The sequence below is a fragment of the Capsicum annuum genome, chromosome 1, assembly GCF_002878395.1.
Source record: "Capsicum annuum cultivar UCD-10X-F1 chromosome 1, UCD10Xv1.1, whole genome shotgun sequence".
NCBI classification, from domain to species: Eukaryota; Viridiplantae; Streptophyta; class Magnoliopsida; order Solanales; family Solanaceae; genus Capsicum; species Capsicum annuum.
In genome coordinates, this window is record NC_061111.1 from 132414908 (window position 1) to 132559086 (window position 144179).

The 144179-nt window shown below is 35.2% G+C and overlaps 3 protein-coding genes and 1 pseudogene across 6 annotated transcripts; 2 read left to right on the forward strand and 2 right to left on the reverse strand.

Moving 5' to 3' along the window:
• Positions 1 to 5651: 5651 nt before the first annotated feature.
• Positions 5652 to 6478, reverse strand: LOC107858150. Its single transcript, XM_016702864.1, has 2 exons — positions 6197 to 6478; positions 5652 to 5951 (listed from the first exon to the last, which is right to left on the reverse strand). The coding sequence occupies exons 1-2, from the start codon at positions 6476 to 6478 to the stop codon at positions 5652 to 5654; spliced, it is 582 nt and encodes a 193-aa protein (XP_016558350.1).
• Positions 6479 to 70659: 64181 nt separating this feature from the next.
• LOC107879454 (multiple organellar RNA editing factor 3, mitochondrial) lies at positions 70660 to 77890 on the forward strand. Its single transcript, XM_047407404.1, has 4 exons — positions 70660 to 71176; positions 76537 to 76634; positions 77152 to 77217; positions 77325 to 77890. The coding sequence occupies exons 1-4, from the start codon at positions 70830 to 70832 to the stop codon at positions 77579 to 77581; spliced, it is 768 nt and encodes a 255-aa protein (XP_047263360.1). The 5' UTR covers positions 70660 to 70829; the 3' UTR covers positions 77582 to 77890.
• A 245-nt stretch (positions 77891 to 78135) lies between these two features.
• LOC124898009 lies at positions 78136 to 113782 on the reverse strand (annotated as a pseudogene).
• Positions 113783 to 128726: 14944 nt separating this feature from the next.
• LOC107879465 (anthranilate phosphoribosyltransferase, chloroplastic-like) lies at positions 128727 to 135138 on the forward strand. Of its 4 annotated transcripts, none has more exons than XR_007052534.1 (7): positions 128727 to 128917; positions 129244 to 130615; positions 133293 to 133481; positions 133702 to 133770; positions 133904 to 133975; positions 134211 to 134329; positions 134439 to 135138. XR_007052534.1 is itself a non-coding variant. In XM_047407411.1 (7 exons), the coding sequence occupies exons 4-7, from the start codon at positions 133659 to 133661 to the stop codon at positions 134505 to 134507; spliced, it is 372 nt and encodes a 123-aa protein (XP_047263367.1). In that variant the 5' UTR covers positions 128727 to 128917; positions 129244 to 129282; positions 130567 to 130615; positions 133293 to 133658; the 3' UTR covers positions 134508 to 135138. The 4 variants fall into 4 exon arrangements, 3 of the variants coding, with proteins under 3 accessions (XP_047263367.1, XP_047263369.1, XP_016581986.1); XM_047407411.1 differs by having other exon boundaries at positions 129244 to 129282; positions 130567 to 130615; positions 133293 to 133770; XM_047407413.1 differs by having other exon boundaries at positions 129244 to 129282; positions 130567 to 130611; positions 133293 to 133770.
• The last annotated feature ends 9041 nt before the right edge of the window (positions 135139 to 144179 follow it).

Genomic DNA, 144179 nt, shown 5'->3' on the forward strand with positions numbered 1-144179 from the left:
ACAACTCACCAACCAAGATTTATGGAGAACACTCACTGAATACATATAATTTCATGAACGATTAGTGAACGATTCATGTATATTTGACATTTGCAACATTTGTATTTGAGTGTAACGCCCCGAGTCTGCACCCCAGACGTCACATGGTGCTTACGACCCCAAAGGACCACAAGCTAACCCATGACTGGTACCTGTTGTGAACACTGAATAATAATACTAAAATAATGCAAAAGTTAGGCTAAAACACTATAAGATTCATAATCTGAATACTGATAAATATAGCAACTGATAATAATAACTGAAAACTGAATACTGTCTGAACAAGTCTAGTCTAAAAATCCTCTAGCTGAACTGTCTGAATGTGGAGTTAATGGGATAAGCCCCCAACTAACTTCGACTAGTAAAATATTGAATCTACTAAAATAAATTGTATCCTCGATGGATGAGGACTCACTACTGAATCTGCTGCTGCTAACTGAACCTGAGCATTCGAACCTATGATATGAGACATCATAGCGTAAGAGAAAAGGTATGTGTTAGTAATTTAAATATACTGGTATGCTAAGTGAGTTAAGTTGATATACATGGGTTCGTATGCATGAATAATTACTAAATGATATAAATATAACTGAATGAGAGTATGTGGATAACTGAGACTGCTGTAAATACTGAGTATGCAATACTGTGTATATACCTACTTATATTGTATGTGAGATCATACTGAAACTGAATACTGAGCTTTGATAACTGGGTGTCTCATATCTGAGATTATTGATAACTGTATTACTGATACTGGGTGACTATTTCTGATAGTCCTGATTCCGTAAAACTGAACTGAGTTCTATGCTAAGTCTAAAACTGAAATTGTAACTGTGGGAGTGTTCATATAATCGACATACCCTAATTATGAATTGAGTTGGGGTCCAACCTGTGACCCCTATTGGAAGGGTGTTAGCACATTGCCAAAGGATACTAATAATGCTAGGTCAACCCTAATCTGGCAGGAAAACTCATGAATTATATATATATATATAGTTGCATCAACCCTAGTCTGGCAGAAGGACATCTTACCCTATGCTGGCTACATAGTTCTATAACGTAGGGACTGCTACTAAGGGTCAAACCCTCTGCTGGAAGGAATTCCCCCATCCCTAGGTTCGCTCAGTGCTGAATCCTACTCCCAACTGAATGGACACTGAACTAATCACTAGACTGTAATAGGCTTAACTAAACAGTTACTGATTATATTGACTGATTAAACTGTACTGAGTTCACTGAGTTTTATTACTGACTGAGTACTATTGTTTGTGATGTTATTGAGACTATTTTGCAGCTACTGTAATTCTAGGTAAACAGCTAGATTATCGGGCATTGAATACCCCACGACTCGACAGCATCAATAGTAAAGCATGACATAATCTTGAAAGTATAACAATAATTGTTTGTTAACGATGCATTCACTTAGATATTTTGTTAAACACTTGAGAAACACGAACTTAACATGAATGGGAACACATGCTGACTTGTCATGATATGACTAATCAATTCACATAGGCATTCTATCAAACACTTGGGAAGCATAACTAATGCACATATTAATGGTCACCACATAAGCATCATGAATACAATAATCAACTTGAAATTAGAAGGTTTAACATGAGGATCACATAATTTAACACACATACTAATTTGATTTTCATGAAACTTGTAATTACTCATGGATTGAAACCCCAAACATTAATACAATATGAACACAATTAAATTCTAACATGTAAATCATGAAATCAAAAACATGTAGATTGAAAAGGATTCTTGAACTTCAAGGGTGGAAGAAAACTCAAGGATAAACACCTAACATACCTTAGTAATCAAATTCATGAAGATCATTGGTGTGTTCTTGAAGATTGAACTTGAAATTGAATAACCTAGAGCTTTGTTCTTGAGAGAAATTGAGATTAAAGAATGAATTTTGCCCTTAGGATGGCTTAATCTCATGTTTTAGCACTGAATAAAGGTATAGAAATTGACTTAATTACCCCTATTGATGCAAAATTAAAAGAGCAGAAAGTATGCCTAGTGACACGCAGACCGACGTGCCGCATTAATGTGGTCGACGTGATAGTCGATGCGACGCATCAAAATTGCTTCAACTCACTGGAATTTTCGCTCTTAAGCTGGTGACAACACTGTCGATGTGACGCATTGATATCGCATCGATCCACTATTTTGGATACCCAAACGTGCCTCAAATGACGTTCGAAAAATCCAAAACTCATCCGAGAATACCTATTGATATCCTTGATCATGAATCAATCTAAGAATCGATATTTTAATGTCATAAGGGTCGAAAATAAAGTCATTGAAATATTGAGGCCAAATATGAGACTAAGGGTCAATACTTAGCTAAAATTTTCTAAGTCTGGGACCGCTTTTCTTGCTATATAGGACTGAATTAGACTAAGACTTTTTATGGGGTCTTACATCGACAATATTTTAATAGTGATATAGTCATTACTCAATCAAAGAGTAATATATTTTTCAATTAAGAGTCATTTTAGCAAATAAATAGTATCAGTTGTGACCAATTATTTATTTATTAATGTAATTATAATGATTACTAACATATATATATGATTATTTAAACTCTTTTAACCAAGAAAAAAGATTTTTTTAGCGCACAAATTTAATAGTTATTTATGAAAATATTATATATATATATATATGTTGAAACTAAATTAAAAATATATATATTAATTTAAATTTAAATTATTTTAGAAATAAAAATTGATAATAATCAACTCTACATATTGTTAACAGCTTTAAGGGTATTTCAAATATTTTAACCAAAAAAGTGCTTAACAACACTTGTTTACCAAACAAATCAACTAATTTTTTTTAGTTTCAGCACTTTTATCCAAATACGGAACTACTTATTTTTAAAATAAGTTTTAGCACTTTCAAAATTACTTTTAAAGAACTTTTAAAAGTCACTTTTTTCAGTTTATCCAAACGGGCTCTATGTTAATGTGTTAGATTAGTGACTGCCTTTAAATGTTGATTGCCCTTCATTTACATGTAAAACTGATGGCCATTTTATTTTTGGTTATAATTTTGGTCACTGTCTATTTCAAAGTTATTTTAAATAACCAACCTTTACTAAAGTGTATATCCATGTGATTAAGCGTAGGGAATTTTATGAGAATGGTCTAACTTGTTTGGTTACAGTCAGGTGCAAACATATTTGTCCACTACATCTCGAACATACCTGCATCAGCTTCCCTAGCTAAGAATCTCCTTGGTTCCTCTTTGACATGCCTTCTTTAACATGATTTTTTTCCTCTAAAAATTAGTCTTGATCAGCTGCCTTTTCATGTGTGTTATTTTATTCTCTCATTTGATCATGTTTCATCTTATTTTTGGCATTTGTAACTAGTTTTTCCTACTCTTTGATTTGAGTAGTTGAAAGTTATACTTTTCTTGAATGGGAAATGCTTTTTATTTGTTTTGAATAGACTCATCTTAATGTGATTCTAATTTTTTCTTCTAATTTTTCTTTTGCTCCATGTGAAATCTTTTATTTGTCCAATTGGACTTCTCTTCCTCCTTTTGAATTTTTTATGGGCCAGTGAGGCCTATTTACCTTAGAGTATAACCTCCAAGTCCAAAGGCAACTCTTGTGTATATCCTTGGTATACAAGGTTGTATACATGAAATACATGCACTTGATGAAATAATGTGGCAAAAAATGAAAGAAAGCTAATATTCTATTCTATTTTTAATAAGTGAAACTTGCAGGTACGACAAAGGGTACTTTTGGAGTATTGTAATATCTTATGACCTTTTCTTTTTTTTCATTTGGTTACACGTGTTCTCATTTTTAGACAGTTGGCTTCAATTTGTTTTACTTGCTCAGTTTCTACTTCCTTCAATGCCTCACTTGACCCCAATTTCTACTATTCTTTCTCTTTTTCATTTTGATCATTCTCAAATTATCTTCACTCCTCATTCTCGAATCATTCCTCTGTAAAATACAATGAAATTTGCATGTTCCCGGTGAGTTTTTCCATACTACTTTTATCCCTAATTTGGTATTTCTTCCTTGTGTGTGTTCTTCAGTGGTTGGCATATGTGTGTGTAGTTATTAGATTTTTTTCCTTTCGTGTGTTCAGGGTATTATGTTTCTCCATGTTTACTGCTCTAATTCCTTGATGCATGTTTTTTTTATTTTTAAATCATGTTCTTTTTTATGGGATATTTTTATTTTTATTTTTATTGAAAAAAATTCAAATGTTCTCAATTCATGCTTTCAAATTTGGGTGTTCTGTGAAAATATCTTTTTATTCAGTAGTCTTTTCTTTTAGTCATAATTTTAGATATTTGATTTAAACTAATTTGATTTTCCCTTGTTCTTTATTTTTTAGGTGGTTTTTGTATGTGCATGTGATTATTTTTTCAAGATATTCTATGAAATCATTCTGAATTACCATTAAGAATAAAAATGATAACAAAAGTCAAAGAACTTTATTGCAGCAAAGGTATGTGACAGTATGCCTGAGAATATTTAGTCATTTTTCCACAGGAGTCTGTAATATTGTTGAAGAAAAAGGAAAACTCAGATTAGTTTAAATCAAATTTTAGTAGTTATATGCATTTTATTATCAGCTTTATGTTTCTGTTATATAAACACCCAACCGAGTGCTAATTTTTACTAAAGTGCATGTTTAAATATTTCAAGTATTATCTACATGTAATTCAACAAGCTTTAAAGTCTATTGCGTGTATTGTGGCCAGCCTCATTCGTCATCATTTTCATGATTGTTAAGTCAAAGTAAATTCACATTTGAACTCTTATTTCTTACTTTTCTTAAAATAATTGATACTTGATCTTGCATGGCTAGACTTATATTTGTTAACGAATGGGGAAATGACTTGTCATTTTTATTGGAAAATAGTGTTACAATAGGTATTGCTCCCTCCATTACTTTTTATATATACATTTTATTTTTCAAGAGTTTAAGGATACAAAACTGTGACCAATATTTTAAGGAGTATTTCTTAATCATATTGAGAAAAAGGAAAATTGTGACAACCATTCTACCTTGTTATAAACCTTCATCATATCAAGCTTCATTACTATATTATGAGGCTTTCACCTTTTCCTAATTTCAAATACAATTTCCTAGATCACTAATATGTTTTCACCTATACTTCTTCCTTGTACAAAACCAGCTTGTTCTTCAGACACAATATAAGGAAGAATACCCTTAATTCTTTCATGAATAATTATTGAAAAGATTTTATTCACAAAATTACTAAGGATATTGGTCTAAGATTTGAGAAGGTATTTACCACTAACTTCTTTGGTAGTAGTACCAAATTTTTGTGAGTGGTAAACCTTGGCAAATCATGTCCACAAAAAAGGCTATGATCATCTAATGTAGGTTCTTTCCAATAATACTTCATGCATCCTAATAGAATGCACATGTCATGCCATCTTGACCCCTTGCACTATTCTTATTCAATTCCATTACTACCACATGTACTTTTTCCAAAGTTATTATTTTCTTCAAATCTTCATTCTAAGAATCTGTGACCACCTTTGGTAATTTCTCTAACATTGAAAAATCTGTAGCATCCTTCTCAAATTGATTCTAAAAGAATGATTCTGCTGCCTCAGCTATATCTTCCTGTATTTCCATCCAATTCCCCTTTTTATTTTGAATTCTTAGTCTGGATCTTCTTCTCTTGACCACTATATAAAAAAACTTAGTGTTCCTTTGTCTATCCTTGAACCACTCAAAATCTGTTTTCTGCCTCCAGTAATCTTCCTTTCTTTTCAATTGGATTGTTAACTCTGCCTGTGTTGGTGACAATTTAGCCCTGTTGTTTCCTAATGGTTCTTCTTCAAATTGATTCCTTCTTACTTTAATTACTTCCTCCAATGTTGCAATCTATTGGAAAATATTTCCAAAAGTTTGTTTACTCCACTTGGTTAAGGAGCTTTTGTTTTCTTAAGTTTTTTATGAAACTTGATAAAGGAATTTCCTTCACTTTTTGTAGCCCAATTTTCCCTAATACTCTCCATGCATGATTCTTCTTTCAACCAAAATTTAAGAAATCTAAAAGGTCTAATCAGCTGGTCAGCTGACTTATTAAACTGCAACAACATTGGAGCATAGTCAAACCCATTCCTTACCAGATTTTCCAGTTCCATGATTGGAAACAACTCCTGCATTTTGTCATTAATTGACACTCTATCCAGTCTCTTAAAAATACATTCTTCATCCATTCTTCCATTCCACCAAGTATATTTACTTTCTTTGAAAGCACATTCCTCCAGATTACACATGCTAATACAGTAATTGAAATTATTTGTTTCATTAACAATGACTGGCAATCCTCCTGGTTTTACCTCCTTATTTTTTATTACATTAAAGTCACCAGCCACCAACCATGGATGTTGTATAGAATTTACCATCTCTCCTATTGATTCACATAACCTCAGTCTTTTATTCCGATTGTATTTTGCATACACTAATATGAAAAACTTCTCTACACCAACATACTAATTTTCCAGTTTGAGTGTGAGTTGTTGATCTTCATCCCTAATGATATTGTATTCAATAATAGAATCCATGAAAGCCCATTTTTTTCCTGAATAATTCATCACTGCATTCTGCATTCCCAATCTACTTTTATACTTCTCTATCTATGACCCTCCTAAAATGGCTTCATTAGATCAATGAAACCAAAATGACACCTTCTATGCATTGTGATCAACCTTGTGAATTCTTTCTATGTGTTAACAGATCTGATGTTCCAAATTAAAGCATTTATTTTAATAGTGATTTAAGCATATGACTCCTTGTCTTCATTGTACTTGCACTTGTCTTTCTAATTCTCTTCTGCTTTTTCCTATTCTTTGTATTCAATGACTGAACCTGATCTGGAGATAGATCTCTTTCAGTTGTTGCCTTCACAATATTATCCTGTAAATCCTCAATATCTTAATATTTATTCTTACTATTCACCATCTCTATCAAATTGCCTGCCTTCATTGTTATTGGTAGCACATCTTCTAATACCATGTCTTTTTGTCAGGCTTATTATACTGTACCAGAGTTAAGTCTGCATTCACCTATACCCCCTCTTACTTCTATTGTTGAATCTGTGTCTGTTGTGCTTTAGTGTCTTTATGTTGTACTGCTACTACTACTTCTCCTTGAATATTAACTTCTTTGTTGATGTTATCATTATGATGTCGTTTCTTCTCTGAACCTAGCTGATCTTCTGATGTTATTTCTAATCCTTCGCCAAAGCTCTTAGACACCCAATTTTTTGTACTTTTCTTATCAACCTTGGTGTTGGTTTCTTGTTGATGAGTCTATTGTTCTTGACTCAGTATATCAAAGCATTTGTTTTCTGAATCTCCTCTTCCTTGTCAGCCACCTCTCTAAGTATATACCCATATTTGTCTTTTGTATATTTGTTCCTTCTTTGTAGCCATTGATTCGTCCTGTTATCCTTCACTACATCTTTCTATCCTTGCTCAGTACCTGTTTCCTTCTCTATATTATTTTCTTTGTCTTCTCTTTATCCTTGTATCTTCTCATACATCTCCGAGTGAATGTTCCAACAAGAATCTTCATCATGCCCCTGTAAGCAACATTTCTTATAGTATTTTGGTTTGTGATCATATTGAATTTTTATCCACTTGGACTTGATTTCACCACTTATATTATCTTTTTTATTGATTTTCACTCTGTTTGGTAGCTTAGCCACAAAGTCCACTTCTATCTTCACCCTTGCACAACTTGGCCTGGTGTGATTTTTGGTAGCCATGTCCACCATTAATGGTTTTCTAATTGTAGATGCAATAGAAAATATTTCTTCCTTAGCAAAGAAGTTTGGTGGTAAATCTGGCATTGAAATCCATGCAATGTCTATTGTTATTTCAATATCTGGTTCAAATGATGGATCCCATTTGAGTGTTCGCATTTGCCAATATATATCATTGACCTTAATGTGGTATGCAAGTTTTGATTACAAGTTAACATAATCTTCTAGCTAATTCAATCTTATCAACATATGACATGAATCCATCACCCCTATATTACATTCTCCTTTGGTACCACATTGAATTGGAACAACTTTGCGTAGTGTATTAACATCCGATTTATCATAAGAGAATTTACCAATGACTGCATTCTGTAAATTCTCTTGTATGATTAAGGACTTCACCTCTGATGACTTCCATGTCACAGTTGGTTCCTCATGCATCATAATAACTGGTTTAAGTAGAACCCTAGTGTTTTCATGCACGTAGGTTTTATTCTTCAATAAGTTTGCATACTTCGGTGCCACACACTGTTGTTTCTCTATTGCTACACTCTTTAGTTTTGTAGATTCATCCGGTGGATCCATTCCACCAGAATTAGTAGCCATAGATGCCCAAAAATCGATCAAAGTTTTACTCTATTTGCATGGGCCGTTTCTAGGGTATCTATAAATAGACATATGTTGTATACATTTGATATGAGAAATTCTCACTGATTATTATATTATATTTGTTATTAATTTATTTTTTAGATATAAGGTTATGATTAAATTGTATGAAATACTTGAAACTTATGATGCGATTACCAGCTTAACATATAATCTCCCTAGGTACATACCAATAGTTGTTGCAGATTATGTAAAAATTGCTAATCATGGCATAAAGAATACATCACATTTGGTAAATATTTAAATAGAGTATTATTGTGTCGGTTTGCTCCAGTAAACTTGGACAACCGTGTTTCTTTTTCTGATAAGTAAGGAATTTCAATTACCAAGTGATAATTACAGCACAAAAAAAATGCAGATCTGGATAGTCGTCCCAACCTTGCAAACAAACTATTTCTTCAACCTGTGACGACTATCCTAACAAGCTTAGGAAGAACACTGTAGGATAGCAATCAAGCTCTTGTAGTCGTAAGTGTATTTAAGTTATATGGAGCTCCTTGAATCTCTTCTTCCTCATCTCTGCGAATTCATGTAGTACAAAAATAATTTTAATTGATTAAATCTCTTATTTAAGTGATACAAATCGTTACTAATACTCACAATTATCTGATAAAAAATAAAAGTCAAAATAATAAGTTAGTAATAACTATGCAAAATTTTACAATATTGGGCCCGTAACGCAGGCCACAGGCTATCTAGTACAGGAGGAGAAAGATGAGCAAATCACATAAATATACACTTTAAGAGTCAATATTACAAAAACTACCCATAGTTTATATTTTACAAAATATAAAAATATAAATATAACAAAATCTACCAAATTAGGCAAAAGAAAAAAGAAAAGACAATAAATAAAATAGCATGATTTAAGGGGGCAACTTAATAGTTGATATTTTACCCTACAAATTCTCCTATTTTGTCTTTTTATCAATTTTTTTCAAAAAAATAATAAACAAGGCAAACGAAACTTATTTAAAAAAAACACTACATTTATTTGATATTTGTTTTATGTTTTCAGATTTAATTTATTTAATTCAATTGACCTTAATTTTTAATATTTCTTAGGAGAAAACATCATTAATGGTAGTAAATTCTCCGGTTGATTCAAACCACATCCTATACAAATTTCATACACCATAAAATTATTGACACACCTATTTTTATATAGATTGGACACCATAAAATTATTGATACAGCAATGTTTATACATTTTAAACACCATAAAATTATTAATACACCAATTTTTAGATAAAAATTTCTAATACATCATAAAATTATTGATACACCTATTTTTATATAGATCAGACGCCATAAATTATTGATACACCAATTTCTATATATTTTGGACACTATAAAATTATTGATACACCAATTTTTATATATTTTTGACACCATAAAATTGTTATTATTGATAAATTAATTTCTAGATAATTCAAACACCATAAAATTATTGATACAATATTATTAATACACCAATTTCTATACAATTCAGATACCATAAAGCTGATAATACACCAATTTCTATATAATTCATACACCAATTTCTATACAATTCATACACTATGATACACCAATTTTTATACAATTCATGCACCATAAAATCATTGACAACCTTCATTTGACATTGTCATAAAAAAATTCTCGAAACTCCTCAAAATTATTGACATATTCAATCTAGTTGGCCTTTTTTTTCCTACAGCGTAGAAGTAGAAGAACAGAAGAACAATCAGTAGTAACAAACATTGAGAAAAAAATCACAACATCCATCGAAAATCATATCCATCGTCACCGTCGTCACCATATCGGATTCCTCCACCGTATTCAAAACACAAAACACAAAACATACTGACCGATGAATAAACAGATTGTCACTACCATCATCAAGGGTGATAAATCCAAAAATGTTTTGGAAGCTTTTAGAATTACATGGAGCAAAACCTACAGTATGTGTCGACAACTAGATTGTCAGATCTAATTTTACAATGGTATAAGCATTAACCTTTTAATTATGAGCAACACACTTGTAATTATCATGGAAGAAATTGATGAAAGTGAGAAAGTACATTTATTTGAGAATCCATTAACACCAACCGATATAGGTAAGCTAAATCGATTAGTTATACCTAAACAATATGCAGAGAAGTACTTTCCACTTAACGAATCGAAAAATAATTCAGATGAAAAGTGATACTTATTTAGTTTTGAAGATAAATTAGGTAAATTATGGAAATTTCGTTATTCTTATTGGAATAGTAGTCAGTGTTATGTGTTGTTTTTGTCCGGTGATGGAGTTATGCCTTGTAATTGGGGTTTTCAATCAAAGGAAGAAGAGAGAAATAAAAAGGGAAGAAGAGAATGGGTTTTAAGATTACATTTTTTACAAAAAAAAAAAAAGAAAATGAATAGTTAGTAGATTTTTTAAAGAAAAACTAGATTTTGTAAATAAAAAAAAAAACTAGTGATAGTTTTTGTAATATTTACTCTTAGAGTGTATATCTATGTGATTTTTCCGAGAAAGATATACAAATGTATACAGGTTGTATATAGAGGGTGTACAGGTAGAAATAGGCTAAAATAGGCCCATGTAACCAAGTTTGAGCTGGACAGACTTTGTGGGCCAAAATAGGGGCCCTATTTCTCGAATCTTTCCCTTTAATTCCTTGTAATTATATTTTGGGAAAAGGACACTCTATAACACTTTTTAAAACAAATAGCCAAAGTTTGAAAACTTTCCAAAAAATGACCAGTCAGATATACTATTTCCGCTTTATAACCGTTTCCTAATTTGGGTCATTTTGACCTACGTAGTCCATATACAGTCCATATATAATAGTGATACACTTTATATACAATACTGATACAGTATTCAACTTAGGCAATTTGGTCCTTTTAAAAATATTTTAATTTTTTTTTGCTATAAATTTTTTAACTGATCAAATATTTTGCTTTTTTATATTGTTTAGAAATAATAATTAAATTATATAAAAATGATATAATAGTTAAATAGAATATGTATCTATATAACATATATGTATAGAAATTGTATAGTTCTATCAAATATGTATATCTATAAAACATATATAAAAAATATATAGAAAGTGTGTGAAAATTATATAATTGTTGTATAAAAGGTGTAAAAAAATGTACAGTTATTGTATAAATTGTGTATCAAAAATGTATAATTTTCGTATAGAATATTTATATGTATAAGATTTGTATAGACACTGCATAGAAGGTGTGTAGAAACGATATAGAACAAGTCAGTAAATTGAAATGGCTAGAAAGTGAAATTTAAATTCCATGGTCATTTTCATGGAAATAGTTTAATTTGAAGTGTCGTTTCTGTCTTTTTCCCTATTTTGTTATAATTAACACTAACTCCTTAGACTTTTTTGAATCTAATTGAATTTCGTCAAGTAGAGTTGCTATGTTTTTATAAAACAATCGTCTTTATAAAATCGTGGTTAATTTGGATAATTTCCTATTAAGTTTTTTTTAATGCATGTCTTTGACCAAAAATAAATATTCAAATTTCTTACTTATGTAAAAAAGAAAAACTCCTTTTAGAAAATCAAAAAATGGTTCTTCAAGTATGATCTTTTCAAAAGTTAGTCAATCATAAAAATTGCTTTAAACAGATCGGACAACCGCGAGTTAGCAGATACTCTTGGTGTCTTAAACCTTCAAAGAGTATTAATAGAAATCGCTTATCCACATCTCTTGAACTTTGAGATTTTACTATTTTAAATCTTTAAAGTTCACTTAAGGTTTTCTTGATTTTCCTTTAAAATTAATCAAGTGGCTTTGAAATATTTTCTTGACTTTCAAATTAAAACAAGTCATTTTTTTTTTTTTTGCAAAAGAAACACCACTGCTGCAAACTATAAAATATGGGTGGGTTAGATCTTCTCCTACACTTTCAGCTTCCCCAAAGCATATGCAATCACATTCTTGTTCTTCTTCAAAACAACACCCAAACCAGATCATGAAACACCACAATACATGATAAAATATTTACCTTTGATTGGCAAGATAAGAATAAGAGTTGAAGATAGAAAAGTCTTGAGATTTTGAAAGCTCTCCTTATATTCATCATTCCTTACAAAGGATACTCTTTCTAATTCAAATGGGTCATATTGGAAGCAATGAATGTGAACCCTTTCATAAACTAGCGATAATAGCTGGCTAGCCCCACAAAACTACAAATCTCTATCTCATTGGTTGGTCTAGCGCGATTTATAATATTCTCAATTTCCTATGGTTCTACCATAACTCCTTCTTTAGATAGCACATGCCCCAACAAAGACACTACAGTCAACCGAAACTCACACTTGGAATACTTACCATGAAGTTGTTTCTCATTAATAAACCCCAACAGAATATGCTAGTGAGCTTCATGTTCCTTATTACTCTTAGAGTAGATCAAGATGTCATCAATGAAAACAATAATAAATGAATCCAAACAAGGTTGGAATACTCTATTCATTCAAACCATCAAAGTGGTTGGGGCAATATTCAATCCAAAAGACATAACTAAGAACTCATAATGGCCATAACGAGTTTGCAAGGCGATTATTGGAATGTCCTCTGCCTGAAGCTTAAGTTGATGATAACCCAATCTTAAATCAAATTTAGAAAACATTGCAACACTCTACAACTGTTGAACAAGTAATCAATGCATGGAAAAAGATATTTATAATGAATTCCCACCTTATTCAATTGTTGGTAGTCTATATACATATGCAATCTATAACCTTTCTTCTTATAAAAAGCACAAGAGCCCTTCAAGGAGAAGTACTAGGATAAATGAAACCCTTACCCAACAACACCTACAAATGATATTTCAATTCCCTGAACACTATTGAATCCATTCTATAAAGAAGAATAGAAATATGGTGAGTGCGCCGCTCTAAGTCTATGCAAAATTCAATGTCACAGTCAGGCGGCATTCCTAGAAGGATTATCAAGGAAATACCAAAATTAAAGCAATAGGACAGATTCTAGCATTATCATCCTAAGATGGGCTAGAAACACCCAAAAAACCCTTTAACTAGCTTTTGGGCACGAATAGCATAAATAAATCTCAAGGGAGCAGGCCTACAAACACCCTCCTACTCTATTCTTTCTATTTGGGGCATATTTAATGTGGCAGTCTTAGCCTAACAATCAATAATAACATGGTAAAGAGATAACCAACTCATCCCTAAAATAATATCAAAATCCTCCATGTCTTAAATCACTAAGTCTGCTAAAGTTTTATATCTGTAAAAACTATAAGTCAATCCGAATAAACCTAATCAATACACATAAAAAGCCCAACTAAAGTAGATACATACATAGATGCATTAAGTATTTCACAAGTCAAATCCCAACCCAAAGCAAACCTTGCGGACACATAAGAAAAAGTAAACCCTAGATCAAATAACACAGAATTCATATGAATATAGACAAGAATGGTACCTATAAGCACAACATCAGAAACCTTAGCTTCAGGATAACCCAGAACTGTATACAGATGAGTTTTATCACCATCCGAATCACCGTCTCTACAAAACTGTGCTCTGTTCCAACCAATTTTTTCTCCGCCATGGTTGGCTTAATGGCCAAATCTACAACCACTACAACTATCCTATAGACACCTCTACCATTACCTCTCTCACCATGATAGACTTGAACAAAATTTCTAGAAGTTGGTTTTTGAGTCAATTGACCTACAAAAATACAATTAGGATAATTCCTTCAATATGACCCACTCCTCCATACACAGAACATCTAATATATATAGTAGGCCGTTGAACTAAAAACATTGAAGGTGTATAAATGTTTACCATAAAAGATTAATAACTAACCCCTAATGAGCCCCCAATAGACACATGCATAGCTGAATGAATCAGTTTAGTAAATCAACCTTACAAACATGACCCCGTGAATAAGAACCACTAAAATGGATCAATTTTTGGGCTCTCTTCTCCTTTGCTCTAATACTAACTTCTTGTCTCACCCCTTCCACTTTCTTAACAGACTCCATCACCTCCTAAAAAGTTTTTTTAGAAGAAGCCACTTAAAGACCTATGTTCAAACCCTTTATGAATATCTAATTCTTTCCTCTTGTGTAGTTATCAACTACAAAGAATACAAGGGCAGTACATGCAATTTGGCCTTGTAGACCGCCATAAAAACATCACCTAACTCAATCCTTAAAAACTCATCCTTATTTCTATCATAAAAGGTACAAGGCACATATTTCTAAATAAACACATTCTAAAATTAAAACCAAATTAGTAGAGGTAAAATAGCCCTACACTCATCAAAAGATCTCCCTATTTATTGACCTCCCGTTGTAACTAAAACATACATAAATTATACCCTATATTTCTCCATAATACTCATCTTATGTAGATACTCATGATAGTTAATAAAAAAATTCATACACATCCTCTAACTAAGCACCTTAAAGCACTAAAGGTTTTAATTTTAGAAACTTACAAAATAGATCATGATTATGCCCATCATAATAGTGCCCAATACCTACTGGGAATCACTTTTAACATTCTCATCCATATAAAGTGGTATAGTAGTGGCATGCTACACAACTAGAGTTAGGAAGGCCGAAACTTTCTATATCTCTAGTTCCAGCTAACTACTCAAAAATCCAAACACATATTGTATACCCATTGAGAATAGAGGCACTTAAGTTGCACCACCCTACACAGGCATAGCATTTCCTAGAATTAGAAGCTCTTCTTCAACTATCACTTCCTCATCCAAAACTAAGTCTAAATCAACCTCATGTAGGGAAGGGGATAGTGATCTCTATCGAGCAAGTCTTCTGGTTGCCTAGGCTTCACCACTGATGGGTACTACCCTTTATACTCTTTTTCTACCCTTTTTTTCTCACCATATATCTGCCTAAAATAGTGAACCCAGTTTCTGTTCTAGGTATTACTGCTTCTCCTCTAACTAAATGAGTATTCACCCATCCATGAAACACAAATGAAAGATGTCAAATAGCAATTTGGATCACTAGATACTAATAGGAATAAAGTACTATCATGAACAAAAGAAAGAAGTAAAAGTTTTTCCTAAAGTCTTGTAGCCTCTTAAAGAAAAGTAAAGACATCTCTGTACCATTTCATAGGACTCTATTAGCCCCATTCTTGTATAAAAAATCTAGTGCTTTGATACCATCTTTGTTACAACCTAAAGGTCATAAGTGGTACCCATGTTAACTCTGTTATGAAAGAACCAATCAACCCCACCCTTAAGAAGAAATTTATCCTTGCACCTAATAATTTACTAATAAAAAAAAAGATTATTAACTTTTACCTGACAGGTACTATAATTCAATCTTATAACTACATTTATTCTAACATATCCAAAAAATATGTGAAAGTATCTCACCATACATCTAAAAGTCATTATACAAGAACTACTAAATAAAAACCAATGTCTAAAACATAACCAATAAACTAAAATACATAGGAAGTCATTGACCAAAAATAAAGGACATGAACTAGAAAAAGATCCAATGGTTTCCCCACATGATTCTCACCTTTGAATCAAAGTTGACATTAGGAACTAGAGCCAAGGTCTTATCTCCAATGCAACACTCTCTACCTTAAACAAAAAAAGGGGCACAGGTAATATTAGTATAAAAATAGTGCAGTGGTAGGCATCATCATCTAACTTAACTCAACACTATACAAATAGATAAGTTAAATGAATGTAAGAAACAATCAAGACACAACTCATAATAAACTTAACATTTAAACTCGTGTTCATAAACACCTAAACTTATAACACAAATAGTTATTTTTTTTATATTAATTATTTTCAAGTTATTCATACCAATCACTTACACTTAGACAATTCAGTCAATAATAGTCAATAGACAATCACATGTGTGATGCAAAGACTAAATGTATGAATAGATAATGTACATGTATACTAGGGTCAGAAGGGTCCCTTAGTTATGAACTGCGGGGGATGAGCTCAGTCCATGTACCATACCAGCGTACTTGATCCCAATATAAATTTGTGTTAGCATGACACTCAATCCCAATTTCATCAAAGATGGGTAAAACCAAAAAGACATTCTAAATGTACAATAACAACCAATATTAATGTTTATACTGCCAAAACATTACTTTCAAATTAATTATTTCAACTTAGCTTTAGAATTATCTTAAGCAATAATCACAAACATACCCAAAGATTAATAATAACTATTCAACTCAAATATACGCATAGAGTCAAATCAAGTCTATAACTATATTTAACCATAACCAACCTTGTATCCTTTTCTTGGCCAAAGACTTTTATTTTCTTGCAATTTCCACTCGTCTTAGTATAAAAACAACTAATAAGGATGATTAGATATACAATCCCCCCACTTTTAGGCATTATAAACCCAACCCCATTAATTTTAACATATGAACTTCACCTAGTTCATCATTATAGGGTTTTCTATCCTTGAATCTCTTCAAATTCCCAATATTTCATGATTACAATAAATAATCCTATGCTAGGAAGTGATTTCTAACAACCTAGAGTGAGTAATAATGGAATTTAAGCTATTCTTAACCAATTTCTATTAATTTATAATCCTAGGGTTAAACCTCTATTTTCAACCATGATCATGGTCCTTATAATTCTAAGAATCTAAGGGAATAATCACAAATTTCAATTATAAAGAAACATTACCTTAAAGATGGAAAACCCAAATGGTCAAAATTGACTTCTCTCAAACTTAGATGAAAATAGAAATAAATTGGAATGAAAAATCTACTTTTCTTATTTAGCTGGAAATTTTGCAAGGTTATCATTGCAAGGGTAGATTCACTGTTGCAATGACATATCGATTAATGTGGTAGATGCTCTTAGAAGGCTTTCTATGGGTAGTATTGCTCATGTAAAGGATGAGAAGAAAGAATTTATTTTTGTGATATTCACAGGTGAGCGAATTGGAAGTACGATTGGTTGATTCGGCCAAAGGTAGTGGCATGGTTCAGAATCTTTTTTAGTTGAAAAATTAAAGGCAAATCAAGATAACTATCCTATTTTACTTAAGCTCAAGGAAGAATTTCAAATCTAGAGCGTTGAGGTTTCCTCCTAAGGAAGAGATGGTGTTCTTTATTGTCCGGGAAGATTATGTGTTCTAGATATTGAGGACTTGAGATACTATGTGCTGACAAAAGTTTCTAGTTATCAGTAATCTATTTACCCTGGAGCAACTAAAATATACTATGATCTACATGAGTTTTATTGGTGGAATTGCATGAAAAATAATCTAATCGAATTTGTGGCTAAGTGTCCAAATTACCAACGGGTTAAGGCTGAGCACTAGAGACCAAGTAGTATGACTCAAAATATTAGTATTCCTACTTAGAAGTGGGAAATATAGATATAGACTTCATTATAGGGTTGCCTCATACTCGCTGATGACATGATTTTATTTGGGTTATTATGGACTAGATGATTAAGTCAATACATTTCCTGCTAGTTAACATTATATATTCATCTAAAGACTATGCTAGACGTTATCTTAGAGATTTGGTTAAGTAGATAGGAGTCCTTTGACTATCATCTTTTTATGGGTATACAATATGCTTCATAGTTCTGGAAGTCTTTTTAAGAAGGGTCTTAGTATCCAAGTTTATCTTAGCACAACTTTCATCTTCAGAGTAGACCATTCAGACCTTAAGGATATGTTGATAGCTTTTGTGATTGATTTCAAGGGTAGTTAGGATGATCACTTTCATTTGATTGAGTTTGCCTATAATAACAGTTATCACTCCAGTATTTAGATAGCCCCATTTAAAGATCTTTCTGGTAGGAGGTGTAAATCTCCTATTGGTTGCTTAAAGGTTGTTGACTCTACCTTGATAGGACCTGATTCAATCATGAGGCAATGGACAAAGTGCAGCTAATTAAAGAGAGGCTGAAGATAGCTCAAAGTCATTAGAAATCCTATGCAAATATGAGGAGAAAAAATATTAAGTTTACATATAATAATAGGGTTTACTTAAAAATTTAACCTATGAAAGAAGAGATTAGATATGGCAAGAAAGGAAACTCAGTCCCCAGTATGTTGGTCCTTATAGTATTTTGAGGCGTATTAGCAATGTGGCCCATAAGTTGACTTTTCTGCAGATTTAGCATTGGTGCATCCAGTTTTGCATAATTATTGAAGAAATGCATTGGTGACCCAGCTTTAGTTGCACCTTTAGCGAGTGTGGGTGTGAAAGATACTTTCTTACAAGGAAGTTCCTATTAAAAGTCAGGTTTGTAAATTAAGGAACAAAGAAGCCAGTTGGATGAAAGTTCTTTGGATTTTGAGGCGCATTAGCAATGTGGACCATAAGTTGACTTTTCTGCAGATTTAGCATTGGTGCATCCAGTTTTGTGCGATTATTGAAGAAATGCATTGGTGACCCAGCTTTAGTTGCACCTTTAGAGAGTGTGGGTGTGAAAGATATCCTCTCTTATAGGGAAGTTCCTATTAAGATTCTTGACAGCTAGGTTGGGTAAATTGAGGAACAAAGAAGCCAGTTAGATGAAAGTTCTTTGGAGGAATTAGCTAGTTGAGGGATCAACTTGGGAAGAAGAAGTAGATATGATAACCAAGTACCCTTATCTTTTTCCTTTGAATTCAGTTCTAACTTGAGGTTACAGTTTCCTCCTTATTACTTCTCTCGATCTCATGTCACTTAATTACTAACATTTCTTAGGTTTGATATTCAAGTTATGTCCCAGTTTGATATTTAGTTATCATGTCAGTATTCAACTTTTAGAACTTATTTTAGGTTTGCAACTCCTTCCCTATCTTTTCTGCCTAGTTAGTCTTTATTCGAGAATAAATGATCACACAGAGGAGATATTATAACACCCCAAAATTCTAAACTAAGATCTTAGTCATTCTCTAAGCACATATAAAACTAAACCCAATGATTTCCTAGTGTGACAAGTTCTTTGTATATGAATTAAGGTCATAAGGTACTTCTACCTCAAAGTTAAGTTGAAATCTTCCTTACAAATAGAGTATTCATATTAGATTTTACTTTTAATTTTAAATGAGCATAAATCCTAAAATATATAGAGTTTTATAGCTTAAGCCCTACCAAATTAAAGGACTATGAGTCTTCTCTCCAATGTTACCAACCGCTTATAAATTCAATTTTAGAGTAAGAAGTTATCACCATCTTAGTAAAGTATAGTCAAGCTATCAGATATGATGACCCATGTAATGAACCATTGTTTCTTAGGACAAATCCTCATATATGTTCATTTTTAGAGAAGCCACAAAGTCTTGAAAGTGAGAAAAAACACCTTAGAAGCCACAAGAGAAACCAATGACCTATTAAAGAACCAAAGAAGTATCCCATTAGCTGCTTGATGAAGTCCAAAGAACCCTCATGAACTATCAGTAGCAATGACCAGATCCAACGACCTATTGGTTGATAGGACGGGCCATTGGATGGTCCATCAGTTGCTCACACTAGCTTTTTAGTTACAATTATTAAAGGGTAACCGATATTTTCCTACTATGTAATCCCCCATAATATGTTGTTTTGGATATCCCAAAGGAAATACTTAAGTCTAAACTAATCCTTCATTCCCCAAAAACTCATGTAATCACTTAGAGTACAATCAGAAACAGACAATTAAACTTTCTCCTTAACCAATAAGCTAGGGTTCTTCACTTTCAAGATCAAAGATGCAATTAAACTTTCTTCTCAACTAAGAAGCTAGGGTTCTTCACTTTCAAGATTCAAAGCCAGAGTTAGTCGGTATTTTACTTCTAGGTATGTGGGATTTAAGAAAGGGTTTTCTTTTGGATTTGTGTCCCAACAAGTTTCTATTATAACTTCAAATTCAGATATCATGATTTAGGATTTATGCCCAATTATGCATATTTTCTTGAATGTTAGTTTCTTTATGTTTTTATATGATTTTAATTCTTGTTAAAGTAATTATGTATGAATTTTTACAAGTGATTTCTATTCTCAAGATATGGCAGTGATTTGGCATTATGAGAGATCTTAACTTATTTTAGTATTATTTGGCATGTTATGAACATACGATCCCAGTATACTTGATTTCCATACCAATATACATGAATGATTTCAGCTTACTCCTAAAGTATAATTTTAGTTTAGATAGGTTCTGACCTCAGTCACAAAGCCTCAGTTTTGGTAAGCAACGTCGGTATTTTCAAATAATATAGACCTTTAAAGTTCTTTCAAATAAAATGTTCCAATTTAGTTTCAGAACATTAGTACTTTATGGCTATCTAGGATGGTCATTCACCCATCAGTATAGGTTGATACCTTTGGTTAAAGTCCCTAAGTCCCAAAATTACATTTCCAGCATAGGTTATTAAAGGTCACCCACCAAGTGAGACTGATACCTTAGTCAAATGGACATCGGTTAGTGGATCCACATTAGTCAATGCTTGTACCATTAGAAGTGTTTTTACAATTCATTTATCTTCTTCACCCAGTTATTCAATCTTACTTTAGAAATTATAGCATATACTAAGCCATGGGTTATTTTGGTGTCACCTATGATGCTAAGCATTGTGTTGTGACTGGGGTGTATTCTCAAATCGTGACACCAAAATGAAAAGTTAGGGTTATTTTTGCTTTTCATGCACAAAAGCTATGTAAGAGGGGGTGTTAGGCATTTCAAGCCCATCTTTGGGGTGATAGTACTGTAGTCCCTCTTATTGCTTCAATTTTGGTGTTATGTGAATTTATAAAAGTGCTTCCTGATGATCTTCTTGAGATTCCACCTAACTGTGACTATAACTTTTGCATAGACTTAGAGTCGGGCACTCGCCCTATTTCCATTCCTCTTTATAAGAATGTACTGATAGAGTTAAAGAAACTAAAATCTCAGTTGCAAGATTTGTTGTGGAAAGGTTTTATCCATCCTAGTACTTCTCTGTGGAGTGTTCCCGTGCTTTTTGTTAAGAAGAAAGATAGTAGTATGTAGACGTATATAGACTACTAACATTTGAATAAGGTAATAATTCATAATAATTATCCTTTTCTTAGGATGGATAACTTGTTTGATCAATGGTAGGGTGCCATGGTGTTTTCTAAAATTGAATTTAATGTCAGGTTATCATCATCTTAAGATTCAGGTATGGGATATCTCAAAGACTACCTTCCGAACTTGTTGTGGTCATTATAAGTTTGTGGCTGTATTTTTTTGCTTGACCAATACCTTAGTTGTCTTTATAGGTTTCGTGAATGAAGTATTCAAACATTAATTGAATTCATTCAGAATTATCTTCGTTGATGATATATTGGTCTAATCTATAAGTAACGAAGAGCATAAAGTTCACTTGCATACCATGTTAGGGTGGATTAAGGAGAAGCTACTGACACGACCCAAATCCCGGGCCATATCATATGGGCACCTCAAGCTCACATGAATCGGAGGCCGCCTCAATAACTTAACCCAAGCGTCTCATCATACAATAGGTGTCGAAGGAACTCTTACTCACAAGTTAAGATTTGAGGAAATAATATCATAAGTCAACATTAGATTTATAGTAACTAACTCAAATCCAAGTTCAGAATTGTTCACAATACCTCTATACAATGAACTCAATAAATTTATATGTCAGGATAAGCCCCTGACAATAGCCAAACCGAGTCTTAAAGAGATCAAGTCTAAAGATAAGAGACTAAGAGGTACATGTCTTCCGAAGTAAGGAAGCTCACCACTTCAAGTCAATGCATGAACCGCTTCAATTACCTAATCACTGCGTGGGAAGAGAAAAAGATGCTCTGGCCCCTATTTCGCATGGGAACATAACTCTCGGAGACGGTTAGCGATTGGAATGCTAGCATGTAACTCAAGGATAAGTGATAAAATAACAACATCAATCAATAACAAGTTAATATATCACAATTTATCTCATTCATACACTTATCCATACATATAGGTATATCACATGCCAATCAAAGGAACAAGTCTCATCAATCATGCTTCAAGTACTCAATCATCATTCATGAAATGGAGGACTACGACCTCCCACACTTATAGCCTCAAACATTCTCAATAGGCAAGGGACTCTAACCCTATTCACATTATCAGGGGACTTTAACCATACGCACTCATTCATTAGTCAAGGACTTTAACCATATATACATTCACACAAACAAGGGACTCTAACCCTATACGTAATCATCTAGGCAAGGGAATCCAACCTCGTGCCCGCTTATTAGACAAGGGACTATAACCACATGTCTCATTTGGACTTTAACCATAAGTCGTGTCCTTCAGCGAGTTGCTTTGACTTCAAGAGATCTCTTTAAGAATGGGACTTTAACCTCGAGCAATATAATCAGGCAAGGGACTTCAACCTCAAGCCATTCATAAGGAAAGGGACTTTGACCTCAAGCCATCACAACTATCATTTGTTGGCAATTAGGACTTTAACCCTTTTTCCCATGCATCCATATACATCCAATACAACATTTAAGGACTTTAACCATTTTGGCCAATTCAACACTATACATGACCATATGGTCATTATGGGAGCCTTCATTGCTCAACCATTTCAATAGGACAATGCCTTAACTTAATTCAACATACCATGAAAATTATGGTCATCAAGACCCCTACACAAGTCTATACCACATTCTTACCACACTTGGGTTCAACCCACAATTTAAGGTCATCTTTATATCTAGGCACTTTACCTTTTTACTAGCCATAACAAGGTTATCAATTTCATTACACTTGGTTCATAATTCCTTTAGCATATTATTATTCAATCATCCATGTTCATTGGGCTATTTCCCTAGTTCTATACATCAACAACATATGACTAGACAACTCACTTAGACATTTTCACAAACACCTTGGGTGCATACCTTCAACAAGGCCATTTTCATGGTAGATATTATCAAGATTAGAGTTACTCAAGACCCTCATGTTAATCCACATACAACAAGCACCCATATATGAAGTTCATCATTAATATCACATACAAACTTAAGTCTAAGAAAGATTCAACATCACACGTCATTAGGCAATAAAACCCTTTTCATTTGATTTCAAAACCACCATGTACACTTACTAATCCAACTGTGAAATACATGGGCTTAGAGATATTTAAAGAGGGGAAGATATACATGCCTTAAACAAGATGACACACCAACAATCTTGGCTTCTTCTTGTCACTAGATGAGATCCCTCCAAACCCTAGCCTCCAATCTTGCTTCAAAATGTTTTTTTAGAGTTTTCGAAATGTTTGAGCCTTGTAAATAAAGACTTGGAAGGATACAATGCCTTATATAGTGAGAGGTTTTAGGGTTTTAGGAAAGGAAAATGATCAGAAGGTCCTTAGTTACAAGTTGAAAAGTTCACTCGTGCAGGGGTACGACTCCTCTATATGGTTCCCATAGTGATTGTACTCTAGGGAACGAGTGGTACCCTAAATTGTACCCTAGGCTTCTCCTAGGTCAACCATACTATTTTGGGTATGAGTGAGAACCTTTGAGTAGTAACCAAAGGGTACGACTCACCCCCTAGTCGTATACACAAACCGTATACCAAATAGTCCACTCTAAATAGAGACTATCCTCTATACGATTAAGTTGCATACGAATCGTATGCATGGGCATGATCAAGAAAAAGTCATGTCGTATACAAAATAGTATGATACCCCCATGGACTAATCAAAGTATGAAATGGGGGAAAGGTGGATACGAGTTGATACCAATGGTACGACTCAAGTCTCTAGTCGTATCCAACTCAGAAACACAAAAATGAAGTTGTTTTTTAATGGTTCATGTCTTGGTGTTTCTATTCTCCCCCACTTGGATCATTCGTCTGCGAATGATGGGAAAGCCATGCATAAACATAAGTTAACATATCAATATACATTAAATCGACCCTTACACAATTTGGAAACACGCATACAACAAAGATATAATGCAACACATATCATGATCATCATCAATCAATAATTTGTTTCATTGGACTTGGGACTCAAACACATTACTCATCAAACACTTACTCATTTCATAACTTAGGGACTTCAACCCATTAAATTTTATTGGTATCAAGCAATTCAAAGCATTGCGGACTTTAATCCTTCACCTATCAAAGACATGAATCAACTTAAGGTACTAGGGACTTAAACCCATCACAATAAGGCACACATAGCTTGAAAGCATTAGAGACTTGAACTCATGGTCTAACAAGACATAACCAATTCAAACTTGGGGACTTTAACCCAAGGCATTAAACATTGGGGACTTCAGCCCATTGTCTATAAATGACATAAATCAAGCAAGGAGATCTAACACATACATCCATCACAAGCTTCCGAAATGGGTAATAAATGTGGGTACTTGGATTTTATGTCCTCTTCCGCTCTCAAGTAGCTTTCTCATACTTTTGGTTCCTCCATAGGACCTTCACTGAAGCCACCTCTTTCATTTGTAATCGGCAAATTTATCAATCCAAGATCCTCATCGGGACCTCCTTACAAGACAAAGAGTCTGAGAAACCAACATCTTTTGAGGGACAACTAAAGAAGGATCACCCACACATTTTCGTAATATAGAGACATGGAAAACCTGGTGAATGGAGTCCATACTAGAAAGCAACTCCAACTCATAGGCAACATTACTAACCCTCTTCACAATGAAGTAGGGACCAACATACCGGGGACTAAGCTTCCCCTTTTTGCCAAACCATATCTCTCCTTTCATGGGAGATACTTTCAAGAATACCCAATCGCCCACATTAAACTCTAAGTCCCTACACCTTATATTTGCATAGGACTTTTGGCGACTTTGAACTAGTTTTCAATCTATCACGAATCACTTTCACCTTCTCAAAGGCTTGGTAAACTAAATTAGGGCCAAGCAACTTACCCTGACCAACTTCATACCACCTAATAGGAGATCGACATTTTCTACCATACAATGCCTCAAAAGGCTCAATGCCAATACTAGAGTGGTTATTATTATTATAAGCAAACTCAATCAAAGGCAAGTGGTCATACCAACAACCACCATAATCAATCACACAAGCCGACAATATATCCTCTAATGTTTGGATAGTTCTCTTCACTTATCCATCCTTTTGAGGGTGAAAAGTGGTACTAAGGCAAAACTTAGTCCCCAAACCTCTTTGGAATGACTTCCAAAAGTAGGATGAAAATAGAGGACCACGATTCGAGATAATAAACACCAGAGCACTGTGCAACTTCACAATATCTGCTAGATACAACTTAGCATAATCTTCTGCCGAGAAATTAGTTCTCACAGGCAAGAAATAGGCTAACTTGGTTATTCTATCAACAATGACCTAAATGAAATCAGATTGATTCCGAGATCTAGGAAGACCGGTAATGAAATCCCTATTAATCTCCTCCCATTTCTAATCGAGAAACACAATCTCTTGGCATAGACCACTGAGCTTCATGTAACACCCTAAGAGTACACCTTGGATGTCACACGGTTCTTATGACCCTGAAGGACCATAAGCTAACCCATGACTAGTACTTGCTGTGAATACTTAATAATAATCATAAAACATATGCCAAAGTGAAGCTGAAGATGCCATAAGGTCCATAATACAAGAAATAAATACTAAGTACATCTGTAGAAGAACTGCTAACTGAAAAATATCTGAAAGCCTCTAAACATCTGAAATAAAAGAGTTGATGGGAAGTAATAAATGAATAAATAAGCATCACGTCCTCGATGGATGAGGACTCACTACTGTAGTTACGGCTGATTTACTGATCTGGCTAAGTACGGTCAGGAACCCGAGCGTTCGAACCTATTATATGAGACATCATAGCACAAATAGAGTATGTGCCAGTACATTGAATGTACTTGTATGCTAGGTGAGGTTAGTCTAACATGGATGATTTTATGTGCTTGAGTAATAATTACTAAATATCATAAAGTTACTAGATAAGAGTATATGTAAGACTGGGACTACTGAAAGTACTGAACATACAATACTAAGCATATATCGTCTGTCTAAATTAGACTAAAACTAAAGTACTGAGTTTCTGATAAATTAATAACTAATAACTGTAAGTCATGATCATGTAGAACTAAACTGAGTTCTGTACTGAATACTGAATAGTGAATATAAATACTGAAACTAAGACTGTGGGAGTTATCATCTAACCAACATTCCCCAATTAGACTGATTTGGGGTCTAACTTGTAACCTTAGTTAAAAGGGTGTTAGCACCGTGCTACGGGTTACTAACACTTGCTGGGTCAACCCTCATCTGGGAGGAAGACTCATGAGAAGTATATTGTTACGTCAACCTTAGTCTAGCAGGATGACGATTTACCCTTTGCTGGCTATGTAGTTCTCTAACTCAGGGACCGCTACTAAGGGTCAAACCCTATCCTGGCAGGAATGCCCCCATCCCTGGGTTCACTCGATGCTGAATCCTACTCCTAACTAAATCGACACTAGAACTGATCACTAGACTGTACTAGGCTTGACTGAACTCACACTAACTCTATTAACTAACCGAATGCTACTATTTGGGATACTATGAAATCATTCTATTTTGACTAGAGACTGGATAAACAGCTAATTTTGGGTATTCAATACCCCCAGGACTTAACATAGATAATAGAACTATATCTCAACTTTAAAAGCATCACACTTAGTTTACCATGCATAATTCGTTCACATAGACATTTGTCAATCACCTAGGATGCATAATTCTTATACATGAAAATGAGCAATATATGAATGTCATGACTACCACATTCAACATCACAATTCAAAGATTTAACATGAGGGCTACATAAATCAACACATATTCTAGTTTATTTACATGAAACTAAAATCTTATTAGCTTGAAACCCACACAACAACACATACATGAATACAATTCCATTCAAGAAGGTAAATTATAATCTAAGTTTTGAAAAAGGATTCTTGAACTCCAAGGGTGGAAGGAACCCAAGGATGAACACATAACATACCTTGGTTTTTGAATTTATTAGAATTGTTAGTGAGTCCTTGAGACTTGGACTTGAATTTGATGAACCTAGGGTTTTTTTCTTAAGAGGTTTTTGTGAAAAAGTGAGTGAATTTGCCTTTTGAGTGGCTTAATTTTGTGTTATGTCTGAATAATGCAAGGGAAAATGACCTAATCACCCCCACAAACCCATAATTTAATAATCCAAACTTGCCCAGTGATGTGGCAGGTGACGCATTGCATCGATAGTATCGACGCAATTACTGACGCAAAGCGTCGATAGTGATGATGCAATAGCCGATGCGATGCGTCTTGATCGTGTCGGCTCACTATTTTGGTCATCCAAACATGTCTCAAACGATGTCCAATAATTCTAAAACTCACCCAATATGACCTATAGACAACCTTGATCATGAATCGATTTAAAAATCGACAATCTAAAGTCGGGAAGATTGGAAATAAGATAATTGAAATATCGAGGCCAAAAATAAGACTAAGTTTTAACTTTTAGCTGAAATTTTTGTAAGTCTGGGACCTCTTTTGGCATGCTATATAGGACTGAGATGGACTAGGACTTTATGGGGTTTTACACCATGTGCTCAACTTTCACTTGTTGACACACCATACACTTGGCCACATAGCTAGCAAAATCACGCTTTATTTTATTCCACCAATATAACTCTCTAAGGTCATGATACATCTTGGTGGAACCGAGATGAATATCATAATGGTCTCTATGACCCTTTACCTCAATCCATTAGTGTTGGAAACATATAGCCTACCTTGGTACCTCAATATACCATCACCACCAATCAAAAAGTTTGTGACCTTATGTTGACCCACATTATTCTTGATCTTCATCAAGTCGGGGTCCAATACTCATTTCTCCTTTATCTCAACAATAAGAAACGATTAAGATACCGGATGCACAAATACACCACTATCCCTAGAGTCCGCAAGTCAAACTATAAGATTTTCCAAACAATGAATATCCTTCACCAATTCTCACTTATCCTCATCTATATAGGACAAACTTTCCAAGGACACATGGCTAAGAGCATCGACGACTACATTCGCCTTACCCGAATGGTAATAAACACTCATATCATTGTCCTTTAATAGCTCAAGCCACCTTTTTTGTCGAATATTAAACTCCTTTTGAGTAAACACATATTGGAGGCTCTTATGATCGGAAAAGATATCAACATGAACATCATAGATATAATGCCACTAAATTTTCAAAGCAAAAACCACGGCTAATAACTCTAAGTCATGGGTGGGGTAGTTCTTTTCATGAACTTTTCATTGACTAAAAGCATAGGGAACCACCCTACTATGTTGCATTAACACGCAACCAAGACCGATATGAGAAGCATCACAATACACCACAAAACCATCACTACCCTCATGCAAGGTCAAAACCGGAGTCGAAGTCAATTTATCTTTCAACTTCCTAAAAATACCCTCACACACATTGAACCATAAGAACTTGACCTTCTTTAGGGTCAACTTAGTCAATGGGGCAACTATAGTGGAAAAACTCCCCACGAACCTTTTATAATAATCGGCTAGATCTAAGAAGCTCCGAATATAAGATGGAGTCATGGGTCTAGGCCACTTCTTAACCGCTTAAACCTTTTAGAGATCTACCATAATAAATTACTAGAGATGACATGACAAAGAAAAGCTACGACTTTCAAACAAAACTCACACTTGGAGAACTTGGCATACAAACAATAATCCTTCAAAGTTTGCAACACAGCACAGAGGTGATCTATATGTCTGCCTCACTCTTAGAATACACTAAGATATCAACAATGAAGACAATAACAAACATATCCAAGAATAGAAGAAAGACCCTATTCATCAAACCTATGAATGTCACCGGGGCATTGGTCAACCTAAAGGACATGACAAGAAACTTATAGTGACCATATCGGGTTTTAAAGACAATCTTAAGGATATACGCATCACTAATCTTAAGCTGATGATAACCCGATCTAAGATCAATCTTAGAGAAACTCTTCGCACCCTGCAGTTGATCAAACAAATCATTGATCCTAGGAAAAGGATACTTATTCTTTACGGTCACTTTGTTCAACTGACGATAATAAATATACATACAAAGGGAACAATCATTCTTGAGCATGAACAACATGGGATCACCCCACGAAGATGAACTAGGGCGTATAAAAACCTTATCTAAGAGGTCTTTCATTTGCTCCTTAAGCTCTTTTATCTTTGCCGAAGCCATTCCATAAGGAGGGATAAAAATCGAATGGGTTTCTGAAACAAGATCGATCCTAAAATCAATCTCCCTATTGAAAAGATCATTGGGAAACACCTCGAGAAACTCATTCACCACGAGAATAGATTCTAAGGAATGCTCTTCCGAGTTGGAATCCTCAACTTGGACTAAATGATACAAACACGCCTTCAAAGTCAACTTTTGAGCTTTAAGATAAGAAATGAATCTTCCCTTAGGAACTAGAGAACTACCTTCCTATACAATGGTGGGCTCATTAGGGAATTTGAACATGACCTTATGGGTCTGACAATCTAAGGTAGCATAGCAGGAGTGCAACCAGTCCATCCCTAAAATGACATCAAAATCAACCACGTCTAACTCTATCAAGTCTATAAGGGTATCCCTACCACCAACTAATATCACACACCCCTTATAGACTCTTCTAACAACCACAAGGTCTCCGACTAAGGTAGAAACAAAAAAGGGAACTGACAGACTCTCAGGACCAGAATCAAGATACACAGCCACATACGGGGTCATATAAGAAAGAGAAGACCCTGGATCAAGCAAACAATACACATCACAAGATAAAAGTCTCAACATACCTGTGACAACATTGGGAGATGCCTCAGAATCCTGGCGAGTAGCAAGCGCAAACAAGCGATTTTGACCAACACTGGTGCCAGAAATAGAAGCAAAGAGAGACATAGCACTTTTGGTAAGGGAAGAAGTAGAGTAGCCACAGGAGCCCTATTAGACCAAGAAGTTGTTGGAGAGCATCACTCATGATTCATATGCCCAACCTAACCATAATGGTAACACCGGTTTCTCCCTTTCTCATACTAACAATGATGACTCTGACTACAGAATATGCAAGGAGGGCGGTGTAGAGCCGACTGAGCACCACTAGTCTGGATTTGGGCACTGGGATGACGATCACCTAAAAAATTTAGGTAATAAGAGTGAACACCAGCCGGGGATAACAAACCCAAATTCCCCTACTTCTTTCGTGTCCACTTGTCACCACTTTGCTCGGAAGGCCTAAATTTCCTTCCTTGCTTCTCACTAAGCTCAACTTGCTTCTTTTTCTTATCCTATACTTGTTGCAAATACACAATTAACCTAAAAATAACTATGTTCTCAATCAACAAGGTTCCCTTGCACTCAAGGACTAACTCACGGGAAAATCCTGAGACAAACTTACATATTTTAGCCCTCATGCTAGAAAACATCTCGAGAGTATACCTTGACAATTGATAGAATTTCAAGGCATACTTTTGAACGGATATCCTCCCTTTCTTCAAGTTCCCAAACTCTTTCGCCTTTGCTTTCCTCAACTCTTGAGGAAAGAATAGGTCTAAGAAATCCTCGAATAAATCCACCCATGAAGCCAGACTAGCATCAACACCTCTAGACAACTCCCACCCTTCATACCAGTGGTACGCTACATCTTTCAATTAGTAGGAAGCAAGCTAAACACCCTCAACTTCCAAAGCATACATAATTCAAAAAATCTTTTCCATTTCATCGATGAAGCCTTGAGGATCTTCCTCAACCTTCATACCCATGAATGTAGAAGGGCTTAACCTCATAAATTGGTCAATTCTTTTGGCCTCAGAAGAAATAGTAATTGGAGCGCCATGCTTTAATTAAGAGGTTGCCAATTGAGTCAAGAGGTAGATAGAGCAATGAAACTCTACATTAGTAGCATCCCTCTGAGGTGATAGAATAGGAGGGTCATACTCATAGTCGGGGTTGGTGGGGATAGGTGGAAGCCCATAAAGATGATTAGAAGTTGCAGCCCTATCTCGGGTCCAAACTCTAGAAGTTGTATGAGCTTCATCCTTAGGGCCCTCAAAAGAGTTTGCCTAAGCCCCAGATCTCCTTAAAGGCATGATATGAAAGAAAGAAAATAGAAATCAGATGAATCCAAGACCTTAGACTCTATAGCTTGAGATAGAAACACAAGAAAGGGAAACATTTCCTAAAATGTCTCATAGCTCCTCTTTTATAAGTAGGGCACGCTTTACACCCATAAAAGAGACTCTATTCAAAATGATATTGTGGAAACCCAACTATCCATGAACCTAGGCTCTGATACCAACTTGACACGGCCCAAATCCTAGGCCATGTCATATGGGCACCCCAAGCTCACATAAATCAGAGGCCGCCCCAATAACTTAACCCAAGCATCTCATCATACAATAGGAGTTGAAGGAACTCCAACTCACAAGTTAAGATTTTTGAAAATAATAGAATAAGTTAACATTAGATTAATGATAACTAACTCACACGCAAGTTCATAGTTGTACATAATACCTCTATACAAAATAAAGTCAATAAATGTATATGTCAGGACAAGCCCCCGACAATAACAAAACCGAGTCTCAAAGAGACCAAGTCTAAACATAAGAGACCAATAGGTGCATGTCTTCTGAAGTAATAAAACTCACCACTTCAATTCAATGCACCAATCATTTTAATCGCCTAATCACTACGCGGGAAGAGAAGAAGATTATTCGGCCCCTATATTGTGTGGGAACATAGCGCTCTAAGATGGTTAGCAGTTGGAATGCTAGCATGTAACTCAAGGATAAGTAATAAAATAATATCATAAATCAACAACAAGTCAATATATCATAATTTATCTCATTCATACACTTATCCATACATATAGGTATATCACATGCGAATCAAAGAAATAAGTCTCATCAATCATGCTTTAAGCACTTAATTACCATTCATGAAATGGAGGACTATGACCTCCTACACTTATAGCTTCAAATATTCTCAATAAGCAAAGACTCTAACCCCATTCGGATTATCATGGGACTTTAACCATACATATTTATTCATTAGTCAAGGACTTTAACCACATATATATTCACACAAACAAGGGACTCTAACCGCAGACACAATTATCTAGGAAAGGGATTCCAATCTCATCCCTGCTCATTAGACAAGGGACTCTAACCATATATCTCATTTAGACTTTAACCACGAGCTATTTCCTTTGGCGAGGTGGTTTAACCTCAAGAGATCTATTTAAGCATGGGACTTTAACCTCGAGCAATATCATTAGACTAGTGACTTCAACCTCAATCCATAGATAAAGCAAGAGACTTTAACCTCAAACCATCATAACTATCACTTGTTGGCATTTAGGACTTTAACCCTTTTGCCTATGTATCCATATACATTCAATACAACATTTAAGGACTTTAACCATTTTCGCCAATTCAACACTATACATAACCACGCGGTATTATGGGAGCCTTTATTTCTCAACCATTTCAATAGGACACTTCCTTCACTTAATTCAACATACCATGCAAATTATGGTCATCAAGACCCCTACACAAGTCTATACCATATTCTTACCACACTTGGGTTTAATCCATAATTTAAGGTTATCTTTATATCTAGGGACTTTACCCTTTCATTAGCCATCAACAAGGTTATCAATTTTACTACACGTGATTCATAATTCCTTTAACACATTATTTATCAATTATTCATGTTCATTATGCCATTTCCCTAGTTCAATACATCAACAACATATGTCTAGACAACTCATTTAGATATTTTCACAAACACATTAGGTGTATACTGTAATGAATTGGGAATATACCCTAGTCATCACACGATGCTTACAGTCTTGAAGGACCATAAGCTAACCCATGATACTGGTATCTATTGTGATCACTGGGTAAAATAATAGAGAAGCATGTGCAAAATTTAACTGAAAATACCATAAGGTTTTAAATCATGTTCTGATAAATTTTGTAAAACAATACTGATAAAATAGATGATAATAACTACTGAAAACTGATTGTCTGTCTATACTAGTCTAAAAACCTCTAACTGGATAATTGGGGAGTTGATGGGATAAGCCCCGAACTAACTCTGATTGTTCGTTAAAATTAATAAACTAAAATAAACATAATTGGTCCTCAGAACATGAGGACTCACCACTGCAGTTGCTACTAGTGTGCTAGGATAACTAGGTACGGTCAGGAGCCTGAGCGTCTGAACCTATGATATAAAACATCATAGTGAAAAAAAAAGTATGCGATCAGTACTTTAAATATAATGGTATGCTAAATAAGGTTCGGCATAAATGCATGGGTTTATATGCATGAGTAATAACTGACTGAATGTATTACATGGGATAACTGAACGTACATTAATAACTAGCTGAATAATATGAGATAACTAAGTAAATATATGTAACACCCCGATTTTGTACCCCGGATGCTACATGATGCTCATAATACCGAAGGACCACAAGCTAACCCATGATTGTTACTTGCTGAGTATGGTATATCCATACTAAAACTGAACATCTGTCTATAAATACTCTAGTCTGAAAAGCCTCTACTATCTGAATAAGGAGTTTATGGGACAAGTCCCCAACTAAATCCGACTACTAAATTAAATTAAGTAATAAAATACTATAGTAATAAACCTATACTTGAACAATGAGGACTCACCACTAGTCTGCTGCTGATGGATCGGGCTGCTAAGTATGATCGGGAGCCCATGCATCAAAACCTATGATATAAGACATCATAGCACAAAAGAAAGGTGCGTGTTAGTACTTTAAATGTAATGGTATGCTAAGTGAGGTAGGCCGAGATGCATGGATTCATATGCATGAATAATACTAACTGAATAACATGAGTATAACTAAATGAGAGTACATGCATAAGATACATAAACTGTAACTGAGGTCATGGTAACACTGGGTACTATATTCTGATCACTGATTTACTGATATTTGAGTTTACTGATACTATATAACTGATAGCTGAATTACTATAGCTAGCAGTCTTGATTCTGTGGAACTATGCTTAGTTCTGTATTAAACTGAGTGACTGTGTCTGGCAATCCTAATTTGCGTAGAACTGACTGAGTTCTATCCTAAAGAATAAAACTGCAACTATGGGAGGTAATCATCTAACTAATATGCCCCTTTTTTTATTTTTGGGGTCCAACCTATAACCCTAGTTGGAAGGGTATCAATATCATGCCATGGGTAAAGACAACTATGAGTTAACCCTCTCTGATAGGAAGCTCTTTCGTCAACCCTCGCTGGCAAGAAAACTTGTATAAGATGTATAAACCCTAACCTGGTAGGAAGATATCTCAACCTATGCTGGCTACATAGTTCTGTCATGTAGGGACTTCTACTAAAGGTCAAACCCTCTACTGGCAGGAATGCCCTCATCCCTAGGTTTGCTCGGTGATGAATCCTACTCCCAACTTAATAGACACTGGACTAATTTCTAAAACTATACTAGGATAAATTGAACTATTACTAATTAAACTTTCTAACTGAACTGAACTGAGTTCACTGAGTTCTGTTAACTGACGAAGTACTACTAAATTCTATTAACTGATGATATACTACAGAGTTCTATTGACTAGCTGGAATTATTGAGGTCTGAACTGAATACTGAACTGTAATTGTGACTAATTACTGAGGCTACTATTCGTGACACTACTAAAACTGTCCTATATCTACCACAGCTCTAGGTAAACAGATTAGTTTTCAGGTATTGGATATCCACGGGACTCGATAGCATGAAAAATAAATCATAGCATAAATATTGAAAGGCATAACCATATGCACTTGATCATAACTCATCCATAGAGACATTCCATCAAACGTTTGTAGGATATAACTTCCACATAAGCTAACATGACATGATCATTTTCCCTTTTTCTTTGTTTACATAAGTAATTTATCAAACACTTGGAGGACATAATCCATGCACATGACACTAACCACATATGGGCACCATAATTCAAATCCCCATTTACAATTTCAAGAGTTTAGCATGGATTTACATGATTCTATACATATATCAAATAACTCCACATGAAACTTGTAACAAAAAATGAATTCGAAACCCGATTAATCATTATAATCATGAATATAATCAAACGCAACATGAAATTCATGAAATCAATATTCTTAAAGTTTTAAAAGTAGTTTTTTGAACTCCATGGGTGGAAGGGACCCTTGGATGAACACTTGACATACCTTAGCAATCAAATTCTGAAAGATTGATGGTAAGTTCTTGAGCCTTGAATTGAATTTAAAATCTCCTAGGGTTTGTTCTTGAGAGCAACTTGTGAATAATAAATAGTTTTTTCTCTTAGAAGGGTTTAATTTTGTGTTTTGGGGCTGATAGACATGGGAGAAAAACCCAATTACCCCTGAGGATGTGACTTTTTAATGACTAAAAACTGACCTACCGATGCATCGCGTTGTTGGTATCGATGCAATGTCCAACGCGGTGTGTCGAGTCCACATCGGTACACTTGAATTTGCATTGGGAGTTTGAGAAAAAATATTCATCGACATGATGGGCGATGCGGCGCACTGAGATCGCATCGATCCACTGGTCTGAGTTTTCAAATATGTTTCAAAGAAAGTCCAAAAAATTTAAAACTTGTCTGAGAACACCTACTGACATTCTTGATTATGATTCAACCTAAAATCATCACTTTAAGGTCATAAGGGTCATGACATAGAGTCGCCAACCAACGAAGGATAAAATAACACTAAGTCTGAATACTTAGCTAGAGTTTTCTATGTCTGGGACCCCTTAACAAGCTTTAAAGGTTTGAGTTAAGATTATGATCTTGCGGGGTCTTACAATATATCCCTCTTGGGAACATTTATCCTCGAATGAGGCTAACTGAGCTGAGAATACTAATAGACTAGATTTAGATATAGGACATGCAAAACTGTACTATGATTTTATGACTGACACTACTGATATGCTGAAATTTTGTAGTGAATATGCGTATCTGATGCATGAGTACATTGCTGAGCGTAATTTGTGAATGCATGATTGGAATTGCTGATAAGATGAGTTTCTTATGCTAAACATGCATATCTGATGCACGAGTACATAACTGAAAAATATAATGGAAACTGATACCAAGTCTAAATGGGAAATCTGAGCATGGAATTTAGTAAGTTCAAAGGAAAATTGTTACCTTGGATTGAATCTGAGTTTGCAGAGAAGAGGTGAAGATACTTGGTCTACATATCTGCTTCTACTTCCCATGTAGCTCCCTTAACTGAATGGTTTGATAAAGAACTTTGACCAGAGGGATTTCTTTGTTCCTAAGTCTGCGAATCTAATAGTTAAGGATTTCGACTGGAATCTCTTCATAAGAGAAGATGTTTGGAATGTATATACCCCCTACAGGGACTACAACTTTTGGGTCACCTATGTATTTCTTTAGCAAGGAGACATGGAACACAGGATGGACTGAAGCTAAATTTAAAGTAAACTCAAGTTCATAAGCTACCTTTCCAAAACGACTGAGAATTCGGTAAGGACTAACATATCGGGGACTGAACTTTCCCTTCTTGTCAAACCTCTTCACTCTTTTCATAGGAGATATTTTCAAATACATATAATTACCAATCTCGATCTTAAGATCCTTTCACTGCACATCTGCATACCATTTCTATCATCTCTGAGTTGTCTTAAGCCTTTTCTTAATCAATCAAACCTTCTCTAAGGTGCCAAACACCAAGTCAGACCCTACTACTATGGCCTCTCCCACTTCAAACCAACTAATGGGAGACCTTCATGTCCTCCCATATAGCGCCTCAAATGAAGCCATCTGAATGCTGGAATGATAGCTGTTGTTATATGCAAACTCAATCAAAGTTAAGTGGTCATCCCAACTACCTTTAAAGTCCATCGCACATGCTCGCCTCATATACTCTAAAGTCTGAATGGTCCTTTTTACGTGACCATCTGTCTGAGGGTGAAAGGTTGTACTGAGGTGGACTTGGGTACCAAGACCCATTTAGAAGGCTTTCCAGAAATGAGAGGTGAACTACGTACCTCTATCTGAGATAATAGAGCAATAGAACTCCGTGTTATCTGACCAACTTTCTGACATAAAGCTTGGCATAGACCTCGGCTAAATAAGAGGTATAGACTGTTAGAAAATAAGATAATTTGGTCATCCTATCTATAATGACACAAACTAAATTGTGATGATGATGAGTACGAGGCAAACCCATCATAAAATCTATGTTCGCTTCTTCCTACTTCCAAGTGGGAATACTGAACTCATGCATAGCCCCATTAGGCTTCTGATGCTTGATCATAACCTGCTGACATATCGAGCACTTAGCTATAAACTCTGTAATATTTCTCTTCATCCCACTCTACAAATAAATATCTCGCAAATTATGGTACATCTTAGTGGCCCCTGGATGAATAGTATAACGCGTACCATGTACTTCTGCGAGAATCCACTATCTTAGGTCATCTACACCTAGCACACATAACCGACCCTGACAATATAATAGACCATCTCTCCCTTGGGAGAAAACCTCTATCTTCTGATCTTTGACTGATTCTTTCAATTTAACTAGGTTGGGATCCCTATCCTGCTTTTCCTTCACCTCAGAAACCAGAGATGATTCTGAACTACTATGCACCCATACACTACCTTCTGCTGAATCGACTAAGCAAACTCCTAGTCGGTCAAGATGATGAACTTCCTAAGATAACTTTTTCCAACCATCATCCACGTAAGTAATACTACCCATAGAATCCTACTAAGAGCATCAACCACTACATTGGCTTTTTCTGGATGATACAGAATACTTATGTCATAGTCTTTCAACAACTCCAACCGCCTCTCTGACAGAGGTTTAGGTCTTTCTAAGAGAATACATACCATAGGCTCTTATGGTCAGTAAACACATCAACGTGCACTCCATACAAATAGTGCCTCCAAATCTTTAAGGAAAATACTACTGCTGCTAACTTAAGATCATGAGTTGGATAGTTCTTTTAATGGGGCTTAAGCTATCTGAGGTATAGGCTATGACCTTACCTCTCTGCATCAAAACACACCCCAAACCAACTCTGGAACTATCATAATATACCACAAATCCATCTGAACCATCTGGTAGAATCAAAATTAGGTTTGTAGTGAGTCGAGTCTTCAACTCCTGAAAACTCTTCTCATAAGAATCTGACCACTAAAATTTGAACTTTTTCAGGGTCAATCTGGACATAAGAGATACAATAAATGAAAATCCCTCAATAAACCATTGGTAATAGCAGCCAAACCTAAGAAACTCTGGATATCTGATGGAGAGATGGGTTTGGGCTAGTTTCTCATTACTTCAGTCGTTTGGAGATCAACTCTAATGACATCATAAAAAATGATATGGCTGAGAAAAGCTACTTACCCTAGCCAAAATTCATACTTACTAAATTTGGCGAATAGCTGATAGTTTCTGAGAGTATGCAATCCTATTCTAAGATGGTCTACATGATCATGCTCATTGCGGGAGTAGACAAGGATGTCATCTATAAAGACTATGATGAACATGTCCAAGTACTTCTTGAACACACAATTTATCAAGTCCATGAAAGCTATTGGGGCATTAGTAAGAACAAATAACATGACTAAGAATTCAAAGTGACCATATCGAGTTCTAAAAGCTATTTTGGAATGTCACATGGTATTGATACTGACTCAAGAGTAGGGGTTTATGATCTAGAGTCCTGGACTCAGATGAGATGGTAGACACATCCCTTAGATATCATTTTCCTTGCCCTAAGGTAGGAAACAAGATGACCCCTAAGTGCTGAAGTACTACCCCTTCACTTTAGGACGGGCTCATTCGGGAACTAAAACTGGAAAATTCTATTTCAGCAGTCGACTGAGGCATAGCACGAATGAAGCCAATCCATGCCGAGAATAACATCAAAATAGGTTATCTCTAATTCGACTAAGTCTGCTGAAGTGACTTTCTGAGACACCATATTCGAACAATTCCTGTATACCCGTCGGTGTATAATAGATTTACCCACTGGGGTAGAGACTGAGAAAGGCTCTGCTAGAATTACAGGACTAACTCTGAATTCAACATCTAGATAAGGAGTTACAAAAGACAAAGATGTTCCTGGATCTTCCAAAGCATAAATATGTAAATAATAAACATGTAACGTACCAGTGACCATATCAGGAGAAATTTTTTAAACCCGTCCAGACTGAAGTGCATAGAGTCTATTAGGGCATTGCCTACTGGTGGCACAAAAAGTGGCACCCTACTGATTCGAGCTACTAGATTGAGCTGAGGGACGATTATACTAACTCTGTGGCCTGGATTTTCATATCCAAAACATATGTCACTGCCATCTCTGCAGACAGCCAGATGATTTCTACCATACTTGTAAAAGAGAGGATTTGTTCGGGCACTGCTAACACTACCTGGGTTTTAGGGCCTGATGCCCTATCTCTATTATCATCTCTGAATTTTGGCATGAGAGAACTGGCTGAGGACAAAGCTGGAACTGAATATTTTAGGAAAAACTGAGAATGATTACCACCCTCTAACTTAAGTTGGGTGAAGTTGAGGCTACCTATTCTAGCTCTCATGTTCTCCCTCTCTTTCTCCTTATTCTTAGCCTCCTCTATCTGTTAAAAATGAACCATGAGCCTAGATATATCCATCTCTTTAATCAACATTATGGTCCTATACTCCTTGACCACACTACTAGACATACCAGATACAAACTTACTTATCTTAGATCTACTATCTACTACCACATGAGAAGTGTATCTAGATAATTGAGTAAACTTGAGAGAATACTCTTGTACCATCATGTTGCCCTGCTTCAGATTTATAAATTCTAGAACCTTCACTTCCTTCAAGTCTAGCGAGAAGAACCTATCTAGAAAACCAATAGCAAACTCTTTCTATTCTATGGGCCCTGCATCTACGGCCCTCTCTACTTTCCACTGTTTGAACCATAAGTGAGCCATATCCTACAACTAATATGCAGCTAACACGGTACTCTCACTAGCTTTCACCCTCATAATATCTGTAACCTTCTACTCCTGATCAAGAAATTCTTGTGGGTCTTCATCTGACTTTAACCTGGTAAAAGATGGAGGGTTCATTTGGGTGAAGTCCCGAATCCTGGCTGCAGTAGTATTGTCCACTGCGTTGGCCAGAATGGCAGCTAGGCATTCATTCTGGGCTACCATAGAATGATATAGGGTGGTGAAAGTTGCTCTAAATTTAGTATGGGAGACATGTTTATCCAGAGGATCTGGCTAGATGGGCTGAGGTGCTGGCTGGTCTCTCGCCCCTCTTCTCTTAGTCCTTTTGGGAGGCATATTCTGTAAATGGAAGAGAAACTTAGATTAGACTCGGAGTTTAACTTGAGCTTGTGCTCACCCACAGACATGATTGCTGAAAGAAGGGAAACTTTTCCTAAAACATCTAATAGCCTCTTGTCCATAAGTGTGGCGCGTTGTACTCCCATATACAAGACTTTACTAGATGCAGCTTTCAGACTTCCTAGGACTCTGTTGAACCTTAGGCTCTGATACCAAGTTTGTAATGCCCTGAGTCTATACCTCGGATGCTACACAGTGCTCATAATGCTGAAGGACCACAAGATAACCCATGACTGGTACCTGCTGTAATAAATGAATAGTAATAATATAATTAGGTGGAAATTAGGTGGAAATATTCCATAAGATTCAAAACTATAAGTAAATTCTGAGTACGGTTCATTCATACCAAAACTGAACATCTGTCTATAAATAATCTAGTCTGAAAAGACTCTACTGTCTGAACAAGGAATTGATGGTACAAGTCCCTAACTAACTCTGACTACTAAAATAAACTTAGTATTGAAATACTATAAAAATATATCTGTCCTCGAACAATAAGGACTACCACTAGTCTGTTGCTAATGGATCGAGCTGCTAAGTATGATCGGGAGCCCATAAATTGGATCGTATGATATACGACATCATAGTGCAAAAAAAGGTATGCGTCAGTGCTTTGAATGTATTGGTATGCTAAGTGAGGTAGGCTGAGATGCATAGGTTCATATGCATGAATGATACTGACTGAATAAGATAAGTATAACTGAATGAGAGTACAAGCATAAGATACATAAATTGTAACTGAGGTCATAATAACACTGGGTACTGCATTCCAAATCACTAATTTACTGATATCAGAGTTTATTGATACTGTATAACTGATAGTTGAATGACTATAGATAACAGTCATAATTCTGTGGAACTATGCTGAGTTTTGTACTAAACTGAGTGATTGTGTGTGACAGTCCTAATTTCTGTAGAACTGAACTGAGTTTTATTCTGAAGAATGAAATTAAGACTGTAGGAGTAATCATCTAACCAACATGCCCTTTTCTAAATAGATTGGGGTCCAACCTGTAACCCCAATTAAAGGGTATCAGTACCGTACCACGGGTAAAGGTAACTGTGAGTTAACCCTCTTTGATAGAAAGCTCTTTCATCAACCCTTACTGGTAGGAAAACTCATATGAGATGTATAAACTCTGACCTGGTAGGAAGATATCTCAACCTATGCTAGCTAAGTAGTTCTTTAACGCAGGGACTACTACTAAGGGGCAAACCCTCTAGTGGCAAGAATGCCCTCATCCCTGGGTTCACTTGGTGCTGAATCCTACTCCCAACTGAATAGACACTGAATAGATTTCTAAAACTATACTAAGCTAGATTGAACTGTTACTGATAAAACTTTCCAACGGAACTGAACTGAGTTCACCGAGTTCCATTATCTGATAGAGTACTACTGAATTCTATTAACTGATACAATACTACAGAGTTCTATTTACTAGTTGGATTTACGTTGGTCTGAACTAATTACTGAATTGTAACTGTGACTGATTACTGAGGCTAATATTTATGACACTACAAAAACTGTCCTATATCTAACACAGCTCTAGGTAAACAACTAAGTTTTTAGGTATTGGATACCCACAGGACTTGATAGCATGAAAAATAAATCATAGCATAAACATTGAAAGGCTTAACTATATGCACTTGATCGTAACTCATTCTTAGAGACATTTCATCAAACACTTGTAGGATATAACTTCCACATAAGCTAACATGACATGATTGTTTTCCCTTTTTCTTTGTTTACATAAGAAATTTATCAAACACTTGGAGGACATAATCCAAGCACATGAAACTAACCACATATGGGCACCATAATTCAAATCCCCATTTACAATTTCAAGAGTTTAGCATGGATTTACATAATTCTATACATATATCAAATAACTCCACAAGAAACTTGTAACAAAACATGGATTAAAAACCTGATTAATTATTATAATCATGAATATAATCAAACATAATATGAAATTCATGAAATTAATAAACTTGAAGTTTTAAAAGTAGTTTCTTGAACTCCATGGGTGGAAGGTACCCTTGGATTAACACTTGACATACCTTAACAATCAAATTCTGAAAGATTAATGGTAAGTTCTCTAGCCTTGAATTGAATTTGAAATATCCTATGGTTTGTTCTTTAGAGAAACTTGTGAAGAATGAATAGTTTTTTCTCTTAGAAGGGTTTAATTTTGTGTTTTGGGGCTGATAGACTTGGGAGAAAAACCTAATTATCCCTGTGGACGCAGAATTTTAATGACTGATAACTGACCTACTGATATGCCACATTATTGGTATCAATGCAATGGCCAACACACCGCGTTGAGTCTGCATCGGTTCATTGGAATTTTCATTGGGAGTTAGAGAAAAAATTTTCATCGATGCGATAGGCGACGCGGCGCATCGAGATCGCGTTGATCCACTAGTTTGAACTTTCAAATGTTTTTCAAACGATGTCAAAAAATTCTCCAAAAATCTGAAACTTGTTTGAGAACACCTACTGACATTCTTGATCATGATTCAACCTAAAATCATCACTTTAAGGTCATGAGGGTCGTGAAATAGAGTCGCCAACCTACGAAGGATAAAATAACACTAAATCTGAATACTTAGCTAAAGTTTTCTAAGTTTATGACCCCCTAAGAAGCTTTAAAGGTCTGAGTTAATCTTAGGATTTTGTAGGGTATTACAATATCTCCCCCTTGGGAACATTTATCCTTGAATGAGGCTGACTGAGCTGAGAATACTGACAAACTAGATTTAGATACAGGACATGCAGAACTATAACATGATTTCATAACTACACTACTGATATGCTGAAATTTCGTACTGAACATGCATATCTGATGCATAAGTACATGGCCAAGCGTAATTCATGAATGCATGACTAGAATTACTGATAAGCTGAGTTTCTCATGCTGAACATGCATATCTGATGCATGAGTAGATAACTGAAAAATGCAGCGGTAACTGATACCAAGTCTATAAGGGAAATCTGAGCATGGAATTTAGTAAGTTCAAAGGAAAACTATTACCTTGGGTTGAATCTGAGTTTGGAGAGAAGAGGTGATTATACTTGGTCTGCATATCTGCTTCTACTTCCCAAGTAGCTCTCTCAACTGACTGGTTCCGCCAAAGAACTTTGAGTATAGGGATTTATTTGTTCCTCAGCCTGCGAATTTGATAGTCAAGGATTTTGACTGAATCTCTTCATAAGAGAGGTTGTTCTTAATGTCTATACCCCCTACAGGGACTACAACTATTAGGGAACCTATGCATTTCCTTAGCAAGGAGACATAGAACACTGGATGGATTGAAGTTAAATCTGAAGGCAACTCAAGCTCGTAAGCTACCTTTTCGAAACGGCTGAGAATTCAGTAAGGACAAATATATCGGGGACTGAGCTTCCCCTTCTTGCCAAAACTCTTCACTCCTTTCATAGGAGAGATTTTCAAATACACATAATCATAAATCTAGAACTCGAGATCCTTCTGCGTACGTCTGTCAGCTCTGAGCGGTCTTAAGCCTTTTCCTGATCAACCAAACCTTCTCTAAGGTGCCAAACACCAAGTCAGGCCCTACCACTGCGGCCTATCCCACTTCAAAACAACTAATGAGAGACCTATATCTCCTCTCATAGAGATCCTCAAATAGAGCTATCTGAATGCTGGAATGATAGCCGTTATTATATGCAAACTCAATCAAAGGTAAGTGGTTATCCCAACTACCTTTAAAGTCTATATCACACGCTCACAGGATATCCTCTAAAGTTTGAATGGTCCTTTCTGTTTGACCATCTGTCTGAGGGTGAAAGGTTGTACTGAGGTAGACTGGGGTACCAAGACCCTTTTGGAAGGCCTTCTAGAAATTAGAGGTGAATTGTGTACCTCTATCAGAGATAATGGACAATGGAACTCCATGTAATCTGACCAACTCTCTGACATAGAGTTTGGCATAGTCCTTGGCTGAATAAGAGGTATGGACTAGTAGGAAATGAGCTGATTCAGTCATCCTATCTATAATGACCCAAACTAAATTATGATGATGACGAGTACAAGGAAAACCCATCACAAAATCCATTTTCACTTCTTCCCACTTCCAAGTGAGAATACTAAACTCATGCATAGCCCCAATAGGCTACTGATGCTTGATCTTAACCTGCTGACATATCAAGCACTTATCTACAAACTCTGTAATACCTCTTTTTATCCCACTCCACCAATAGATCTCCTGCAAATCATAGTACATCTTAGTGTCCCCTGGATGAATAGAGTAACATGCACCATGTGTTTCTATGAGAATCCACTATCTTAGGTCATCTACACCTAGCATACATAGCCGATCCTGACAACGTAATACACCATCTCCCCCTTGGGAGAAAACCTTTATCTTCTGATCTCTGACTGATTCTTTCAACTTAACTAGGCTGGGATCCCTATCCTGCTTTTTCTTCACCTCAGAAACCAGAAATTATTCTGAACTACTCTGCACCTATACTCTACTTTCGTTTGAATCGATTAAGCAAACACCTAGTCGGGCAAGCTGATGAACTTTCTGAGCTAACTTCTTCCTACCATCATCCACGTGAGCAATACTACCCATAGACATCCTACTATTGGCTCTCCCCGGATGATACAAAACACTCATGTCATTGTCTTTCAACAACTTCAACCACTTTCTCTTACAGAGGTTTAGGAATTTCTGAGAGAATACATACTGTAAGATCTTATGGTCGGTGAACACATCAACGTACACTCCATACAAATAGTGCCTCCAAATATTTAAGGCAAATACTACTGCTGCTAACTCAAGATCATGAGTTAGATAGTTTTTTTCATGGGGCTTAAGCTGTCTAGAGGTATAGGCTATGACCTTACCTCTCTGCATCAAAACACACCCTAAAACAACTTTGGAAGCATCACAATATACCTCAAATGCGTCTAAACCATCAGGTAGAGTCAAAACTAGGGCTATAGTGAGTCGAGTCCTCAACTGTTAAAAACTCTTCCCACAAGAATCTGACCACTAAAATTTGACCTTCTTCTGAGTCAATCTGTACATAGGGGATGCAATAGATGAAAAACCCTCAACAAATAGTCGATAATAGTCAGACAAACATAAGAAACTCTGGATATCTAATGAGGAGATGGGTCTGGGCCAGTTTCTCACTACTTTAGTCTTTTAGGGATCAACTCTAATGTCGTTACCAAAAATGATATGGCCGAGAAAAGCTATTGACCTTAGCCAAAATTCGCATTTACTGAATTTGGTGAATAGCTGATGGTTTCTGAGAGTCTGCAATACTATTCTGAGATGGTCTACATGATCATGCTCACTGCGTGAGTAGACAAGAATGCCATCTATGAAAACTATGATGAACATGACTAAGTAATGCTTGAACACATGGTTCATCAAGTCTATGAAAGTTGTTGAGGCATTAGTAAGACCAAATGACATGACTAATAATTCAAAGTGACCATACCGAGTTGTGAAAGCTATTTTTGGAATGTCACATACTACTGATACTGACTCAAGAGTAAGGGTTTCCTATCTAGAGTCCTGGAATTGAATGAGATAGTAGACACATCCCTTAAATATCATTTGTCTTGCCCTAAGGTAGGAAATAAACTGACCCCTAAGTGTTGAAGTACTACCCCTCTACTCTAGGACGGGCTCATTCGAGAACTGAAACTGGAAAATTCTATTTCAGCAATTGACTGAGGCATAGCAGGAATAAAGCCAATCCATGCTGAGAATAACATCAAAATTGGTCATATCTAATTTGACTAAGTCTGCTGAAGTGACTTTCTGAGACACCATACTCGGACATTTCCTATATACCCACCGGGCTATGATAGATTTACCCACTGGGGTAAAGACAAAGAAAGGCTCTGCTAGAATTTCAGGACTGACTCCGAAGTCAACAGCTATATAAGGAGTTATAAAAGACAAAGAAGCTCCTGGATCTAGCAAAGCATAAACATGGAAATGATAAAATTGTAACATACCAGTGACCACATAGGAGAATTTTCTTAATCCTGTCAGGACTGAAGTGCATAGAGTCTGTTTGGGTGTTACCCACTGGTGGCATAGGAAGTGGCACCCTACTGATTCGGACGATTAGACTGAGCTGAGGGACGATTATGCTGACTCTGCGAACCCACCTGAGGACACTGTCTAACTTTATGGCCTGGCTTTCCACATCCAAAACATACATCACTACCATCTCTACAGATACCCTAATAGTTTCTGCCATATATCTGGCACAGAGGATTTATTTGAGCACTGCTAACACTACCATAGGGATTAGGGCCCAATGCCCTATCTCTATTGCCGTCTCTCAATTTTGGCATGAGAAAACTGGCTGAGGACGGAGCTGGAACTGAAGATTTTGGGCAAAACTAAGAATGATTACCACCTTCTGACTTAGGCTGGGTAAAGTTGAGGCTACCTGATCTAGCTCTCTTGTTCTTCTTCTCCTTCCCCTTATTTTTAGCCTCGTCTATCTGTTAACCATGAACCATAAGCCTGGATATGTCTATCACCTTAATCATCATTTCAGTCCTACACTCCTTGACCACTACTAGACACACCAGACACAAACTTACTCATCTTAGATCTTCTATCTGTTACCATATAAAGAGCGTATTTGTCTAATTGGGTAAACTTGAGAGTATACTCTTGTACCGTCATGTTGCCATACTTTAGATTTCTAAATTCTAGAACCTTCGCTTCTTTCAACTCTATCAGGAAGAATCTATCAAGAAAAGCAATAGCAAACTCCTCCCATTCTATGGGCCCTGCATCTGCGGCCCTCTCTACTTTCCACTGTTTAAACCATGAGTGAGCCACATCCTGCAACTGATATCCAGCTAACTTGGCACTCTCACTAGCTGTCACCCTCATAATATCTGTAACCTTCTACACCTAATCAAGAAATTCTTATGTTCCTTCATCTGACTTTGACCTGGTAAAAGATGAAGGGTTCATTCGGGTGAAGTCTCAAATCCTGGCTGTAGTAGTATTGGCTACTGGGTTACCCCAAATGACAGCTGGTCATTTTTCTGGGCTGCACAGAATGAGCTAGGGTGGTAAAAGCTGTTCTAAATTTAGCATGGGAGACATATTAGTCCAGAGGATCTGGCTAGACGGGCTGAGGTGCTGGGTGGCCTCTTGTCCCTCTTCTCTTAGTCCTCTTGGGAGGCACATTTAGTAAATAGAAGAGAAACTTGGATTAGATAGGGAGTTTAACTTGATCTTGTGCTTACTCGCACGACATAATTACTAAAAGAAGGAAAACTTTTCCTAAAACATCTAACAACTTCTTATTCATAAGTGTGGCGCACTACACTCCCATACATAAAACTCTACACAACGCGACTTTCAAACTTTCTAGGACTCTGATGAACCTTAGGCTTTGATACCAAGTTTGTAACGCCCCGAGTCTATACCTCGGACTCTACACGGAGCTCATAATCCCAAAGGACCACAAGCTAACCCTTGATTGGTACCTGCTGCAATAACTGAATAGAAATACTATAATTATGTAGAAATTAGGCAAAAATCTGCCATAAGGTTCAAAACTATAAGCAAATACTGAGTATGTTATATCCATACCAAAACTGAACATCTGTCTATAAATACTCTAGTCTAAAAAGCCTCTACTATCTGAACAAAGAGTTGTGGGACAAGTCCTCAACTAACTTTGACTATTAAAATAAACTGAGTACTGAAATATTGTAACAATAAATCTATCCTCGAACAATGAGGACTCACCACTAGTCTGCTACTGATGGATCGGGCTGTTAAGTATGATCGGGAGCCCGTGAGTCAGAACCTATGATATACGACATCATAGCACAAAAGAAAGTTATGCATCAGTACTTTGAATGTACTGGTTTGCAAAGTGAGTTAGGATGAGATGCATGGGTTCATATGCATAAACTATACTGAGTGAATAACATCAGTATAACTGAATGAGAGTACTTGCATAAGATATGTAAACTGCAATAGAGGTCATGGTAACACTGGATACTGTATTTTGAATCACTAATTTACTAATATCTGAGTTTACTAATACTATATAACTATAGCTGAAGGACTCTACCTTATAGTCCTGATTCTGTAGAACTATGCTAAGTTTTATATTGAACCGAGTGACTGTGTCTGACAGTCTTGATTTCTGTAGAACTGAACTGAGTTCTATTTTGAGGACTGAAACTGAAACTATGGGAGGTAATCATCTAATCGACATGCCCTTTTTTGAAAAGATTGGGGTTCAACCTGTAACCCCAGTTGGAAGGGTATCAGTACCGTGCCATGGGTAAAGACAATTGTGAGTTAACCCTCTCTAATAGAAAGCACTTTTATCAACCCTCACTGACAGGAAAACTCATATGAGATGTATCAACCCTAACCTGGCAGGAAGATATCTCAACTTATGTTGGTTACGTAGTTCTGTAATGCAGGGACTTCTTCTAAGGGTCAAACCCTCTACTGGCAGGAATGCCCTCATCCCTGGGTTCGCTCGGCGCTGAATCCTACTCCCAACTTAATAAACACTGGACTGATTTCTCAAACTATACTAGGTTAGACTGAACTATTACTAATTAAACTTTCTAATTGAACTGAACTGAGTTCACTGAATCTTGTTAACTGATGGAGTACTACTAAATTCTATTAACTGATGATATACTACAGAGTTCTATTGACTAGATGGATTTACTGAGGTCTGAACTGAATACTGAACTATAACTGTGACTGATTACTGAGGCTACTATTCATGACACTACTGAAACTATCCTGTATCTACCACAGCTCTAGGTAAACAGATAAGTTTTTGGGTATTGGATACCCCCCAGGACTCGATAGTATGAAAAATAAATCATAGCATAAACATTGAAAGGCATAACCATATGCACTTGATCATAACTCATCCATAGATATATTCCATCAAACACTTGCAGGATATAACTTTCACATAAGCTAACATGACGTGATCATTTTCCCTTTTTCTTTGTTTACATAAGTAATTTATCAAACACTTGGAGGACATAATCCATGCACATGACACTAACCACATATTGGCACCATAATTCAGATCCCCATTTACAATTTCAAGAATTTAGCATGGATTTACATCATTCTATACATATATCAAATAACTCCACATGAAACTTGTAACAAAACATAGATTAAAAACCTGATTAATTATTATAATCATGAATATAATCAAACATAATATGAAATTCATGAAATCAATACACTTGAAGTTTTAAAAGTAGTTTCTTGAACTCCAAGGGTAGAAGGAACCCTTTGAAGAACACTTGACATACCTTAACAATCAAATTTTGAAAGATTGATTGTAAGTTCTTAAGCCTTGAATTGAATTTGAAATCTCCTAGGGTTTTTTCTTGAGAGCACCTTGTGAAGAATGAATAATTTTTCTCTTAAAAGGGTTTAATTTCATGTTTTGGGGCACATAGATGTAGGAAAAAGACCCAATTACCCCTGAGGATGCGGCTTTTTAATAACTAAAAACTAACCTAGAAACACACAAACCAATATGCCACATCATTGGCATCGATGCAATGGCCAACGCACCGCGTCGAGTCCACATCGGTTCACTAGAATTTATACTGAGAGATGGAGAAAAAATATTCATCTATGTGATAGGAAACGCAGCGCATTGAGATCACATCGATCCACTGGTTTGAGCTTTCAAATGTGTTTCAAAGGAAGTTTGAAAAATCCGAAACTTGTCCGAGAACACCTACTGACATTCTTGATCATGATTCAACCTAAAATCATCACTTTAAGGTCATAAGGGTCATGAAATAGAGTCGCCAACCTACGAAGGATAAAATAACACTAAGTCTGAATACTTAGATAAAGTTTTCTAAGTCTGGGACCCTATAAAAGGATTTAAAAGTCTGAGTTAAGCTTAGGATTTTAAGGGGTCTTACAATATGCATGAACTAAAGACTGACTGGCTAGTATGATATTACTGAATATAAATGCGTGAAAGATGTAAGATCTGAGAATGCATGACTAAGCAAATAACATAATTTTGAAATAGTTTGTAAACTGAAATACTGATAACTGAATAACTGATATTGTATACTATGGTCAAGTAAAGAAAACTAAACTAAGATTTGAACTGAATACTGATTAATGAGTACTGAATACTGAAACTACAACTGTGGGTGGAATCATCTAACCGACATGCCCCAATTATAAACTGATTTGGGGTCCAACTGGTGACCCCAGTTGAAAGGGTGCTAGTATCGTGCCATGGGTACTAACACAGGCTATGGAGTTAATCCTAACTAACGGGTGACCCCTGAGATCATTCCTAAATAGCAGGTGATCCCTGAGAGTGTCAGTCCTAACTAATGGGTGATATCTCATAACCTACGTTGGCTATGTAGTTCTAGAATTTAGGGATTGATTCTAAGGACCCAGTCCGAACTAATAGGTGAGCCCTCATCCCTAGGCTCGCTTGGTGATGAATCATACTCCCAACTGAACTAACACTGGTTACGGGTCTTAGATAAGCTTAACTGAAGATGGAATTGACTCATTTTACTGAACTGATCTATGTTTTACTGATATAATAATGGACTGAACTGATTGTGCTTATACGTGTCTGAAACTATTTTGAAACTACCGATACTAAGTAAGCAGCTAGATTTCAGGTATTCATAACCCCCAGTACTTGATAACAATGACAACAGGGTCACGTGAAAGCTTTGAAACCATGGAAGGAAATTATTGTTCACAATTATTCACTTAAGCATTTCATCAAATACATGGGTACAAAGACTTTTAACGTGAGGATACTTCTAGACATAATGAGATAGCACGATCATATGACAAAATCATAAACAAAGAATTTATTCTAAATTCTCATGAACATTATATGGAAACCATAATATTTAAAACATACTATAATGCATTCCACTTGAAAACAAATTCCAAAATTTTAACTTGTAAAATATAATAAGTAGTCATTGTTCAAAACCAAATTATTTAGGTATTTCATCAAACACTTGTAGTTCATGGTTTAACTAAGCATGAGAATTGTTTAAAACTTGTAGTAATAGCTTGATTTTATTTCTAAGATCACCAATTAGGGTTTAAATTCAACAAACAACACCATTCAAACATGTAAGATTTTATATCACCAACAATTTCATGAAAACATGATAAAGATTCAAAATTCATGTAAGTTAATGGACATAATTAATGAAATATATAATAAGGGCTGCTTTTGATAAAAATAGATTGTAAACATCATGTATAATCAAGATTCATAAAAACTTCATGGGAATAAATTATTATAAACATGTAATTTCATGATTTAAACCATAAAAGATGAATTCTTGGACTCCATGGGTGAAAAGGGCCCTTGGATAAACATCTAACATACCTTAGATCTTTAATATTAAAAGAGTATTGACTTTTCTTGAACTTTATTGGATTGGGACTTACAATTACTTGAGTTTCTTGAAGAAGGGCTTGAATCTTGTTTCTGGGAGATGACCTTGAGAGGAAACCCTAATTTTCTTGTTCTTAAGAGTAGAGAGGATTATAAGTGATGAGAAACTGGTATTTTATCACTTTATAAGGTTTTATGCATGATTTAATTCATGGGAGATGAGGGGAAAATACCAAAATACCCCTCCAAATCTAAATTGATATTGCTGAATTTTTAAGGGTGATGACCTTTGTTGATAAGTCATCAACCAAGTGATGGTCTGTCACATCAATTCATTGCTCAGAAACTGATTTTTATGAGTTGTTGGTCTTGGGTGATGACTTTTACTAATAGGTCATGTAATACCCCACAAAATTCTCTCCTAGTCTGAGCCTTAAAGCGTGTTCAGTGAAGCGTGAATTCGGTCCTAAAAAGTTTGAGAAGTTCCTTCCCAAGTGTGAAATATTTTTAACTATGTGTAATTTCCCTAATATCAACTTTTTATCATGTAGATCATTGAATATTCTTTCCATCGATACCAATTTTGTCAAAATCCAACATCGGATGAGAAAGTTAAGGTCGTTTTACTGAAAACAGTTTGATTCAGAAATTTTCAGGTGCACTGGAGTAGTCCGACGGACTGTCGAGCATGCGATGGACCATCGCCCTCCACCGTTGCAATGTTCAACGGTGCCATCGCAATGTTATAGTGATCCCACTCTCTAGTTGAGTGTGACGGAGTGGTTCGACGGACAGTCGACCATGCGACAGACCATCGACCATGCGACGGACCATCGCCCTCCACCGTTGTACCAAGGAAGTGAGTGCTAGTTCTAGTTCTGTGTGATGAAGTGGTTCGATAGACTTTCGGACATTCAACGCACCGTCGTACCCCACCGTCGTATGTCCCGATCGATAATTTTAAGATAATTTTCAAAGGATTTTTGGTCTTTTCCCACTCTTTTTCAGCCCCTATTTATACCCAATAAAGGCTCACATCTTTATTTCTCCTCTTCAACATCAAAAGCTAGGATTTCTACAAATCAAAACCCTTATTTATTCTTTAATAAAAATCAAGAGAGATCAAGAGAAATCAATAGAATCCAAGAATCTCTCCAAGAGCCTTCAAAAAAGAAGTTTCCCAAGGTATGCAGATATTGATTCTTGGATCCCTTTCATCTAAGAAGCTCAGGTACCCTTTCCTAAATCTCAAAGATTTTATGTTTATGAGTTGTTCATGATTCATGTGAGTTAAAATTAATGTTCAAGCTACTATTGAGTTTTGATTCATGTTTGTTTACAAGGTTTTCCAAGCTTTGACCCTAGTATGTGAAATTAATGTGATGTTCATGATAAACCTCTTCAATTTTCTTGTGAGATAATGTGTTCATGTCAATTAAGTGTAGAAATGGTTGAATAATCAAATCATTCTCCCCATCTATTTGATAAAATGCTTTTGTGAAGGAATTAGAGTCATTATAGCATGTTCACTAGAAGACCCCCACTTGTATGCAAGCCCATGAATGCCAAGTGTTTGTTGAAAAGCCTTAGTGAATGAATTGAGACATGATATTATGAAATTCCCCAATTTTGTACTCTTTGATACATGCTAAGACTTTAATACATTCTAAGTGTTTGTTGAACGAATTGTGACATGATAGCATGAAATCCCCAATTATGTGTAAACCCATGCATGCTAAGTGTTTATTGAAAAGCCTTAGTGAATGAATTGAGACATGATAGTATGAAATTCCCCAATTTACTTTAATACATGCTAAGTGATTGATGCAAGACCTTGTTGAATGGAATATGAGCCAATAGCATGTCTCCCTATATTATTGCATGTTTATGATTCCTAAATGCTTGAAGAGATGCTTTAGTGATTATGATGGTAAATGAATGTCCATGGTCTTGATTATTTGAGAATTGTTATGTTTTACTTTTATGTTATTGAGTCCTGGGGGTATTTATACCCGACAATTTAGCTGCAGTCTAAAGCCTATGTCAGTTTTCACGATAATCCCAGTCGAGCCATGATTCTCAGAAATCAGTGAGTTATAGAACTTTGTATTCTTAGACAGATACAAAACTTAAGAAATCTCAGCAATCTCAATAATCTCCATAATCTCAATATCGCTAGTTATCTAGCCTCGGTTCTGTACCCAGCTCAGATCTAGTAGTATTCAAGTGTTCAATTCTGACCTCTGTAGTAATCAAGTACTCTATTCAAGACTTGTATCATTCAGTCAGATAACGTGATTCAGGAGTATTCCATCAGATACGAAACTAAGTGAATTCAGCTTAACTCAGTCAGATCATTTGAGAAACATGATCAGTATCAGATTCAACTCAATTTATGTTCAGTTAAGAATCAATTCAAAGTCTTTCAGTTAGGAGTAAGAGCTAGCACCAAGCGTTGTCAAGGATGGCGGCTCCCCGTCAGAGAGGCAGAGTCGTTAAGAGCAATCCCTGAACTCCAGAACTACATAGCCAGCACAGGATACAGGAGTCACCCATCAGGAAAGGTTGTCACCCGTAGAGAGAAACTTGACTATTATATTGCCTTAGGCTTGACTTCCTGCGAGGGTGACCCTTCAGAGAGGCTTAACTAGAGAGGTCCTTACCCGTGACATGGTATTGACACCCTTCCAGCTGGGGTTACAGGTTGGACTCCACCAATTGAGATTTGAGGCATGTCGATTAAGTGACTACTTCCCACAGTTACAGTTTTAGTATCAATCTTCAGAAATTAGGACTTTCAGATACACTTATCTATCTCAGTGAGAAACTCAGATAGTTCCATTGATTTATGGACCACCTATCAGATAGGTTTTATCTCATATAAAGTTATTCAATATCAGATCTAGAGATCATCCGTCAGATAGGCTTGATCTCAGTCTCAAATTCAGTTGAGTATTCTTGTTATTATATTTAGAGATCACCCACCAGATAGGCTTGATCTCAGTCTTGGATTCAGTTGAGTATTCTTGTTATTATATCCAGAGATCACCCATTAGATAGGATTGATCTAAGTATCAGATTTAGTTGAGTATTTTTGTTATCAGATCCAGAGATCACTCGTTAGATAGGCTTGATCTCAGTCTTAGATTCAATTGGGTAATCTCATTATCAGATCCCGAGATCACCCATCAGATAGGCTTAATCTCAGTCTCTTACTCTATTAAGTAATCTTGTTATCAGATTCGAACATGATCATTTCTTATCATTGGTAGTTGATTCCGAGATCATCTATCAAAAAGGTTTAATCTTCGATTTAGTCAGTTGATAGTAGCAAAGCTCGAGATTCAGTCATTGATGTGAGTAGATTCGGTTAGTCATCTTTAGTATCCTCAGATTCTGAGATTACTCACGAGATAAGACTGATTTCAACTCTAGTAGTCATTTATCAGTATCAGATGATTCAATTATTCAGTATCTCAGTGTTAGTAGTAAGTTTAGATGGTAGTAAAGTAGTAGCCAAGTTTTAGTATTCAGAGTCGTGATGATTGTAGTTATGGTTTGTGCATTTATGCATGTTTTATCATTCGGTACTCTCATGACTATTCAGTTAAGTAATTGTGTATGCATAAGCCCTTGCATTTAGCCTTACCTCATCTGCATACTTAGTACATTCCCATGTACTAACGCATTTGTGCTATGGTGTTTTATTTGACACCATAGGTTCAAAGGCACAAGATCCAGAGTACCCTTAGCAGCTCAGTCCCAATCAGCAGCAGTAGACGTAGCAGTGAGTCCTCTTCATTCAAGGATAATCTTTATTTTATTATTGCATCAGATTTAGTCTATTTTCAGTAGATGGAGTTAGTTAGGGACATGTCCCATCAACTCCACAGTTCAGACAGTTTAAAGGCTTTTCGGACAGATGTATCATTATTCAGTTTTAAATTTTGAGTATTTTTAGATGTTTTGAACCTTATGGCTAGTTTATGCATTTATTTCAGATATTATACAGTGTTCAGGTACAGATATCAGTAGAGGGTTAGCTTGTGGTCCTTCGGGGTCATAAGCACCATGTGACGTTTTGGTTCCAGAAAATTGGGTTGTTACAGGTCATCACTTAGGTAATGGCCTATTAACTCAAGTTGTCACATGGAAATTGATTTTTATGAGTTGCTGGTCTTGGGTGATGACTTGGGCTGATAGGTCAGCACTTAGGTAATGGCCTATCAACTCAGGTCGTCACATAGAATCTTAAAATAATGGTTCACTGGTCTTAGGTGATGACTTGGCTTATAGGTCATCACTTAGGTGATGGCCTATCAACTCAGGTCGTTACTTTGTTGACTGACAAACATGCTGAATTAAAATGAGTATAACATTTTGCTCCGCTATCGGATTAAGGTAAAACAAAATATGTTGGAAAGAAGATTCAAAGACCTTTCATTTGATATATAGTATGATATGTAATTCATTATGCACAAGGATTAATGGTCATCTAAAGTTTACCAAAACTGAAATGTTCACTAAAACTTAATCGATAGGAGCGTTCTCAACTCGTCTTAGAGTTAGGAGATTTTTGTGACCTCGACTGATATACAAGGACTTTTTAACACTATAGAGCTGATCATCACACATATATAGACATAGAATTATTGGGTTAGGTTCTGTATACTTAAGAACAATGATTTGAATTCTAGCTCAAAAACGTGGGGTGTCACATTATCTCCCCCTTAGGAACATTCGTCCTCGAATGAGGCTGGTTAAGCTGAGAGTACTAAAGAATCTGAGATCATATACTAAACATGCATGCATGGGAACATGAGAATGTAACTGGGTCTGAAACATGATACATAAACTAAATATAATAAACTAAATTGATTTTCTTGAATGCATGCAATGATATGAGAATTGTTATAAGGCAGAGATAGAAACGAGATAGTAAACTTATGAGTAACCATTACCTCTTGATGGATCTAGTTTGATGATGAAAAGTTGAGAGGTTTAGGATATAAAAACTCAGGGTATTACAACATCTTCCCCTTGGGATAGTTTGTTCCTTGAATGATACTGACTTTGCTGAATTACTAAGGAAAGAATGAGATAATGCACGGGACACTAATGAATTGAATCATGACTGAATATCTAAAATCTAAAACTAATGCTTGATACATGAACTAAACTGAGGTAATGACTTACATGGTCATGAAGGAATTTTCTCTTGAATAGGAGAGATAAAAACCATAGAAACTTATCTGCCTAACTGCTAAACCGAATTACTGGTTATACAAACTAAATCATACTGAAATCTTATACTTAACTAGAGTATTTCTTTGACGCTCTTTCTATGAAGTTCTAATGACTTTAGGGAGTAAAGAATCTTGGGCATGGTCTGAATAAGACATCTGGACAAGAAATCATAACATGGATAAAATTCTATAATATGGGACACCGACCTACGAAACATCAGCTAGGATAGAGCTATTAGGCCTTATACACTACAACTACTAACTTTCAAGCTTAGACCTATTCTATGAATACTCTCTCAACTATACCTTCCACTTTAATATTGTGTTTCACTTGAGGCTACTGAAAATATTCACATGGGCACTTATAACTCTACCTACTGAAGTTTGAGGTGGACTGAATTTTCCCACTATGTACAAGCCTACTCAAATCTACAAAATGCAGCCATAACACTATAATACTAGTCTGAGTCATGAATTCAATACACTTTGCATTTTAATAGCTTTCCATCTCCTAAATAATCCTGATTACCCCTTCAACAACTAAATACAACTTTTACTAGCCATTCACTAATGCGTAATGCATTTATCCACTTACACAACAACACGACATTCAAGCCTATCTTCATAGCTACAGCCTCGAATAAAATAAACAATTAACAATCTTTCCTTAATATGAAATATTTACTCTCTCCCATATGACCAATTGCTCATCACTACATCATTTCATAAGAAGAGGTTACTAAAAGGATAAAACATGAGGAACTGAAGCATAAATCAACACTATACAGAACTTGACACTTAAAAGAGACCTGAGGAATAGAATAACAACATCATGGATTCATCAAGAGACCTAAACTGAGGATATACATTACATAATTTGAATTTTTCTGATCATTAGGAGTGTAGTATGAGTACTAGAACTGAACACATAGTAAAGAAGGAATACTTGAGTCATGAGCTACATGACTTGAATTTGGAGTTCATAACTTTATGGAATATGATTTGTACTGCTGGGTGAACTAAAACACCTTATACTAGGAATTAGAAGCGTACATGATTTCCTATAAAGTGCATAACTATGAATTATGATCATAGGGATGACATGTAAGGCATGAGTAGATATCATGATAAATGAAATACAAAACTTTGCACTAAGGTAAGGACGGGTTGGGCATCATCCTCTCCTACTACTTTACTACACATACTGATATTACTACTAAAATTTTAAAGCCTGACTTGGTTACTTGTTCTATCATCTCCCCCTTATCTTAAAGTCATTATTCTAAGTTTGGGAATCTCTAAACTGAACTGACACCACTTTACTCTAGAATCTAGGATATAATAATACACATAATCACTAAACTCACCATGAAGAACTGTACCTAAAAGTGTAAAACCATACTGTTGATACAACCTTCTGAGATAGAACTCTTAACTTTCTATATCCCCAAATACACTATGTTACAACCTAAGAACTGACTAACTTAGAATTTTCCACTCCTCTTTCTATTAGCTCAACCTTCAAAGATTCAAACTTAGATTGAACACATAATAGGAATATCCGCAAATATTTAATAACCATACTACTTTCATCATAGCCATTAAATGTCACATCTCTAAACTTATATTTTTCCCACACCATGAGAATTACCACTACACCAACATCAATAATCCATATAACTTCAAATTACCAAACTTAAATTCTTGCATACACAGTTTCAAGCCTATTGATTCACCTTTTATATAACTAGCCTCATAGAATACATACTCTACTCAATCTGGATAACACCATCCCAAATCTACTACTGTTGTTGAACTCTTGGGTTCATGCTTCTAATTCTAGGTTATATGCTATCATAGGATTCTGAGAAGGGATCTGAGGACACATTTGACTTTGGATTAGTGAACGAGTTTTTATGATTATGAATGAAATCTTTCATACTTTGGAACATGAAGGTACTAATAGGATACTTTCAATCCCACATAGAATCCCATAATTATCTGTGAGAACTATCTGAGAAAATCTGTATTTGTAAGGATTTAAGATTGATTGTTTCTATTACCTTGAAAACAAGGCAAGGCTGGCATGAATAGAGCAAGATAAAAATTTGTATAAATTTCTTAGAGGACCTTTCTATTGCACGGTCTGAGACATGAAAGAAGGAAAATATTTCCTAAAACATCTTGTAGACTTTTGTCCATAAGTGTGGCGCGCTCCACACCCATGCACAAGACTCTACTCAATGCGGCTTTCAGATTCCCTTGCACACTGTAGAACATTAGGCTCTGATAATAAGTTTGTAATGCCCTGAGAATATGCCCTGGTCGTCACACGGTGCTTACAGTCCCAAAGGAACACAAGCTAACCCATGATACTTATACGTGCTATGAGCACTTGGTAAAATAATAGAGAAGCATGTGCAAAATTTAACTGAAAAAGCCATAAGGTTTTAAATCATAGTTCTGATAATGTCTGTAAAACAATACTGATAAAATGGATGATAATAACTACTGAAAACTGACTGTCTGTCTGTACTAATCTAAAAGGCTCTAACTGAATAACTGGGGAGTTGATGGGACAAAGCCCCAACTAACTCCGACTGTCTGCAAAAACTGAGAAACTAAAATAAACATAACTAGTCCTCAAAGAATGAAGACTCACCATTGTTGCTGCTACTAGTGTGCTGGGATAACTAGGTACGGTCAGGAAACGAAGCATCCAAACCTATGATATGAAACATCGTAGCGCAAGAAATGAGTATACGATCAGTACTTTAAATATATTGGTATGCTAAATGAGGTTAGACTGATATGCATGGGTTTATGTGCATGAGTAATAACTGACTGAATGTATAGCATAGAATAACTGAATGCACATCAATAACTAGTTGAATAATATGAGATAACTGAGTAAACATGCATGAAGTAAAGACTGACTGGCTAGCATGAGATTACTGAATATAAATGTGTGAAAGCTGTAAGATCTGAGAATACATGACAAAGCAAATAACATAATTATGAAATAGTTTTGTAAACTTAAATACTGAAATACTGATAACTGAATAACTGATATTGTATACTATGGTTAAGCAAAAAAAAACTGAACTGAGTTCTGAACTGAATACTAATTACTGAGTACTAAATACTGAAACTACAATTGTGAGAGGTATCATCTAATCGACATGCCCTAATTATAAGCCGAGTTGGGGTCCAACTTGTGACCCTAGTTAGAAGGGTGCTAGTACCATTCCACGGTTACTAACACTGGCTTTGAAGTCATTCCTAACTAACGGGTGACCCCTGAGATCAGTCCTAACTAGCGGGTGATCCCTGAGAGTGTCACCTAACTAATGAGTGACATCTTATAACCTACACTAGCTACGTAGTTCAGTAACTTAAGGATTGCTTCTAAGGATCCAGTCCTAACTAACGAGTGAGCCCTCATCCCTAGGCTCACTCGGTGATGAATCCTACTCCCAACTGAACTGACACTAGTTATAGGTCTAAGCTAAGCTTAACTAAAAAGGAAATTAACTCGGATTACTGAAGTGATCTAAGTTTGACTGATATGATAACGGACTGAATTGATAATGCTCATACTTGTCTGAAACTACTGAGACTAAATAAGCAGCTAGATTTTGGGTATTCATAACCCCCATGACTCTATAACAATGACAACAGGGTCATATGAAAGCTTTGAAACCATGGAAGGAAATTATTATTCACAATAATTTACTTAAACATTTCATCAAATACATGGGTACCAAGACTTTAACATGAGGAAATACTTCTAGACATAATGGGATGCCACGATCACATGAAAAAATTATAAACTAATAATTTATTCTAAATTCTCATGAACATAATATGGAAACCATAATATTTAAAACATACTATAATGCATTTCACTTGAAAAAAAATTCCAAAATCTTAACTTGTAAATATGTAATAAGTAGTCATTGTTCAAAACCAAATCATTTGGGCATTTCATCAAATACTTGTAGTTCATGGTTTAAACTAAGAATGGGAATTGCATAAAACTTGTAGTAATAGCTTGATTTCACTTCTAAGATCACCAATTAGGTTTTAAATTCAACAAACAACACCATTCAAACATATAAGGTTTTATATCACTAATAATTTCATGAAAACATGATAAAGATTCGAAATTCATATAAGTTCATGGACATAATTAATAAAATCTATTATAAGGGTTGCTTTCGATGAAAAAAAATTGTAAACATCATGTATAATAAAGATTCATAAAAACTTCACGGGGATAAATCATTATAAACATGTAATTTTATGATTTAAACTATAAAAGATGGATTCTTGGACTCCATGGGTGAAAAGGGCCCATGGATGAACATATAACATACCTTAGAGCTTTAATATTGAAAGAGAACTGACTTTTCTTGAACATTCTTGGATTAGGACTTACAATTCCTTGAGTTTCTTGAAGAAGGGCTTGAATCTTGTTCTTGGAAGATGACTTTGAGAGGAAACCCTAATTTTCTTATTCTTAAGAGTAGAGAGGATTATGAGTGTTGAGCAACTGATATTTTATCCCTTAATAGGGTTTTATGTATGGCCTATCACACCAAGTCGTCACTCAAAAACTAATTTTTATAAGTTGCTGGTCTTGGGTGATGACTTGGGCTGATAGGTCATTACTTAGGTGATGGCCTATCAACTCAAGTCGTCACATAGAAACTAATTTTCATGAGTTGCTGGTCTTGGGTAATAACTTGGCTGATAGGTCATCACTTAGGTGATATTCTATCAACTTAGGTCATCACATGGAAATTGAAAATAATGGTTCGCTGGTCTGGGGTGACGACTTGGATGATAGGTCATCACTTAGGTGATGGCCTATCAACTCAGGTCGTCACTTTATTGACAGACAAACATGCTGAAGTAAAATGAGTATAACTTTTTGTTCTGATATCGGATTAAGGTAAAACAAAATGCGTTGGAAAGAAGATTCAAAGACCTTTCATTTGATATATATTATGATACGTAATTCATTATGTATAATGATTAATGGTCTTCTAAAGTTGACCAAAGCTGAAATATTCACTAAAACTTAATCGATAAGAGCGTTCTCAAATCATCTTTGTGTTAAGAGATTTTTATGACCTCGACTAATATATAAGGATGTTTTAACACTATAGAACTGATCATCACACATATATAGACATAAAAATAATTGGGTTAGGGTCTTTATACTTAAGAACAATGATTTAAATTCTAGCCCAAAAATGTGGGGTGTTATACATACCTTCTACAAGGCTATTTCTATGGTAAATATTATCAAGATTAGGGCTACTCAAGACCCTCATGTTAATCCATATACAACAATCACCCACACAAGAAATTCATCATTAATATCACATATAAACATAAGTCTAAGCAAGATTCAACATCATACATCATTAGGCAACAAAACCTATTTCTTTTGACTTCAAAACCACCATGTACACTTACTAATCCAAGTATCAAATACATGGTTTTAGATATATTTAAATAGGGTAAGAGATACATGCCTTAAACAAGATGAAACGCCAATAATCTTGGCTTGTTCTTGCCACTAGATAAGCTTCTTCTAAACTTTATCCAATTTAGAAACACAAAATTGAAGTTCTTTTTCAATGGTTCAAGTCTAGGTATTTTAGTAACTTTATGCTAAGTATTCCAAATGTTAATATTGGTTGCCTTTGGTGTCTTTCTTAGGGCATGCAGTATCTTTAAAAGGCATTATGGAATACCTATAAAAATTTTAGGCTATTAAAAATTGGGCCAAATCAGCAAATGTGATAGAGATTCATATTTTTGTGGGGTTGGACAACAATTATCTTAGGTTTGTGAAGGGATTCACCTTCATTACTTTGCATATGACCCGATTGACTCAGAAGAAGGTACCTTTTGTATGGAATGATGAATATGAGTAGAATTTCCAAAAGATCAAGACCTTGCTAACCTCAACTCCCATTCTTACCATGTCAGTTGAAGGTAAAGATTTTATTGTGTATTGTGATGCTTCATGTTCTAGTTTGGGTGTTTTTTTATGCAGGGAAAGAATGTGATTGGATATACTATGAGCCAGCTAAAAGTGTATGAGATAAACTACCCCACCCATAATTTAGAATTGGCAACAATAGTATTTACTTTCAAAATTTAGATGCATTATCTTTATAGGGTTAAGTGTGAGGTGTTCAAAACCACTGCAACTTGCAACATATTTTTAGTAAAAAGATTTGAATTTGAGGTATCATAGGTGTATGGAATTACTCAAAGACTATGACATTTTGATCTTTATCATCCAAGCAAGTCTAATGCGGTAACAGATGCTTTAAGCTAGAAGACTATAAGTATAAAGAGTTTAGAGTAGTTGGAGGTGCCAAGACGTTCATAGATATAGAGGTGCAAACCTTATCTAACAATTTGATCAAATTATAGGTGGCTAATAATTTGATTAAATTATAAGTGGCTAATAATGTAGGGTTTTTAGCCAATGTTGAGGCTAGAACCATATTCCTTTACAAGATTAAAAAAAGGCAATTTGAGGATAAGAAATTAAATAAAATTTGGGTTAAGGTGGTACAAGGTGAGGGAAAGATGCCATTCTTGATTAGAAAAGTGTGTTGAAAATTAGTGGATGTATGTGTGCCTCGTATGGACAACCTAATTTCTGTTATCCTTATCGAGGCTTACAGTTCTAAGTACCCTACACATCCGGGTGAAACCAATATTTATAGAAACTTAAGGTAACATTATTGGTGGTGGTATATGAGAAGGACATTATTGATTCCATGACTAAGTGTCAAACTATCAATGGGTTAAGTATAAACATAGATGACTTGGTGGCAAATTTTAGAGGATGCCTACTTTGATAATTAAGTGAGAGAGAATAACTATAGATTTTGTTGTTAGTCTTCCTAAGACCTTGAAAAGATGTGATTCCATTTGGGTAATTATTGATCAATTAACCAAGTTTGCATATTTTATTCTAGTGTGAGTGAATTATAATATAGTCAAGTTGGTTGTAATGTATGTTAAGAAAATTGTTAGACTTGCCTAACTCTATCGTATCAGATAGAGGTATATAATTTACCTCTAACCTTTTAGAGAAGTTTTAAGAAGAGTTGGATACTAGTTTAGACTTAAGTACAACCTTTCAACTGTAAATTAATGGATAATCCGAGCAGATGATTCAAGTTCTAGAAGACATTCTTTGAGCATATGTAATGGAATTTAGGGGTCAATAGAACTAGCTTGCCTTTGTATTGATATGGCTTATTTTGAAGCCATGTATAACAGAATGTGTAGGTCACCAATTAGGTGGTTTAATGCCTTATAGGTGAGACCTTGGAGCACGGATGTGTTAAAAGAGTCAATAGAGAAAGTGAGATTCATCTAAGAAAAGTTGCTAGAAGCTCAACATAAATAAAAGGAGTATATGGGCAACAAGGTCAAAGATGTTCATTTTGAGAAGGACGATAAAGTTTTGCTTAAAATATCACCCATGAAGGATGTAATATATTATAGAAAAAAGACTAAGTTAAGTTCGGTGTATATCAGATCTTTTGAGATCTTGAAGGAAGTAGAATCTGTGGCTTATAGGTTGGCTCAACCTCCTAGTTTGTAGGGAGTTCACCCAATATTTCATGTCTCAATGCTCAAAAAGTATCATGGATATAGAAATTACATCATCCATTGAGATTCGGATCTGATTGACAATAAACTCTCTTATGAAAATGAGCATATACTAGATAAAGGTTTGAGGTAATTTGAGAACCATGGTTATTTCATCTATGAAAGTTCAATCGATAAACTATCCTATTAAGGAGGCCACTTAGGATACTGAGGTGGACATGCACAAGCAATATCCCCATTCATTCGTTGATTCAAGTTACCTTGGTTGTTTTTCATTTTTTGTTACTAGATGTCATTCTGAAACTAATGAGTATTTAAGTGGTATCTAATATAATGATTCCAAACATTGTTACAGTGATTGGTGGGTAAATTTACAGCTTAGAATTCCTTAGATAAAATTTGTAAAATTAAGGGCTAGCGTCGTTTGGGGTAAATTTTGGGTGTTGTGCGTTCTAGGAAAATCTAGTAATTTTTGGTGGTTTAGTTGTGGGATTTAATTTGATTTGAGTTTATTGTTAGATGATTAGTTTAGAAAGTCATAGGAACTTTTGATGCATAAAATATGTTAGTAGAACTCAAGTTACAGCACGTTCCATAAAAGGGATAGATATGATGCCAAAATTAGAGAAATGAGTTATGAAATGAACATAGCTTGGAACTAAGACCAACCTATATTTTAAGTACCGATCAACGTTAGAAGTTTTTTTGAATAGTTTCATTGTAGCAAAGAAGAGGATCGCAACGACGATGGGGTGTTTTGTCCTAGGTACCATTATTGCAGTAGAAGTGTCGTTGAGCAGCATCATCGTAGTGAGGGAAAGGGTCACCACTGCAATAGGGTGTTTTGTCCTAGGAACCGCTACAGTAGTATAAGTAATTGCAGCAATGATTAGTTAGCCTTATACTAGAAATTTGAGACTTAGTGTTTTTTATCCTAAAACATTCAATTTTCGATCGAAAGACATAGATAAGGTGATTTCCTCCATTGTTAGGGGTTTTTCATCATTAAAGTATGGTTTTTCTGCATTTTAACTTGTAATTACTTTTGAGTAATCTTTAGAACTGTACGAATCATGATCATGGTTGCAATTGGGATTTTAGCCCTATGTTTAATGATCTATTGGAAATTGGTGGTAAATAACTTTAATTGGCTTATTATTAACTCTAGATTGTTAGAATTCACTTTCTAGAATAAAATTATTCCTTGTAATCATGAGATATGAAGAAGTCAAATATATTAAAGGGTAAAAATCACTAAAATGATGAACTAGATTAAGTTCATGCGTTCAAGTTACTGGGTTTGGGTTTATAATGCCTAGAAGTCGGGAATTTTGTGTTAAATCATTCTCATTTATTGTTTATAGACCAAGAATGAGTAGAACTTGTGATAAAGGGCAAAGCTTTGGCTAATTAGTGTATTTGGAAGAGGAAACGAGGTAGATATGATTTGAAGGTAGTTATTGAGTTGATTTGATTATATGTTTATATTTGAGTTAGATTATTATGATTAGCCTTTGAGCATGCTTGTGATTGTTGATTGAGATGATGTTAAAGTTTAAGATGAAATGATTAACTTGAAGATTTAAGTGTTGATGAATAAAATACAAATTTACATATTGATATTATTGTGCTTTGAGCATTATTGTTGAGTTTTATTTATTTGATGATATTAGGATCAGTTCAGCACAGATTGATATTGGGATTAGGTACCATGCCGATATAGTATATGGACTGCGCTCATTCTATGCAGATCAGGATTAAGGGTCTTTGCTGACCCAAATATGTATGTACACTAGTTTTGGCATACATTCATTGGTTGCACTACACATGTGGTTGTTTACTTAATTACAGTTGTCTAAATTCCCTAAATATAAGTGATTGATACGAATAATTTGAAAAGGGTTGATAGAAAAAAAATACCCGTTGAGTTTGTAAGTTGAGGAGTTTTATGAATATGAATTGAAATGTTGGTTGGTCATGAGTTGTGTCTAGATCGCTTCTTGATTTTTTTTTAACGTATCTAGTTGTATGGTGTTGAGTTAAGCTTGTCGACGATGACTACCAATACATAATTTTTGTACTGATCCTACATGTGTTCTTCATTTTGTTGAGTGCAGAGTATGTTTTAATATTTGAGACAAGACCTCGACTTTAGTTTTTTATCATCAACTTCGATTCAAGGTGAGCATCATGTCAGGACAATCATTAGATCTTCCTCTTGCTCATGTCCTTATTTCCGAGCAATGACTTTCTTCATTGATTTCAGTATTTGGGGACTATGATTTTAGACTTATTTTGAATTAGTAGTTCTTGTATGGTAACTTTCGGATCCCAGAGATGTAATAGTTTAGACATACTTCTGCAGTTTTTGTTATTGATTTAGTTTTTTGGAGAAGTTAGCATTGATATTGTGCTTGACATGTTTTACGTTAGTAAATGGTATTTTGGTTTAGTAAATATTTAAGTGTAAGATTTAATTATTCGACTAAGGATTGAGTTGATTGGTTCTTCTACTATAGAGTTAAGGTGGGTGACACTCACGATCAATTGGGTCATGACATTTTGTTTCTCACTTGCATCAAAAAATAATTTTAAAATACTAAACAACGAAATTCAAAAAATTGAACCAAAACGAATTAGTTTGATTCAGTATTTGATGCACATAGTTTCAAAATAAAAAATCAAAGAGCCAAATCTAACTTTGACAATCTAACAAATAATGTAACGTCCACCCCTAAATTGTGGACAATTATGTTACTTGGACAAATTAATTAAGGGTGACAAAAAAGTTTCAAAACTAAAAAAGAGTAACACAAGTCTTAAATATTGAGTAGAGGTGACAATTTTAAGATTAGTGTAAATGACACTAATTTTAAAACCCTCAAGTTTTTATTATTTACATAAAAATCTCTACACCATATTTACATAACGCAAAATAGTTCAGTGGACTCTTGTACTGTGTCCGTTTGGTAATGTAGATACTCTTACTTAGATGTTTGTCATTTGTACCCTTGAACCCATTAAAAAGCAACATTTTGAATTCTTTGCCCGTTGACCAGTCCTATGTAGCATTAAAATGACTAACTAGGACGAGGTGCGTGTATGCACACGCCTAGGGTGTGAGTGGGGTCAATTTTTGGGCAACTTTATATTAAAATAATTTTAAAAAATAAAAATAATATTTAGATTAAAAAAATTAGAAAGGGGTCTTTTTTTCCTCCATCTTTTTTAATTTAAAAATTTTAAATAATAAATTTAAAAAATAAAATAAAAAAGCCCCCCTTCCCTACGCCACCCCACCCAGCCTCGTCCAGGTCCTACCCAACCCACCCCAAGACTCTTCCAGCCCCCCACTCCGCCCCGACACTCGTCCAGGCCCTCCCCACCCCACCCCAATCCGTCCCCATCCCCTACACCTCACCCAGCCCCTCCCCACCCCATCCCCAGCCCCCCACCCCACCCTAATACTCGTCCAACCCCCCTTCACCCCACCCCAACACCTGTCCAGCCCCTCTCCACCTCACCCCAGCCCGTCCCCACCCCCTACCCATCCCTATCTAGCCCCTTCCCACCTCACCCCAGCCTCCACACCCCACCTAGCCCCATTCAGCCCCTCCCCACCCCACCCCAGTACTCGTCCAGCCCCCCTTCCCCAACCCAGCCCCCTCCCCAAAACCACCATCACTTTTTATTTTTTATTTTAATTTTTCATCTCAATTCAAATCTTTTAATATTTTTTTTTTAAATTAAAATTTAAATTTGAAATATTTTTATTTTATGGGGGGTTAAAATTTAAATTTGAATTGAAAGTGAGTGATAGTGGATATTGAAAATAATTAGTGAATTTTGCTTGAAAAAAAATAAACTTTTTGTGAATTTGTTAAAGATATTCAAATTTAATATTTGGAAATTCATTATGTTTGTATATATGAATTTATAGTTAAAAATTTAAATTGGTTAGAGAAGAATTTTAATTATTTGGAATGAATTTGATGTTTAATTTGTGAGCAAAAATAAAAACATGACTATTCAAGTTTTTCTACAATTTATAAATTTTTTTATTTAATTAAATTAATTTTAATATTTAATTTGTTATGTAGCATTTTAAAAATGGCTTGAAATTTAATGTAATACTTGAAAATGACGTAGCAGATGACGTGGCAGATGATGTGGCAGACATGACAGCTGACATGGGGAGAGTGTGTTACACTCACCAAAAAAGTGTTTAAAATGTTGCTTTTTAATGAGTTCAAGGGTCCAGATGACAAACATGTAAGTAGAAGTGTTCAACTTACAAAACCGACATAGTACAAAAGTCCACCGAACCATTTTGCCTTTACACAAAGATCCCTATACCATCACCATCACTCCTCCTCCACACCCTTTTTGTTGCCACCGCCGTCATCTCCTCTTCCTCCACTATCACTATCATTACCATTGCCACCTTTTCCAAATTCACCATTATTTCCTCTCTCTACATAACTATCGCCTATTTTTTCTTTTTCTCCCCACCACCATTGCTATCAACATCGCAACAAATGTCATCTTCTCATTCAACATCACCACCAGCACCATCACCTTTCTTTTTATCATAAATATCACTTTTTCGTAGGCTCTTCCTCCAACCACATTTTTTTAGAAATTAAGTAAGTATCGAAATTGCTGCAGCAACAGTCGAAGTTGCTGCAGCAACTTTGATAGTTTTGATAGTTGCTACAATAACTTCGATAATTACTGTAACACAACAACTAATAGTAGTTGTTGCAATAATTACCGTAACTGTTGTAGCAACTATGATAGTTGCTGAATCAACTCTTGCAGTTGCTGAATTAGATGAATTATTTCTCCATTTATTTTTAAAAGAGATCAAAACTTTCTTTGCAAACTTCTCAACTTTATTTTAAAAAAATAGTTCATGAAGATTAAAAAAGGAAGAAGAACGAAACGAAAAAAAAAAGATTGAAGAAGAGGAAAAAATAAGAAAGAAGATGAGGAGAAAGAAATTTGGAGAGAAAGAAAAAATAAAGAAAAAAGATTGAAAGATAAGAGAAAAGGGAAAAATTTTAAAATTTTAAAATTTAGAGTTGGAGGACTTTTTAAAAAATTATTTTTTTTTAAAATTACATTTTATACCTAATTAACTTAATCAGAATTTAAATAAATCTTTGACCTTAGCTAATTAAAATTGTCACCATATTTAATTTAAAAACTTTTTTATTCTAATTAATTTGACCAGAATTTAAATAAAACTTTAACCTTAATTGGTCAAAATTATCAACATTTTTAATTTAAAAACTTTTTTTGTCACCTCCACATAATCTTCTCATGTTACTTTCCCTTTGTTTTTCCTTTTCCGCCTCAATGCTTGCTTCAATAAAATATTTTCCTCATAACAAGTTGAAACCCTCGATAAACCTTATCGCTTCAGCTCCTACAACTCAAAGCCACATTTATCCAATTTGAGTTTTCCTCTCATTTTCCAAAACTCCTAATGGGGTTGTTCGCCACCAGGCGCACGTTAGCTTCCAGCATATACCGTGCACTCGCTTCATCATCATCATTGTCTCGATTTCGTTTTGCTGTTCCCCTTTTCTTGAATCCCCAGTACTACCCATCAGAGCAATTCGTTTCGACCCGTCCCAAGACATCCGGGTCGGGTTACTCTCCCCTCAATGATCCTTCTCCCAACTGGAGTAATCGGCCGCCGAAGGAGACGATTCTTTTAGATGGATGTGATTATGAGCATTGGCTGATTGTCATGGAGTTTCCTGACCCTAAACCCTCCGAGGAAGATATGATTAATGCATATGTCAAAACCATGGCTGCCGTTCTCGGAAGGTACTCCGAAAAATACCCCTTTTCTTGCTGCTTATATTGGCATATTATACCTAGGTCTTTTGTTTTTTATTACTTATACATGAGAAGGTTCTTTGTGTAAACTTGTTTTTCTAGACATATATATATACACCCCCACTTTTTTGGCTACTTATTGGCATATTATACCTAGGTCTTTTGATTTTTATTACTAATACATGAGAAGGTTCTTTGTGTAAACTTGTTTTTCTCTCTATCTCTCTGTATATATATGTGTCTGTGTGTATATATATATGTCTGTGTGTGTATATATGTGTGTGTGTGTGTGTGTGTATATATATATATATATATATAAATGATACCTTCTCGTGTGGATGATAAATTATTGAATTGTTGAAATGATACCTTCTCGTGTGGATGATAAATTATTGAACTGTTGAAATCCTCATGGCGTGTTGTGACTCTGGATTACGAGTTGATAAGGATGGGTAGAGGCTAGTAGGGCTTTTACACTGTTTGGATGGTTGTTATACATTGTTCATAATGTATTGTATTATATTGTCTTGTATTGTATTGTAACGTGCTATATTATATTGTTTTGATGAATGCAACATTCAGATAGGTTGTATTGTTTTCCATCGTGCATAATATCACACGCAGTGTTGTAATAGGCGCTCGCCACGTCGCCAATGGCGAATGGCGAGGCGAGGCATAGTCGCCTTTTGTGAGAAAGGAGACAAGGCGACAATGCAAATTAAAAAGGTGACGCCTTTGCGAGAAAGGCGAAAATGGTGTCGCCTTTTTAATTTTTTTTTTAAAATTAGGGCTTTAGGGATAAAAGCTAATTTTAGGGCTTATTTTCCTATTTTGGCTCCACCAACTTACTCGATTGGCAACTGCGACTGCTACCATTATCATCTCACAAGTTCGACTTCGACTCCGACAACCGGCGACGGCTACTCCGGTAAGGATTGATTTCTATTATTTTTTTCTTCTTTCTTCTTCTTCTTAATCCGGCGACTGAACTCCAACTACTGTTTTTTTTGCTTCCTCTTTTTCTCTTCTTCTATTTTTCTTCCTCTGAAACAGTAATACAGTGTTACACTGTCACTGTAACAATAAGCATAAATGTATTATGTAAAAAAATCTTTTTTTTAATAACTTATATAACATAGTATGATAGTAATATACTAATTAAATGGCTTGATCATTTACAACTATTTCAATTTCAATGGCGTTTTAGTATTGCTTGTTTTATGGATATGGAATTGTTGAGTCGTTCAAGTTCTAGACTTTTAGTATCTATCTACTATCTATTTTTAATTCTTTTTTTCTTTTGACTTGCACCGGGTGTCCGAGACTCTTTGAGTCCCGACTAATCCCGGGGGTGCACAGGCCCTCGGCAAGGAGTTTTCCCGCAAGTGCACCACGGGTAATTCAGGGTTTCACCCAGTTCGATGGCCCTCAAAAATTGTTTGCACCCAATGGGAATCGAACTTGAGACCTTGAAAGGGAGCACCCCAAAGCTCAAGCCAATTACCACCAGGTCAACCTCTGAGGGTTTTCTCTATTTATTTTTAATTCTTGACTTGAAATATTTTCTAATGTATTAGTGCTCTATTGAAATTTTGATCATTTATATATTATTTTAATTTTTTTGTATTAATTGTCGCGCACTTTCAAAAGGCAATAGCCTCGCCGCGTGGTGTGACGGAGCCCTGTCGCCTCTTGTCGCCTTTCACCGTCCAAGACATTGATCACACGTCAACAATTTGAAGGATAAACTAAAAAAGGAAAGTAGGGTATGGAGTAGAGCTGCTATAAAAAGGTAAGGTAAGGGATAAAAATATGATTATTAAATACTCAGTAAAAAATGATGATAAGGTAACGATGTGATTGTACCAAATCGGTGGTTACACAAAATGGGACTTTTTGTCGTTATATATTGATGGATTTAATGATATGACAATAAAATTTAAGTAACAATCAAAACAAACATTATATTTAAACTAAAAATACAATACAATACAAGACAATACAATACAATAGGTAAAAACCATCCAAACAAGTTGTTAGGTTGGTAGACTTCCGCGAAAGAGTACATGTAACATTTCTAGAGAATCTCATATAGGATAGGGGCTATAAAATCTTACTATTTATATGAAAAGGAAAAGTTCACTTGATGAGCACACTTTTGGGCTCGATGTGACGTAACCCAATGTCAAAGTCGTTTAGCATATTGGGCCAAAGTGGCCATTATGTGTCATGGGCTTTAGAATGTGTCTAATATGGTACCGGTGCTCGTCTCCCTTAATACAATGGTAAGAGTGAAACAAACCTCATTAAGAATGCTAAAAGTTCCCATAAGTAGGTGTTTATGTTGCCAATTGGAGTGAGTTGTTATAGAGTACTTTGAGTGAATCTCCTTTGGAGTGATCATTGTTGGAGTATTCTCTTGGGATATTTTTGGATAATTGATATTTTTACTCTCCAATGCATTTTTGTTATTGTTGATTTGCTCCTAGAAGTGTGCTCGTGGCGTACAATAGGTCAATTCAAGACATGTATAATGGAGCGAAGACGCATGTGATTTGATAGGGTTGCACCGCGGGTCAATGCTTAGTCCATTTATATTTACCTTGGTAATGGATGATTTGACGCGGTGCATTCAAAGGGAGGTGCCTTGGTGTATATTATTTGCTGATTATGTAGTGCTACTTGATGAGACACGGGGAGAAGTTATGATAAGTTGGAGGTTTGGAGACAAACCCTTGAGTCTAAAGGATTTAGGTTAAGCAGGATCAAGACTGAGTACTTGAAATGTAAGTTTAGTGATTTGACGCATGAGGCAGACGTGGTAGTGAAGCTGGATTCTCAGACCCTTTGGAAGAGAGATAGTTTACTGGATTCTCAAACCCTTTGGAAGAGAGACAGTTTCAAGAATCTTGCGTCTATTATTCAGGGGAATGGGGAGATTGACGAGGATTTCACTCGCCATATTGGTGTACGATGGCTGAAATGGAGGCTTACTTCGGGAGTCTTGTGTAATAAGGTGTCTCTTGAGCTTAAAGGTAAGTTCTACAAAGTGGCAGTCCGATCAGTTATGTTGTATGGAGCAGAGTGTTGGCCAGTTGAAGATGGGGAAGATGGGGATGTTGCAATGGATGAGTGAACTTATTAGGAGAGATAGGGTTAGAAATGAGATTATTCGAGAGATGATGGGAGTGGCTTTGGTGAAGACAACATGCGAGAAGTGAGGTTGAGATGGTTCGGGCATGTGATAAGGATGTCACGCACCGTATTGGTGCAGGATGGCTGAAATGGAGGCTCACTTCGGGAGTCTTGTGTGATAAGAAGGTGTCTTCTGAGATTAAAGGTAAGTTCTGCAGAGTGACAGTCCGACCGGCTATGTTGTATGGAGCAGAGTGTTGGCCGGTTAAAAACTCTCACATCCAAAAGTTAAAGGTGGTGAAAATGGGGATGTTGCGATGGATTTGTGGATTACTAAGAGATATAAGGTTAGAACTGAGATTATTTGATAGTAGATGGGAGTGGCTTTGGTGGAAGACAAGTTGCGAGAAGTGAGGTTGACATGGTTCTGGCATGTGATGAAGAGGTGTCCGGATGCCCCAGTATGATGGTGTGAGTGGTTGGCTATGGATGGTTTCATGCGGGGTAGAAGTAGGCCGAAGAAATATTGAAAGGAGGAGATTAGGCATGACATGAAGCAGTTACAGCTTACGGAGGACATGACCCTTGATAGGAATGTGTGGAGGACACAGATTAGGGTGAAGGGTTAGTGGGTAGGAGTGCTTCCTTACTAATAGGGAGGAGTGCTTTATGTAGTTGTGCCTGTAGTTATAGTGTTATGCATGTGTCTTGTAGTTTCTGTGATGTTCTGGTGTTGTTGGTGATTTCGAATAGATAGTTTATAATATTAATCTGTGGGTATCTTATTTCTTGTATCATTTTGTTGTGTTTGTTTATGTTTTTTTGTATGTTATATTGGTGTTTGTCCTGAGCCGAGAGTCTATCGAAAACAACCTCTCTAATTCATTTGAGGTAGTGGTATGGACTGCGTACACTTTACCCTCCCAGACCCCACTATGTGGGATTACACTGGGTATGTTGTTGTTGTTGTTAATTTGCTCCTCTGTTCATAGACGTAGTCCGTAGGTCAAATTGGTCGAACTATGTAAATTTGTTTTTTTCCTTAATGTCCTTTTTATTGTTAGTAAACAAGTATTTTGGTAACTTCCTCATTTTCCTTGCTACTGATGCTTAGAGGAATCATCTTTTTAAACCTTCATTTGGATTTAGAAATAAAATTTATTAAAATGTGGTACAAGAGAAGAGTAACAATCTTTTTTTTTTCAATTTGAACATTCCATTATCGTACTGTATTGTTTCTGGAATGACATGGCGCAGTTCACTAGGGATTGGAGAACCCAATAACATTGTGTTTGCTGCTTTCTAAGAAAAAAATATTTGAATCACATTTTGTTTAAGTTTAATTTGATTTAGTGACGGAAAATGCCATTAAACAGTTGTACAAGAGAAGGATTACAATTTTGTTTTGCAAATGTTTACATTCCAAATCACTACCATGTGCTAGTACAACATGATATGTTTCACTAGGGATTGGAGAATTGGGGTAATATTGTTGTACTTTCATGTACATGAAGTAACATTTTGTTTTCTAGACTTGAGTGTACTTTCTTTTCTAAGAGAAGATTATTCGCATCACATTTTATTAAAGTCCAATTGGATTTAGAGACGAATTGGTATTAAACTGATGTAAAACAGAAGGAAAACAATTTGTTTTGCAAAGGTTTAACATTCTAAATTGCTACCATGTTGTTCCTCTTTGTATAAGGACATGATGCAGTTCATTTTGGATTGGAAAAACAGGGTAACATTGTGGTGCATTTTTTATGTATGATTGTGTTACTTGTTCGCTAATATATTTGCTCGGTTTCCTTGATTCTATCTCTTCTAGTCTTTTCTGTTGAATTCTCTACTGTTCATAGCTTTATTTACTTATTAATTCTTTCAGCAAATTTTCATAGCTTTATTAACAAAAGTAGTTCTATTAACTTCTGCAAACTTGTCTACCAAGTTATGAATTGTGCCCACAGAGTAACCATATTGGTGCATATATGACCCACTATATGCTTGACTACTGATGTATGTAGAATTTGCAGGCTTAGCTTTCTACATCAAGAACTTTATTCCTAGAGTTGAATATACCATAGAGATTTTAAAATGAACAGTGTTATTTCACTGCCTCAACTAGTAAACCTTTTTGTGTACTTTTGGGCGTGGGCTGTTTTTTCAGTGTAATGGACTAGTGATATTTCGATGGCTTTTTGTTTGGTATACAGTGAGGAAGAAGCAAAGAAGAAGATTTACTCTGTTTGTACAACCACATACACTGGGTTTGGTGTTTTGATTTCTGAAGAACTTTCCTACAAGGTTAAAGGTATAAAGTTTTCTTTGCTGGTCACTTAATGTGTCTTGTTCTTTCATTTGTTTTCCTTGAAATACTTGTTAACTGAAGTTCTGTTCTCTCCATTCTCAAATTGTCTCGTCATTATAAAAGGTTGAGAATTAGTAATTTTCTAATATGAGATTAAGTAGGGACAAATACTTAGTTATTTCTGGATAGAAACTGAAATGGGGATAATCTACAAGTTTTAAAGTGAACATGCAAATTTGTTCAGTGATTCAAAGAAGGAATGAGCATTCACATTCCTCTCTTCCACACTTTCCCTAGAGTGGGAACAGAAGCGCCTTGGTTGTAGAGTTGCAACGCAAGTGCTTACTTGGAGCCCTCTTTGATTTGTGAGCATTGGATATGCAAGATCTAGGTTTAAGGCATCAGCTTCGGTTTGATTATCTAGGTTTGATCTCCCTGTTACTAGTTAGCAGATTTGTGGTTATTCTCAGAATTCTGTAATTTAATTTCATCACGATTGATTTCTTAATGTCATGTGTAGGTCTACCTGGTGTTTTGTGGGTCTTGCCAGATTCATATCTAGATGTCCCCAGCAAGGATTATGGAGGTTGGTGTGCTGAAAACTTGTGTTTTTATGCCTTTGGGATTCTTCTCACTAGTAGCATGTCTGCAAAGTTCATTGCCTGTTTAATGTTTCCATTCACTGATGTTTAGGGGATCTGTTCATAGATGGAAAAGTCATCCATAGGCCACAATATAGATTTAATCAAAACCAAGGTACTAGACCCAGGCCTCGGCCTCGTTATGATAGACGCCGGGAGACCATGCAGGTTGAAAGAAGAGAACCAACACAAAGAGGAGCAGGGGTACCGAATCAGCTACCTCCTGCACAACCCGTGTCAATCGAAGGCCATAATTTCTCCCATGGAACTGGAGGAGGTCCAGCAGGATCTCAGGGCAACAGTAGTTGAAGTTCCTATGCCAATTGTCATACAGTAAAATCTGTAGTAATGGGATTAGGTTTGATCTGATACTATTTGCCTCTTAAATTGTTCGTTTCATGAGTTCTCAACTGAGCCGACATATTTTCTGGATGAAATGTGAATATCTTTTCATACCTGTTCACGTAAAGAGCATTGTGTCATATACTAGTAGATGCATCTTTTGCCCGAGTTGTCTTCTGGAAAAACTTTGCATATTTCAGTGTTGTAGAACAGTTAGTCAAAACAGTGTCAATGTGGAGATGCTAATTTTAATGATGTTTGCTGTTAGTTTTGTTCTATTAATCTAGTTAAATCCCTTTAGATGAGAAAGCATCTATAATGGGGGCGTAAAAGCCTGTTTGTTTTTCACTCTATTATGTTACTGCTACTGCCGCTCCTTTCTTTGAACTCATAATTTCAAGCAAGATAACACTTCTACATGTGGAAGTTTTGACACACGAATTTCTTCAATTAGCAGGACTTCTAAGATTAGATTTCTGCGATTAATTTTATTTTGCGGGGTTTATTTACTTTTACTGAGATGTAAGTTTTGGATGACAATTTTTCTGTTTTCTTTATCCTTTGCTAGAGTTTGTCTGTGAATGTTATATGAATTAAGTTGTATTGCGAAGTACTGATGGAGTAGTTTTGATCATGTTGGTAAGAAGAAAATAGTTCTTAGTTTTTTTGATGTGTAGAAATTGATTGGAAATGATCTTTATGTTGGTCATCTCATACTCCCTAATATTCAAAAACTATATAGTGATGGCCTGTGCGAGCATTGAAAGATTTTTGTGAGCTAAACACAACTATTTACACATATATTGTGTGGTTGGCAAATGGCAATCATTGTTTACGGTTATGATTACATCATTTACACAGCATATCTCCATGCTATACTATTTATATAGTGCTGCATTTTGTCTTCTTCTCCATGCTATACTATTTATATAGTGCTGCATTTTGTCTTCTTCGTACATAGTGTCTCGACAAAATCTGAAAAAAGAAAAGAAATGAATTAGGTTCGATCCAACATTTGATTTAGGAAGTGATAGAGCAAAAGAGTCTACAACACTACCGAAATCGATAACCTCTCAGTTAAACAAGTTTATGGAGAACTACTTATACAAATGATATCTTAGATTTAATATTTTCAACTTCCAATTTTAAAGCAAGTCTAAATAAGTTGCCCTACCCTGTTTCCTTTGACCAAGCGACAAAGCAGTACTCGAGAAATGGGCCCTCAATTGTTCTATTTTTGCCAGAAAAAAGGTGGGTACAACTGCACTATAGACACTATACAAAAGCAGTTTTTCGTTTCTTTTAATACAGTACAACGGCAAAAGTGAAGAAAGGATATTTCAACAGCAGATTTTGTGGTCATTGATGGTTATTTTATGGTAAACTTGAAGTTTTCACTGTCCATGGTTATTTTATGGTAAACTTGAAGTTTTCACTTTCCAAAAGGAGATCATAAGGGAGAATTAGATAAATTTTGAGTCTGAATACAAGTACTCTATATTTTGTTTTCCTACCCTTTAGAAAGCTAGAGATACAAAAATATAAGAAATTGGGACTCACAATAAATAGGGGTATGTAAAGGAAAGGACACCTGGTCATGTTTGTGTAAAGAAAAAATGGAACCTTAAGATATATATCAACAGGATAGGAAGTACCTTAGCAGTTCCAGATGTCCTGGAAGCATCATAAGCTATGTTCTCAACAGTGCGAATAAAACGAATACCATCATTATTTGCCAAAATCTATGTCCCACCTTCAGCATGTGTTCTGGTGCCTCCATGTGAGTTAACCAGCAGCTTAGCGCAACCTAGTAGCTGAGACTCTGAGAAACCAGTATGCAGTTTCAGCGTCTCGTTCCAAAAAGGACTGCAATGTAGCGTGTGTCGAGCAACATACACCGTTGAGGCAGCAATCATCGACGAGCAGTAGCTATTTGTAGCATAATTCATCACCCCTAGCTCGCCAGGAAGTCAACCATGTTTTCCATTGAGGTCACACTGCAAGAATTCAAGACAGCAACGTTCGCTTGTACATTAGAAACAACAGCTTTGATGAATCGAACGAGGAATACATAAGCGTTGGTACCATTAAGTACCACTCCAGTTGTCCAAGAATCCTTTTTTCCATTGACAGAACCTGCTCATAACTGTACTCTGTCAGAGATGCACACAAAGTCATTCACCTAAAAATGTACATTATCAAAATTGGTTTGTTTGTTAGTTTGCAACTCGAATAAAGGGGAAGTAACTTGCATAATAGGACTTATTAATGTGCCTCAGGTGCCCAAATTTCTTCATATTTGCAGGCAATGAGCATGGCACTAATGCCAACTAACTGTAATTCCCTTCTTGATGTAGTTGCCGCAGCAAGGTAACGATCAATGATATTGGTGGTTAGGTAAAGTCTCTTGATTTAGCTCAAATTTGTGATACACTTCAATCAACCAGTCAATCAAAATAGCTCACATCTTTTCACTTATCTCAGGCTGTGAATCCATATAGTCATGAATTCTGCTCTCACACTATGAAAAAACAAAATAGCAGCCATAGCTAGTATTACCAGGATATGTGAACAAGAAAAAGCAAATTGTACATGAAAAAGATCAAGTACCTCAGCTATCTTGTAAAAAGTGTAGATATCCTCAACATATTCCAGCACCGCCAACTCATTATTCACACATCTGTAGCATCAATGCTGCATTTGTATATAGACCATCTTTGCTGAGAAAAGATGAGGGTACTTGGTTCGCATATCTGCTTCTGCTTCCTAAGTAGCTCCCTCAACAGAATGATTCTGCCAAAGGACCTTAACCAAGGGAACGACTTTATTTCTTAGCCTACGAATTTGAAGATCAAGGATCTCAAGTGGGACCTCCTCGTAGGAAAGGCTATCCTAAACGTCCATATCTTCCAAAGGAACAACTACAATTGAATCACTAATACATTTCTTTAATAACGAGACATGGAACACCGAATGCACTAATGCCAAATTTGTAGGCATATCAAGCTCATAAGCTACCTTCCCAAATTGGTTTAAGATGTTATAAGGGACAATATCGAAGACTGAGTTTCCCCTTCTTGCCAAATCTTTTTACTCCCTTCATAGGCAAAATTTTCAAATAAACTAAATCACCAACTTCAAATTCAAGATCTCTTCTCCTCACATCTGCATAAGATTTCTGATGACTTTGGGTTGTTTTCAGCCTCTCTCGAATCAACTGAACTTTGTCCACTACCTCAAACACTGAATCTGTACATATCAATGTAGCCTCACCTACTTTAAACCAACCACTAGGAGATCTACATCTCCTTTCATAGAGAAACTCAAACGGAGCCATCTAAATACAGGAGTGATAACTTTTGTTGTAAGCAAACTCGATCAAAGGTAAGTGGTCCTCCAAACTACCTTTAAATTCAATAACAACCCTTAAAAACATCAGGAGAACTTTTCTAATCATGCTAAGTCTGGAGAGCATACAACCTGTTCTAGCGCTGCCTACTAGTGGTACTTTAAGTAGCACCCTGCTGAGTCAGGCGACCTACTAGAGCTAAAGGACGATTAGAAAGACCCTGTTGACCAGCCCTTGGGCAATCCCTAACTATGTGGCTTGGCTTTCCATAACTAAAACACACATCACTACCAACCTTACTCTCACTCTAATAATTTCTACCGTATTTTCTGTAGAGAGGATTAGTACGAGCATTGTTCACACTATCCAGGGACTTACATCCTAGCGCCCTCTCCAAATTGTATTGCCTAAACTTAGGCACTGGTGCACTAGCTAAAGATGGATCTGCAGCTGAAAACTTCTGATGGAATTGAGAATGGTTACTGCCTTTTGATTTTGGCAGAGAAAAGTTAAAACTGCCCGTTCTGAATTCTCTCTCTCCTCTCCTTATGCTTTTTCTTCTCAATCTACTAAGCATGAACCATAATCCTAGATAAGTCCATCTCCTTAATCAATATAGCAGTTCTACACTCCTTAACCATACTATTAGATACACTAGACATAAACTTACTCATAATAGGCCTGTTATCCACCACCATAGAAGGCACATACCTCGCTAACTGAGTGAACTTAAGTGAGTCATTTACGCTTATATTACCCTACTTCAAATTGATAAACTCCTGAACCTTAGCTTTCCTCAACTCTAAGGGGAAGTACCTATCTAAGAAAGTTGTTTCAAAACTTCTCCAACTCTACCGACCCTGCATCAACATCATGGTCTTCCTTTCACTACTTAAACTAGGTGTAAGCTACATCCTGCAACTGATATTTATCCAAGTCTACACTCTCTCTCAAATTAACACCCATGATATCTGTCACTTTCTGCACCATATCCAGAAACTTCTACGGATCCTCCTCAGACTTTGATCCCAAAAATAAAGGGGGATTCATTCGAATAAAATCTCAAATCCTCACTGCAGTTGTATTTGCCACTAATTGGCTAGAGTAACAGCCTGTTGGTTGTTCTAGGAAGCTACAAAGTAGGATAAGGTAGTAAAAGTAGCCCTGAATTTGGCGTTGGAGATCTGTTCATTTATGGGATATTCCTGAATAGGTGAGGGTACAGGATGATCCCCGTTCCTTATTTGGTTGTTTCTTCTAGGAGGCATTGTCTGTAAATAGAATGAAGGATGAGTTAGAAAAAGATTTTAAATAGAGCTTATACTCTTTCACATGACATGAACACTAAAAGAAGGGAAACTTTCCTAAAAATGGCACATATCCTCTTGTCCATAAGTGTGGCATGCTTTACACCCATGCACAAGACTCTACTCAACAGGGCTTTCAGACTCCTTAGGACACTTTAAAACCTTTGCTCTGATATCAAGTTTGGTCACGACCCAAGGTGACCCCTAGTCGCGACAACGGTGCTTATAATTATATGTGACCACAAGCTAACCCCTGAATTGGTACTTACTGTGAGCACTAAGTAATACTGTAATGTAACACATGAGTGAAAGATCCACTGATAAGGTACTATTCAACTGAATACTAGAATGCGAAGAAAATTATATCTGAAATATCTGATGAAATACTAGAAATATTTATATAAAATAACTATTAATACTGAAATAACTAACGGATTGTCTAACTGATTATCTAAAAGCCTTTAAACATCATGAGGAGTTGATGGGACAAACCTCTAAATAACTCTGACTGACTGAACATAAAGTACTTAAATAATAAAGATAAACATATAATGTCCTCGATGGATAAGGACTCACCACTACTGCTGCTTAGTAACGTTGAGCTATTTAGAATGGTCGAGAAGTTGTGCATCGGAACCTAGTTTTAAGACAAACTAGCGCAAAGAAAAGTATGCGATCAGTACTTTAAATGTATTGATATATGAGATGAGGAATGGTTGAAATGCATGAGGTATCTGAGCATAAACGCATGAACATGTAATATCTTAGAAGACATCTCGCAGTCTCTTTGTTTCAATGAAAGAGTGCATATTACGTATAATTTATGCTGAATGTCTCTCAATGTTGAGAGCCTTTCCATTAGTATTCAAAGATTACATCCCTAAGAATCTGCCTTTCCAACCCCTAAAAATTAGTTATTCTATCCCTCTGAATCCGCTATTATATCTCTCCTAATATGCTATTCTATCTCTTAGATTACTACATCTTATCTCTATAATTACACATATACAACAATATAAATTACATTAATGTATACAATATTCACTATTAATTCATAATCTTTGTGTTGTCCATTATGCTAACATCCTCCCTCAAACTGATGTTAGTGGATCAAGAAGCATAAATTTGCCTACTTGAAACTGATGACATTGTCATGACATGGATTTTGTAAGAATATCAGCTACTTGTAGATCACTAGACATGTGTGGAAGAGTAATGAGTCCTTTATCTATAGGTTCTCGTACATAATGATAGTCTACTTTGATTTGTTTGGTCCTCTCATGATAAACCGGATTAGTAGCAATCTGAATAGCACTTGTATTATAAGCAAGAAGAGGGGTCAGAATAGATAAGGAAATCCAATCTCAGCAAGTAGTCCATAAAGTCATACAACCTCTAAGTAAGCAGTAGACATAGGTCGATATTCAGCCTCTATTAAAGATTTTGAGACATGAACTTCTTTCTTACTCTTCCAAGACATGGAATCTCCTAGAAACATGTACCAACCAGTAACTGAATGACAGGTATTAGGACATCTCGCCCAGTAAGAATCGCTAAAACCATTAAGAAGAATAGGAGACCACTAGGAAAGAATAATCCACGATTAGATATCCTAGGAAATATCGAATGATGCAACGTACAACCACCAAATGGATATGATATGGAGCTTGAATAAATTGACTAACTTATTGAACTACAAAAGAGAAGTTAGGTCGGTCAATAGTAAGGTAATTTAATCTCCCAACTAATTGCCGAAACATAGTTGGATCGAGAAGAAGATCACATTCCTCACGATGATTCTTTACATTTAATTCTAATGAAGTATCTTCAGAGGAGGAACCTTCCATCCAAAGAAATTAGATCCTGAGCATATTTGTATTAGTTTAGAAACACACTTGGAGAATCATTATGTAATGCCCCAAGAACCCATCCCGAGATGTCACACGGTGCTTAAGGTCACACGTGGCCCCAAGCTAACCATCTAAGCCTGTCATTACTTTTAGAACTCACTATAACGCAAATCATGCTAAGATAAACAGGAATAACCATGTCATGAACATACTGCGATTACGAAGTAATAGTGCTCTGTACAATCAAAATACTGAAGTTCTGTACATACTGGTACTCTAGCCTGACAAAACCTCTACTATACAAGTCTGATGAGCCATAGGGATAGACCCCCAACTGACTCGTACTGAACTGAAAATAAATAACCATCTATTGACAAGACAAAACCAAAAATACAGGTCCTCGAACCATGAGGACTCACCAACTGCAGAAGTATAGAGGAAGGTACTCAAAGATCACTGTTGCTGCTGAGACTGAGCACCTGAACCTATATCACGAGGAAATATAGAATACAAAAGAGTATGGGGGTCAGTACTTGGGAATGTACTGAGTATGTGGGGGTGCATGCAGCATTTTAAATAATATCATAAATGTATGAGAAATCATGCATGCTGACAATAATAACTATCTTCGCTTGAATTATCTGAAACATTATTTCCATAAATCATCAGTAATAACACGTGTTTCATAAATATCATAAATCATTTAACTCGTGACTCAGAGTGACTCGGTACCTCAAGAGACTTATATTATTATGGACGTGGGAGTTTCTTATAACCGACATAACTACACCATGTGAGCCTCATGGAGTCCAACCTTTTGCCCTCCTAAGGAGGGATCCCAACATTGGCAGGGGTGTTGTACTCTTGCCAGGGAGTACAATCTCAATCTCAACATCACAATCTCATACTCGGCTTTTGGCCCATAATCATCAACATCAATCCTACGGTGACACGTAGTTTCAGGGAAATACCAAATTTCCCGCTCGATGCTAAATACTCCTCCCAGACTCAGCTCAGAATGCGTTAGGAAATCCACCTTAATCAATATCAACTCATGGGCCTATCATAAAAGACCACAACATAAATATATATCTCATCTGTAAATCATAAAAATCTTGTGGATTCCTAACTCGACTCAACTCAACACAATCATTCTCAACATCAAGTACATTTGCTTATCAAATCATTTCAAATATCAAAAACATCAAGGAAACATCATAGGACTCGTTTCTTGACTTTCAATCTCAATATCTATATAAATTCAATAGTCAAATTTCTCATGGAAAGGCATAACTCATGGCACTTGACTTAAATCGCTCAAAAATCATCAATACATAATGACAATATACAACTCATAGAATAAATTCTCAATTTAAGAAACATGATTTTGAAATAATCATAAATATCAAACTTATTCAACTCAAATCTCATAAATCATAACTAAAGAAATTTGGGTGTAACCCTACTTGCAAAGATCATGTAGATCAATAGTAGAAATTAAATATTTAGGCATAAGAATGAAAGGAGTGTTCTTGTTCAAACCCCACATACCTTAGATTTTGATTTTGAAGATATAGAAACTTGCTTGAAACTTCTTTCTCACACTTTTAGACCAAGACCTTGTTGCCTTTGACTTGAGGAACTTAGTTCTTGAACAACTTGAAGAAATTTATGGGAGATTTCTTGAATTTCTTGGAGATGATTTAATTTTTGGGTTTGGAAGAAACCCTAGGTTTCTAGAGAATTCTTGAAAAAATTTGGAGAGAAATGATCTTCTCTTCTCTACATATATATATATATATATAAATATAAGGCCCCAAGGAGCAAAAATGACCAAGATACCCTTTTGAAAAAAAGCTGAAAATTACAGATCGGGGCCTGTGACGGTCGATCTGACGGTCCGTCAAATTAGCTGACGGTCCACCAGATCGTCCGTCACTTGAGTGTCAAAACTGGAATGTTCTACCTCGGAGTGACGGTCAAAGTGACGGTCCGTCATAGGGACTGACGGTCCACCATATCGTCCATCACTTGGGGCTCAGGAATGCGATATTCTGCCTCGGTTTGACGGACACCTTGACGGTCCATCAAATTTATAACGGTCCACCACTTTGACTATCATACGAAATCCCAAAAAGAGAGCTACTGCCTTGGCTTGATGGGACACTTGACGGTCCACCAGGTCGACCGTCAAACCTAAGCGATCCGATAACATTCAGTAAAACGGCCATAACTCACTCATTCGATGTCGGATTTCGATGAAATTGGTATCGATGGAAAGCTTATTCAACACTCTACATGACAAAAAGTGGAAATTAGAGAAATACAACATGGTTTAAACATCAATCACTTTGGAAGTCACACATATCCATTTAAAAAAACATATTTAGGCTTAAGGAATGATCGGGGTACTACGCATTATTAACTTCAAATCCCAAGAAATATATAAGAGTACCAAGATCTTTAATATGAATAGAATCCTTAAGATGTTGTTGCAGGCTAGTGATTAGTGAAGAATCAATTCCTATAATAATAATATCATCTACATATACTAAAAGAAGAATACAACATGTTGTTCTTTTTCATAGAAACAAAGATGAGTCATAGTCGCTCTGATCCAAAGAGAATTGTAGAAAAGTAGATCAAAATTTGGCAATGCAAGCTCTGGGGGCTTGTTTAAATCCATACCAAGACCTCTTAAACTTGCATACTCTAATGTAGGCGATAAGAACAAACCTAGTGGAGGTTTCATATAAATATCTTCTTTAAGATCAACATGAAAGTAAGCATTTTTGACATCCATTTGATAAAGAGTCCAGTTTTGTGAAGCAACAATGGCAATAGTAGTTTGCACCATATTTTTTTTTGCTACTAGTGCAAAAGTTTCCTAATAATTCACACAATGTTCTTATTTGTTACCAAGAATAGCCAACTGAGCTTTATATCAATCAAGAGTTCTATCAAAATAATATTTAATTGAAAAACCCATTTATATCCAATAAGGGTATTTGAAGGACACGAAAGAATATGCCATGTGTCATTTTCTTTAAGAGCTAATAGTTCTTCCTCCATTACTTTCTACCAAAATTCATGCTTGGAAGCTTGTAAGTAACAAGCTGGAACATAAATGGTGGATGAAGTAGAAGAAAAGCCGTACCAATTAGGGGTATGAGATACTATGGTAGATCGCCATGGCACCACTCTACCCCGAGTCTAGTCGTGATGCGTATCTCAAGTCCATCGAGGATCGAAGACCAGCCCCATAGTCTGTCCAATCCAAACATAATCTTAATAATAACAAACAGAAGACGACCAGATAATAAATATAAAACAGTTAATGTAACTCAGAAATAAGCTCTGAGGATCAACAAAACACCATCCAACCTATATATATGTCCACAAAAGCCTCTAAACCAATCCAAATATAAAATTAGATCAGGACATGCCCCCGACCATGGCCAAAAAGGAATCCAAAATATGAAAAAAAAAATTGATGGGATTTTGATACTCATAAAGAAAGCAATGAAATGTCTGTCCTTTCGAAAGATAGAGGATCACCACTTCAACGTAGCCCAATCGATGAACCAGAATCTACTTTACACTGCCAGGGGTAAAAGAGATGTCCTAGGACCTAATATTATAAAACAATGTAGTGTAATAGGATGGTTAGTGGGGCGAGTGCTAGCATGTAACTCAGGATAGGGATAAAATAATTTCATTTCAAAATCAAGTCCAAACTCAGTGTACATGTTCACATACATGCATACATATAAATATGTAAGATGTTGGGATAAGGAACAAGGTTTACCATGAAATTTAAAATCATTAACTTGGATTATGTATATCTTACCATCCTAAAAACACTTATGGGCTATATAGGTCCAACTCCCCCACCGTAAGGGACCTAGTGCGTGTTTGTCGCACAAATTAGAAGTCCAAGGAAAGGCTAGAGGATCTATGACCCTATGCCAATCCAAGGAGTATATATACATAAATATCAAATGTGAACTATGCACACGATCATGAAGACCCCCACACTAGAAAATATGGTTTTCAGTATTGGTCCCCTCGGGACCTCCACCTTCCATGGAGAGCTACACAACCCCCATTAAGCCCCATTAAAACCTTTACACATAAACCTATCCATTTAACCAAGGAATCATCCATTAAGGCATTATCAATGGTATCATCATACCACTTAAAAGTTTATAAGCCAAATTTTTCATGCCATTCCAATTATCCATCAACTTGGGGGAATCCACAACCCCCAAGATCCAATTTAAAACCAAATTATGGCTACTGAGGCCTTCTAAAACCATTTATATTCCATTAACCTTTTTATGGTATGTAATAGTTTCAAAAGTGGTTAAATTATGCATATAGTGTTGTTTCAAATCCAATTTCATAAAGGTAGTTTGAGGTTATTACCGATTCCATTGCCAAAATCCATAAGTTTGGGGAAATCCATGACCCCCGTTCCAATGTCCATACCCATGCACCCAATGAGTTCTAAAATCTATCAATAAAAAATAAACAAGTGCATTTAAATCATGGGAATACCATTTAAACAATAATCATCCAAAACCCACAAACCTAATACCAAAATCAAACATTAAAATCATATGATCATAAACCATTGCATGTTATGACAAAGTACAACTTTAGTGAAGAGATACATGCCTGAGACATCAAGAATTTTAAGAATTTTTTAGAAGAAACCGCACTTGAGCTCTAGGTGACCAATCCTTAGAACACCCTAATTGTTCTTGACTTGAGGATTTGAGAGAAAAGAGAAGTGTTTATTTGGTCAAATGATGAAAATAAGGACCCTTAAATGTTTTATGGTCATGGGTTATAATTAGGGATGAGAGGAAATAACCAAAGTGCCTCTAATTAAAATATGGGAAAACTATCGCCAGTCATTACAGATCACATCATGACTCATGACGATTAGATATAAGTTGTTGCCTGGACTCGCAGTCTGGGCACTGACTCAGGGTTACCCTACGGCTAGGGTCACGAGTCCCAACCTATGACTCGTGACCAAACCTTACAACTCATGAGGTATAAGTTGTGACCTCAGTAGAAACCATGGACAAACTTACTGGACAGGCTATGATTAGCACCTTATGACTCGTGAGAAGTGTTCACGACTCATCAACTAAGTCGTACCCAAAGCAGTAAGCGTGATTACTGAGAAAAATTTCAAAGTTCAAAACCTAGGGTATTACATTACCCCTTCCCCCAGGATTATTCGTCCTTGAATGAGAAGTTAAGGCACCCCTTGGCACGAATACAAGATAAAATTCAACAACAAACCATAAACAAACAGCAAAAAAGTGACAAGATAAAAAAGGGAACGCATACCTCAAACACTTCTATCTAATGCAGGGAACAAGAATGGATATTTGGACTTCATGTCCTGTTTGGCTTCCTACGTAGATTCTTCCACCTTTTGATTCCTCCAAAGAACTTTTACCGAAGCCATATTCTTAGTCCTCAACCGATGAACTTGCCTTTCCAAAATCTCAACTAGACTTCCTCATAGGACAAGGAATCCGAAACACCAACACCTTCCAAAAGGACAATCTTAGAAAGATCACCCACGCACTTTTCAACATCAACATACGGAAAACTAGATAAATAGAACCCAAGCCCACAGGCAAGTCTAATTCATAGGCAACATCCTCACTTTTCTCAAAATCAAATATGGACCAATATAACAAGGCTTAATATTCCCTGTCTTCCCAAACCTTATCACTCCCTTCATAGGAGAGACTTTCAAAAACATGGAATCACCTACATCAAACTCCAACTTTCTTTGCCTCACATCCGTATAGGAATTTTGGAAACTTTGGGAAGTCTTAAGCTTATCCCTAATCACCTTCACCTTCTATATGGCTTGGTGAACCAAGTCAAGATGAAATATCTTAGTCTCACCAACCTCAAACCACCTAGTGGGAGACCTACACCTCCTACTATAAAGAGCCTCAAAATGAGTTATTCCAATAGTAGAGTGATAACTATCAGTATATGCAAACTCAATGAAAGGTAGGTGATCAACCCAACTTCACTTAAAGTCAATCACATAAGACCTTAGCCTATCCTTCAAGGTTTGAATAGTCCATTCGACTTGTCCATCCATTTAGGGTGAAAGCGGTGCTAAGGTTCACCTTAGTCCCTAAATATTTTTAAAACGAGCACCAAAAATGAGAAGAGAATTGTGTACCTCGATATGAAATGATGGAAACAAAAGCACCATTCAATCTAACTATCTCCTTACTAAAAAACTTAGCATAGGCCTCACCAAAGTAGGTAGTCCTTACAGGCAAGAAGGAAGTTGACTTAGTCATCCTATCCAATACGACCCAAATTAAATCTTACTGAATGTAAGACCACAGAAGACCCATAACAAAATTCATATTGATCATCTCCCACTTTTACATCGATAACTCAATCTCTTAAAACATACCACCAGGCCTTAAGTGCTCAACCTTCACTTGCTGACACACTATACACTTAGCCACGAAGTTAGCCACATCCTTCTTTAAGTTGTTCCACCAATAAATCTCTTTCAAATCATGATACAGCTTTATCAAACCTGGATGAATCGTATACCTTGACTCATGAGCCTTATTCAATTTCCTCTCCTGCAATCCATCAATATCACAAACACACAATCTATGTTGATACCTTATTATACCATCACCTTCTGTTGTCCCACATCATACTTAATCTGTATAAGAATGGGGTCTAAAGTTTTCTTATATTTCACCTTAGCACCACAGATGATTTAACATTTTCTTGGACAATATCGCTCTATCCTCAGAATCCAAGAGATGAGATCCCAAATTAGATAGCCGATGACTATTCTTCACTAGTTATTATTTATCCTAACCATACGAGATAAACTCCCCATTGACAACCTACTAAGAGAATTCAGCAACGACATTAGCTTTACCTAGATGGTAATGAATACTCTTGTCATAGTTCTTTAGCAACTCAAGCCATCGTCTCTACCAAAGATTCAGCTCCTTTTGAGTAAGCACATACTGTAGGCTTTTATGATCTGAATAGATATCTACATACACCATGTACAAATAATGGCACCAAATCTTCAAAGAAAATACCACATCCACCAACTCTAAATCATGAGTTGGATGATTCCTTTCATAAACCTTAAAATGACTAGAAGCATAGGCCACAACCTTACCATGATGTATCAAAACACAACTCAATCCCACATGAAATCCATCATAATAAAAAACGAACCCATTATTACTCTTGGGCAAGGTCATAATTTCTGTGAAAGTCAACTTATTAAAGATGCCCTCACACGTATCAGACCATAAAAACTTAACCTTTTCTGAGTCAACTTCATCAACAAAGTAATAATAGAAGAAAAACTCTTCATAAATCTCCTATAATACCCAACCAAACCTAAAAGCTCTGAATATCAGGTGGGGTCATGGGTCTAGGACCCTTCTTAACCACCTCAACTTTCAGCGAATCCACTTTAATCCCCTCACTAGAAACAACATGCCCAAGGAAAGTCAAAGTATTCAACCAAAACTCATACTTAGAGAATTTATCATACAAGTTTTGACCCTTATGAGTCTGCAACACAATTCGAAGGTGTTTGGCATAATCCTCCTCATTCTTAGAATACACCAAAATATCATCAATGAAAACAATAACAAAAAAGTCCAAGAACTATCTAAACACCTGAGTCATAAGATCCATAAATGTAGTTGGAGCATTAGTCAATCTAAATGACATCACCAAAAATTCAAAGTGACTATATCGGGTTCAAATAGCAATCTTAGAAATGTCAACCTCCAAATCAATAACTGATGATACCCCAAATGAAGATTAATCTTAGAAAAACATCTAGCACCCTAAATTTGGTTGAAGAGGTTATCAATCCTAGGAAGTGGGTATTTATTCTTCATTTTGTAACCTTATTCAACTCCCGATAATCTATACATATCCAAAGAGACCCATTTTTCTTATGCATAAAAAGAATGGGAGCACCCCACAAAGAAACACTAGGTCGAATGAAGGCCTTATCAAGAAGATTTTTTAACTGCTCTTTGCAATACCCTATACAGCAACCTAGCTTAAAATCATTCCAAGAATGTTAGAAACTTACTTTGAAAGATAAATCCACTTTTATATATGTGGAATTTTTAAGATTTTCACTTTTTGTCAAGTGGGAAATTGAATAAGCTTTCCATTAATACCCATTTCATCAAAATCTGGTATTGGGGTAGAAAGTTATGGTCAAAATATAGAAAGTAGTCAAAACTATCTAGGTATGACGATGAGGGTCGACGGACGGTTGAGATAGTGATGGACCGTCGCCTAAACTATCGCAGCAGAGGCAGTGAGACCACCTTCTGTCTAAGGGTGACGGCTCAGGCCGACATACTGTCGAGCTAGTGATGAACCATTGAGCTAGCAACGGACCATCACCCAAGCCATAACAGCAGAGGCAGTAAGCCCCTATTCTGCCCAGGTGAGATGGACAAAACCGATGGACCATCGACCCAGCGATGGATTGTCGTACCCACCATCGCATAGTCTACTCAGTTGTTTTAAGTCAGTTTTTAAAAGGTTATTTTGGTTTTTTTCCACCCATTTTAACCCCTAATAATATTAGGCATAGACCCATTGATGAGGTGGATAAACACTGTCGGATAAGGGTCTCACCATTCTCTTTTGGGGACACTGTCAGATGAGGGTCACCCACAGTTTGTCTTTACCAGTGGTGCGGTATTGACACCCTTCTAATTGGGGTTATAGATTGGACCCCAACTCAGCTAAAATAGTGTATTAGGGGTATATCAGTTAGATGACTACTTCCCATAGTTTTAGCTACAGATCAGGACTGTCATATACAGTCATTCAGTCTCAGTAATAGAATTCAGATAGTTCTACAAAATTTAGGACTGTAAGATACAGTCAACTTAGAACAGTACGGAACTCAGCTAGTTAAATTAGAAACTAGACTGTCAGATACAGTCGCTCAGTATTAGTTATTTCAGTTATACAGTTATCTGTATCTCATGTTATCAGAACTCAGACTCAGTAATCATGTTATCATGACCCCAGTTACAGTCATTATGTATTTATGCATATATTCTCACATTCATGTTATCCAGTCAGTTTAGTATAGTACATGTATGTGAACCTTTTGCATTCAGCCTATCTCACATGCATACCAGTAAATTCAATCATACTGATGCATTTGTGCTATGGTGTTTTATACCATAGGTTTAGAAGCACGAGCTCAGTAGCATTCCAATCTCAGCAGTCAGAGTTAGAACTGATTCCTTATCCTTCAAGTACATGACCATTACTTTATTATCTCATTAATTAATTTATTTTAGTAGTTGGAGTTAGTTGAGGACATGTCCCATCAACTCCTTATTCAGACAGTTTAGAGGCTTTCAGACTAGCATGTTTAGATAGTTATTTTAGTTGTTTTGGTATTGATATACCATATCTTTAGATGTTATGTTTTATCAGTTGTATTATATTTTTTGAACCTTATGGCCTTTCAACCTTTATTTCTGCATTTATATAGTATATAATGCAGTATACATGTACAGATATCAGTCATGGGTAGCTTGTGGTCATTCGTAGTCATGAACATTGTGTAGCATTTCGGGTACCAGATTTGGGGCGTTACAAACTTAGTATCAGAGCTTAAGGTTCAATAGAGTCCTAGGAAGTCTAAAAGTTGCATCTAGTAGAGTTTTGTGCATGGGTGTGTTGCACGCCATTTTTATGTGCAGGAGGCTATAAGATGTTTTAGGAACAGTTTTATTTTTTCCAGTATTCATGTTGTGCCAATGAACATAATCTCAAGTCAATCTCTCAGTCTAATCCATTTCTCCCTTTCTTCTATAGAACATGCCTTCTAAAAAAAGAAACAGGAATCAGTTAGCCTCTCAGCCCGAAGAATCTTTAGGCAAACATGTTTCTCATGTAGAGTTAAGAGCTGCATTTACTACTCTTGCTCAGTCAGTTGTTGCTTAAAATGAATGACCAGCTGTCTTTCCGGCTAACCCAGTGGCCAATTCAGCTACATCCAGGATTCAAGACTTCACCCAAATAAATCCTCCATCCTTTCTCAGGTATAGTCAGATGAGGATCCTAAGGAATTCATCGATCAAGTTCAGAAGGTTACAGACATCATGAGGGTTACTTCTAGTAAGAGCATTGAGCTAGTTATATATCAGTTGCAAGATATAACTCACACTTGGTTTAAACAGTGGAAGTCAGAAAGGACAAATGATTCAGGGCCTATTGAGTGGGAGGAGTTTGTCACCGCATTTTTAGATAGATTTTTTCCCCAAAAGTTGAGAGAAGATAGTGTATTAGAATTTATCAACCTCAGGCAGGGAAATATGATGGTGAAAGAGTATTCTCTTAAGTTTACTTAATTAGCAAGTGATAACGCTCAATCTACAGCTCTCGTGGGAGTGTAAAGCGGTCGTTAGCAAATATAGAACCCAACCTGGGTTGGGTATCGATCCCACAGAGAATAGCTTGGCCAACAAGCAAGAGAAATTACTAGACTTTTAGTGCAAGTCTCGTAGGAAAGGGGGGATTGTAGTATGTAACCAAAACAAGAATGTAAGAACTGAAAATAGCAAAATAAAGAGAGATTGTCACGTGTGTTGTAAACAATGAGAATTGAGGCGTTGGGGTTATGTCCACCTTCTGAGGTATACGTCTCTATTGGCTATGAGTGTGTAGAGTCTTGACATGTAATTGCTTATAGAGAATTGTAGTCGATGGTAAATCCAAGCGTCTCTCGACCTAAACAAGGACTATTTCACTTTAACTCTCTCGAGCTTAAAGCGTGACTAACGGTACGAATTCTCCAAGAAGTTAGTCCAGGTACGGCACTAGCTTTTTAATAGGAAAGGGTGTCCTACTACCTTGACATTATCTCTTTTCCAGACAAATAACTTTTCTCTCGAACAAGTCAGATGTTAGACTGGCGTTGGTCTATGCGTCTTCTTTTCTAGACAAATAACCTTTCTCTCGAACAGGTTAGATGTTAGAATGGCGTGTTCTTGTGTTTGAACCGCAAAGAATGTAGATTTAAGATGAAGAGAATAATGATATAAGCAATATACTTGTCTTGAACTCACAAACTCATAGCTATAGATAGTAACTCATTCGGCTTCCATAACCCCAACTAAGAGATTTAGTTACCCATGAATGCGAAGGATATCACGTTTTGCATGGTGGATGGCGTGAATAGTAGGTGTTTGGCGTGTGGTTTTAGTGATTCCGTAGCAAGTAACGATTCTCTTGTTGTGGAATTTAAGAGTAGAAGAATGAAGAATTGAGAATGGGTTGTAGGAAGATGTCTTAATTGTAAGGAGATGAATGAATTGTCAGAATGTCTCCTCCCCCTCTCCAAAATCTCTAACATGATAGGGTATTTATAATACTCCTATCCTACTCCTACTAAACTAATAAAATAAATAACCAAATCCTAATATACTAATGAAATCCTTGACCCAATTGTACTAGGGTAAGGTTACAAAATTATAATCCAAATAGAATGATGAAACACATAACCTAATTGCACTAGGTTAATGTATTATGGCAAAAATCCAGCTTTGTGTCTGTAAGTCCCAAAGTCTTCAGAAATGCTGTTTTAGCCCGGGACAGATTTTCCATGCAGCAGATTTAGTCCTTTATGCGTCCAGCTCCTTTCCATCTCGTTTGTGAGCTTTCTTTTGCGTCAAGTAAGCCATAAATTGCTGTATTTTGCATCATTTATACCTGAAACTTTCCTAATCACATTTGTTAGCTCATTTACAGGAAAAAGGACTAAAAGTGTACGAAATAGATAATTAGTTCTCGAAACTAGGCTAAAATATGGGCAAAATATATTGATATAGGCGCGTAATTTCGCCTATCATCAGCAAGATATGCCCCTCATGTGGTTGTAGATAGCAGGGCCAAGATGAGTAAGTTTGTTTTTGGGGTAAATGAGAGTGTGGTCAACGAGTGTAGGTCTGCGATGTTAAATAGTGACATAAATTTAGGCAGGCTTATGACTCATGCTCAATAGATAGAAGAGCAGAAGATTAAGATGAGGGAAAAGCATAATAATAGAGCAAGGGCAGGTAGTTTCAACTTTGCTCAACCTAAATCAGAAGGAGAAAACCGTTCTTAGTTTTATCCTAAGTCATCCGTTCCAGCTCCTTTTTATTTAGTGCTCTGGCTCCTAGATTCAGGGATGGTAACAGAGATAGAGATCCAGGATATAAATCTCAGGGTAGATTTAGCAATGCTCGAACTAATCCTCTTTGTCAAACTTTTGGTAAGAACCACAAGGGTACTTACAGATCTGGTAGCGATGTCTGTTTTGGATGTGGCAAGCCAAGCCACAGAGTTAAATATTATCCCCAGTCAGGTTATCAGGATCATCACAACCGTTCCTTAGCTCAGTCTAGTCGCCCAAATCAGTAGGGTGCCACCTTCAGTGCTACTAGTGGGCAACGCCCAAACAGACTCTATGGTCTTCAATCCCGGCAAGATCAAGAAAATTCTCTTGATGTGGTTACTGGTATGTTACAGATCTTTCATGTGCATGTCTATGCTTTTCTAGATCCAGGAGTTTCTGTGTCTTATGTTACTCCGTATATAGCAGGCAATTTTGGAGTCAGTCCCAAAATTCTAGCAGAGCCCTTTTTAGTCTCTACCCCATTGGGTAAAACCATCATATCCCGGTGGGTATACAGGAACTGCCCCGTTATAATATTTTAGAAAGTCACTTCAACAAACTTAGTCAAACTAGAGATGACTGATTTTGATGTCATTCTCGACATGGATTGGCTTCATTCCTGCTATGCCACAGTCGACCATAGAAATAGAATAGTCCAGTTCTAGTTTTCAAATAAACATATCCTAGAGTGGAGGGGTATTACTTCAGTGTTCAGAGGTCAAATTGTATCCTACCTTCGAGCATGGAAAATGATATCTAAAAGATGTGTCTATCATCTTGTTCAAGCTAAAGGCACTAGTTTTGAAACTCGCAGTCTTGAATCAGTCTCAATAGTGAGTGAATATTCAGATGTCTTTCTCAAAGTTCTTTCAGGAATTCTTCCCAAAAGGGAAATAGACTTCGGCATTGATCTTCTACTAGATACTCAGCCAATATCTATTCCTCCATATAGAATAGCACCATCAGAACTGAGAGAATTGAAAGAGTAGTTGAAGGATCTCTTAGATAAGGGATTCATCAGGCCTAGTATTTCATCGTAGGGTGCACCAGTCTTATTCGTGTGCAAGAAAGACGATTTTCTTAGCATGTGCATTGATTACCATCAGCTCAATAAAGTTATGGTCAAGAACAAGTATCCTCTTCCCAGAATTGATGACTTGTTTGACCAACTTTTAGGTGCCAGTTATTTCTTTAAGATAGACCTCAGATCCGGCTATCATCAGCTCAGAGTCAGAGAAGGTGACATTCCAAAGACAGCCTTTCATACTCGGTATGGTCACTACAAATTCTTAGTCATGTCCTTTGGTCTTAACAATGCTCCAGCAGCTTTCATGGACTTGATGAACCATGTGTTCAAGCAGTACTTGGACATGTTCATCATAGTCTTCATAGATGATATTATGGTCTATTCTCGCAGTGAGCATTATCATGCAGACCATCTCAAAATTATACTTCATACTCTTAGAGATCATTAGTTGTTTACAAAATTTAGTAAATGCAAGTTTTGACTAAGGTTAGTAGCATTCCTTGGTCATATCATTTTCGGTGACGGCATTAAAGCAGATCTTTAAAAGACTGAAGTAGTAAGAAACTGGACCAAACCTGTCTCTCCATCAGACATCAAGAGTTTCTTGGGTTTTGCTGGCTATTATAGATGGTTTGTTGAAGGATTTTATTCTATTTCAACCCCTATATCCAGATTAACTCAGAAGAAAGTCAAGTGCCAGTGGTCAGATCCTTGCGAGAAGAGTTTTCAGGAGTTGAAGACTCGACTCACCTCAGCTTCAGTTCTAGCATTACCAGATGATTTAGATGGGTTCGTGGTATATTATGGTACATCCAGAGTAGGTTTGGGTTGTGTCCTCATGCAGCATGGTAAGGTCATATCCTACACCTCCTTACAACTTAAACCCCATGAGAAGAATTACCCTACTCATGATCTTGAGTTAGCAGCCATAGTTTTTGCCTTACAGATTTGGAGGCATTATCTATATGATGTTTATGAAGATGTGTTCACAGACCATAAGATCCTTCAGTATGTATTTTCTCAGAAACATCTCAATCTTCGTCAGAGAAGGTGGTTAGAGCTCTTGAAAGATTATGATATGAGTATCCTATATCATTCGAGCAAGGACAATGTTGTGGTCGACGCTTTCAGTAAACTATTTATAAGTAGTGTTTCTCATGTTGAGGACAGTAAGAAGAAATTAGCTCTGGAAATCCATCAGCTTTCCAGACTAGGTAATAAAAGGAGGGTGACATATGGGTTCAGAGTAGTTCAGAACCATCTCTAGTTTTCAAGGTAACAGAAAAGCAAGATAAAGATCCCAGTCTAGTCAAGTTGAAAGTATCAGTCACGGATCAGAAAGTAGAGGTTTTCTTCCAAGGGGGAAATGGTGTTCTGCGTTGTCAAGGTCCTCTCTGTGTTCCAGGTGTAGATGACTTAAGATAGAAAATTCTTGCAAAAGCGCATGGTACATGCTACTCTATTCATCCAGGGGCCACAAAGATGTAGCGCGACTTGCGAGAGATCTATTGGTGGAGTGGGATGAAGAAAGATATTGTAGAGTTTGTGGCTAAGTGCTCTAAATATCAGCAAGTTAAGATAGAGCATTATAAGCCTAGTAGGTCCATACGAGAGTTAAATATTCCTACTTGGAAGTGGGAAGAAGTGAACATAGACTTCGTAACGGGTTTGCCTCGTACTCGTCATCAGCATGATTCAGTCTGGGTCATTGTAGATAGAATGAACAAGTCAGTTCATTTTCTTCCAGTCTATACCTCTTATTTAGTTAAGGATTACGCCAAACTCTACATCAGAGAGTTGGTCAGATTGTACTGCGTTACGTTATCTATTATCTCACAAAGGGGTACCCAGTTCACCTCTCTTTTCTGGAAAGCATTCCAAAAGGGTCTTGGTACCCAAGTTTATCTCAATACAGCTTTTCATCTTCAGAAAGATGGTCAAGAAGAAAGGACAATTTAGACCTTGGAGGATATGCTAAGGGCGTATGTAATTGATTTCAAGGGAAGTTGGGATGACCACTTGCCTTTGATTGAATTTGCATGCAACAACAGCTATTATTCCAATATTCGGATGGCTCTATTCAAAGCTCTCTACGATAGGAGATCTAGATCTCCAGTTGGTTGGTTCAAAGTTAGTTATGCCTCAGTTATAGGGCCTGACTTAGTATTAGATGCCTTGGAAAAAGTTCAGTTGATCAGAGAAAGACTCTAGGCTACTCAGAGCCGACATAAGTCTTATTTAGATGTTCGTAGAAAGGATCTTGAATTTGAGATTGGTGACTATATCTATCTAAAGATCTCTCCCATAAAGAGAGTGAAGCGGTTCGACGAGAAGGGAAAGCTCAGTCCCGGATATATCGGTCCCTTTAAAACTCTCAGTCGTCTTGGCAAGGTAGCCTATAAGCTCAAATTGTCTTCCGATATAGCCTCAGTTCATCCAGTCTTCCATGTTTCTTTGCTCAATAAGTGCATAGGTGACCCAGCAGTTGTAGTCCCTATTCAGAGCGTAGATGTTCAGAACAACCTCTCTTATGAAGAGATTCCAGTCAAAATCCTAGACTATCAGACTCGCAGACTGAGGAACAAAGAAGTCCCTCCAGTCAAAGTTCTTTGGCAGAATTAGTCGTTCGAGGAAGCTACTTGGGAAGTAGAAGCAGACATGCGTACCAAGTATCCTCACCTCTTCTCCGACAACTCAGATCAAGCTCAAGGTAACAGTTCTCCTTAAGTGTTTTAGTTTCATGTTCAGATTTTAGTTACAAGCTTGGTATACATTTCATGTTCAGAATTCCATTATAAACTTGGTATTAAATACCATTGCATATTCAGTTATGCATTCATATGTCAGTTCAGTTATATAATCATGCATCAGACATGCATTCTCATTGTAAGAACCTTAGTTCATCAGAACGCTCAGTCATGCATTCATGAATCAGTTACACATGCATCAGATATGCATGTTCGATATGATATATTCAGTTATCAGTCATGTCATTCATTAGATCATGTTTAGTATGTAAGTTAGTTTATCTTCCCCCCTCTCACTTAGTCTCATTCGAGGATGAATGTTCTCAAGGGGGGATATTATAATACCTCATACTTCTACCTAGCTTAAAATTGTCCCAAGAATGTTAGAAACTTACTTTGAAAGATAAATCTACTTTTATATACGTAGAATTTTTAAGATTTTCACTTTTTGTCATATGAAAAATTGAATAAGCTTTCCATCGATACCCATTTTGTCAAAATTCAGTATCAGGGTATAAAGTTATGGCCAAGTTATGGACAAAATACAGAAAGCAGTCAAAACTGCCCAGGTGCAATGATGAGGGCCGACGGACCATCGAGCTAGCGACGGACCATCTTCCAAAGCGTCGCAGTGGAGGCACTGAGACCACCTTCTGCCTAAGGGCGATGGCCCAGGCCGATGGACCATCGAACTAGAAACAGACAGTCGTCCAAGCCGTCGCAGTAGAGGCAAGAAGCCCCTATTCTGCCCAGGTGCAATGGTCAAAATCGATGGACCGTCGACCCAGCGATGGACCGACGCACCCACCATTGCATAGTCCGCTCAGTTATTTTAAGTTATTTTTAAAAAGGGTATTTTGGTCTTTTTTCACCCGTTTTAACTTTTAATAATATTAGACATAGACTCATAAGTTCATTATTCATTCACAACAACAAATTAGGGTTTTCTCTCATAGATAATCCCTAAGAAACTAGATCCAAATCCTTCTTCAAGAAACTAAGAGATTCAAGTTCTTTAAGTCCAGGAACTTCAAGAAAACTCTTAACGCAGGTATACCATGTGTTGATTCATGGGTCTCTTTCACCCATAAAGCTCAATAATCTCTTTTCAAAGTCTAAGATTTGGACATTTGTGAATGTTCATGATTCTAATTGAATTGAAATTCATGTTCATGACGTTGTATGATTTTGATTCATTTTTAAATTACATATTCCAATGGTTGACCCTAGTATATGAAGATTTTCATAATAACCATGATAAACCTCTTCAATTTACAAGTTGATTGATGTATCCATGATTATTAGATGTGTTGATGATTGTATAACCAAAGCATGCTCCCCATGTGTTTGATTAAATGCCTATGTAAAGGAAAAGTGCCATTCTAGTATAATAATATGAAATCCCCATTCATGTACAAGTTCATGCATGTCAAGTGTTTGATGAAATATATTAGTCAATGAATTATGGATATATGTGTGACCATTGTGGTGCTTTAGAACATGTACTTCATGAAATCTCTAACTTATTGTATTATGGATTGTGATGTTGGTCATGTATTCAAGAGAGTCATGCTTTGTCAGTTTCTTTCCATCGAGTCCTGGGGGTACTTGTACCCAACAATTTAGATGTATGCCTAGAGCCAGTGTCATATTTTCATGATATCCTCAGTCAAGCCATGATTCATAGAACTCAGTCAGTCATGTGACTCAGGAAAGCTCAGTAATCAAGTAATCTAAGTAGTATTCCGTTAGTCAACAAAATTCTGGTAATTCAGTCCTGTTCAGTTCAATAATCCATGTTCAGTGTCTATTCAGATGGGAGTAGGAATTAGCACCGAGTGAACCCAAGGATGGGAACACACACTGCAAATGAGGGTGTGATTCTTAGAAGTCATCCTTGTGTTCTTGAACTATGTAGCCAGCATAGGTTGATACATCAACACTATCAGGTGAGGGTTCATGAGGTGGATAAACATTGTCAGATAAGGGTCCCACCATTCTCTTTTGGGGACACTGTGAAATGAGGGTCACCCACGGCTTGTCTTTACCAGTGGGGCGGTATTGACACCCTCTTTATTGGGGTTACAGATTGGACCCCAACTCAGCCAAAATAGCATATTAGGGGCATTTCGGTTAGATGACTACTTCCCACAGTTTTAGTTACAGATCAGGACTATCAGATATAGTCATTTAGTCTCGGTAATAGAACTCAGATAGTTCTTTAGAGTTTAGGACTATTAGATACAGTCAACTCAAAATAGTACGGAACTCAGCTAGTTCTATCAGAAACTAGACTATCAGATACAGTCGCTCAGTATCAATTATTTCAGTTATACAGTTATCAGTATCTCATGTTATCAGTACTCAGAATCAGTAATCATGTTATCATGACCCCAGTTACAGTCATTATGTATTCATGCATGTATTCTCATGTTCATGTTATCCAGCCAGTTAGTATAGTAAATGCATGTAAACCCTTTGCATTCTACCTAACTCACATGTATACCAGTAAATTCAATCATACTAACGCATTTGCGCTATGGTGTTTTATACCATTGGTTCAGAAGCACGAGCTCTAGAGCATCAGTAGTATTCCAGTCTCAACAGTCAGAGTTAGCAGTGAGTCCTCATCCTTCGAGGACATGACCATTACTTTATTATCTCATTAATTAATTTATTTTAGTAGTTGGAGGTAGTTGGGGACATGTTCCATCAACTCCTTATTCAGATAGTTTAGAGGCTTTCAGACTAGCATGTTCAGACAGTTGTTTCAGCTATTTTTGTATTAATATACCATTTCTTCAGATGTTATGTTTTATCAGTTATATAACAGTTTTTGAACCTTATGGCCTTTCAGCTTTTATTTTTGCATTTATATAGTATATCATGCAGTATACAGGTACAGATATTAGTCATGAGTTAGATTGTGGTCCTTCGAGGTCATGAGCACCGTGTAGCATTTCGGGTACCAGATTTGGGGCATTACACGCCTTTAGCTTCATTAACTCAATCGGAGTCATTCTATCGAGAGGAATAAAGATAGGAAGGCTATCTGGCAGAAGATCAATCCCAAAGTCTATTTTCCTATCAGGAGGAATGCCAGGAAGATCCTCAAAAAGCACTTCAGGAAACTCATTCAAGTAGATAGAGCATAAAGACAATTTTGGTAAGCCCCGATACTCGAAGTAGCCCCTTTTGTTCAGGAGCTGAAGAAGTAGCTATCAGGCCCTTATTAGCTCCCATGGAAACTTCAGTTGTCGAATAATATCACTGCATATGATCAGGCTAACCACAATTATAGAACTAATTCTTTTTCTCATCATACTGAACATGGTGAAGCTATCCACAAAATTGACAAGGAGGATATGATGGGGCTGACTGAGCTCCTCTAGCTTGAGATTGGGCTCCCTGTGCCTAAAACTGTTGTCAGCCTAAAAGAGCCAATCAAAATATAGTTCAGGACAAGGAGCAGTACTGAAAAATATGAACAACAACTTCACCAATTCTTTTTCTTGCTCCACTGTCTTCTATTTTTTTCATTGTTCTGCTGATTTACACCCTACTCTAAATACCTAAACATATTACGCTGTCTCTCCCTCATCTTCACCTGCATCTTCTACTTATCCTCCTCCTACTACATATAAACCATAAGTTTGTACATATCAATATCATTGTTCAACATTGCAGCCTTACACTCTAATATCAAGTCACGAGACAAACCTAAAGCAAACTTTCTCATTCTAGACCTCATATTAGACACTAACTCCGAATATAATGAGACAACTGATGGAACTCCAAAGCATATTCGTTCATACTCATCCTACCTTGCTTCAGATTTACAGACTCCTCTGTCTTAGCTTTCCTCAATTCCTGAGGAAAGAAATAATTAAGAAAGGCACTAGAGAACTTATCCCATATAGCTGGCTCAATATCAACATCTTTCAACTTCTTCTACTTTTCATACCATTTATATACCACATCCTTCAACTGATATACAACAAACTTTACACCTTCAAAATCGGAAGCATGCATCACCCTAAAGATTTTCTCTATGTCATTGATAAATCCTTGAATATCCTTCTCAATCATAGAGCCAATGAAAGTTGGGGGATTCAACCTCATGAACTGACACAACTTGAGTAACCTCTGAAGAAGGAACAACAAAACCACCCTAAAATAACTAGCAAGACTGGGAAGTCACCAATTGAGTCAACAAGTGAAATAGAACGATGGAACTCTGCATTAGAGATTTTACCTTGAGGTGACTAAGCATGAGTATCACCAACTGAAGCAGGACTAGTGGGGACCGATGGAACTCCATATGGCCAGAATAATCAGAAGTAGTGACCCTAGACTTTCCATAAGTAAGTCGAGTTCCATCTACATTATCCTCAAGTAGGATAGAGGGCCCGACAGAGTTCTTACGAACATCAGATCTTTAGGGAGACATGATCTTAAATAAAAGTAAGGCAAAGATTAAAGGAATTTCAAGACACCAGACTCTATAGCTCAAAATAGAATACAAGAAAGAGAACATTCCTAAATACCACGTAGCCTCTCCCTGATAAGTGTGGTACGCTACACACCCATAAAAGAGACTCTACTTGACATGGCTTTATGGACACCCAATGAACCTGATCCTAGCTCTAATACCAAGCTTTCCATGACCCAACCCCAATCCTAGTCGTGACGGGTATCTCAAGTCCCTATCCAATTAAAATAAAATACAAATAATAACAAGCGAAAGATGACCAGAGAATAAAGATAAAATAGTTAATGTAACTCAACAATAAGCTCTAAGGATTAACAACACCATCCAACCCACACATATGTCCACAAAAGCCTCTGAACTAATCCAAATATCATACTAGGTTGGGACATTCCCCCGACCATGGCCAAAACGGAATCCAAAATATGAAAAAAAATTGATAGGATTTTTATACTCATAAGGAAATCAATCAAATGTCTAGAATTAAAGAAGATGGAGGCTAACCACTTCAATGCAGCCCAATCGATAAACCAAAATCCACCTAACATTGCACAAGGGTAAAAGAGGTATCCTCGGACCCTACATTATGAAACAATATAGTATCCTAGGACAGTTAGTGGGGCAAGTGCTAGCATATAACTTAGGATAAGGATAAAATAATTTCATTCCAAAATCAAGTCCAAACTCAATGTATATGTTCACATACATGCGTACATTCATATATATAAGATGATAGGACAGGGAACAAGGTTTAGCATGAGATTTAAAATCATTAACCGAGACTGTGTAGCTCTAACAGTCCTAAAAACTCCCATGGTCTATATGGGTTCGGCTCTCCCCACTAGAAGGGCCCCAGTACGTGTTAGCCGCACGAACCAGAGAAGTCCAAGGAAAGGCCACAAAATCTATGACCCCACACCAATCTAAGTTATATATATATATATATATCAAGTGTGAACTATACACATGGTCATGAAGACCCCCATGCCGGCAAACATGGTTTTCAGTATCGGTCCCCCAGGACCTCCACTATCCATGGCAAGCTACACAACCCCCGTTAAAACTCATTAAAACCTTTACATACAAACCCATCCATTTAACTAAGGAATCATCCATTAAGGCATTATCAATGGTATCATCATACCAATTAAAAGCTTGCAATCTAAATTCATTATGCCATTCTAATTATCCATCAACTTAAGGGAATCCACAACCCCCAAGCTCCAATTTAAAATCAAATCATGGTTACTGAGGACTTTCAAAACCACTTATATTCAATTAACCTTTTTATAAAATGCAATAGTTTCAAAACTGGTTAAATTATACATATAGTCATGTGACAAAGCCAATTTCATAAAAGTGGATTGAGGTTATTACCAATTCCATTACAAAATCCATAAGTTTGGAGAAATCCACAACCCTTATTCCATTATTCATAAATTTAAGGGAATCCACGACCACCATTCTATTATCCATACCCATACACCAAATGAGTTCAAAAATCCATTAATAATGCATAAACAAATGCATGTAAATCATGGAAATACTATTTAAACAATAATTATCCAAAACCTTCAACCCAAATTCCAAAATCAAACATTAAAACTACGTGATTATAAAACCATTGTATGCCATGATAAAATACAACTTTAGGGAAGAGATACATGTCTGAGACACCAAGAATTTTTTAGAAGAAACCACACTTGAGATGTAGGTGACCAAGCATTAGAAAACCCTAATTGTTCTTGACTTGGGGATTTGAGATAAAAGAAAAGTGTTTATGTTGGTTAAATAATGAAAATAGGGACCCTCAAGTTTCTTATAGTCGTGGGTTATAATTGGGGATGAGAATAAATGACCAACATGCCCCCAATTAAAACATAGGAAAATTATCGCCAGTCACTATGGGTCATGTTACGACTCTTGACAACTGGATATGAGTTGTTGCTTGGACTCGTAGTCTAGGTAGTGACTTAAGGCTACCCTAATACTAGGATCACGAGTCCCACCCTATGACTTATGGTCAAATCTTGCAACTTGTGAGGCCCAAGTTGTGACCTCAGAAGAAACCATGTATGAACTTATTGGTCAAGCTATGATTAGCACCTTACGACTCATGAGGAACCTTCATGACTTGTCACCTGAGTTGTACCTTGAGCGGTAAGCACAATTACTGAGAAAAATTTTAGAGTTCAAAACCTGAGCTGTTACAGTCGAGTTGTCTTAAGAGGAGCAGGCCTTGAAGAATTCAAAAATTCTACTTGTAGAGAAATTTTAGGTGGTGGATCAACATCAAGAGGGAGTAAAGTTGGTTGTTGTTGTTCATACATAAATCCAGCTTTGATCTTCTTAGAGAAAGATGAAAATCCTCTAAAGTAGGAAAAATAGAGAAATAGGAGATGACTCAACATGAGTAGGAAAGAAACTAATTCTCAAAGAAAACAACATTTCTAAAAACATGAAATTTATCAAGATAAAACCTTTCTGTGAAAAACTACAACCCATAAAATCACATTTAGAAGAATGAACAGAAAGTTTATTGCACTAAGAAAGAGCTAGACGCACAAAAAAAATATAACCAAATGGATAAAAATTATCGTAGCTAGGATTTTTGTGATAAAGATGAAAATATAGAGATTCAAGATTTAATACTTTAGATGGTGGTCTATTAATTAAGTAAATAGCAGTAGACAAAGCTTTCACCCAATATTTAGATGGAACAAAGGACTCAATAAATAAAGTATGAGTGACAACTAAAAGATGGCAATGTTTATGTTCAGTAATCCTATTTTGTTGTGTTGTACATAGGCAGGAGCATTGTGAAATAATTCCTTTTTCAAGAAAAAAGATTTTAAATTCATAAGACATGTATTCTCTATCAGAATCAGATCTTGCTAATTTGATTCAAGTAGAAAACTGAGTCTCTATATTGGCCAAAAATGTCTTAAATATGGAAAATACCTCAGATTTAGAATGAAGAAAATACACCCACGTAAATCGACTATAATCATCTATAAATGTCACAAAGTACATTAAATTAGCATGAGAAATAATTGGTGAAATGCCCTAAACATCACTATGAATGACATCAAAACACTTTGTAGCACGAATATGAAATTTAAAAAAAAATGTTACTTTTGCCCAATTTATTTTAGAACAATCAAAGGAAGCAGTGGAAAATTATTTTTTATTCTCTAATAAATCAGAATTTGATAAATGAGACAACACAATGGAATTTGGATGTCCTGAGCGCTTATGTCATACCTCAGTTTTACTAGGTGTAGAAGTACAAGCAAAGGATAAAACACGAGGAATGGAAAAATTTATTGAAAATAATCGTCCAACTTTAGGCCCCTTCGCAATTATCATCCCCGACAACTGATCTTGCACAAGGAAATAATTATGAGAATAATTCATATTACAATTATTATCAACCAAGTTTCCGAATGAAATAAGACTAGTCGAGATCTTTGGTGATACAAAAACACTATTGGAAGTTTTAGTAATATTTCCAACCTTGGTAATGGTTAAATTACTGTCATTGGCAACTTGAATTTATGATAGACCATGATACTTACGAATATTTTTTAGCATACTAGCAGAGTTGGTCATATGATCATTAGAAACGCTAAAATCAACGAGCCAAAATTAGATGTAAGATCATTACCTTATAGCCCCAAAGCTGAAAAGGCTGACATGATCATTTTTCTTACCATTTTAGGAGTAAGAACTTGTCCTGAAGATGAGTTCTCAGTAGTGAAACAATTTATCCCAGCTTGAAAAGCATTGACCTTATGGTTTAGAGGGTGTGTGGGACATTGTTTTACAATGTGTCCTTATTGTTTACAATAATTACAAAACTTCCTGCCACAATTGTTAGTAATATGACCATATTCTTTGCAACTGTAGCATTGAGTTCTTGTCATATCCCTACTATTTCCTTTACCTTGGATAGAAAATGCAACAGCAACATCATTAACTTGCTTAAAAGCATTTTGTGTGACAAAATGCTATTCTTCACAGAGTAATTCCTTAAAACAAACATCCAAGGAGGAAAGCAAGTCATGATTCTGTAACACCCCAAGATCCCATCCCGAGAAATCATACGGTGCTTATGACCCTGAAGGACCACAAGCTAACCCTTTACTAATATCTATACCTGAAATAAATGCAGAAACAAGCCATAAGGTTCAACACATCTATGAATAGTCAAAACTGAAAACTGAATACCAATACATTTATCTGAAAAGCCTCTAAACTGTCTGAACTGTGGAGTTGATGAGAAAGATCCCCAACTAACTCCATCTACTGAACATATAAACAAAGTTTGATAAAATAATAGTAAACTGAGATTCTTCCTCAAAAGAAGAGCATTCACCGCTACGACTACTGCTGCTGACTGGGACTGAATTGCTGAGAAAACTCTGGGTCTCTTGCCTCTGAACCTATGGTGCCAAATAAAACACCACAGTGCAATTACATCAGTACAGGGATGTACTGAGTATGTAGACGAGGCAGGTTAAATGTAAGGGCTTATGCATGTATAGTATCTAAACTAAATAATCATGAAAATGCCACACGAGAACACATACACATATATGAATGCATAGACCATAGTCATAATCATCACAACTCTAGAGACTGAAACTCGGATACTGCCTCACTACAGACTAAACTCATTACTGATACTGAGATACTGAGATACTGAGATACTGACTTATCTGATATTAATGATTGAGAAATAATGAACTTACATTGATGACTGAATTCTGAGCTTACTGCTCTCAACTAATAAGATTAAAGATCAACCTCTTTAATGGATGATTAAGGAAGCTATTATCAATGGTAAGGAAATGATCATATCTGAATTTGATAACAAGAATACTCACTAGAATTTGAGACTGTGATCAAGCCTGTCTGGCGGCATATCTCTGAATATGATATCAAATAACTATATATGAGACCAAGCCTATCTGATGGATGGTCCATGAATCAATGGAACTATCTGAGTTCCTTATAGAGATAGATGACTATATCTGACAGTCCTGATTTCTGAAGATTGATACTGACACTAAGACTGAAACTGAAACTGAAACTAAAATTGTAGAAAGTAGTTACTTAATCGACAATGACCCAACCTACCATAGGTGGGGCCTAACCTATAACCTCAGCTGGAAGGGTGTCAATACCATGCCACAGGTAAAGACCTCTCTCTGGTCAATCCTCTCTAGTGGATGACCCTTACCAGGAAGTCAACCTAAGGTAATATAATAGTCAAATACTCTCTCTCTAGAGGTGATAGCCTTTTCCTGATGGTGACTCCTGTATTTTATGCTGGCTACACAGTTTTGGAGGTCAGGGATTGTTACTAACAACTCCGACCTCTCTCTCGCTAACGAAAGGAGCCTCCATCCCTTCCCTTGCTTGGTGATAGTTTCTACTTCCAACTGAAAGAATCTGACTGAATTCTTAACTGAATACAACTGAACTAAATCTGATACTGATCATGTTTATTAAAAGATCTGACTGAGCTACGCTGAGATCACTTAGTTCCGTATCTGACAAAAATAGTATTAAATTATGGCATTTGACTGACAATACAGAGCTCGAATAGATTATTCGGTCACTACCGATATTAGAATTGAACACTTGCATACTCTTAGATCTGAGTTGAGTACAGAGCTGAGGCTAGATTACTAGTGATACGGAGATTACAGAGATTATTGAGATTACTGAGATTTCTGAGCTTTCTTACGTTATGCAATTGTTTGAGGATACAGAGTTCTATAGCTCACTGAGTTCTGGGAATCATGGCTTAACTGGAATTATAATAAAACTGACACGGGCTCTAGACAGCAGCTAAATTATCAAGTATAACCCCTAGGACTCGATAACATAAAATAAAGCATAATCATTCCTCCATCATCACAACCATTCATTCATCATCATCATCACAATCATTCATTCATCATCACAGTCATTCATTCATCATCATTATCATTAAAGCATCTCTTTGAGTATTTAGGAAACATAACATACCTTCACCTTTAAAATCAATAAGGCATCGCGTTAAGCATTTAGGAAACATCAACATATACTAGCGTAGGGAAACATACTACTAGATTATACTTCCTTCAACAAGGTCTTACCTCAAGTACTTCACACCTAAATCAGTCTTGACATGTATTTGGACATCACATGATTTGGGGAAAACTCCATACTATCATGTCTCAACTTACTTGCTAACCACTTGGCATGTATTAAAATCTTAACATATGTCAGAGAGCACATAATTGAGGAATTTACAACTATCATATCTTGACTTATTCACTAAGGTCTTTCAACAACACTAAGCAAGTAAGGTTTTACACCTTCTTGGGGATTTCATACTATCAAGGCACATTTCACTGACTAAGGCATTTTATCAAACACTAGGCATGCATGGACTAGCTCCCAATTTAGAGAGATTTTCCTGTTCAAGTTACTATAATGGCCCTTATGCTTCACCTAAGCTCTTTATCAAACTTATGGGGGATATGCTTCACTTATTCAACCATTTCTACACCCAAATGACATGGACACATCATATAGGAAACCACTTTAAGAGGGCTCATCACAAACATCATATAAATTCCACATACTAGGGTCAAAGATCATAAATCTTGTAAACAAACATGAATCAAAACTCAAGAACAGTTGAAACATCAATGTCAAATCACACGAATCATGAACAACTCATAAACATAAAATCTTTGAGTTTTAAAAAAGTGTACTTGAGCTTATTAGTTGAAAAGGACCCAAGAATCAACATCTATATACCTGGGGAAACTTTTTTTTGAAAGTTCTTGGAGAGATTCTTAATTCCTCTTTATTCTCCCTTGATCTCTCTTGATTTTGTATTAAAGGAGAAGAGAGGATTTGATTTTGGAAACCCTAGTTTTTGGGTAGAAGAAGAGAAAATGAGGCTGAAGGCCCTTAATCGGGTATTTATAGAGGCTGGGGAAAAGGGGAAAAGACCAAAAAGCCTTTGGAATTAAACTAAAAAATTCTCGATTTTACATGCTGGCGCGACGCGCCATAATTTTGCCAGTTCACTGGAAATTGGACAATTTGGAAACTACACGACAACGTAACGTGGTGGAAAATGCATTGACCCCTTGGTTGTGCACTGAAACTATACCGCGATGTAGTGGAATCATGGATATTCACTGGAATTTGACAATTGCCATTTTGGATGGCTCCGCGATGCTCTAAAGTGCCAGGTGGCACACTGTCACACTAAAATGGCTCTAACTCTTCACCTGAGTGTCCGATTTGGGCGAATTTTATATCGATGGAAAACTTATTCAATGCTCTACATGGCAAAAAGTAGAAATTAGGGAAATTCTACATGATTCAAAGTATTCATACTTAGGAAGGTATTTCTGAAACTTTTAGACTCAGATTTTTACTTTACTGAATACGCTTTAAGGCTCAGACTAGAAGAGGACTTTGCATGGTATTACATTATCTCTCCCTTAGGAACATTCATCCTCGGATATTGCTTGATAGACTGAGAATACAGATCAACTGAACTTACTCAAGGACCGGAATATCTCAGAACATGACTACACAACTGGAACAACTGACATACAGAGTTCTCATACTGGGCATGCATATCTGATGCATAGAATACTCGACTGACTCTACTCATAGATGAATTCTCATAACACACATGCATATCTGATGCATGGATGTCTGGCAGAGCTGACTTTCAAAAGCATGACTGACAATGCAATAACAACTGATGCTAACTTCATAAAAAAAATCTGTACATGCATCTGGATGAATCTAATGACATGCAAACATCGTAATACTATAGGGTATCTCCCTCTTGAGAATTTATGTCCCTCTAAACATACTTTGCTGAAATACTAGGACGGTGCCCGGGGCACCTACAGACTAGGTCATAATTGACCGACTGAGATCTGAAACTCATGCATGACTCATGCTAGCATATAAGCTCGAAATGAAATCAAAGGATCTAATAAATCATATCATAAATATGAAGGGCTCATAACATACTTGGGTCTATTTTAGGGAATCATGCCCGATCAAGGTGAGCCTAAAGCGCATGGATTCTACCCCTTTCAGTCAGCACTCTACATTCTTGTATTCTATGTCCTGGCTCACCACAACCAAAGCACACATATCTACCATCTCTACACACACCTTTGTGGTGCTTTCCATACTCTCCACAATGCGGATAGGTACAAACACCACTAGCGCTACTATAGGCTTTAGAGCCTGACGCTCCTTCAGATCTGACACCCTCGAACACAGGTGGAGGCATGCTAGATAAAGATGGAGCTAGGACTATAAATATCCAACCATACCAAGAATTACTACCACTTTAGGACCCTATCCGAGAGAAACCACAACTACATGTCTTGGCTCTCTTGCTCACTTTCTCTCTCTTTCATCTTATCTGCCTCAAACTGTTGCGCATGTATCATTATCCTAAAAAGATCCATATATCTATTGAGCATAGCAGCTCTACACTCTTTCAACACATAACTCGATACCCCAAACAAAAACTTACTCATACTCGCTCTAGGGTCAGCTACTAAGACAATACTATTTCAAAGTCATGGAACCTTGCCTTAGGTTCATGAACTCTTCCACCTTAGCCTCTCTCATCTCTATCAGAAAGAATCTATCTAGAAAGGCACTCTAAAACTCTAGCTAAGTCACGGGAGCTTCATTCTCCCCCTACTCTTCTCCCACATCACTATCTAATCATTAGCATCATCCTTTAACCTATAAGATTCTAACAAAAATCTTTCCTCCTCAAAAATATGTATAATCTAGATAATCTTCTTCACCTTCTCTAGATACAGCTATAGGTACTTACCTACCACTGACCCAAAGAATTTTGGCGGGTTCATTTTCATAAAATTTCTAACCCTGCCTGCAGGAGAATTTCTATCTTGCTGAGGTAGGACTGCAGCCTGACGGTTACCCTGAACATTAGTCACAGCTTGGGCTAGCGCCTGGAAAGCTACCCAAAACTCTACATGGGACACACTCTCATTCTCAAGATCTACTAGCTGTGGGGGCTGGTCATCAACCCCATGACCAAAATCTCTGTGATGAGTCATACTATGTAAATGGAAGGGAGAAGTGGATTAGAATGAGAATCAACTTGAGCTCATGCTCACTCGTATAATCTGAATACTAAAAGAAGGGAAATTGCTCCTAAAAAATCTTGTAGCCTCTTGAACATAAATGTGGCGTGAAATACACCCATGCACAAGACTCTACTAGATGCGACTTTTTAGACTCCCTAGGACACTCTTGAACCTTAAACTCTGATACCAAGTTTGTAACGCCCTGAGATCCCATCTCGAGACATCACACGATGCTTATGACCCCAAAGGACACAAGTTAACCCTTTACTGATATCTGTACCTATGCACTGCATAATATTTGAAATAAATCCAGAAACTAGCCATAAGGTTCAACACATCTATGAATACTCAAAACTGAAAACTGAATAATAATACATCCATTTGATAAGCCTCTAATATTTTTGAATTGTGGAGTTGATGGGATAGGTCCCCAACTAACTCTGTCTACTGAACATATAAATAAAGTCTGATGTAATAATAGTAAATTGAGATTCATCCTCAAAAGAAGAGGACTCACTGTTATGACTACTGCTGCTGACTGGGACTGAACTACTAAGGAAACTCTGGGTATCTTACCTCTGAACCTATGGTGCAAAATAAAACACCATAGCGCAGATGCGTCAGTATAGGGATGTACTGAGTATGTAGATGAGGCAGGTTAAATGCAAGGGCTCATGCATGCATAATATCTAAACTGAATAATCATAAAAATGTAGCACGAGAACACATACACATACACATACATGAATTCATAGAGCATAGTAACAATCATCACAACTCTAGAGACTGAAACTCGGATACTGCCTCACTGCAGACTGAACTCACTACTGACACTGAGATACTGAGACACTGACTCATCTGATACTAATGATTGAGAAACTGGATGTACTTACATCAATGACTGAATTCTGAGCTTACTGCTCTCGACTGATAAGATTAAATATCAACCTCTCTAATGGATAATTAAGGAAGCTATTATCAATGGTAAGGAAATAATCATATCTAAATCTGACAACAAGAATACTCACTAGAATCTGAAACTGTGATCAAGCCTGTCTGGCGGTATATATCTGAATATGATATCAAATAACTGTATATGATACCAAGCCTATTTGATGGATGGTCCATGAATCAATGAAACTATCTGAGTTCCTCACAGAGATAGATGATTGTATCTAACAGTCCTAATTTCTAAAGATTAATACTGAGACTGAGACTAAATCTAAAACTGAAATTGAAACTGTGGGAAGTAGTTACTTAATCAGCATGCCCAAACCTACCACTGGTAGGGTCCAATATGTAACCCCAACTGGAAGGGTGTCAATACATTGCCACAGGTAAAGACCTCTCTCTGGTCAATCCTCTCTAGTGGATGACCCTTACTAGAATGTCGACCTAAGGTAATATAATAGTCAAATACTTTCTCTCTAGAGGTGATAGCCTTTTCCTGATGGTGACTTCTATATCCTACGCTGGCCATGTAGTTTTGGAGGTCAGGGATTGCTACTAACGACTTCAACCTCTCTCTCACTGACGGGAGGAGCCGTCATCCCTTCCCTCACTCGGTGCTAGTTTTTACTCCCAACTAAAAGACTCTGACTGAATTCTTAATTGAACATAACTGAACTAAATCTGATACTGATCATGTTTATTAAAAGATCTGACTGAGCTACGCGAGATCACTTAGTTCCGTATCAGATAGAAATAGTATTGACTCATGGTATCTGACTGATAATACAGAGCTTGAATAGATTATTCGGTCACTATCGAGATTAAAATTGAACACTTGCATATTGTTAGATCTGAGCTGAGTACAGAGCTGAGGCTAGATTACTAGCGATACGGAGATTATAGAGATTACTGAGATTACTGAGATTTTTTAGCTTTCTTACGTTCTGCAATTTTCTGAGGATACAGAGTTCTATAGCTCACTGAGTTCTGAGAATCATAGCTCAATTGGAATTATCATGAAACTGACATGGGATCTAGACAACAGCTAAATTGTCAAGTATAAATACCCCCAGGACTAGATAACATAAAATAAAGTATAATCATTCCTTCATCATCACAACCATTCATTCATCATCATCATCACAATCATTCATTCATCATCACAGTCATTTATTTATCATCATTTATTAAAGCATCTATTTGAGTATTTAGGAAACATAACATACCTTCACCTTTAAAATCATTAAGGCATCGCATCAAGCATTTAGCAAACATCAACATATACTAGCATAGGGAAACATGCTACTAGATTATACTTCTTTCAACAAAGTCTTACCTCAAGTAATTCAAACCTAAATCAATCTTGATATGTATTTGGACATCACATGATTTGGGAAAAACTTCATACTATCATGTCTCAACTTACTTGCTAACCACTTGGCATGTATTAAAATCTTAGCATATATCAGAGAGCACATAATTAGGGAATTTACAACCATCATATCTCGACTTGTTCACTAAGGTTTTCAAAAACATTAAGCAAGTATAGGTTTTCATACTATCAAGGCACATTTAACTTACTAAGGCATTTTATCAAACACTAGGCATGCATGGACTAGCTCCCAATTTGGGGGGTTTCCTGTTCAACATACTATAATGGCCCTTATGCTTTACCTAAGATCTTTATCAAACTTATGGGGGACATGCTTTGCTTATTCAACCATTTCTACACCCAAATGACATGGACATATCACATAGGAAACCATTTTAAGAGGGCTCACCACAAACATCATATAAATTCCACATACTAGGGTCAAAGCTCATAAATCTTGTAAAAAAACATGAATCAAAGCTCAACAATAGATGGAACATCAATTTCAACTCACATGAATCATTAACAACTCATAAACATAAAATCTTTGAGTTTTAAAAAAGGGTACTTGAGCTTCTTGGATGAAAGGGACCCAAGAATCAACATCTACATACCTGGGGAAACTCTTTTTTGAAAGTTCTTGGAGAGATTCTTGATTCCTCTTGATTTCCCTTGATCTCTCCTGATTTTTTATTAAAGGAGAAGAGAGGATTTGATTTTGGAAACCCTAGTTTTTGGTTGAAAAAAGAGAAAATGAGGCTGAGGCCCTCAACCGGGTATTTATAAAGGCTGGGGAAAAAGGGAAAAGACCAAAAAGCCCTTGGAATTAAACTAAAAAATCCCTGATTTTACATCCTGGCGCGATGCGCCATAATCGTGCCGGTTCACTAGAAATTGAACAATTGGGAAACTGCACGACGACACAACGCGGAGGAAATCGCATTGACCCCTTGGTTGTGAACTGAAACTATACCGTGATGCGGTGGAATTATGGAGTTTCACTGGAATTAGACAATTGCCATTTTGGCTAGCTCCGCGATGCGCTAAAGGTCCAGGTGGGACACTGTCACACTAAAATGGCTCTAACTCTTCACTCGAGTATTCGATTTGGGCAAATTTTATATCGATGGAAATCTTATTCAATGCTCTACATGGAAAAAATTAGAAATTAGGGAAATTCCACATGATTCAAAGTATTTCATACTTAGGAAGATATTTTTAAAACTTTTAGACTCAGATTTATGCTTTACTGAATACGCTCTAAGGCTCAGACTGGAAGAGGACTTTGCAGGGTATTACAGATTCATCAAGTAAGAGTGAACTCTCAAACCCAAAACGTAACTTCATCAAAAATTGGTATTGCTTGTTTTGCTCATAAACTGCCTGAATTACAGAAAGAGATTCACATGTATTTTTTCATAAACAAAATCTATAAATTCAGTACATAAATTTTATAATTCAGAAAAATAATCCTGAACTGATTAATCTCCTTGAAAGTAATTAGCAATTTTATTCTCTAACTGAAAGTGTCTTGAGTTGTTGTCTTGGTTGTAAGCCTTTTGTAAATAATACCATGTGTCCTTAGCAGTCTTGTAAGGCTTGACACTATGAACAATAAGAGGGTCAATTGACCCCAAAAGCCATGTCATCACTCAAACATCCTTAATCATCTATTAACATAACTTTGTAGGATCCATGGGAGCAGGGTTGCTTCAATCATATGCCCCCATAGTTCTTTTTTGGTGACAAATAATTAAAATTGAAATTTCTAGAAAGAATAATTTTTCCCAGCGAAGCAAACACTAAGGGATTCAAATTGATGTGAAGCCATGTTCTTGAATATCTATAAAAACTAAAAGCACTAAGACTAAAAAAACAAAATTATAAGATCAAAAGTCCAATATATTGACGAACCGTGAACATAACCAAAATTTTTAAAAAGAATTAAATGAACCAAGATGGACTCTATGAAACTAGACAGCCAAGAAAAGGCTCTAATACCAATTGTAAAATTTGTGTTGAACGTCTCTCATTGTTGAGAGTCTTTCCATCAAATAGAAAGTATTTAAAGATTACATCCCCAAATATTTGCCTTTCCTATCCCTAAAGATTAATTATTCTATCTTTTTGAATCTGCTATTACATTTCTATTAATATGCTATTCTATCTCTTTGATTACTATTTCATATCTCTATAATTACACATATACAACAATATATAATTACATTAATGTATACAATATTCACTAATAATTCATGATCTTTGAGTTGTCCATTATGCTAATGTATTCAAGCCAACATCACATTATACCCGTGTTAATTTTATTTGTCTATTCTATAATGCACGACAAGGTAGGCCTCTTGCATATAAATTCAGTTCCTACAAGGATCCTAGTATCAATTGTTTTTTGATGTTTTGATGATGAAAACATGATGCTCAAAGGACCAGGTTTGTTTCATGGCTTGCTGAAAGACATCTGTCTTACTCTATATAATTGTCTTGTAGCACAAATACTATGTCGGTGCATAGTGTACTGTATTGGACACCTAATCCAATCAAATTTCAAATAGTTTTCCCATACCCTATACATACAAAAAGAAGCAACATTGTTCAATAGTTTTTGCAAATTTGATATTTGAGTGTGGCAGCAAAAACCCTTAAAGCTTAAGACAGAAATTTATATCTCTCTTATTTTTATTGTTCTTGAGTCTTTCACTGAAATCAATTTACTTCGATGTTGTGAGTAAGGTTTTATATTTAGTTATGAGTTGTTCTTAGGTAGTGTTACCTATGCTATGTTGGTTAGAGTTAGTCGATTAGGATAGAGGTATTGACAGAGTTCTCTTGTGAAGGTTTGTAGTAGAGTTATTGCAATCCTTGGGACTTAGAGTTAAGTCCATTTTGAGTTTGCAATCAGAGTTGATTTTGATTATAGTGGAGCTTGAGAAATTCTATGAAGACAGGCCATAGTTTTCCTCCCTTGAGAAAGGAGGTTTTCACGTAAAAATCATGTTGTAGATTTACTTTAAGATGTTACTTTGCTTTCCTGTCTTATTATTATTTATTATTTCTTAAGGACCTAGTCCCTTAGTGGTGGTAAACCCCTACGATTCATCAATTTGTATTTGAGTGAGGTTCACTTTAAACAGTTAACACCAAAAGTGGATCCTTGATCATGGTCGCACTACCAAATTTAGAGGAAGGACAGTCAACCACTAGACCACCTCGATTCAATGGTCAATACTATGGTTGGTGAAAAATAAAAATGTATGATTTTATCATGGCTGAGGATAATGAGATAATAGATGTGATACTTGATGGACCTCATTTTCCTGTGAATAAAGTAAAGTAAGGTGAAATAAATAGGCTGGTTGCTAAAACTCAGAGATATTATAATGATAAAGGTCGTAAAAAGATTGAAAAAGAATTTCAAGGCTAAGAACTTATTGGTGTGTGGGATAGGACCAGATTAATACAATTGTACTTCTACTTGTGAGAGTGCAAAGTGGATTTGGGATTGTTTAAAGACTGCACATAAGGGTATGATTTAAGTTAAGAAATCTAAGGTAGACATGCTAACCACTTAATATGAAACCTTCTCTATGAGGAAGAGTGAAATAATCCAGGTGATGCACACCATATTTACCTTAATCACAAACATACTGCATTGTCTAGGTGAGGTGATTCCACTTAATAAACAAGTAAGAAAAAAACTGGGAGTTTTACCTAAGCCATGGAAGAGTAAAGAGAATGCAATTTCTTAAGCTAGACATCTGAAAACACTCACCATGGATGAATTAATTGGAAATTAGAAAACTTACGAACTAAACAAATAACAGAAAAATCAGAAAAAAAAGGGGAAAATCCCTTGCTTTAAAAGCTTTAAAATCTAAGTTAAGTAAGGAAAATAAAGATATTGCTTACCTATCCAGAAAGTTTGCCAGGGATATAAAGAAACGTGGAAAGTTTTATAAGAAGGGTCGCAGCAAAAGATTAGCAGGTGCAATTGAGGTTTACCATAAATGTGGAAAACTAAAACATTTTATCAAGTATAGTCCCCTGCACAATATAGACTATCAAGAGTATCTGAAGTTAAGTGGAGTTAAAGAAAAGAAGAAGGATCGGATCCCTGATAAGTCTAGAAGAAAAGTTGCAGTTATATGGCGAAGCAAGCATTAGCTATCTGGGGAGACTCATCTAGTGAGTTAGTTAAATGTTAAAAGCCTGAGCATGACTCTATGTTGGTTGTGGAAGATGGTGAAACTTACTACAACTTTCTTTTTGCTCTTATGTCTAAATCGGATGATGAAGAAGAAGATGAGGTAACTCCTTTAACATTAATCAAAAATTGAGCAACTATACTCATAAGAATTTAAAGAAACTTGCAAGTGTCTTGATTGACTCTGTATGTGAGCTTACTACTTATAAGGATCTACTTGAAGATAAAGTAGAAGATCTAGAATATGAAAATTAGCCCTAACTATTCAACTGTCTGAACTAGGAGAACATTCTCTAAAATCAAATTTTAAGAACAAGGAGTTATTCGAAAAATTAGAAAGTTAGCTGAATCTGAAGGTAAAAGAAAAGGGGGGATAGAAGCCTGCAACTTAAACCTGAGGAGAAGTTAAAGAATTCTCAAAAGTTGTTCGTGGTTGCTCTTGAGGAGAATGATAAGTTAGAAAGGGACCTGGTCCGCATAAGAGAAGATATCTCTGAAATGGACTACCTCATCATGAATCCTTACTAATCTGACTAGTCAAGGAATGAATAATAGTAGAGGTCTTGGCAGTAAACACAATAATCCCATTCACAAGTCTCAATACAAGTATGTTCCTTTAGCCAACAATCTTCTATGTACCTATTATAGAAGAGATGGTTACAAAAAGGATGAGTTTTAATTAAGGTTTAGATCTCTGATGAAACTTGATAAGTGTGCTCAGCAGGTGTAGCCACTTAAATAGGAACCTGATCCCCAGGCAAAATCAAGAGGGATAAACTGTCTGACTGGACCAAGAAAGTTATGATTACTTCTTTATCCCCTTATTGCAAACTCAAATAGGTTCCCAAACCTAACAAATAATCTCTGAATACAGGTGGGAGTAAGAGAAAACAGTCCGAGTTGGTTTATGGATAGTGAAAGCTCTAAGCACATGACTGGTAGAACTGATTGTTTTCTATCACTCAAGGAACTTCAAGGTTGAGGTATCTTTTTTGAAAATAAAAATAAAGGTTATATTCTTAGTATTGGAAGGATTGGAAAATCCTTAAATCATGCTATTGAAGATGTGTACTATGTGAGTGGCTTAAAGTATAATCTACTGAGTGTGTCCCAAATTTGTGACGAAGGAAATGAAGTAAAGTTCTTGTCTGATTGGTGTACTGTAACTAACTTGAAAACTGGAAATGTTACTCTAAGGGCTAAAAGATATAGTAACGTGTATGTGGCTAATTTGAATTCAGTATCTAGATGTGAACTGACCTGCCAAAGTGCTCAAAGTGATAATGTTGATCTGTGGCACAGAAGATTGGGACATAAAAGCTTCTCTCTTTTGAACAAATTGGTCTCAAAGTACCTGGTCCTCGGTGTTCCAAAGCGATAGTTCTCAGACACAAAGATTTGTGATGTTTGTGTCAAAAGTAAAAATAATCATATCATCTTTCAAGTAGAAGAAGCAGGTAAGTATCACAAGACCCCTTGAATTGTTTCAGATAAACCTATGTGGACAAGTCAAAGTCCAAGTAGAGAAACGAAGAGATATAATTTTGTTATTGTGGATGATACTCTAGATTCACTTGGACTATATTCCCGAGAAACAAGGATCAAATTTATGAAGTGCTGGTGATCTTTGCCAAGCAAATTCAAGCAAAACTAGACAACAAAATAGCATGGTTCAGATCTGATCATGGAATAGAGTTTGAGAACTCTTTTTATTTATGATTTCTTAAAGAATGTGAAAAAAAATAAAAATATACATGAAAGAGTAAAATTCAGCTACACTTGTCCTTTTCGAAGAAATTTCATAGTTTAAAATAATTACTATCAAATACTCTCCAACATGAAAACATAATTGAAAAAACATTACCAATTAATACCTTTTCCATTAGCGACACCAGTGGCTGACCCAGAATTTTACGCAAATGGATTCAATCAGTAAATAAGAGTGATCTTGATAGCTGATAATGTAAGTAACGTTGAGTACAAACAAATATTTTCTCTCTATTCTTTTATTTGTTTCTTTTGTTAATAATATAATATCAAAATAAATTATCTCTTTTGAAAAATAAACAAAAAAACTCAACATTGTTTTAATTTAACGAGTTGAGAAAAAATTTTAAAAAATACAAACCAATCAACATTTTCTTAAATTAAAATTAAAGTAAATTAAGAGAGCATTCAACAAAAATAGTTGCATGTTTTAGCCAAAAACAATTAAAGTGAGTGCTAAAATTTAACTCCCTAAAATTTAATTATAAAAAGTTAAATGTTTTTGAAGTAAACTAGATTCTAGATTTTAATGAAATTGAATAAGAAAATATATATCTATAATATATTAAAAGTAGGAAGACCCTTAGAAAAATGATTTGAACTTTTTGCCCTTCATTAAAAAATTCTCAATAGACAAAAACGTCTTTTTACTATTTAAAAAAAAATTAAAGCTAAAAAATTCATTAAAATTTAGATCTTAAACTTTTCCTTATTTAAATTATGTACCAAAAATTTAGAAATTTTAAATCAATTAAAAATTTGTATCATTCATTAAAATTTAGTTCTTAAACCTTTCCTTATTTAAATTATGTACCTAAAATTTAGGAATTTTAAATCAATTAACACTTGTATCTTAACTAAAACTTTAATAAATTGGTAACAATATTTTGGCATTTTTTTGTTCACACTTTTGTATCCTCAGTCCTGTTTTTAACCAAAAAAAAAAGAGTTTTGTTTACAATTAAATTACCTTATATGTAAAAAAAAAATGGACTTATATAGATTCTATTAGAAGTTGACGAGCCATAGAATTTAGGGTTTGAAATTAACGTTGAAAGTAGAGTTGCAAGGCCTCCGGGATGAATATGGCTCCACATAGCATGACATTGATTAATTTCTACTTTATTTCTGGTACTTCGTTACTGAAAACTGTTTTGCTTGTGATTTTCTTGTTGATCGATAGATGTCACTCAATCTTGAATTCTATCATACAAGAGCATCAACCCATGTTTCTGCAGTTTCATAAAAAAGCTGCACAACTCATCTATAATATTATATTTTCTCTTCTATTTCTTTGAAACAAAATACGTACATGGTTGTAGCTCTAGCATATTTGATAATTATTCTCTCCATAAAGCTGAAATTATCATGATTGGATTGTTTAATTTTAGTCGAAAGATTAATTTCTTTGAACATTCTAATAGCGCATTAGATACATTGGAGTATTAAATCCCTTAATTGAAGATAGCCCTACTAATTTGAATTTATATTAATTTATTGTTGCTATTCTTAAGCAATATATATTTATGTACTAAATATGTTTGCATATTTTATATTGTAGGATGTAGTGGTGGCACACACAATGCATCCATGGGAGAGAGAAGCTAGACTATTCAAAGAGGCATTGATGAAAGATGCTCACTTACCTCAACTTCGTATTATTATTGAGACTTCTGCCAACTGCCTCTAGAACTTCTGAACAACCTTTGGGAGCAAGAATAACTACATTCCCTCTTTGAACACTATATTGAGGAAGACATTATCTTCCGATCCACAATACTCATGAAAGAAAGGTACAAATATACACGTTGGTTTAACTTATATACACCCACAATAAAAAGTAGAACGAGTCTTTATTTTTTACAAATTTTATCTAGTAGTAGCGTATATAATCAATATATAATCAATGTTTTGATATTATTATTGAGTATACACCAACAAAAACTACAAACTCTTACGACTAGGCAAGAGAAATTCTTTCAGATTACTGGCTAAAAAAGTTAAGAATCCCTTTTTCCTCTATTTTGGATCATCAAACTTGGTAAAATATAGGCTATTGTTTAAATTTTGTTCATATAAAAATTTTTATTATTGAAAATTAGGATATATTTTTTTGATTATTACTTTTTCAATAGTTTTGTGAATGAAGTTGTCAAGCTTTGAGTTGAGGGTCTATCGAAAATAATCTTTGTATCTTACAAAGATAGTGATGAAGTATGTACTCTATCCTCCACAAATTTCATATATGAGAGTATAATGAAAGTTATCTTGAGATTGAAGGCATAAGTATTATCGAATCATAATTTTTATAAGTTAGTCGAGAGTATATCAAAAACAATCTCTTTACCCTACAAAGATAGTGATAACATATGTATTCTCTGCTCCACAAACTCCAAATAAGAGATTATATTAAAAATTATCTTGAGATTGAAGGCATAACTATCAAAACATAATTTTGATAAGTTAGTCAAGTCTATCGAAAACAATCTCTCTATCCTACAATGATAATGACAAGGTATTATACTCTACAAACTATATATATAATACTATATTTAAAATTATCTTTAGGTTGAAGGCATAACTATTGAATCATAATTTTTGTAAGTTAATCGAGGGTCTACCGTGAATAATATTTATATCTACAAAGGTAGTGATAGGGTATTATCCTCAACAGGCTACATTTATGATATTATATTAAAAATTATCTTTAGATTAAAGGCATAATTATTGAATCATTATTTTTATAAGTTTGTCACATATTTTTATTTTTCTTCACTGACATCAGATGTTAAAAGATCGCAGTGTTACCAAGCTTTGAGTTAATGATCTATCGAGAACAATCTCACTATCCTACAAAGATAGTGACAGGGTATATAATCGATCCTTCACAAACTCTACATATGAGATTATATTGAAAATTATCTTGAGATTGAAGGCATAACTTTTGATTCATAATTTTTGTAAGTTAGCTGAGTGTCTATCGAAAATTGTCTCTCTACCCTATAAAGGTAGTGATAAGGTATGCATTCTATCCTCCACAGATTTTATATGTGAGATTATATTGAAAATTATCTTGATACTGAAGAATAACTATTGAATTATAATTTTTGTAAGTTTGTCAATTATTTTTATTTTTCTTGAATGACTTTTCAAACAGTAGTTGTAGTACTATGTACAATATCAATATCAACAACAAGAGATTGATTATGATAGTGCAACCAAAGCTAGAAAAGGTGCCTACACTAACAAATTTATATATGAAGAGATATTATGTGAGATATTTTGATAATGATAGAGCAATCAAAGTGACAAAGATACGCACGTCAAGAATTTCGTTTATGAAGAAATATGTTGTAGCATTTATCGCATTGTGTAGTAACATTTATTTTTACCATTTAAATGAATTTTATATTTATTTTAATGTCACTTGCTATTTAATTTCATATAGTTTGTTTTCTTTATACAATATTTATTCGTATCTATTAAATAGATATAAAATTTATGTTAATGCTAATATGTATTTTTTAAATAATTTTATTTTCTTAAATATAATTTTATTGATATATATATATATGTATATATATATATATATATATATATATATATATATTCAAGGTGAAATAGAAAAAAGAAAAAAGAAAAGAAAAATGATAAATTTACTAACATATAACTATGATTGGTCACTTCTTTTAATTTTTTGGAAAACACTGTAAGCCAATGGGCCCTGCCATAAAAAAGACTGAAATCAATGAACCAAAAGCAAAATAATGTACGTGCAAAACATAGAGCTATGGGGAATTGAACTCGGGTGCTGAGGACGAATTTGAACTCTCTTGGTCATCACTCCACAACAGACTTTTATTTTAAGTTGGTTCAAATTAGGTCCTTAGTTAAATTTTACAATACTTTTCTTGTATAAATAATAAATTTTTCGATGAACTGGGTTCAATTGAACCCACTTGACACCACGTAGGTCTGCCTCTGAGCGATACTATAGAACAAATAAACAGTTCTTGTGGAGAAAGAAAATTAGTAAGAACAACTATTTTTAATTATGTAAATAACTAAAATTTGATTTTAAAAAATAATAATTAAAATATAAAAAGTAGGATTAATTAGGTGAGAAAAATTGAATTTCACACTATCCATGAATAAAATAATAATTAAAATATAAAAAGTAGGATTAATTAGGGAAGAAAAATTGAATTTCACACTATCCATGAATAAAATTGTAAAGAAAGAGAAGCAAAATGTGGAATAATTGACAGAGAAAAAGATGAAAAAACTTGAACCAGAGTGAAAAAGTTATAAAGGGAGAGAGAATACCTTTTTTTGCCCACTTTTCTTACGTTGGACCATCAATACATGTGGCAAATATGTATGGAACCTCTTAAAACTCTTGCTCGTCACATATCATAGTTCTCCCTCATGCATGATAAAAAAATTTGGTGGGTGCCGGAGAATCCAAAAATTATGCATAGGTCCGCCCCTGGTTTTTGGGATTTTTCTTTCATTTTTATACAAAATTCAATCTAGTAAATGGAATTGAAATCAGTTGTCTACATTTTCCTGTTAAAATGGTCTTCTAGTTCACTGAAATTTTACTTTTTTGCATGGAAGATTCAACCTGATGATGTATTTTCTATCAAAGGATTAAATGTGGTTGGTGGTTTAGATAACATTTCTTTGTTTGCTTTTTGGTTCAGTGAATATCTTGTAAGAAATGGTCTAAGGAATAGAAAGGTAATCTAGGTAAAAAGACCAAATAGACATCTACAGTAGGTCAATTGGTAGAGGTGCTATTGAGATCTTTGGGGATGAATCACCAAACAACTCTTCCAAAGCTCCAACGCACATGGGGAGACTGGCTGCCGTTGCTGGTGGTCGTAGTGGTATTGGAAGGATTGATTTTGGTTCCCCAAGAAATAGGCGTAGGCGAAACTCAATTCAAACTCCGACCATAAAACATTTCGCAGTAATCCAGGAGAGAAATTGCTGAGGAAAAATGGGTTAATTTCTTTTGGACGAAAGCACATGGTACGTATCGTCTGACTGTAGGTTATATACATATCATTTTCAATAGTTCGGGGATATATATACACCCAAAATTAAACGGTAAAGATACAAAGACCTCAAAAATATAATGAAGAATATTTACGTACCATTTTAATAGTTCGAAGATATATATGACCTTTTTCAGTTCTTATTTACTAGTATGCATATGATCTAACAGTGTATCACATATAGGTTTTTATGTCTTTAGGTTTTGGGTTTTGTTTTATTTTTCTCCTTATATTGATATGGTTTCGTGAAGTTTTTACTTGATTTTTACTGTTGCAGCTAATGATATCAACAAAGTTTTTGATCTTTGCTTGAAGAATAATAATACTGAAAAATTTTTAAACGTCTCTTCTCATCTCACAAGTGTTATATGATAAGCTTGAATAGATTTAAAGCTCATCATAAACATATCTTCCTGATAAAGTAGTCACTTATGAATGAAAAGGGAATTGATTTTGAAGAAAACTGCGTGTTTATAATTTATTATGTAAGATGAGCAATCAAATTGGTAATATTTCTCAATTTTGTTTTTGAGACCTCATCGTATGTTCTCCTGAGCATACATGTGTGTTGTTAACCATAATTTTCCTTATATAAATATAATTATAGATTCTTTTGATTAGAGTTATCAATATGGGTCGGCCCAATTCATTCTGGTTAGTTCGCACAAAACTTTGGAGTTTGACAAATTAGGTCAGGCTGGCCCACCAAAATAATGGGCTAGAAAACACCAAGTTCAAACCATCACCCTGTGGGCTGCGGGCCTCACGGGTCAGTCCACTTTTTTTAAAAAGGGCAAAATTCAAAAATAGCATACTTATCCTCTTAATTATGAATTTCACAGCAATAGTTTCATAATTACATAATATAATAAGTTGTATTTTATATATTTGCAAACTATTGCTATAAAAATACAAATACATATGATTTTACTGTCCTTATGATCGATATGTATTTTGTATTTTTGCAAACTGTTGCTAAAAAAATACAAATACATACAAATACATATGCTACAAAATGTAATTTGATAAAAGTGTTGCTATTTTTTGTAATTTAATACTTAAGTATGTTACTTTTTGTATTTTTTTCCTTTAAAAAAATACTCCTATTACTACTATAGCATCAGAATCATCACTCAGCATTGGAGGACGTGTTTTCACCAAATATAGAAGTTGCATCCATCATGAAAATGTTCAAATACTTGTCACTACTCAAAACTGATTGCACGGTTTCTGTCAAATTGGTAATATTCTATGTATATGTAAAATATTATTAGTTCTTGAATTTTATTATTTCTTAATGTTTAATTAATTAATATTGTATATAAATTATAGATGAAAATAATTACTGCTATATAGAAAGGTGAAGCAAGGGACAACCAAGGGCAATGTAGTAAATTTACCCTAACAAATATCCTATTTCTCTGGCTCTAGAACCATCCGTTTTTCTCATACTCAGTCCACACACAAACAATCGTATACTATTTCATTTTTCTCCTTGTATACACGTATCACTTTTTCCTCTTCTTTGTTTCTCGACGTTCTTTTCTAGATCCATTTGATTTGATTATCTCCAAAAGTTACAACTTACGCCTACAAATTCTTCAACGTGGAATTGGGTTTTGGCTAGCTATATTTAAGCTTGATTTTACTCTATTCAAGGTAATTTTGTGGTTTAGATAAAATCACAATTGAAAACCCTAAATCGATCGAAGTCAGTGGCTATTCAAAATCCTGTAAGTTGTTCATTTCTTGGTGCTTCAAGTTGAATTTCAAGTAATTTAATGTAAAGTTTGTTGGTTTTGAAGGGTATTTTGTTTCTGTGTCTTAAGAGAAAAAAATCAAAAAAATTTGAAAAAAAACTCTCAACTGTTTTAACTTTCTATGTGTGATTTGCGGAAAGCTAGGTCTAGGAATTTTGTTTGAGTCATATTTGAAAATTAATACTGGTAGTTCTTTGTGTGATTTGAAAATTTATTGTTTGGGTGAACTTTTGCCTTCTAGGTGTTTGTGGAAATTCTCCAACGATGCAACCTCTTTCAATAACAATTTTCTTGTGTAGGTTAAAGCTCTGTTGCAATTGTCGCTATAGAGTCTGAAGGTATTTACAACTTCTTCGTTCACATGCAATTGTGACCCCCATAAACTTAAAAGTCCTGTATTTTGATCATTGATAGATTGGTTTAGTGAAATATTGGTAGTTTAGGGATTCAACAAAGTGGAAATTAACTACAATTAAGATGTGGGTAATTTGAGATCTTGTACTAATTTGGTTTTTCTAGGATTTAAGTTAGTGGCAATTTAGTAATACTTGGGGACTAGGAAACTGAGTTTTTGTACTGATGTGGGTAGTCTACTAAATTAAAAAATTGAGATTTTGGATTTAAGGACATGTTGTGCTCCCTCCATCGCAAAATAAGTGTTACCTTAACCAAAAATCATGTGCATTAAGAAATCAACAAGTACAATGTGTAGTTTACAAAACTATTAAGGGTATAGTTGAAAAAATGTACTAAGTTTTGTCTTGAATTCCTAAGCTAACATTTATTTTGTGATGGAGGGAGTATGTCTCTTCTTTTAAAAAAAAATTGTTTTAATTGAATATTGATTGGTTCATAGACTAGGTTCTAGCATCATGGGACTGGATAAAACCTCTGATAAACCTTTATTCCCTGCAACCTAAATATTGCAAAATAGACCCTATATGAGCAGGTAGCTGTTGGAGCTATGAATGGTCAGTTTATTGATGTGGCAAAGGTAAATACAAATTTCCAGTTATCGTGAACTAAAATTTTGTTCCCTCTTTGAGGTTCACTTGGGAGATGTACATGGTTTTCCCGTTTAGTTTATTTTAGAATTTTTTGAGTTGCAAAAGTCATGTAAATAGAAGTTTAATCAAATGATCGCAGATTCTTCTTATCTCAATATGTTTCCTTAATAAAGATTCCTAGATAGCAAAAATCAACAGTTTATACAGTACAATAATGTAAAATGTATCATACCGTACCCGAGAGCATAGCTATGATTGGACTATGTGTAATTTGAAGAGAAATATTCTGGCACAATTTAATATTTAAAGGATGTCACACAACAACAAATTGCCATTGTTTATCCAAATCTAAAAAAAATAGTTATTTGACTGTTATTTCCTATAAAGGTGTAGATTTACACTTACAATTACTCAACTATGTGGTTAAATTTACTTAGTTATGAAGTAAATGTGACCATGTAGTCAACCATATTCACCAAGATGCATTAGCCATTTTTCATATCATGTTCTCTCTTCATTTGATTCATATGTGTTAGAGATTGTCTTATGAAGCTCTCGCCGCTTTATGATTATGTGGAAAATCATTTGAAATTTTTGTTGTGGAAACTTCTGCAGGACTGCATAAAGGTTTTGCAAAGAAAGTTTCAAGGAAGAAAAAGGGTTGGTCAGTTCTCTTTGATCTATAAATATGTATGCTTATGGTCTTGATTTTTTGTTGCTTGCATTTTCTTCACCTGTGGCCAGCAACTTGAATCACTATGTTGGTACAACTTATATCAGAATAATAGAATTATTATTGTCAAGCTGAATGAATTTCATGGAAGCAAAGTGAAATTGATCACACTAATATGCAACCTTATCCCATAACATCGAAATTGGGATAAACGGAGAACATTTTATCACTTATGGGATAGGGTTGTATATTAGTGCGATCAGTTTCACTTTGCTTCCATGAAAATTTGGAATGTTTCGAGTTTGCGTGTATGTCACAGGAGCAAGAAAGAAAGGAAAAAAGATAAACTCCCAAAATTTCCTAGTTCTGGTTCGAAAAATCTGCTTAATTCAAATACTATGAGCAATTCTCAAATATTTCATCAGCTCATCCAAGGAGAATCTCCTGTACAAGCCAAAATCAAATTTCTCTTATTTTGCAGACCTTGCATTGGCATCTCCGAAAGATTACCACATTGAGGGACAAGGCTCATTGCTTCAAAAAAGAATCATGTTCTTATCTTTACTATCAAAGATAACTGCTTAGCAACTCATTAAATATCCTGATTAGATTTGAGCCTTCTGGTTATCTCATTTTTCTCTGATCTATTCACCTTATGTCGGTGCCTTCAGAAATGTCCTTATGCCTGGTGACCCTTACATGAAATGAAGAAATCATAAGAAGAGTGTTAAAGAAAGCAATTTGTCTTCTGATATGTGCCTCTTTTTTTATTCTCTGAAAAACCTTAGTACCCACATATTCTTGCGTGTGTTAGTGGATGATTGAAGATTAGAAAGGAATAATTTATTCCAGGGACAGTCATCTAAACTAAATATCCTCAATTAAGCTTTTAAGCTAGAGCATAGATCAAATTAAACCATGATTTTACTTAATAGCTACTCAAGGTTGATGTATCAATTTGGTGTTGATATTCGGTCAATAGTAAGGGAATGGAAGCTCAAGGTTACACGAGCCATTATTTATGTACATATCTAGTAAAACTAAATAAATGAATGATCACAATGAGTTGATTTTGACACTTTACCCAATAAAGTTTCAATCTTTATCTGATTCTGATAAATCAGAAGCTTACCCATTTTATTTCACTCTATATTCTTTTCATTTACATAGAATTTTTCTGTATTTTTTATCTTAGTTTAAAGCTCGGATTAGTGTCATTATGTTATATTATTAGTGTTCAACATTATTGTTCTTTTGGGTTGGAAGGCGACTTTCTTTTGGTTCTTTATACTTTTGCTTGTTATGGGAAAGTACATGATTTTAATGTGAATCTTAATAACTCGATTGGTTGGCTATTCGATATATGACGAATCTTAATAGCTCGGTTAGTTGATGGCCCCTTTGTTGGTGAGGTCATATAAGATGAATCTTAATATCTCGGTTGGTTTATGATGCCAACTTTCACCTTTTTGGTGAGCGCATATAAGGTGAATCTTAATAGCTCGGTGAGTTGATTGCCTTGATGAGGGTTCCATTTCCCACCTTGTAGTCCTCTCTCCTCATTTTCCCTTCCAGAAAAAGAAAAATTATAGTTTTATCTATTTTGTACTATTTTTGTACATCTTACTAAATGACCCCTAAGTGTTTACTGAAATATGAATATTATGAATGTATTTAAGTAGTATTGATTAAGTGGGAATGAATCTATGTGTAAGCATATATATTATACTCCCTTTCGTTTCAAGTTGATTGTGGTCTTTTGGCATGACAAAGAGTTTATGCAAGAAAAAAATTGAATCTTGCCATCATAAATTAAAGATATATTGATTGTATTCAATCTTTTTTTTTTAATTTTATGATTTTAAACATATTATGCACAAAGTTAGAATTAAAGAGTTGTCAAAAATGAAAAATAACATTTAAAAAAAAAATTAGAAAGGAAAGTAGGACAAAAAATTCAAATAGAGGGAGTGCTTTTATTTTCTATTATTTGATAAGTATCTTCCTTCAATGATTAGATATATTTTTTCTTTTTGGCTAAATGATTAGATCTATTTGTATTATTTATAATAGTTAAAACCAACTTATGGTAGTTTTAAAATGAAGTTTTTGTTGTTTTTTATGGAGTTAGCTGCTTTATAAGGAGAATGACTGGCTATTGCATGCACCAAATTAGTTAGTATCAGACTAATTTAATGAGTCATTAAGCGACCAAGCATGTAATGAGAAGTTATTATTAATTAAAATCACCCTTTAGAGTAGGCGGTGAGCTAAATTCAGCACATTTACCATTCCACTGTACCTGATGCTAACTCTAAAGCTGCTGCTTTTCTTTTCTGGCACTAACTTGTCCACTGTAAGAACTCCCCAGTAGTATGATGGCAATAACATTACGTCATCTGGGGCTTATTCTATATGACTATATCTCAGTTGCCTGCATCATGTGCTCATTTTATTTGCTCTTGGTAACTGCAATCAAGAGACAAAAAAGATATGCTATATGTTGTCTCTTACTCTTGGACAATGGTTAATGGTGTTAAGAGCAAGTTTCTATGCTAAATCGTGTTCAGAGTATTACTGAAAAATGTATGATACTTTAGGGATAACTGACAGGATATATGATTTCAACTTGATTGATGTTGAGGTGTCTCATTGTTACTGACTTCAGGGGGTGAAAGAGTGTGTAAATCAAGCTGAAATTGGTTTTATGATGTCTCCAATCTACCATCCAGCGATGAAGATTGTCAGACCTATCAGGAAAAAACTGAAAGTAAAGATAGTGTTCAACATCTTGGGACCTATGTTGAACCCAGCAAGAGTGTCATTTGCTGTCATAGGTGTATAGAAAGATGACCTGGTATGTTTTTTAGTTTGGTTACACTAATACCATACATTCTATGAATGTGAATTTAAGAATGTTGTAACACAATTTTTTAAACTCGGGTGCTAATTTTCTGGTGTTATCTCTCTTTTGTCCTATGGTTCTTGCTTCCTAAACCCGTTATTGTGTTCTTCTTAGTGCTACATTTATTTGATGAATGAAACATCTCTTATTATCCATAAAATGGCTAAAGCAGTACAGAGATTTGGCATGAAAAGAGCATTGGTTGTTCACTCGGAAGGCCTAGATGAGACGAGTCCTCTTGGTATGGTCCTTTTCCATGCCTCTAATATATCTATTGTGTTCAGAAATTTCATTCATGATCTTTTTATTGTTGACTTTGCTTGTTTATTTTGAGTAATTACATCTGGGCACTTACATCCTATTACGTATGATAGTTCGTTTCACAGGCCGTGGATTAGTCCTTGATGTCACACCAGATAATATTGAGAAGTTCTTCTTTGATTCATGTAAGTAACCATTTAATATCAGGATCAGTTAGAACTTCTTTTTTTATTTTAAATTGTTTTTGGGTGCAAGATTTCTTAATCGTATTGCTTCGCACAGATAACCAATGAATGGCGCTCTAAATATATATTGCAGAACTCTGCACTAAAGATTGTTCCATTATGTTTGATGTTTTTTTAGTAGTTATTTAACATTTTCTCTTTGAAATTTTTTTTTGACATGATTATCCTTCAATAGTGAACTTTGGCATCCCTCGCTGCACTCTTGAAAGTTTGCGAGGTGAAAGTCTAGAGTACAATGCAGAGATGCTCAGACATATGCTCTCAGGAGAAAAAGGGTTGATTGTTGATGCATTTGTAAGTTTCTTCAATAGGTTGTTAGGAGAAATAGACATATCTTGTTTCCATTTTCAATAGATTCTTTTCACCTCGAAGTTCTTACGTTATCTATCAAATAACTCCACAGGCGCTAAATGCATCAGCTGCTCTCTTGGTAAGGGTGGAAGAGATTTGTCATGATTGCCCTTTCAACTGAAAATAAGTTGAGTTTCATTAATGGATCTGAAGCTACACCTTTCGATGATTCTCTAGATTTGCAAGCCTAGAGAAGATGTAATCATATAATCATATCTTGGATTTTAAATTCAATATCAAAGAAGATCCGCAAACAGTGTGATCTACTAAAAAACATCTAAGGATCTCTCGATCAATTTGGAGTAGAGGTTTGATCAATTTAATAGAGCAAAGCTATAGCACCTACAACAAGAACTTTACAGGTTAACACAAGGCAATAATTGTATTACAGACGACCAGTGGCAGTTTGGAAATTCTATCTTTATATAAGGGCAAAATAATAATTGAAGTCATCAGTGATAAAAAAAAGAACTCTAGAAGTATCCAGATTTGATTAGTACCGCATGGATCCGGATGAGGCGTACTTCATAAAATCCTGAAAGGCTCTTGGTGCACAAGTTGCCTTTACTTTTTCAGCACATTGTAGGTGGTGTCTTACTGGTACTCCTCTTCAGGCATGTCACAAAAATTGCATGTTATTCTTCTATTCATTCACTTCACAGAAAAATTTGTAATTGAGATCATTGTTATGGTTTGCGCTAATTGTAATAATTACTTATTGCTGCAAAATAATTTGGAAGACCTTTATAGTCTTTTATGTTTCTTGTATATTGAGCCATGGTGTAACTGGGCATGGTAAGTTCAGGTGAATTGATTCTATTCATTTTGCCAATTCGGGCCCCTTTTTATCGGTTAAAAGGTTTGTGTAACACAACAGAGGTGTTCTGTTTTCCTGTTTGCTCATAATTTAGGTGGAGCATGTTAATACAGAGGTCATACGAAAATGGTGATCAAAGAGATCTAAAGTTGATCAAGGCTATTTTGAGGCCACTGATGTTGATTCCTTAATTTGTGTATTAGTGAATCCAAATGATATTCAGAGTCTGCTTCATAGAGTAACTTTTCTATTTTTTCGTTGATAGAGAAAACAACTAACAATAACATATCCAATATAATTTGACAAATTAATATGAGAAGGATAGAGTATCTTTATTAATCCTTATGAAATTCTAATAATTTGTATATCTTGAATAGAAGAAATAGGTAACTTGAAGGCTAGGGTATATGATGATCAACGTGAAGCCAATTGCCATAAAACTATTGTGTTTGGATGGGTTCTCTGAACCTCAGTTGTTCTCATGTAATTAAACAAAATTTGTTTCATTTAATCAAATTTATTTTATGTGGTAGTTGTGTTTCAGGGTTTAGATATTTTTGTTGACTTGTTCTTATTGTTACTTCTGCTGCAGAGGAAAAAGAGAGGCTAATGCATTTGATTTTTCTGGATTAAAAGAGATGGTGGAAAAAGCTTTATTTTTTTGTGAAAAGTTTTGATCGAATTGTTGTTGTCATAGTTCATTCTGTTGATTTGGAGATGTTCTTCGCATTAAATTAAAAATAAGAGGGATTTGAGGGAATAATCTCGAATTTACATATGGCTTCATTGGAGCATTTTTCTAAAGTTGCAAATATTACCCAGCTTACTGGCATAGATACAGTAAGACTAATTGGGGTGATTGTTAAAGCTGCTAGCACTGCCCAGATGCACAAGACAAATTGCAGGCAGTTTGCACAGCATCTTAAGTTAATTGGGAACTTATTGGAGCAGCTTAAGATTACTGAACTTAAGAGGTATCCGAAAATCGATAGCCATTGGAACACCTTGAAGATGCATTAATGAGGTCTTATATATTGGTCAAGAGCTACCAGGACAGGAGTTATCTTTATCTATCGGCGATCGGGTGGAACATTGTATATCAGTTTCGCAGGGCTCAAAATGAGATTGACCAATACTTGAAGATTATTCCTCTTATCACTTTGGTGGATAATGCACGAGTCAGGGTATGGTGACCTTGCACTTTTTGTCCATAGTGTTTTCCTTTCAGCTTTATATATGCTTTCATTATCTGTTTGTTTCATTGCTCTTCCATCTTAAGATCTACATCCGTTCTTTCTCTTTTTTGTTGGTGACATGGTAAAGATATATTCGAGTTTGATAAGTTCGTGTTTTGAAGCCAAAATAGTTGGTCAATGTTCAACTGTTGCTTAGGTAGCCTTGCTGGACTTTTGGAAAGTGAAGCTACTTTAGATTTTCTTTTTCATTTTTTGGATAATGATGGTGTCTGGCTAGTTTTAATTAGGTACCTGCTATCTCTGACCAGTGCACATCTATCTGGTAACTCTTCCCATGTAGGCTTAGGCTGATGGGAAACAATCACTTGATTTTTTTTCCACCAGGATCCTTATCCTGATATCCAAGGTTTCACACAAACTTCATTGATCACTTAACCACATCCTAAACCCTTGACTATTTATATTTTATTACAATGATGAATGGGCAGTAGTATTGTTTCGCCATTTCAACCATTTAGGTAGAATCATTTTCCTCTTAACGGTGAGAACTTATTATTACCTTCGAGTTGGAGAAAATTACATTGGTTATAACACAGTGCATTTGTTACGATAAGATTAACCTGTTGTTTAAACCTAATATTTTTGTTCTACTATCAACTTAAGATTGTTTAAGCTTATTTGACTACAATCTCTCACAACTGGAAAGAGCATATACATACATACGCTTTGTGTTCACAATAACTCATATCTATTTATCTTCCAAGTTCATACATCTTGCTTTCCATATATTGATAGGAAAGATTGAAATATATTGAAATGGACCAACGGGAATACACACTGGTAGTTGAAGACATAAAGGTGCAAGAAGTGATTATGAAACCAGAGCCTTCTAAAGATAATACAATCATATTAACAAAAAATAATATGTTTTATATATTTATGTTTTGCAAGTTAAAATTCTAATCAATATCAATTTAGCTTATCTTACATACTAAAAAGATCCTTGAAAAAATAGTACTTTTGATAGCTCTTGTGTTGGTCTTCTTTAAATAAAAGTCTTATCATAGTCTGTACTGCATGAAATTCCAACACATCATTCAAAGTTAACACCAAAATGTGAATCATGGTTGAAACACCAAAATGTGAATCGTGGTTGAAAAGATGAAAAGAATATGTTCTTTACTCAGATTTTAAGCTTTTAAACTAATTTGATCATTAAATTTAATTTAATAGGTGTTTGATCGTAAATGGTCAAGAGATTGATTACAACAGGAAAAATCATCTGCTATTGTAGAATTTATAAATAGTATATGAACAAATGTAAATAAGTAACTGTCACTATGATATGTGAATGTAATGCGAGCATCCAACCGTATGGTATTTCCATGGTTGTATAAAACATACATTTGAGATCTTGTGATATGTTGATGATAGTGATGTTGTTGTATGTTGAAATATATTTATTTAATATAATATGCAATAGTTAGTTTATATTGATCTTCATATGCAACTTCATAGAAAAATTATGCGTTGGGCTCATGCAAAGCACAGGCATATCTATCTAGTATTTACTAGACAATATTATATAGTGTTGCTACTTGCTAATCAAGTCTCCAGTACTCCAAAAAATAATTCTAATAGCGAAATTAAATAATTTTTATATGATATCCTTCGAACTAAATAAAAATATTAATAAGCAATCTAAATATTTAATGAATAACAATATAATTGATAATTAAAGACATTAACCTAATCTTATTTCAATATATCAAAATAAAACACAAAAAATGTCAATATTATATTTATTAAAAATAAAAATGAACTCCTCAAGAAAAACTTTTATAGCACTTATCTTCATCAAGCATCTCTAAATCAGCTTTTGATAAAGTTGTCTCAAAATCTTCATTTTCATCTATAATTTATATACAATATTAATTAATTAAATATTAAGAAATAATAAAATTCAAGAACTAATAATATTTTACATATACACTCTAGCGGATCCAGGATTCGAAGTCTCAGGGTGCCAAGTAGACTCGTCGATTCAATCAACCGGAGACTCTAAATCCTGGATTCGCCTCCAAGGGCAGAACCAACTTGTGGCCAAAGTGTTCATCTTAATTAATCTTCTTCGTCAGAAAAATGTACTATTTATATATAGTTAAAATTATTATTTTTATATATATATAGTAGATGTTGAACCCCCTTCAATTAGTTCGTGTATTTTTTTCTTTCGATTTTAAACCCTCTCTAATAAAAATTCTGACTCTGTCGCTATCTCTCAACAGGAAGTGGTTAAAAGAAGGAATACTTCAGCTTTTTATCTATTTATTTTTTAAAAAAAAATTATGACTTTCGTAATTTGGCCTCAATTTTGTGTGCAAAGTTTTATTATAATAGTTAATAATTAAAGTTCATTATATATTCAAAATTTACAATTTGGTATTTTGAAATAGAGTGAGAACTCAGACATTAAAGTGAAAATAGGATTAGTCTCTTTTTAAAATAAAATAAAATAGCAAGCTTAGTAACATATAAAGAACTTAAACTCTCTCTCTTCTTCTCCCTAAACTTGCTATTTCAGTCAAAATTAAATGGATTAATATAAGTGAACAATAATTTAAAATATCTCCTGTGAAGAGGAAGAAAAAAGAATTTTCATTTATAAAATTGGGTTATTATTATAGATCAACTTAATTTGATAAGATTAATCTATATACTTTGCACAAAATTTAAATCTTATATATGTTGAAAGGGTAAGTTGAAAAAGAAAATTTTCAATTATAAAATTGGATTATTATTATTATAGATCATCTTAATATGATAAAATTAATTTATATACTTTGCACAAAATTTAAATCTTATTTATGTGGAAAGGACATAGTTGGATACAATTGATTTTAATTGATAGAATTAAACTGAGTATAAAATAACCAAAAATGGTTACTACCAGCAAGATTCGAACTTGCATCCTCTGGGCAGAATATATGCCCCTTACCACTAGCGCTATAGAGCACTTTGGTTCTCTAAGTGGCACTATTATAATATATCTATATTTTGTGTGTGTGTGTGTGTGTGTGTGTATATATATATATATATACATATATAGAGTTTACGCGAAGCTTACGAGTGGCGTGACACCCTCACGAGCCTTAATAGATCCGCCCCTGTACACTAAATATTATCAATTTGAGAGAAACCGTGCAATCAATTTCGAGTAATAACAAATATTTGAACATTTTCATGATGGATGCAACGTCTATTTTGGTGAGAACACGTCCTCCAATGCTAAATGATAATTGTGAAGCTACGGTAGTAATAGGATACTAAGTACATCAAGAGCCATCATTGAAAGATCGAGATATTTTTTAGAGTGGTCCTTCAAATACATGAGAACATCCATATCTTGAAACTTTTCAAGATCGAGCCTTGATTCCTCTAAGTAAAGATTCAATTCCGCAATGCTTTAAATTCCTATGAATATTAAACATAACAATAGTTAATACATATAGGAGCAGCAGCAACAACAACAATTATAATATTATTATTTGACTTACGACTGACTCACGGGCTAGCCCAGTCCACATTGTTCAAGCCTCACGGACTACGGACTTATTCAGACCAGATTAAAAAATCTTGTTCTTAAATGAATTGCAAATTTGAAGTCCAACCTCATTAAATTATAGGTCGGGTTGGGCCAGCCCAATAGAACTGGCCCATATTAACGGCTCTACATTAGATGAAAAATATATTTTTGGGGGAAAACAAAATCTGTTAAGGTTTATCAAATTATCTATTTATCTTCCAACAAATTTGGTATAATTTTCTTCGAATGCTAATCTCTACTAACATGCATTTTTCATAGAGTAGTATTTAGTAGTTAGTTGTTAGATCCCTAATGGTTGTGGGTCCTCTGAAATGTGAATTAAATTGTTTTGAGATTATAATTTTAGATTAATTTATTTTGTGAAATAAAATAATTTCAAGTTAGATGAAATAAGGTGGAATATCTCATTAATAAGAAAGTGTTTAGATTGAATTATTTTAAGGAAAAAGGACACTATGTTGCACTTTTTAAAACAAATAGCTCAAGCTTGAGATTTTGTCAAAAAGTGGCCAGTCGGATAAAGTATTATCACTTTATAGCCATTTCCTAAGTTGGGTCACTTTGGCCCATGTAGTTCAGATACAGTCCATATACAATACTGATAACGTTTTCAACTTGGGTCATTCGGCCTTTTTAAAAATGTTTCAAAAAAATTTCTATAATTTTTTTAAGTGAAAAATATTCTAATTTTTTTTTATTGTTTAACAATAATAAATAAATATAATTATATAAAACGGTATAATTGTTATATAGAATATGTATCTATATAAGATATATGTATACAAATTGTATAGTTCTATCAAACATATATATGTATAAAATATAATATATATATATATATATATATATATATATATATATAAAGTGTATAAAAATTATATAATTATAATATAAAATGTGTAAAAAAAAAATATACAATTATTGTATAAATTGTGTATCAAAACTATACAATTTTTGTATAGAATATTTATATCTATAAGATATGTATAGAAAATGTATAAAAGGTGTGTAGAAACGATACAGAACATGCAAACAAATTGAAATGGATAGAAAGTGAAATTTAAATTTCATGTCCATTTTCGTGTAAATAGTTTAATTTGAAGTGTCGTTTTTGTCCTTTTCCTTTTTTTTTAAATGACTTTTGACTTTTAAGCTTTTTTTCCTTTTGAGGTGTTTGGGAAAGGCAAAAATACTACTCCCTCCGTCCATTAATAGTTGTCCACTATTGATTTAAAACACAGGTTAAGAAATAATAAATGATAGGTGTAATTTTATCATTTTGCTCTTTGAATATAATAAATTTAATGCTTCAAAAAATATATTGAATAATGAATCGTATTTAAAGTTCAATGTAAAATTAGTAGAAATCAACAAATTATCCATTGATTTTTCAAATTGGACAAGTATAGTTAGACATCTATAGTTTGTAAAGTGTACAAGTAAAGATGGACTATGAGAGTACCTTTACACGCTTACTTTTAGCCAAAAAAAAGGTACAAGAATATGCTAAAAGTCAAAAGTTAGGTCTTCCCAATTTATGGCTTTTAACTTTTAACTTATAAACTGCATAAAAAAATAATTCAAACGTCCTTGTTCGTAACAAAAATTTTAAAGTGCCGAAAATTAACTGCAACCAAGAGTAAATAAAAGAAAAAAGTAATTTTTAGTGATGAATCTTGTGAGTATAATTCTGTAACTCTCTTGATTCTTCTTCCCTAAACTTATGAATGATCTAAGGGCCTTCAATAACGTATTTCTCAAATCACTGGATGGTTTGGACTTCTGAAGATGTATTTCAATCGACGAGAATGATGGGAAATATTTTTTAGCTTTGAAAAAAATCTCCGGAAAGAACTCTGTTGACTGCTCCTTGAAAGAACTTAGCAGTTGATGTCAATGTTGTTCCAATGCTTGTAGAAGTGCTTTCAAGGATCTCCTTAGAATATTATGTTAAATTATCCTATTTATATTTATAGGGAGTAGGCCAGGTGACTTGTTATTCGACCGAAATATGTTACTTTGACACTTGGTGGCCTTTGACTTGTTCTTGAATTTGAATGAAATTTCCACATCAAAATGACATGTGGTGTCATCTTGTTGGTCCTGAATTTGACGAGGATCTCAAGTTACCTTGACAAATGGCATGAGCTTGGGCTTCAAGGTGTAAAGAACCTTGTCTTGAATTTAATAAAATGGACTAATGAATTTGTAAAGACCAAATTAATCAATCAACTCAAATGAATATGAATTAAATTCAAATTTTATATGAATTTAACCCAGGGGCGGCTCAACCCTTTCGGAAAAAAGGCAGCTGCCTAAGGCCCCCAAAATCCGAGGGCCTCATTTTTTAGTAATAATAAATTATAAATTTTAAAAAATATACTAAATACTATTTTAAAAAATAATTTTTTTATATAAAAAATTTAGATGGAGTTTGATATATCTTGTCCAGAATACTATGTGTCAAGAAATTAATGTATTGACTCTATTATTAATTAAAAAAAAATATTAGAAGAAATTAATTATATAATTTTAAAAATAAAGTTTATAAAAATAATTATTTTTTCTTAAAACATTATACCTCCGTTCGATTTTGGCCTTAGGCCACGGATTCGCTTGAGCCGCCCCCTGATTTAACACAATAAAATTTGTATGTCTACATTCCCCTAAGTCTCAGATAAAATATCAATCTTAGGTTGGCTGAATCAATATGCACATCTAAATTCATCTTTTAATATATTTACATGTTGAGGGTTGGTTCAGATATTCAATTGTAGAAACTGAGGTTTGATTCTAAGATATTAAACTCTGCTCGTGCAACAAAGATAAAAAAGAAGCTTCCTTTGGAGAAACATGTAGCATTTTGAGATTCATATTTACAATGTTGATGATCACGGAAATTAAACTCTGCTCGTGCAATAAAGATAAAAAAAATAAGCTTCCTTTGGAGAAGCATGTAGCATTTTGAGATTCATATTTATAATGTTGATAATAACGAAAATATTCTTACAACTGCTAATTGATGTTTATACCCCTTAACTATTTAGACTATGTTTTATAAAAACTAACAAGTATAGGTCAAAAATATCCCTCTACTTTCATAAATTAGCTAATTTTACCCCTCGTTATACTATTGGGTCAAATATATCCCAAGTGTATAAATATTCCCCTCCTTTTAACAATTCTCTACACAGGCTGACACTTTAGTGAGGTGGATATCATGTGTCATGCCACCTCAGTGCCAGATATTTAATTTTTTTCATTTAACTTATCTTATTTTTTCTTCTTCACAAAGATGATGGCTTTCAAACAAGAATTGCAATGCAAAATGTTAACAGACAATAACTGTAAACATAAACATTTGTATTCTATTGCATTTCAGTTCTTGTCAATAATGAAAACATAAGATATTTGTATTATATAGCAGTAATTGTCATGTTAACATTTTTCATGGATGTTTCATGTTTACAAAATTTACCATAATAATTTCATGTTATATTGTTTACAGAACTTCAGTAATAATTTACATTATATAGTAGTTATTGTTATGTTAACATTTTTCATGAATTTCACAAATTTACCGTCTGTTAACAATAAACAAGCGTCCATTAGGTATAACTAACTGAAAAGAAAGGGAAAAAGGAATTGTGAAGAAGAAAAAGTATGAAAAGTTGAATGAAAAAGGAAAATAAATATTTAGCTTGGGTGGCATGTCACTTGGCATTCATCTCACCCAAGTTTGATATTGTCAAGAGGACTTGTAGTTATAGGGTATGCCAGTTAAAGGGCATACCATGTGCACATGGTGTAGCTGCAATATTGTTCAAAAAGTACCCTCTGAATGAATATATTGACAGCTGCTACAATAAGGAAACATATTTGCAGACTTATGCCAATGTTCTTGAACCACTTATAAACATGGAAATGTGACCAGTTTCTTCAAACATTGCTGTCGCACCACCTAAAATCACAACCCTGCTTGGCAGGCCACCTAAGATTAGAAGGAAGGAAGTTGGGGAAACAAAGAACTCAGGAAAATTGCCCAGAACTGGACTAGAAATGACATGTAGTGTGTGTCATGTTAGAGGCCATAACAAAAGAGGGTGTCCTCGCAGAGCACCATCAGCAGAACCAACTACACCATCAGTAACAATAGCTACTGATTCAGGAAGG

Excerpts from the sequence above, each read along its gene's own strand:
- LOC107858150 (XM_016702864.1), bottom strand. The coding sequence starts at position 6,478 with ATGGTAAATTCTATACAACATCCATGGTTGGTGGCTGGTGACTTTAAT. Across the intron at positions 5,952-6,196 it reads TCATGGAACTGGAAAATCTG|ATTGCAACATTGGAGGAAGT; the intron begins GTAAGGAATGGG and ends ATTTTCCAATAG.
- LOC107879454 (XM_047407404.1), top strand. The coding sequence starts at position 70,830 with ATGGGGTTGTTCGCCACCAGGCGCACGTTAGCTTCCAGCATATACCGT. Across the intron at positions 76,635-77,151 it reads ACTTTCCTACAAGGTTAAAG|GTCTACCTGGTGTTTTGTGG; the intron begins GTATAAAGTTTT and ends TGTCATGTGTAG. Across the intron at positions 77,218-77,324 it reads CCCCAGCAAGGATTATGGAG|GGGATCTGTTCATAGATGGA; the intron begins GTTGGTGTGCTG and ends ACTGATGTTTAG.
- LOC107879465 (XM_047407411.1), top strand. The coding sequence starts at position 133,659 with ATGAATGAAACATCTCTTATTATCCATAAAATGGCTAAAGCAGTACAG. Across the intron at positions 133,771-133,903 it reads AGATGAGACGAGTCCTCTTG|TTCGTTTCACAGGCCGTGGA; the intron begins GTATGGTCCTTT and ends TACGTATGATAG. Across the intron at positions 133,976-134,210 it reads GAAGTTCTTCTTTGATTCAT|TGAACTTTGGCATCCCTCGC; the intron begins GTAAGTAACCAT and ends ATCCTTCAATAG.